The 144179-nt window shown below is 46.2% G+C and overlaps 1 long non-coding RNA gene across 1 annotated transcript; it reads left to right on the top strand.

Moving 5' to 3' along the window:
* The first annotated feature begins 49093 nt into the window (after positions 1 to 49093).
* Positions 49094 to 128998, top strand: LOC131481129 (uncharacterized). The gene is made up of 3 exons (XR_009246046.1): positions 49094 to 49181; positions 121370 to 121425; positions 128229 to 128998. It is a non-coding gene; the product is annotated as an uncharacterized LOC131481129 (long non-coding RNA).
* The last annotated feature ends 15181 nt before the right edge of the window (positions 128999 to 144179 follow it).

Below are 144179 nucleotides of genomic sequence, written 5' to 3'. Positions count from 1 at the left end.
TTCCAATTAAAGATATATTTCAAGTGGTATCTATAAATCAAACTTAGTTTCAAATAACTAGGGATCATAAGCATACGAGGGTATGAGTTCGTGAGGACTGTGTTGTGGTGCAGCTCTGTAAGCTACCTCTTGGGTTGCCCACATGGACTATTGGAGCACCGGGGCAGGTCCTGGCTACACTGCTTCCTTTCCTGCTTCTTGCTAATGTGCCTGGAAAGGCAGCAGATGACAGCCCAAATATTTGGGTTCTTGCCCGTCCATGTGGGAGTCGCAAATGGAGTTTCTGGCGGCTCTTGTCTGTTCTAGGCCAGTCCCTGCTGCTGTGACATATGTTTAGGGAATCAGCGGGTGGAAGAGCTTTCTTCTTGTCACTCTGCTTTTGAATGAATAAAATGCTTTAGAGAGTTTCAGAGAAAAATGGGACTTAAAGCAAATTTTATTTTTGTGGAAAAAATCTGAAATTCATGTAAAGTTTTTTCATTATATACATTTCTAGGAATTTTTTGAAAACTCTTATCTTCATGAATTTAAAAATTTTCCTGCATAAAACTTAACTCATCTCTCCATTTTCCATGAGCTTTTTGAAGTGTGCTTGTATTTTTTGGTTAAAAATCTTCACATTGCTGAAATAGCTGTTTTTTTACTGTATTCACCAAGGAATTGAGACAACGAGGGACAGAATTTAATAATTTACTCTGATTCTTTCAACTTTAAAACAATGTGATTTCTAGTTGGAAAACTTTAAGGCTCTTTTTTTGAACATTAAAAAAATTATTAGTTAAAAATAATTTCAATTTCTAAGTTTTGTTATTAAAAAACTTTAGTCGACTTTGTTTTCCAATTTTGACTAATAAACCAAGGAGAAACCCATCACTAAACAAGGTAAAGTGAGTCTCTAAGAACACTACAGGAAAAGCAAACGGCCCATTGAGTGGGGGCGGGGCTAGTGCTGAGGAAACCGGAAGTGAAAAGTACAACCAGACTTGGTTCCTAATCATTGAAGAATCTGATGGGGACCATGGTGCTTAGCGAAAGGAATGTGATCCTAATCAAAATCCCAACATTCTTTTCAGATGTAAAAAAGATCTTCATGAAATAATACTCAGCCATTAAAAAAGAATGAAATTCTGCCATTTGCAACAAGATGGTCTGAACTAGAGACCATTATGCTCAGTGAAATAAGCTATTCCCAAAAGGACAACTATTTTTTTCTGATATAAGGAAGCCTTCATGCAAAATACAAGATAAATATATATACAAGTAAACATATATTCACATATATTTTCACGGATAGCTGTATAATGGAGATTCTCATACATGTAAGAGAAGATATGTTGCAGTATGCATCTCTACCCCTGAATAAAAGGAGGACTCCTACTGAAACTGCTAAATATACCTTGATCATAGGATACTAGACTGTCTACCATCGTCTATACCTAAACTGGCATGATACACCAAATAGCATAATGTTGGATCTGTGACTGTTGTTGAAGAACTATACTATTATAATACCATGGAGGAAAGCAGGGGAGAATAGGGAGGGGGTCAATCTCTATGCCTATGGAACTATATCATGAAAAATAATAATACAAGAATTAAAAAAAGAACAGACAATAACAACTTAAAAATGTAGGATTTCAATCTTTTCAAATTTCATGAAGTGTTAAAAGTATGGGCTCTTATGCTGGGATTGCTCAGCTATGCAGACTGGGATTTCTGCAGCCATCTTATCTACCATGTAGTGGGAACCCACGTGCAGCAGGAAATGGAGAAAACCTAAGAGAGAGAGTCCAGTAACTCCCAGTCTAAAGTACATGGGGCCAAGTTCAGACCAACAGAGCCAGCTGATCGGAAGAGGAGATTCCTGATGCCTTCCTGATTTATCGAGTCCTACCTAAATTCTTATACCCAGGTTTCCTTATTTTCTATTATTCATGAAATTAATTCATCCTTCCTTTCTTGTTTGGGCTTTTACTATTTTATTTGTGATTCAATCACCTGCAAATAAAAGCATTCACTACGATAAACTATATCACAGAGATATAGTGCAGTTGTGTACATTAAGCATTTCTTGGCACATAGGAAATGTTCAATAAACAGACATTTTTGAAAGATCTGTTCTAGCCTAAGAATAGTTCTTATAACGTAAGCAAAGAGAAGAAAAGAAATAGCCAGGATTTCTCAGCCTCCAAGTTCAAGGCTCACAATTTCAGCAAAGAGGAATAAATCAGGATTGATCCAGGGTGACATGATGTATAAAACCTAGCTCGTAGAATCAGAGATTTCGGTTTGAAATCCAGCTCTGCTTTTAGACCAGCTCAATGACATGTGCAAACTGCACAGTCCTGGACCTTGTGCTGATTAGGGTAAATGAATAATAAAGCCCGTAGCACCTTTCTTGGCACCTAGATGCTTGGTAAGTAACAGACGTCTCCTTCCTCCCAAAGCACCTGCTACCATCAGCACTGCAGTCTGGGCCCTCCTTGCAGAACATAATTTCACTTGCCCAAGGAAAGCATACAGGGGACTGCCTGTAAGTACCCTGCCCTGGGGTGCATCTGAGAGTCTGGTAAGGCTGAGGAAGAGATACAGAGATACTGCTCTATGTGAAAAGCAGTTTATAAAACTTTCTGTGATTTTCTATTTTGATAGGATTCAGCCAGATGAGAGAAGTTGATTTGCTTAGGGAATCACAACAATTAATAGCAGAGTCCTTGTGTCCTTCATCCAAAGAGATCTGATGACCCCCGTTCCTGGATGTAACGGTAAACCCTGAGTAATCTGATTAAATACATTACCTAAAGATGGTTGCTTGCCTAAATGATGCAGTGTTATTGAAGGGGGGCTGGCGTTGCGGTGCATTGGGTTAAGTGACTGTCTACAATACCAGCATCCTGTACCAAAGAGCCTGTTTGCATCCTGGCTGTTCCACTTCTGAACCCACTCCCTGCTTAATACACTTGAGAAAGCAGTGGAAGAAGATCCAAATACGTGACTCCCTACCATCCATGTGGGAGACCTTGGCTTTAGTTTGGTCCAGCTGCAGCTGTTGCAACCGTTTGGGGAGTGAGCAAGTAGATGGAAGATTACTCTCTGTTACTCTTTTAAAAAGTGAAGGGATATCTATTGCAGAATAGCACATGCTCAGGGTGAAGAGTTCTCTTTGCAAGTGTGAGAAAGAAGCACAAAGATTTAAACCACTGCCTGCTGTCTTGTAATTTGGAGGGGAAGCAGCCTCAGATGAGGCCAGATGCTTAAGATGATAAACTCAAGAAACAAAGTGCTTTATGATAACATCTTGGAGATGACAATTATTTGGCCCAGAGATCCCTCTCTGCTTTCAGACTTAGGAGTATGTGGGATGGTGGATTTTCTTATTTTTCGAAAACCAGTTTCAACAACTGGTCAGAAACAAACAGGCTGCAACAGAGGAGAGTTTAGCAGAGCTGCTGGGGACTAGAGCCCTAAACTCTAACCACCTGGCTTTATATCCTGGTTCCACCACGTGCCAGATAGTGCCCTTGGGGAACTTCTGTTTCTGTAGCTGCCCAATAATGATCACAACAGAGTTCTAGAGAAAATAAGTTTGCTTAACTCTGCACAGCACATAGTAAGTCTTGGTAAAATCCTACTCCTGGTTATACCTAAACTTGAAAACCCTCTCAATCTGCAGGCTACTTCTGAAATGAATGTCCCATTCTTTTTCTTTTTATCCCTGAATCTAAGTTTTTTTTTTCTTCTTTTTTTAAGATTTATTTATTTTATTGGAAAGGCAGATGTACAGAGAGGAGGAGAGACAGAGAGGAAGAACTTCCATCCGATGATTCACTCCCCAAATGGCCGCAATTGTCAGATCTGCGCCAATCAGAAGCCAGGAGCCAGGAGCTTCTTTCTGGGTCTCCCATGCGGGTACAGGGTCCCAAGGCTTTCGGCCATCCTCGACTGCTTTCCCAGGCCACAAGCAGGAAACTGGATGGGAAGTGGAGCTGCTGGGATTAGAACTGCCGCCCATATGGGATCCTGGTGCGTTCAAGGTGAGGACCTTAACCATTACGTTATCGCGCCGGACCCAGTTTTTTTCTTTTTAAAAAATTATTTATTTTTATTGCAAAGTCAGATCTATAGAGAAGAGGAGAAACAGAGAGGAAGAACTTCCATCCAGTGATTCACTCCCAAGTGACTACAATGGCCAGAGATGCACTGATCCAAAGCCAGGAGCCTGCAACCTCCTCTGGGTCTCCTACACGGGTGCAGGGTCCCAAAGCTTTGGGCTGTCCTCGACTACTTTCTCAGGCCACAAGCAGGGAGCTGGATGGGAAGTGGGGCTGCTGGGATTAGAACCAGCACCTGTATGGGATTCCTGGCGTGCTCAAGGTGAGGACTTTAGCAGCTAGGCCATATGCTGGACCCGAGTCTAAGTTTCTTTATAACTTTGGATTTTCCTCTCTTCTCTGATCTTTCTGTCACTTGTTCATCGAGCTAAGCATAAGTGGGATTCATTTATGGGCTTATTTGTTATACTTTTAAATATGTAATTTCTAGTTGCTCTTCTTAATTTAGAAAGTCAATGAGTAGAACATATTTCCTTCATTATAAAGAATGTCTTGATCTGCTTTTTTTATGTCCCCATTAAATTCCGTCTGCTTGGCATTGGTCCAGCGCTCCACCCAGTCAAAATCATTTTAAATCTTGACACTGTCAGTTACTGGCTTTTCCATCGTTCCTAGTTCTGTTTCATCTGCCAGTTAAGCCCTCACCCAGCCCATGACAAAATCTGTAATTTAGGACTACTCCATCAGTGATCAGGCACACGTGCTGAGAGATTCTAGATGAGCACCTGCGAAACTCCAGTGAGCACGAAATCATGTGGAGTGCTGAGCCCTGAGGCCCCTCCTCTGAGCTTCTGAGTAGGTTTGGAGTCCTGCCAAGCAAAGATCTACATTTCTTCTTCTTCTGCTTCTTCTTCTTAAAATATTTATTTTTATTGCAAAGTCAGATATACAGAGAGGAGGAGAGAGAGAGAGAGGAAGATCTTCCATCCAATGATTCACTCCCCAAGTGACTGCAACGGCCAGTGCTGCGCTGATCTGAAGCAAGGAGCCTGGAACCTCCTCTGGGTCTTTCATATGGGTGCAGGAGCCCGAGGACTTTGGGCCATCCTCAACTGCTTTCCCAGGCCACAAGCAGGAAGCTGGATGGGAAGTGGAGCCCCAAGGATTAGAACTGGCACCCATATGGGATCCCTGGCACAAGGTGAGGACTTTTAGCAGGTAAGCTACCGTGCCAGGCCCAAACATCTACATTTCTAACAAGCTCCTATGTGGTGCTAGGTAAGCCTTCCCTGAATAGTTGTGGTTATGTTGAAGGAGGCCACAGGCAGGTAGATCTGGCAGGTAGACCTGGCAGGTACCAGGTTTCAGCACCTAGGCGCCTTCTCCTTTCCATCACAACTGGCAATTGGTTCCTTGCTCATGACCCAAAGCAGTTGCTTGAGCCCCATCCAAGATGTTCACATTTGAACTTAGTAAGAAATGGGAAGGAGAGAGGATGTCTTGTATCTTTTTAAAGACTGTGTCCTGGGCCCAGCATATGGCCTAGTGGCTAAAGTCCTCAACCTGAGTGTGCCGGGATCCCATAAGGGCGCTGGTTCTAATCCCAGCAGCCCCACTTCCCATCCAGTTTCCTGCTTGTGGCCTAGGAAAGCAGTCGAGGACAGCCCAAAGCCTTGGGACCCTGCACCCGTGTAGGAGACCCAGAGGAGGTTGCAGGCTCCTGGCTTTGGATCAGTGCATCTCTGGCCATTGTAGTCACTTGGGAGTGAATCACTGGATGGAAGTTCCTTCTCTCTGTATATCTGACTTTGCAATAAAAATAAATAAATCTTTTTTAAAAAGACTATGTCCCAGAAGCTGTGTATAGCACTCGTGTCTTCTTGACCCAAACCTCCTCACCACTCAACTTATCTAGAAAGAAATCTATGAGACTCAGTTGTGATTTGGTGGTTTTAGACAAACAAGAGAATATGCTTTTTTTTTTTTTTTAAAAGATTTTATTATTATTGGAAAGCCGGATATACAGAGAGGAGGAGAGACAGAGAGGAAGATCTTCCATCCGATGTTTCACTCCCCAAGTGAGCCGCAACGGGCCGGTGCGTGCCGATCCGAAGCCGGGAACCAGGAACCTCTTCCGGGTCTCCCACGCTGGTGCAGTGTCCCAATGCATTGGGCCGTCCTCGACTGCTTTCCCAGGCCACAAGCAGGGAGCTGGATGGGAAGTGGAGCTGCCGGGACTAGAACCGGCGCCCATATGGGATCCCGGGGCTTTCAAGGCGAGGACTTTAGCCGCTAGGCCACGCCGCTGGGCCCGAGAATATGCTTTTGATATTAGTGCTTTTCAGTGTCACAACTGATCCACCCCTATGTATGTGGTTGGAGTTTTGAATATTAATGTGTGGTGCAGTTAATATGAAATTTTGAATCTCAAATTCTGATTATCTCCCTGTGGGTAAATATTATTTCTTTTATTCCACAGCTCAAGAAATTGAGTCTGAGAATGTTAGTGATTTTTCTGAGCTCCCATGGTAGCTAAATATCCAAGCCAAGGTCAGGCTCAGCTTGGCCGGAGCCCAGGCTCAGCATTGTTGTGCATAACAGGAATTGCCTGTTGGTTTGCAGGAGTCCTGAGTCAGTCGGCCGATGTGGTAGAACATGCAATCATGAAAGTATAAGAGACTTGGATGTTTATTTCTCACCTTTGTCTTCACCTCCGTTGGAGACCAGCTGCTCTGGGTAATCGGTGTATCTGATGTGTGGTTCTGTCATTTCCCTTAGACCTGTGGACTCATCAGGGAGTGGCCTTCTCAGGCCACAGGCAGGAGAAGCACATGTCACCTTTTCCAGCAGTGGGTCCACCTTGACTGTGGGACTCACATGGTCAAGACCCAAACCAAAGCTGTACAGTTCACTCCTCCCAGGAGGCAGTACTGTTCTGGCTGAATTCTAATCCATACTAAGTCCCCAAGGAGATTCCTTGGTGTGGAAAGAACACCAGAGTGAGATCCAGATCATAATTCCACCTGGCGTTCTAGTCTCAGAGTTTCCACTAATGACTCTTGTGACCTTGGCCAGATGATAAGTTTTTTCTGACCTGAAGTCTGTTCTGAAGATCTCTAAGGCTGAGTTAGGCTCTAATTTAAAAAGTCATGGCTTAAGAACAAAATCAAAATCTCCAGACTTTCTGGTTTCTTCTCAGTGCAGCTCGTCATTTCTTATTCTCAGCAAATACACACACACAAACACACACACACCCTTTGACAACCACTGAGCTAATGTTCTTGGCTCTGTTAATGATCCAACTGGAGCACAGTGCAGCTGGTCCTGCTGGTCACAGGAAGGCTGTTGATGGAAGCTGCTGAAGCCATGGCCTTCTGCTCACGGAGCCTGAGTACACTGTGCTTCTGCTTAAACAGGTGAGCTTTAATTTTGATGATTTACGATAATGCCTCAGAGTACACGGTCAAACACAGCACAGTTTATTTTTGCAGAATTAATGAAGTCTGATTAATCTCCCAGTCCCTGGCAGATTCCATTCTGAGAAATGGAGTGAGACTGCCAAGCTTGTGTGCAAATTGTAGAGGAAGGATTAATGGCATGGGAATCATCTGGAATCCCCACTGTCTGATTTTTTTTTTAATCCTGTAGATCTTTTGGCATTGGGTTGTATGACTGGTGACCAGGAAGAAGTCCTTCTAAACCCATTGTGCAATGCAGTAACGGGCCACGTGCTCTACTTCCTCCTTTCACACACTGTTGGCATGGTCAGAGAGAGCACGTTTCCCACTTGGATGGATATCAGCTGAAAACCTAGCTGCATGACCTTGCATTTAGAGGGCAAGCAGTATCAGGGGACTCACCATCCACTCTACCCACGTATGGAATTCTGTAACATGGATGGTTTCAGGGCACTGGCAGCTTACAGGTTGGTAGGAGAGAAACACATAAGCAGCAAGTTACACTGAAAATAAAACTCAGTGGTTATTCGAAGATGTGCACTGTAAAGCTCAATTTATCTACAGTACTGGAATGAAGTCCTCTAAAAACAAGAATGGGGGATTATGAAGGCTCGCTGCAGGATTCAGGGAAACAGTGCATGTTGAAATAGACATATGAGGAAGAGGCTGTGGCATAGTGTGAAGAACATTGTGGTCACTGTCAGAGATCTGATGAAGTCCTTGACTCCAAAAGATGAGATTGATTGGGAGCCACAGTACCTTCATGTCAGCGTTTCACTTTCCTCACCTGTAAAGTGGGAGTGACGATGCTTGTTGTACCTGTTGCAGACTGTCTTGAAGGGATTGTAAGAGACAAAAGCTGTCTGTTACTGATAACATTAAAAGCTGAAGACAAAAATGTAGAGTGAAGAACAGGAACATGGATGCCTTAGTTCTCTAGTCTCCCCATTCGCTCTGATCCCATCACGCTGGCTTATGGTCCTTGCCTTGGATCGACTAAGCTCATGACCAGCTCCTGACCTTTGTCCACGCCATTGTCTTTTTTTTAAAATTAATTAATTTATTATTATTAATTATATTGCATTATATGACACAGTTTTATAGGCACTGGGATTCCCCCTACCCCTCCCCAAACCCTCCCCCCATGGTGGGTTCCTCCACCTTGTTGCATTACCACAGTTCAAATTCAGTTGAGATTCTTTCATTGCAAGCATATACCAAGCATAGAGTCCAGCATCTTATTGTGCAGATAAGTGTAACGGCTTGTTGGGGAGACCATCTCTGGTCTGAAAGTAGAGCCAGCAGGGTATCATCCCAATCAATTAAAAGCCCTGACATAACATCAGCAACAATTTATAACGTTATGGAATTAATTGACATAGTATTGAGTCACCAACATGTTGAAAAAAAATGCAAGTTCTTTAACACATCCTGCAACTCCTTCATTGACATTTCAATTTTAGTTTATGTACAACTGGGTTCTTTACACCTTAAAATGGCTATAGATTGCTATTCAGCTGTCTCGTGTCTATTTACATTATAGTATTTAGCATTTTATAGCGTTGAAACATAATTTTGCTGAAGCTCACACCATTGTCTTTCTGGTGAGTTCTTGTGCAGCTTCATGTTCTCAAGGAAGGACTGCCCTGCTTGCCACACAGGTCTCAGCTTAGACTTCAAGTCCCCAGAGAGGTCTCCAAAGACATCCACAAGGGTGCAATCCAGGGGCACTCCCTCTCCCAGACTCCCACCGGCCCATAATCCTATCCTATTTTTTGTAGCAATAATCACTCCACTTCCCGCAGTTATTTTATTTCTCTGTTGGTACTTGCTTAAATAAACTACAGTTTCTATAAGAAGAAAGCCTCTGCATATCTCCCTGGAGTCCCAAGAATGGGGATCCTCACTAAACAGCGTTTTGAATGAATGAATACATGAATGAGTGAGTGAATGAGTGTGTAAAGATTTAACTCATTATTCCTAATGGTTTTGGAATATGCTGGGTGGATGTGCCATTCATTTAGCCAAAACTTTAGAGATGGATATTTCCTGTTTTTATTGATTTAAGTATATTTAAAGTAATTAATGAACTTTGCTATAGCAAACAAGTGAGTGTAATTTGTGTGTACTTATCCATGGTTCTATGCATAGAACACATTTTCAGCAGTGGAATTGCTGGATCACAGGGCATGTGCACTTACTAATTAAGGTGTGTATTACCAATCCAACTTTCCTATAAAATGCTTCCATTGATTTGTAGTCCCACCAACTGTGTACAGCACCACTGGCATGGGGTTCCCACCAAGTCCCTGCCAATAATATGTGGCTGTTGAGATGGTTTTGCTATCTCCTAACCTGTTCTCCAAGTGCTCCATCTTCTGACTTGGACCTTGGCTCATGATTTACCTTTGGCCCGAAAGATGTTGGCAGATGTGGTATATGTAGAGGTTTGGAATACACTAATGTGGTTGGAGCTGCTGTCTTTGGTCGTGAGAATAACACACTTTATTTATCTTTTTGCTCAAAGAGGATGAGAAACAGATGAATCATAGCTCATCTGAACTAGCCAACTAAACCAAATGTGAGAGTTCAGCCTAGAACAACTGACTCCAACTGTGATAGACATAGGTAAGCTTCCTGTCACATGTCGCTGAGATTTTTGTTTTTATTTGCTACACAACAAAGGCTGTGTGATAAAAAATCCGAGATGCAAATGGAGCTTCCATTGACCCTTCCATGCCAAATATTAAACATCCACCCCTAGGGCAGTGATAGCAGAAGGGTTTTTGAACCTGCTCATACTCCATTCTGTGAGCTTCATTGGGCCGTAAAGAATGTGTAGAGCTCTGCATTCTGCCATGTGGGGAGGGACGAGTAGCACAGGTGAGAAGAGGGAGCATGAGAAGCTAGTCACAAGAACATGGATGAGGCTGCAGAGTAGACGCCACGGTGCTGCGGAGTACAGAGGGGAGGCAAGTTGTGTTAGGAAATAGCAAAGGTAGTAGACACATGAGTTTTTATTATTTAGTAAGCAATGGAGTACAAGCTACAGTGGCTTACATGCCAGTTGCATGTCAGTTACAGATGGTAAGTAAGTTTTCAACCTTGGGAGGCCAGTCCTGTAATGAAAGCAGGTAAGGGACTGAGCCCAGGCTGCCTGGCAGGAAATCTCATTCATTATTGTATTGTTTCTGTTTAGAATATAGTTATTAATTTGGTTATGTTTGGCTCCAGTCTCTATTTCTGCTCCTTAACTGTGGTAAGAATGTGTTTTTTTTTTTCTATAGCCATCCATTGTGACGCTCAGCTGTCATCTGGAATGTTGCCTCATGCATTTGCAGTTTTTAGTAGAACACAGCTTTAAACAGTGATTTTTGTGAATCATTTTCGGTATTTCATCAAAACATCTGCCTCCTCATTTTTCAATATTTGGAAACCTCAGAAGTTGTGTAACTAGGAGCTTGAATGCTAGGTCCACCTCTCACTGACTGGGTAACCTTGAATAAGTTACTTTACTTTGATGTTGTTTAATTTCTTCATCTAAAAAACAAAGTGAATAAAGCCACCATGTATGTTCATTGAAATGATTAACTAATTCAGCAAGCATGAAGAGCCATCTGCCGTCATCCAGGTGAACATCTTTATAGAAGCAAAAGGAAACTGGATACAATAAAAGGAACAAGGTCCTTATCGTCAAACCTCAATGATCAGTGGCAAACGGAACAGGGACAACTTAGAACAAGAGAAGAGCCATGAGGAATAAGGTCTCAATGTGTTGGTCTGTGGCACTGGGACAGTCATAATTGACAGTCATGCTCCAATCTCATGGCTGTCATACTTTCAGAGCGCCCCACCGTGGTGATGGATTCCAGGCTGGCACTTGATCCTAGCTGAGACTTCATCATTATTCTGGGTGGTAAGCTGTACATTATCCTTCCTTTCACCTTTATTTATTTATTTATTTATCTTGTATTTTATTTTTAATTTTATGATACAATTCCATAAGCTCTGGGATTTGCCTTACATCCTCCCTATATTCCCTCCCCACAACTGTTTTCCCCCATGTTATTACAATAGAATAGTCCTTCATAAGCAGTCATATGTCCATCATTCCGCTATTTCAATGTATCCTAACATCATGAGTACAGATAATGGCAGACAGTCCAGCATCCTATTGTCAAGATATATTCAATAGTTTCATTGGGGGTTCATCTTTGATTTGAAAGTAGAAATGCATGCTGCATTGTATCTTCACATCTATTCCTTGAAAGCAGACAGAATCTTATCACCCTCACCCTCAGGTTCTTCCTTGACAGAAGGTATGTATTTCCCTGAGTGAGTTTATTATATTTTTTTAAGATCTATTTATTTATTAGAAAGGCAGATATACAGAGAGAAGGAGACACAGAGAGAAAGATCCTTCGGCCATTGGTTCACTCCTCAAGTGGCCCCAATAGCTAGAGCCAGGTGCCTCCTTCAGGTCTCCCATATATGTGCAGAGTCCCAACATCCTGGACTATTCTCTGCTGCTTTTCCAGGCCACAAGCAGGGAGCCGGATGGGAAACGAAGCAGCCAGGATATGAACCAGCACCCACATGGGATTCCGGCGGATGCAAGGCAAGGACTCCAGCCACTAGGCTATCGTGCCAGGCCTGATTTATTGTAACTTGAAGTGTGCAGAACTGTCCTTTTCCCCTTAAGGTTTATTCTATTTATTTGAATCCAGTATTAGAGCAAGAGAGTAAGAGAGGGCAAGAGAAAGAGATGAATCTTCCACCTGCTGGCTCACTCCCCCAAATGACTGCAATGGTCAGGATTGGGCCAGGTTGAAGCCAGAAGCCTTTAATTCCATCTAGGTTTCTTACATGAGCAGCACAGACCAGTGCTTGTCCTAACTACATAGGCAACTTCTATTGTTTTCCCAGGCACGTTAGCAGGGATTTGGATCAGAAGTGGAGCCCTCAGTGCTCATGTAGGATGTTGGCATCACAGGTGGGAGCATTAGTCCACTGTGTCACAATGCTGGCCTCAGTGCAGACTTACTCTCTAAGTCCATTTTTATAGTTCCTTTTTACAACAGGAATAGGCTGGATAAACTAAGTCCTGCCCAAACTCCTGTGCTGGCCATTCTTCTCACTCTGCAGTCTCTTGTGTCTTCTGTGGCCTACATAGTACAATGGAACTTTCTGTAATGCTAGAAAAAGTATGCATCTCATTGTCCACTGTGGCAGCCATTAGCCACGTGTGTTGATTGAGTTCTTGGACTATAGCTAGTGTGATCACAAAGTTGAATGTTAACCAGGTCTAATTTTAAAGGCATTTAAAAACCTCAGGAAGTGTAGAGCTAATTTATTGGGCTGCACGGCTAGGCCAAGGTAAAAAGAACAGTAGGCCACTTCACTCATGAAATATATTGTTCATCTATTAAGTCATGTGTAGTATGGCACCAAACACTCATCTAGAAGTAGGTATAAGAGGAGTTCCCATTTCTGCTTGGTTTCTCTCGGAGGCTGGGGACACACTGAGTGTCTGGTCCGTGACGTATGTTTTCACTCACCTTCCTAGGAATGTGAGGTTTCAGAGTTCACTGCTGCCCAGTTAATGCTCGAAAGGTGTTTGTTTCTTAGATGACAACGTTTCCTGCAGGTTCATCTTTCATGACCTCCATAGCAGGGCAGGATTTGACATTCCTGCAGGCCCTGAGCTACCCCCTCCAACTCCGAGCAGAGGTTAGATGATGAGTTAGTGGATGCCACTCCTGTCCAAGTGTGGCTTTATTAAATGCAATAAAACAAGGAGACTGAAAGCAAAATCTGTCTCAGGAAGGCTGCACTGGCTGGGCAGTGTGATTGCCACTCACTGTCTTTATGTACTTGGATCTGCATTGTTGGGAATGAGTCATGCACTTGGGTTGAGTGTGGTGGGGTTTTCTGTAGCTACAGTGCACCACCCGGTAAGGTGACTTCAATATATCCAAGGGCATCCAATCCTCTGCAAAAGCTTGCAGGTGTGAGGTGTCAGTAGGCCAGTACACCTGCCTATCGATTTCTAGCTCTTTGGCGTTGTTCACTTTGTCTATCTCTGCCAATTTTGACTTTAAAGCCTCCACAGGTACTATTTCTTATGCTTTTCTTAGCACTCACTATATTCTATACTATCCACTAAAAATTATTTAGCACTTTTTAGTTAATTTTCTGTAACATCAACTCTTTCTAAAATATCGACTTACTTTTATTTTTATTTAAAAAGCAGATTTTATTTGAAAGGCAGAGAGAGAGAGAGAGAGAGAGAGAGAGAGAGATCTTCCATCTGCTGGTTCACTCCCAAAGTGACCCTAACATCCTGAGATGGGCTGGTTTGAAGCCAGGAGCTTCTTTTGGGGCTCTGACATGTGGACAGGGACCCAATAACATGGGTCGTATTCTGCTGCATTCCCATGCACATTAGCAGGGAGCCAGATCAGAAGTGGAGCACTCAGGACTCTAACTGGTACTCATATGGGATGCTGGCACCTCAGGTGGAGGCTTAACATATTATATCATGGTACTGGTCTGGTAGTATCAACTTTTTAAAGATTGAAGTGGCTAACCCTCTGCACTGGCTGAGTTCCCCTTTGGATGGGGTCTAGTTTCAAGCATTCACCTGTCATCTACGAATGAGCTTGGGACTTCGACAAACAGAGGTTGTCCAGGCTCCAGATACGTTCTGCATTCAGCTGGGACCACTTACCCCATGTTTGGGAGGAGTCGGACCCAAGAGCCAGTGCTGGCTCTGCTGGTAACCAGCTGAAACTCAGCAGATTCTTGGTGTCAGTTTTCTTACCTGTAGGATGTGGAGGAATGCCAAGCAGTTTCCCAACAGGAGCATGCTAAGGACTCAGTGTCATCTGGTATGTACCATGCCGAGCAAGGAGCATGGTACCTGGAATACAAGCAGCAAGTGGAGTTGTAATTGTAACAATGAGATAGACCACTGCTGCTTTAGATGGAAATAGGTATTAATCTTGATTCTTTCACTCTTGGCTCTTAGAGAGCAGCAGTAATTTTTTTAAAAACTTTTGGGATTGTTCTTTGTTATTTCTATTTTTTTTTTTAAAGAAAAGTAGCTGGCAGCAGTTAGATAGGAAATTAAGAGTTGCATCTGCTGGCTATCTGCATAGAAATTAAGAGTTGCTATCTGCATCAGCTGGCCCAGGGCCAGGTGGAAGTGGGAGCTGGGATCCCAACCTAGGTCTTCCATGGAGGTAGCACATCACTGCAGCATACCAGCAGGAAGATGGAATCTGAGGACTTGAACCCAGTGCTCCCACGTGGGGTGTAAGTCTTCCCCATGGCATCTTAACAGTTATGCCACACGCTCACCTTGGCATCCAGCATGGAGCCAAGGACACACAATGGTTAGCAAATATTTATTGAAGTCATAACACGCGTCACCTCCTATACTGATGAGAATGAGGTGGTAGCAGGGAAGGACAGTTCATGGAGGATGATGTAAAAAATAAAAAATGACAGAACCTAGCATTGTGGAACAGTGGTTGAGCTGCCATCTGTGATGCTGGCAACCCATGCGAGCACTGGTCTGAGTCCTGGCTGCTGCACTGTGATCCAGTTCCCTGTTAATGTATCTGGAAAAGCAATGGAACATGGCCCAGGAATTAGGTTCCCTTTGCCTGCGCTGGAGACCCAGATGAAACTCCCTGGCTCTTGGTTGCTGTCGGACCCAGTCCTCACTGTTACAGCCATTTTGGGAGTGAACCAGTGGGTGGAATCTCTTCTTCTACCCCTCATCTGTAATTCTGCCTTTCAAATAAATTAATTTACAAAACCCCAGTGGCAGTATGTTTTCTTAGAAAAACATAGGTGTGAACTTATCTATGCACCACATTCCTAAGGGGACTTTTCATAAATATACTTAAATGCCTTGCATTCCCTAAAGCAGACTGTTTGAACCAAATGGAAACACTCAACTGTATCTTCTAAAGGAACTGTTTACTTAATTTGAGAGATGAGGAGAAGGCTATGTGGCTGAGAGTTTAAAACAGGGCTGCCAAGAATTCCATTCCGCTGCCAATGAAGTGTAGCACTTCCTTAGACGGATGGTATGCACCTTTTACATAAGTGATGAAATGATTCTTAAGGCGGGTACCATGTCTTTCTAAACTTTGCACACCCACACCTAATACATTGCCTAGCAGAGTAGATTTGATTTTGTGTTAATGATGTATCCATTTCTTGCTTATTGTGAATTTCAGACTAATTGGGTTGCATTTATGTTTGCACCTTTGCTTTCTTGTTGCGAGGGAGGGGTGATCATCCTAACCATGCATTTGCATTTTTCAGAGAAATCTGGATACTCCAGGTTTATCATCTGCATTTGCATTCTCATGTACTCAGTCGTTTGGAGGGCCTGAGTGTGTGAAGGTTGGCAGTTCCCCGGGAGTCCACAGGGTGACTAGGTGCTGGACTCTAGAGGTGAAGATGAGAGTTACCAGAACTGGGTTCTGATCCGGGTTGTCTGTTTCCCACTTGCTGTGTGACCTGGGGCAAGTTGCCCTCTTTCCCTGTATCTTCTTTCCCTGTGTCGTCTTCTCTCTAAAATGAGGCCATTGGATTAGAACAAGGAGTTTCTCCTGGAAAAAAAAGAATAGTCTTTATTTGTAAGGTGGGAAGAGGAGGGAGAGAGAGAGAGAGATCACCATCTGCTATTTCGCTCTCCGAATGCTCACAACAACCAGAGTTAGACCAAGCTAAAGCCAGGAGTCAGGAACTCCATTTGAATATCCTACTTCAGTGGCAGGGACCTGAGTACCCGAGCCATCCCTGCCACCCCGCAGTACCCATTAGCAGTAGGCTGCAATCAGGAAGGGAGCTGAGACTCGAACCCAGACAGGCAGATACGAGGTGCAGGTATCCTGAGGAGAATCCGCACTGGGCCACACTCCGGTCCGATTCTATCTTCAAAGTTCTGACCACATGCCCTATTAGCATCTGGATGCCAGGAGAGTTAGTGATTTTCCTTCTTTGTTTGATTTTATGTCCCCCTATGTGCTAGATCTGTTAGCTTCATTTGTGTTAGGGGCAATCATGAGCCTAGGGAGGCTTGGATATTAAAAATAAAGCAAAGCAAAACAAAACAACCCCCCCCCCCCAAACAAAGAAACAAACAAACACAAGACAAAGGGGGCAGTGTAAGGACTGAGATTCCAATGCTGGCTCCCAGTTCTATTCATGGTGCTATTTCCATGAACATACTGGCTAGTGTCCTAGTCCATGTCAATTTCTCTGTTTTGAGAGACTGGCTCTACGGAGTTCTGTTCAACTGGAATAAACAGTTCCTCCTTGATAGTTTGGTAGAATTGTTTTTCTAATGTCAGTGGTTTTGGAACTCATCTGATGAGAAAGAATAGTTATTTTTTCTGTTTAAAACTGAAGCTTTTATTTTAAAAAAGTAACGTGCAATGATTTTTGTTTGGTTTTGGGTCTATATTTATCTAGCTCAAATTACCTCTTATTTTCTAAGAAGTGAACTTCAGCCCAGGAAAGATGTTTAAAACCCGAATGTGACAATCACAGCACTTTCCAGAAAACAGAGCCAGAGTGACGAATGGGAGGAGGGTGTGTTAGGTTTGGTTCCTTGGCATTTCTTGGGTTTCATGAAATGTTAAGACTAGGATAAATGACTTGTCTTTTTAAGAGAGTGTAATTGTAAAGGCAGTGGTTCAGCCCAGAGGAAATGGACTTGATTTTTGTCTGAATGCTTCAGTAACTTAGCTATTTAAGACCTTCGATGGTGATCTAATGGAATGAAGGAACAGAGTCACTGCTTTCAGTTGCAAAGATTTATTGCTTAACTTCCACAGATATCTGCAGGATGAGCCTGAAGAATGAACACAAGAATGATTTCTCAGTGTGTGCAGGAATATTGTTGAAGGAAAGAAATCCAGTGAGTGATCTGAGAAGAAGGCACTGGCTTTATGTGACTGTGGTCCATGGTGAAGTCCCCGCACCCGAATGTTCCTGCCAGTTCCAAGCAGGCTTTCTCAGCCTGTGCCACAGTTCCGGCACAGCCTTGCCTCTGGCTCTGTACTTCCACATGCACTTGCTCTGACAGCTCATCCGCATTCTCTCTACGTGGGTGATCCAGGTTCAAATCCCAGCTTGGGCACTTTGTAACCTCAGCCAGTTAAACCCTGTTTAGGATATTTCCTTCTGGGCTTTGTCATAGCATTTGTAATTATTGAGCTACTACTGCACACTTTCATATCCTGCCTCTCTCACCTAATGTCAGCTCTTCATTTCCCATGCTATTGCTCTTTATACATCATTAGAAATGGCTGCATGTTGTGCTGTTTGCGTATGTTACAAACCTTGTGTCCTGCCTCCACTATCAGAGAAGTGTCTCCCCCAACCCCCCAAGGAATGATGTGATCAAACTTGTGTTGCTCAGTGTCTGGAAGTTGAATGGGTGGGGTGAGGGCTCCAGGTGGTTAATGCAGTGAGTTTGCACAGTCACACAGCAGAGGACACTCACCTCTCTTGTCCAGTATGCTGATTTTATGGATTAAAAAAATGGAGGCTCAGGCTAAATGACCTCACCAAAGCCTTCCTTCCTTACGTGGGACTCCCCAACTCTCAGTCCAAAGGGCTATTTATATTTTCAAGCCCAGTCTTAGCCCCATGTTGCCTGGATGGATGTGCAAGCCCACTCCCAAGGTAATGTTTCCTTAGGAAAGGCATTTGGCTGTTCTTTCTTTTTCTTTTTGTTTTTACACATTGTGTGATTAGTGATTGCTGGCTGCTGGCTGCAGATCACTTCCTGTCTACCCAAACAAAGCAAATTAGGAGGAACAGATGATGTAACCCTATTAAAAAAAAAGCATAGAAAATTTCCCCAAAGAGGGGAAGCTATTATTATCCCAGATTATAAATGGGAAGATGGCAAGAGAGAGGTTAGGCAACTTGTCCAAAGTAATCAGCCAGAATTAGAAGTCAGAATCCTAATGACCACCCAAGGGCAAGAACTCTGCTGGCAGTGACTTTGCTGGCTAGAGGGAGAGCCAAGGGAAACAGGACATTATTGGGACAGAATTCCCGTGCTTTCTCCTCTTCTCTGACCCCTCTGACCAAGAAGCTCTTGCCAAGTTTCTTGGTTTCTGCTCCTTGTGGAGGCAGTTTCATGATGCAGATCCCATGGCGGGGTTGACACTTCTGCTCTTTGCTAGCCACACCCACTGTCCAAGTGGCTTCACTTCTCTCACCCCCAATGCCCCATTTGGAATTGGAGCTGAGAGCTAACAGCCTGTCCAACTCTGTGATTGAGGAAGCAAAGTGAGAAGTACATTTGCAAAGGCGTCTACCAGGGCGCCATGGACGGCGGGTGATAGAATGCTGACGCATGAGACGAGGCAGGTGAAGGGACATCGACAGCAGGAGTCGGCTGCCAGGAGCCCATGACCACCTCTCCATGCCAACGTGGGGCAGGGACAATGATATTTACTCGCAACCCTGCTATGCAGAGATCTCAAGGCTTGAGTGATTTATTGCATTCAGCCTTTGCAGATGACAAGGTGCCTGACTTTATCAGCCTTGCTGAGTGGGGCAAAAAATGATCCAGGGTTCTTCTAGGCCCGGGCGGAAGGTCCATTTCTCTTAGAACAGGCTCTAAGCTGTGTTCTCTTCTGCCTTCTGATCTGAAGGAGAGACAGGGGCAGTTGTAAGAACCTTGCCTCCTGTCCTGTTGACAATTCTTTTTTTTTTTTAAAGATTTATTTTATTTTTTTATTACAAAGTCAGATATACTGAGAGGAGGAGAGACAGAGAGGAAGTGAAGCTGCCAGGATTAGAACCAGCGGCCATATGGGATCAAGGCGAGGACCTTAGCCACTAGTCCACGCTGCCAAGCCCTGCTGACAATTCTTTAGGAGGCATGTGATTATCTCCAGTTGACATACAAGGAAAGTGAGGCTGCCTCTGCAAGAGAAAAAAATGAAGTATTTGTTTGGCTTTCCAGGAGCAGATGGATGATATTCTCCTTATGGTTTTGGGAGCAAACCCAGCTAGGGTGCCAGGGTGTCTGTGATAGCTGGCCTGAGCTGAAGTCCTGTAGCCAAGGATGGCAGATCTGTAGCACGTGGGTGCACCTGTTTGAGTCCATGGATAAGTGGGCACTGCCTCTGCTAATCAGGCCTCTTTGTCTCCTCTTTTAAGGTCCCCAGACACTTTGTGGATAGTGTTAATTCCCATTATGAATGAGAACATTGAGGGGGTAGGGTAAGTGATAAGCAGGGCCCACTGAGCTGCTGAAAGGCAGAATCTGGATCTGCAAGTGTCACCTTCTGGAACTGAGGCTCTTGCTACCTTTCTTTCTTTCTTTTTTAAGGACCTATTTATTTTTTATTGGAAAGTCAAATCTTACAGAGAGAAGGAGAGACAGAAAGAAAGATCTTCCATCCACTGGTTCGCCCTCCAAATAGCTGCAATGGCTGGAGCTGAGCCAATCTGAAGCTAAGAGCCAGAAGCTTCTTCTGGGTCTTCCATGTGGATACGGATCCCAAGGTGTTGGGTTGTCCTCTACTGCTTTCCCAGGCCACAGACAGGAAGCTGGATGGGAAGTGGAGCAGCCAGGATATGAACCAGCACCCATATGGGATCCTGGACATGAAAGGCTAGGACTTTAGCCACTAGACTACTGCGCCGTGCCCTCTTGCTACCTTTCTTCATTGGGGCATTTGAGATGGAAGGCAAAACCCTGAGCTCCTGACAGGTGAGAACAACACGAACCTGAGAGATAATTTATGTCCCAAAGACTTACAGACTACCATGCAGAAAGGGTAGCTAGAGACCACTGGATGGAGTGGTCCTTTTATTTTTAGGAGTCCCAATGTTACATTTTCGCAGAAACACCTACACAGCCTTTGACTGGAGGTGGTGATAGGAAAAGCTTTCCTCCTAGTTTCCTCTATCTTTGCATTAAACAGGGATGTAGCATGGTGAAAGGAAGTAGCAGCCAGTATATTTCTCACTGGACTATGAGCTCCTAGAGGTATTGGGCAAATGAATGAGAGAGCTTGGAGTCCCTTGATGCTGTACCTTGAGTCTGAAGGTGTCTGGAGGCAGAATTTCTCTGTCTTCCCTCCAAACCCCTCCCAACAACTATGTTTGTTTCTCTTAGGGATTCGGTTGATTGAACAAGGTGAACTACATCAAGAGAGACCCCTGCTCTACTCAAAGCCTACCAAGCTAACTGTTCACCTCATCTCAGGAATACTGTCACAGCCATGTCTGGACCGGTATTTACCAAACACTGGGACACCATCACTCAGGCAAGTTGACACATGAAATTAAACCTCTCAGCTCTTTAATGCAGAACCTGAGGCTGATTAACCTTGTGCTCCCCGGAGGTGACTGCAGTGCCTGCCACATAGCTTGACTGTTTCCCATAAGGTGGTGAATTAACAAGTCAAATCCTAGAGCTCCCAGAATGGCCTAAGAGGAAGCATGATGGAAGAGAAGGAGCGTTATGTTCATCCGCAGAACAGACAAGTGAATTTAAGAAACGAGGGAATCATGAAGGAGTGGTGGGTTACAGTGATGGGCAGGAATTTTGCAAGGACCTTGGGGGTGGGTTTCATCAGAGTCTGTAGGTGGGCTCTGCACTAGCAGAGACCCCACTGAGTCAAGCTGGAGCTGGTAGTGTCTAGCCTGGCTGCCTGGAGGCCTTGTCCCCACTCTGTCTGTGCCCTTAGAGCTGCTGTTCTTTGCTGGACTCTGGTCCTGCTTCTGTATGACGGCCATAAACTGGATTTCTGCTGGTAGCACCCAACTCACAATCAGGCAGTGTAAGCTGGCGTGGCTGTTTTGTGACAGTTCTGTAAAGCCCACCTGTCCTCTGGAGACCGTAGGGTTTACAGTTCTTGTTGTAGATGCTCTCCAAGGCTGCTAGTGTCTATGTGTCCTGCTTACAGGCCCACCATGTGCCAGGCTGCTGCTACACAGTGTCTGAGCATTTCCAAGGCAACAGCCCAAGACTCTTAATTAAAATGATGAGCAGGCTCAGTATGGGGCAAGCACAGGGGTGGGGTTGTTGGAGATTAAGAAGGAACAAAGAGTTCCTCTGGCTGATTGGATGGGCTCACAGCTGGAACTGCTCTCAAATCGCGTTCTCTCGTGGTGTGGCTGACCCTGGATCTCTTGTGTAACCTGGATACTAAATAGATACCTTGACACCTTGCCTGAAAGAGTAGGGAGAAATTTCATTTATTATCCCAAACTATTCAAATATCTGAGCTAAGCATTTGCACAGATATAAATTGTCGCACGTGAGTTTTTGAGTCCCAGTCTTGATCAACTGTATGTCCTAGGACTTTTTCTTTGGTGGCAGGTGACAGAAACCCAATGTGGATGGGTTAAGAACAAAGGATAATTGAGGGCCAGGATCGTCAGACGTGGCAGATCCCAAGGAGCTCATGTACTTCCCCAATGGCAATGGGAACCCCCCCCCCCAAAATCGCACGTGAGTTTTACATTGAAAGAGCATGGGATTTGGTGCCAGACACCGAGATGTTGTTGTGTGCCAGCTCAGCAAATGGTGCCACGTCTCCACTTCCTTAAAGTGGAGACCCCGATCCTTTCTCCCTTGCAGGTTTCTTTTGCTGATGAGCACATGGATGTGAGGTGCCTACCACACTGCCTTGTAAGCATGCATCAGTGGTGGCTGTGGTAGTTGTTGTTGCATAAGCCAACAATGATCCTGCAGCTGCTGGGCCTCTTTTGGTCGGCAGGGTCTGGGTGCTTTCCGAGAGGAGCTGGGCTGTAGAGGATGGGTGTGGGGAAGGGGCTGAGCTTTGTGTGTAGGGTGGAGTCAGAAGCAAGTGAGGCATGCCCAGGGGACAGGGAAGGCTGGCCTGGCCGAAGAGAGGGTTCACACAGGGGCAAAGGGTTACAACAACACCGGCCTTTGTGACAGCTGATTAGAATTGCCCCGGAGTCCTCTCAGAGATGCCTGCCACTTTGCCAAGTGGAGACTGGCCACTTCTGCTCTGCCTGGGGACTTTCTCCTCTGCTGCCTGCCTGCATGCAGGCTCGGGTAGTGCAGCCAATGAACCACTGGCATTCTCTGCCAAGTACCTAATAAAGAGATTGCCCTGGAGCTGGTGCCAGGAGTGTGTCCTTAGTGCGGGTCAGCCGGACCCAAGGAGCCCATTGTTGGCCAAGGAACTGCTTTTTCCTTGCTGCTTTACCCTCTTGGGTGGACACAGGGCCAGATCCCAGAGAATTTATTCACTCTGGTACATGGAATTCTGTGCTGGGAAAAGCCAAGCGAGGCCATCCTTCCAGTGTGTAACCCAACTAAATTTACTATCATTATTTTTAGTATTATTACAGAAAAAGCTGCAGAGCTTTCCTGATGTGTAGTTGGAATTTCTGTTTGCAGCCTCCAAGGTGTGTGTATGTGGGATGGAGGGCGGCAGCTCAGTACCTTCCACAGGCCTTTACTTTTGTGGAGGGTTCTGGAAGTTTACAAGTTGGTCCTTGTACTGAATTATGTACCAATACTTCTTGTGTTTCCTGGCACCGCTTTTTGTTTCATTTTGCTTTTGGCATAGTTAATAGGATGACCAATATTATATTAATAGTTCTTGATAGAGTCCAAAATCTAGGAAGGGAAATTTGCAAATAAACAATGCAAGGGAAGGAACCAGGAGCAAAAGGGAATGGGGAAAACTCTGAGAATGGAACTGACTCTGCCTTAGAGCCCACACTGGACTGTCCCTCTTGGATCTTGGTTTTTTATAATCTTGAGCCAAGGAGCTAGTATGCTCTCTCTCATTCATGACAATCTATGGGCTGACTACACTGTGTCTCCTGCTAGCAAGCACATTGCATCTAAGGAAGGGAGCGTGGAAGGAACAGTGCCCCAAGAACATTGAACCTTGGGGTAGGGGTGTATACAGCGAGCCAGGAGGAGGAAGAAGAGGCTGTGATTCACTCCGAGGGGCTGTGTCTCTCCCACCCTCCATCCCTACCTCCAGCCTTCACCTCTACCTTGCTGATAGGATCAGTGGTCATTTTTATCTTCCTCAAACATGAACCAGGAGCTTTCCGTGAATTATTTTTCTTCATGACACACTGAGGAAGAGATTGCTCCTAACCTCCCCTGAAGAAACTGAGAGAAGGGGGTGGGGATGAAGCAATCTGCCCTAAGAAAGAGGAAGAGCCAGGATTTAGATCCCAGCCCCCTGGCTCACAGCCTGCACACTTCCTTCCCTCCATGCTCTCCGTTTTGCACCCAGCAACCCAGTACACTTATCCTAATGGGTTAGGGTTGACTGGGGAAAGTTTATCAAATGAGTCAATATGTGCAGGGTTTGAAAGGCCTAGTTTTTCATTCCACTGGGATCCAGCCAAATTGGATTGGAGTTTAAGGCTGTGCTCCTGTGGGGCATGAGGGAATGATGAGGCAGCAGTCACAGCCCTGGGAAGCTGTCTGTGTGTTCAGGTGAGAAGTATGGGCGCAGGAGATGCTTCTAACTGTGCACCAGGCAGGGTGCTAAGCACTTGCTTGGTGATTGCAGCAGCTTGATGAGACAGGGCTTGAGGCAGGGCTTCTAACGGTGGCTTTCCTTATGATTATCTGGGAGAGCTTTTCAACAATGGTTCTCCAAGAATGGGTCTGACTCCCAGCAGCAGCATGCCTGGGGGCTTGTTTAAAATCAAGACTCTCAGCCCCTCCCAGATGTGCGGAAATCTTGAGGGTGGGACCAGTGGTGAGTGAATCCTTTAGGTGATCTCTGAGACTCACTGAGCTAGACGGGTCAGGCATCTTCTCTTAGCTGGAGGTTTGGTCTCGTTCGTTCACCCTCACTCTGAAAGTGACAGGTCTTCTGGAAAGACATTGAGAGTAGCAAGGTTCCAGCGGAGCTTTGCTGCAAGGAACACTTCAGGCAGAAATTCACCAAGTGCCACCTGTGTACTTAGTGCATTGCTGAATGTTCTCAAAGGCATGGTCTCAGAACTCACCTGCCAGGAGTTTAAAATATTTTATTTATTCATTCATTCATCCAGCAAACATTTCCCTTGGCACATTCCGCAGTCAGAATCTGCGCTGAATGTGATAAACCATGAGCAGGATAGATAAGGCTGCTGTCCTCAGTGTCTTCGTTGTAGGGGAGGAAAACAGAAATTGAACAAGTTATAAACTAGTATACTAGGAAGGAGATGAGGCAGGGTGAAGGGTTACGGTGAGGATGGATGCGGTGGTAGACATCACTCAAAGAAATTGCAATGGAGACCTGAATTACAAGTTGAGCAATTACAGGCTTAAAAAAGGGAAGTCAAGACAGAGGAGGTCTGTGCAAAGGCACTGAGGCAGGTGAGAGCTTGCTGAGCATAAGGAAGAGGGAGGTCACTGAAGCCAGATTACGGTGACCGAGGGAGACACGGTCAAAGGTCTGAGCTGGCCAGCTCTGCAGACGGGCTTGGGGGGCCCAGCTGTGAGAAAGGGAGTTACGCAGAAGCCAGTCTCTGACAGACTGGCAGGTGCTCACAGCACTAAGGAACTCTTCTTGGGCTGGCTTAACTCTTACTTGTGATCTTATTCCTGGAAGTCATGGGATCCATTGTAGGTTCATGGGAATGATGGGACTGATTAACCCCTTCAATCCAAGCTATTCCTTCGTTCCTCCTTCCTAACTTCCCTCCTTGCTTTCCACTTGGTACCATGACCCAGCAGTATTGGTGGACTCCAGAAATCACGGGGTCTGGGCTCCAGGTGTCCTGGGCTTTCAGGATCAGCCTCATCATGTCCCAATAGTGGTGCCAGCAGTAGCTGGCTGGGCCCATTTTCTGAGACCACTGCATTATGCTTCAAGGGGCATTTCCTCAGAATGGCTGAGTTTTTTTTTTTTTTTAAAGATTTATTCATTTTATTATAGCCAGATATACAGAGGAGGAGAGACAGAGAGGAAGATCTTCAGTCCGATGTTTCACTCCCCAAGTGAGCCGCAACGGGCCGGTGCGCGTCAATCCGATGCCAGGAACCAGGAACCTCTTCCGGGTCTCCCACGCGGGTGCAGTGTCCCAATGCATTGGGCCGTCCTCGACTGCTTTCCTAGGCCACAAGCAGGGAGCTGGATGGGAAGTGGAGCTGCCGGGATTAGAACCGGCGCCCATATGGGATCCCAGGGCTTTCAAGGCAAGGACTTTAGCCGCTAGGCCACGCCACCGGGCCCGCTGAGTTGTTTTTAAAAAGATTTATTTATTTGAAAGAAAGACAGCTCTTCTATCTGTTGCTTTAGTCCCCAAGTTCTGGGTCAGGAACCCCATCTGGATCTTCCATATTGGAGCAGGGACTCGAACATGTGGATCATCTGCTGCTGCTTTCCCGGTGCAGTGGCCAGGATCTGGTCAGACGCAGAGCAGCCAGGAACTGACTGGCACTTCTGTGTGATGGAGATGTCACAGGCAGTGGCTTAACGTGCTGCACTGCAAGCACCAGCCCACAAAAGGCTGAGTTCCAATAATTCCAACCTTTGTCTCTTTCTCAGCTGTCAGATTGGTGGCTGCATACATATTTCATTCTCTGTGCTCCTCAGTGCTCCCTTTAGTATTTGTAGAATCTAGTTAACGATCTCTCTCTCTCTCTCTCTCACACACACACACACTGGTCTCTCTCTCTCTCTCTCACACACACACACACACACACACACTCTCTCTCTCTCTCACACAGAGGTGGAAGCTGTGAGCCAGTAGCTGAATCCGCATCTCTCCTAGGAGAGGCAAGAGCCCAATTACTTGAGCCTTCATCACTGCCTCTCAAGGTCTGCATCAGCAAAAAGCCAGAAATCCAATCCAGGTCCTCAGGTACAGGATGTGGGTGTCTCAGTCATTAGGCCAGATGCCCACGTCTAGATAATTGTTCTTTATATTAGCTTCTGTCAAATTAACTGGTGGCATTTCATCTCCTGATGAGACCTAAACTGACACAGTGCTCCTTTCTTTCAAACACAGCTGTGAAAGCCCCTATTCGCCCTCCTTGTCATTTGGTGTAGCAGGGCTTGCCTTGCTTTCAAGGTGATTATAGGATTTCACACTGTGTTTCCAAGATTCCTCTAGTCACAAATACCCTCCAGGTTTCCTGGGGGAACACGTAGACTTTTTATAATCTTCAACCAATAACAAGGGAAAAGAGACCCTCAAAACTGGGCCTTGAGTTTTGAAGTTGAAGTTGTTATGTGCTCTGTTGCAAGCACTGGAAAACCTATGTTTTTAAGAATGCATTCCTTGGAAGTAAGAAAGCAAGGACTATAGCTTGATAACAAACCTCCATGATTAGTTGCAAATGAAAAAGATATCTCCATTCAATAGGAGTATTTGATGAGGCTTGCAGAACTAAAAAGCATCACCAATGTAGTTTCTTGTTCCTTTTTTTCTTTTCTTTATGACAGCTTATTAGTATGTCTTAGAGCAAATAGTTTGGTTGTATATTTTGTATTTTACAGAGGTTTTCCAATACATAAAGAAAATATGCTATACTATTGTAGAAAAGCAGTTCTCTGGAGTATTCTGTTGGACAGATTAGAAGGCTTACATGGATAAACTATCTGAAAACATTTAGAACGAACTGGTAAGTATGTGTGTTGTATTTGCATTGTACTAGGCACGGTTCTAAGTGTTTTATATTCATTAACTTATATAATTTCTACCACAGCCCCAAGAGTAGATACTATTATTAGCTCTTTTCATTGGTATGATTAAGTGTGTGAGGGATAAGAATCAGAGTTGAGACTGAATTTACAGTATCCAGTTCCACTGGTCCTGCTTTTATTCAATACACGGACTCTGCTCTCTCCTTTTCGGAATCTGCTGTTGTCAGCATTAGCAGGCTATTATGAGCTCTGAAAAATAAGAAAAAGAACAGCAAGTGCAAGCTGGCAGAGCATGCAAACACAGTGGTGCAAAGATGATGCTTTGACAGGGGGGATGCCATTATTGCCCCCAGATGCTTGGCGAGAGTGATGGATTGATTGCATTAATAGCCCCACGTATTCAGGTCTGTCTGTATTACACCATTTGGTAATGGTCTCCCATGCTGACTCTTGGATTGGTCCTGTGAATTATATTATATTTCTGTGCTGTGCAACAAATTGCTACAAGCTTAGCGGCCTGAAACAACTTGCATTTATTATCTCACAGCTTGTACAGGTCAAGACTCTGGGCTTCACTTCAATGAGTCCTTTTGGCTCTCACAGGCTGCAAGCGAGCATCAGCTGTGATGTCTTCCTCTTCCACACTTGCATATTCTGGCTAACTTTAGTTCCTGCAGCTTGTGGTCCTGAAGTACCTGTGTGCTTGCTAGTTGTTAGCTGGGGATCACTTTCAGCTCCTGCAGGTTGGTGGCAAATCCTGACCACAGTCCTTTCACTACGTGACAGTTTGTCCTCCAGGCCAGCAGGGAGGCCTCTCACTCCTGCCTGTCAAGAAGGAGTCTCAACTGACAGTGAAATCACGAGTCTGTCTGTTCCTACTGAGCACAAGCGAGTCCTAGCTTCCAGCTAAGGGTGTGACCTCCCTGGGGGGGGCTCACCCTCCCTGGGGGGGGGTCACCTTGGAACCCTGCCCGCCACTGTTATTTTAGCCAATGAGATTGTAGCAAACTTAGCACAGGCCGAATTGTCCTGTAAGTTTCTGTTAGGCCCCGACACCGCCGTGAGACCACACCAGGGTTCAGGCATGGAAGAGAAGTGAGAGCAACGTGGGAAAGAGCTTTGAGTCAGCCCAGCTGAAGTTTAGAGCGCCGCTCATGGCCAGTTGGCTCCGTAAGTAGTAAAAAGTCCAATCAAAATCTGTGGACTTGCCTGTCTAACCCACAGCTGACTGTATATGAGCCCAGACAAGACCAGACTCCAGCTGGCCAATGGGTGTGTGAGCAATGAGTGGTTGTTCTTTCAACCCACTGAGTTCAGGTGTTTTTTTTTTTTTTTTTTTTAATGCATCTCTGTTGTGACAGCAGCATCACCCTTTATTGCATACTAACTCTTTGCAATGTTCCAAGCTAGTTTTTTCATGTTTGTTTTTCAAAACGGCCTTCTAGGAGGGCTTGTGTTTGGTCAGTATTTTCATTGTTGATGCAGGTGTAGGCTTCAAGATGATGACTACAAATGGTCAACAAGCACATGAAAAGATGTTCAACCTCATTGTTTTCAAAGATGTATTAAATTTTTATTGCAAAGTCAGATATGCAGAGAGGAGGATAGACAAAGAGAAAGATCTTCCTTCTGTTGATTTACTCCCCAAGTGGCCGCAATGGCCAGAACTGCATCGATCTGAAGCCAGGAGCCAGGAGCCTCTTCTGGGTCTCCCATGTGAGTACAGGGTCCCAAGGCTTTGGGCAGTCCTCGACTGCTTTCCCAGGACACAAGCAGGGAGCTGGATGGGAAGTGGGGCTGCCAGGATTAGAACTAGCGCCATATAGGATTCCAGAGGATGCAAGGCGAGAACTTTAGCTGCTAGGCTACCATGTTGGGCTCTCAACCTCATTAAAAAAAAAGATTTATCTATTTTTATTTGAAAGTCAAATTTACAAAGAGAAGGAGTGACAGAAAGATCTTCCATTTACTGGTTCACTCTGGGGTTTATGGGTATGTAATTGCTGCCTAGTGACATCCATGGATAAGGGCAGTGTGAGTGTACGTGAGGAATAAATCCAGTGTGACTCCCAGTGGTGGGGTCATTGAACTTGCTGGCAAGCGTGAGGACAGACCTGGTGGTTTGGAGGGGAAAGTTGGTAAGCTCTGTTTGGGTCAGACTGATTCACTAGTCCACATGGGAGTCCTGAGATGGGCTGCTGTGCACAGCATCACTGACTGCCACACACCAGCCCACACAAAAGCTATGGCTGAGGGCATGTCTGGCAGGGCTAGATCCCAGTACCTGACTGAGTTGGAACAGTCACATTAGGAAGGGTCATGACATTAACCAGCATGTGAAAGAACCAGGTCCTGGGGTAGACTCTGTGGGGGATAAATGGGCCCAACCCTGTGGAAATACAAGTCCCGCTGGTTAGCTTGAGAGTTGGGGTGGTGATTCATGGAACCTGCCATCACTCTCGGGTAAAGAAACTGATGACAGTCTGGGCAGATCAAGGCAGCAGCACCCCAATGTGCATCCTAAGACAGGGTATGGAGTGGGCCAAGCTGCAATGTTCACCAGCTCATACAAGGCCAAGATGGAAGGGTAGACTGTGCCGGGCACTGGCCTAACACCCACTGGCATGTATGAAATCTGGATCTGGGAGTGGGTCAAGTGAGGGAACTTGGGAAACTCCCTTAGAGGGTCATAACTCTCACTGATGATCACATAGTCCAGGCCTGAGAGTCTGGCAAGCTGAGTAAAGTAGCTCCAACTGTTGGCTAATGTGTGGGTTGGTTATGGAAGGGGGCGGACTGGGCAGGGCCGAGTAAACCTTAATTCACCAGCAAGAACAGAAATCAGGCTAGAGGACAGGTCATGCCAAGCTAGGCTGTTATAGCGACTGGTTTGCATGAGCCAGGGATGCCAGGTTACAGCATCTAAGGCAAAGGCCAAGACAGGTGAGGGGCTGTGCCAAGCTGGGGCAGAGCAACCACCGGCACGTGCACGATCTATGGCTGGGAATAGGCCTGATTGGGGAGCTAAGAGAACACCCTGGCTGGGTTGGGGGTGAATTTGGGGGATCGGAATGGGAATCTGGACATGGCTGCAGTCTCCTTTGGCACAAATGTGGACTGGGGCTGGGCACACCAAGCCGGGTTAGACTCCAGCACCATCTGGTGCTCTGGAGGACCAGGGTATATGTAGGATGGACTAGGCTAGGTCTCTGATCCTACTGAGCCATGTGTGAGCTGTGTCTGCGTATAGATGAGCCTTTGCTGGGCTGAAACATCTATCAGTAAGAACCGGAACGGGGTGAAGGCCAGTCAGGAAAGGCCACTATTCCTGCCAGGACAGGAGGTGAACTAAATAGAACTGGCCCATGGACCCACCGGTATGCACGAGATCTGGCATTGGGAGAGGTTCTGATGGAGGAGTTTGGGAAACTCCTCTGTAGGAACACAGTCCCTGCAGGTGAGCGCTAGAACCACAATAGGGAGCAATCCAGACCAGGCCAGGGAAAGGTACCCACTGGCATACGTTTGAATAGGTTGGGGGCAGACCAGGCTGAACCAGTTCACATCACCCTCTGGCAAATCTGAGCACCAGAAGAGAGTGTGGGTCGTGCCAGGTTCGGTCACAAGACATACCAGTACATAGTATGGCTGGGATTGGGTGGCTGCTGGGCTGGGTTAGGCTGTAACCCCCACCAGCATCAGCTGGAATTGGGGGTGGGCTGGACTGGGCCAGGCTACAGCACCCACTGGCAAAAAACTGAGGCAAGGGGGGCCATGCCAGACTGGGCCACAGCACCCAACCAGCACACATGAGAACCAGTGGGGGGGATTGCTTCTCGGCCTTTTGGCTAAGATCAAGTGAGGAACAGTGGGGGAGGGGGCCAAGCTGGCAGGGGGAATGTGGAGGGCTCCGCTGCTGGACTGCCTCTCCCACTGGAGAGCGTGAGCTGGGATTGGGGCAGACCAGACCAGGCAGGGCTACAACAGCTGTGGCCTCATGTGAGCTAGATCAGGGGAAAGCCAGGCTGGGCTGACTGTTCCTACTGGTAAAAGCATAAATTAGAGGGGGTGAGGGTTGGCTGGGCTTTGCCGCAGCATCAGCGGGCAAAGGCTGGCACTGGGGCTAATTCTGTCAAGTTAAACTGCAGAAACACCTGGAGAGAGCATAGGCTGGTCCTTGTCAGAGGTGGGGTGGGGAGGGACAGAGAATTATTTGGGCAGCGTGGTTTCAGGTTTGCAACATGACAAGAGGTGTGGTGAGAGTGTTGCAGTTCTGTGGATTTACTCTGCACACCCAAACTTCATGAACATCTTCTGTTGATTGCCTTTAAGCACTATTTTTTTCTTTTTTTTTTTTTTAAAAAGGAGTTGATTATTGTCCCTCGGCTTCTATCTAAATCGTCCTGCACCAAACCTGCCATTCCTTCAACCACTTCCGCCAAGCATCCACCCTTGCTATGGAACCTTTGTATATTGCAGCTTATCTTTTATTAGTGATGGCTTTAATTTGAAAACTAAGGGGGCATGTTGGTTGGTGAGCTAATATGTCCTATGAGCTCATGGCAAGACTACTTGAACTCAGAGCTTGACTTGACCACTGGCCAGCTTTGTAATCTTGGGGAAGCTATTGAATCCCCCTGAGTCTCTTATCTCCTATGCAAAATCGAGGCAGTCACAAGAATCCACAGTGTGAGGATTGAGTGACGGGGGCATGTAAGATTCTTGGCATGGTGTCTGGCAAGAAGCAAGCACTCAGTAACTGTCGGCTGTTGTTGGTACCTGATAAAAGATAACACCTACCTAGGGATCCTGAAAAAAAGTCCCACAATAGATACTCATCATTATGCAGAACATAAAGGACATAATTAAGAATCTTGACAACTGAGAAACATCACATATGGTTTCATACCTATTGTGTGATCCTAAGTACAAACTGCTTGTTCTTTTCCTTTTGGTTAGTATTCAAAATTAAGGGAAAATTGCTCACCATCCAAGTCTGGGTGTGCTAAAAAGTGGGTCACAGTACAAAGCCTTTCACAGTCAAACGACTCAGTCAGTGCCACAGAAGCAGCTCTGCCCTGCACCCAAGGCCAAGGCAATCCTCTCCTTTCTGTGTCCAGGCCCTCCTGAAGGTCTGGGTGCGTGCTGTCTTCCACTGTCTGCACCGCAAAGGCCTGTCTGGCACACAGCAGAGGAATTTCTGTAAGAGTTGGGGGTCACACCTGGTTCACCCTCTGGCATATCCCTGTGCCTGACCCCCAGGGGTCTGTGGGCTCCTATGAGATGCACTGGATGGGACTTGGGAAACATATTTAGTAATTCCAAGGACTTGGACATAAATCAACACTTTAAGAATTTGGGTTTAAATCTTATATCTAATGGGTCAAAAAAGAGACACAAGATGTGGCCATTTCAGCATGAAGACACTCAGGCCGCCAGTCTCTTTCACAGGTCTGGGCTCTGGGAAGTCCAAGGTCAGACCCTGGCCGGGGCTCCCGTCCTGACTTGCAGATGTCATTGTCGTGCTATGCTCTCATGTCGCAGAGAGTGAGGAAGCAAGCACTCCTCCCTTAACCATTGACCCGATCATGAGACTTCACACTCATGGCCTCAGTACCCCGTCTCCACACACCATCGCACTGGGGCTTGGATTCCACACACCAGTTTTGGTAAGGACTCATTCAGTATTACTTACGATCTTTCTTAGCATTAGCCCTTAAAAACCACTATGCCCACCCTGAAGGCAGCACTAGTGGTGGTATAAGTAGTGGTTTCCTTGGAGGAATAAACAAAGAAGTCACCAAGACAAGAAGTGCCAAGGTCCAGCCCAGTTGTCCCTGGGGGTTTGTACGCATGCTGGTGTTTGGGTCCATTGGCCGAGTCATGCCTCTGGGAGCTGTAGACACTGACAGGTAAGCTTGATGCCATGTAGCTCCAATTCCATGCATGGCCGCCTACAGGGCCGTAGTTTTGCTTGTAGGTGCTCCAGTACTCGTTCTCATGGGTGATAGGCTGAATCATGTGTAATGGGCTGATTCGAAGGTGTCTACATTCGAATCCACTATGTGGTCAAAGTGATCAAGGGTGCAGGTGATATTAAGATTTCCAGGCAACTGACCTAATTACATTAGTGTCGTTATCCTCGAATGTCCTGATAGAACGAACATCCTGGTCTTTCACAGTGGAAGATGGAGGCGGGAGAGTGAGGTTAGAATGATGGATGTGGTGTGAGCAGGGTCTAATGCACTGTCACTGTTTCAAGGCAGAAGTAGGATCTGCGTGCCTCAGTGCACTCAGCCTGATCCTCTGCAAGGCGTGACTGCAGCCCAGGTAGACGCAGGCCGGACTCCCCAGCTGCTGAGCTGCAAGCAGCAAACCTCTCTTAGTGTGAACTACTGTATTTGCAGTCGCTCATTACAGCAGCATTAGGAAACTAATACACCATGACAGTGCTTTTCAATGCAAGTTAACAAACTGGCATCTTGATTTATGTCTTGATTTCAGGGTATTTGGATTAAACTCTCTCCATGGGCTGACAAAATCAGAGCTCGGACTCTGCAAGGGGTGTTGGACTTTGCTCCTGGCCATGAATGCCAAGTTTGTATCGCTCCCTGCCCCTACTCTGCCAAACTGATATGCTGACGTCTTAATGTTCGGGGTGATGGTCTTGGGCAGTGTGTCTTTGGACAGTGATCAGGTAGCGTTCCCCCCTCCCCTGCCTCACCTTTTTTTTTTCCTGCCCTGTGGGGATACTGGAAGAAGATGGCCCAGAAATCTCGCTCTCACCAGATACCAAATCTTCAGCACTTTGATCTGAGTCCTCCACCTTCCCTACTGTGGAAAACAGAGGATGTTTGTTGTTTGAGCCTATCAGGTTGTGGCGTTGTTAGAGCAGCCCCAATGGACTGAGACACCAGTCAGAGACTGTGAGCATAATTACCTCTCACTGAGGACGGGACAGATGGAGTGCTGTAGGTGTGAGGCCTGGAGTTCTGCATAGTCCTGTCAAGGTCACGTCCACCTTATAGATTCTACAGGAGGCATACAACCTAACAGGATGGAGGGTGGATTTACCCATGCTCTGGGTAGCTGCCAGTGTGATGCTTGCTTGAGTTTCGCCAGCTGCACCAGCAAGAAGCAGAGGTCCTGGCCCACAAGCACGGCAGGGAGGGCTCCCCCTTCCAGCTCAGTGTAGGCTTCCACTGTTCTGAGGCATTGGAGGGAGTCCACAAACACTGGCAGCGGGAGGTTGGCGGGATGCTTCTACCAACTGCGTTCTTAACTGTTGTACGGTGTATTCTGGAGTGTGTGTGCAGACACTGTCAACAGTTTCCTTATTGATTATTTCTGAAGGGAAGAGCCGCCATAGTTAACTGGTGCCAGGTATACTTAGCCTGACTCAGATAAGATTAACCTGAAGGGACGAGGACACTGCCTGTGAGAGGAAGCAGATGAGGAATGGCCTCCAGAACAGAGATTCTCCTGTGTGTGTGTGTGATGAAAGCGCATCAGACTGCTAGTGGCCCACCCCACTTGGCTCCTGCTGCAGCCTCTTGGAATTTGATCTGCATGTGTCACTTGACCATGGTCTGTCCCAGAGCAACCACAGACTGTGTGATATGTGACTGTTACTCTCCAGGTCCTCCTAGCTCACTTTGCCAGAGAGGCAATTGGATCTGAAGGTTGGGTGGACATGCACTGTCAGGAGATGGGGCTGGAATTCACACTGAGACTCCAGGCTCCAAGGGCATGGCCATTCAACCCAATCCCAGCTTTCTGCTTCCTCCCAGGGCTCACCCGGCGCACTGCAGGTGGTAGGGACTCTGTGCACACTTCCCAAGTGAAGCTGTGGCTGTGCATGCGGGAACTGAGCATCACGGCTCGTCTGCCAGCCACTTCTCCCTGTGTGCACGAAGCACCTGCCTTCATCGTCCGCCCGTCAGGGAGACTCACCTCTGCAAGTCTTGATCAGTAAAGCTCCCAACTTGTCCAAGAGGAGGCCTGCAAAGACCTTGCAGCTTTGATTTGACTTTTCCATCCAACAAAGGCTCCCGCTTCCAGCCAAATCCTGAATCACTCCTCTCTCTCCCAAAGGAAAGGAAAGGGAGAAACTGCCTTCCACCGTGGCTGGACACGCTGAGCAGAACAAGTATGCTGCAGATGGGTTGCTCTGAGGAGCAGAACTGTGTTGAGTGTTTCTTTTTCTTCTTCTTTTTTTTTTCAATTTTCTGCTGAGCTTAAGGAGACTTGGGTGTATTATTCTTATAAGTCTCATTAGCGGATATTGCAGCCTCATTCTCTTTGCATTTAATGGCAAGTTTTAGTTCAGTCTCGGGGGATGCCAATGGTGTACCTACTATGCTGCCAGCCAGTGTCAGCCTCTCCTGGCCTGGGGAGAGAAAGGGGAACTGTGCTGTGGCCACTGCCCTCCCCGTGACAGTACAGGCCCAGAGCACCCGGCTCAGAGAGGGATGCTGGGGCAGTTGGCAGCTACTGGGGCCACTGGATCAAGCCTGTGCCCCTCGTCTTGGGGCCTAGGATACGCTTCTCTGCCTCTTACGTCGTTTGCCCAGGGCTGTGAGTCCAGTGAGAAGATGGACGTGGTAGAAGCCTTAGCACAGTGTTGGCACGTTCACTTCCCACAGAGGGCAGAAAGCCCCAAGCCACAGAGGCCAGGAGGCTGTCCCAGCTGCGCTGTGTGTGTTCTGCCATGGAGGAAACGGCCGAGTGGTTGTGCAGGAGTGGGTTTGTACCTCGTTCCTCAGCCTGTGGGAGCACTGCTGTGCCCCTCTCTGGTGGATGTGGAGTTGGTGGGTGAGCAGGAAGAAAGAACAGCTCAGGGTCTCCCTCCAGGACTCCTTGGGGGCTGTGGCTCTGGGAACAACCATGGGCAATCTCTGTCTCTAAACTCCTTCTCCCACCCAGGAGGAGGTGGCTGGAAAGCTCCCTTGCCTGGGCCCCCACACAGTCCTGCCCACTGGCCCTGCCTGGGCTCCCACACAGTCCTGCCCACTGGCCCTGCCTGGGCTGCCACACAGCCCTGCCCGCTGGCCTAGCCTGGGCTGCCACACAGTCCTGCCCGCTGGCCTAGCCTGGGCTGCCACACAGTCCTGCCCGCTGGTCTAGCCTGGGCTGCCACACAGTCCTGCCCCCAGCCCATGGGAAGATGCTTATTGACTAGGAGCGGCTCTCTTCCTTCCTGCGGCCTTCCAGGAGACCCTCGGGGCGAGCCTGGCTCTGCCGTTCTCACTAATGCACGTTGGCTCAGGGCTGCGGTGACGGATAGAGGCAATCTTCCTTGGAAATCGGGTGACATTGGCAGCTCAATGGGCCATACATTATCTTTCTCTTGGAGAGTGCTTTTCCGTGGTGCTACGGGTGGAGGCAGGCTGTAACAGCGGGGGCAGGGAGGCACAGATACTCTGGAAGGAAAGGCAACAAGTTCAGAGCCTGCAGACTGGCATGCTCCCTCGTACAGGTCCAGCCCACCCTGAGCAGTGTCTCCTCTTGAACAGCTAGGGGCCTGAGAAAGGCTTATAAATGAAGGAGACAGGAAGTGGAGGCCACATTGCAACAAGGCACCTGCCAGGCAGAAGGGGGTCAGTGGCTCCTGAATCCAAACGCTCTTGGTATTTAGCTGAATCAGAGAGACGTCATGGGTTACTGGAGGACAAGCCGTGCATATGGCTTGAGCTGGGGAGGACGAGGCTGTGCGTGTCTCTGTTGCCTCAGCACACACGGGGCAGCCTCATTGCATGATGGGCAAATACCCAACACAGCAGCAACGCTTGTTGGGAGAGTACAGTGCATTAGCACTGAGTAATTTAAATTCATCCAGATGCTATGAGGTGGAGCTGAGGTTCATCATCGCCGCTTTGCTGGCGAGAACACCGTGGCTTGGAGCTGTGGGACAGGTTGACTCAGGTCACCCTGCAGGAGCGGAGGAGCGGGAATCCACATCCCGCCCTCTGTGATGCACTGGTGCCCTGGCACTGCTGCTCCTCACTGCCTCCTGCTGGCGTCTAAGCGCATGGCACCCTGAAACCCTTGCGGGCTGCAATGCTGAGTGCTCGGATCCCGGTCTGGGCAGCCTGGCACAGCCTCGCTTCTTCTCGGAACCCTTGCCTGCCTTCTGAGCAGACTGTCCCATTTGGCTGAAAAAGGTCTGAATTAGCTAGGTGTGGAAGCCAGGAAGATAGAATCACTGATGGGGAATGGGGTTCTGTGGCCCTCCTCCTCGGGCCAGGTGCTGCTGGCGATGGTGGCGGTGCCAGTGGAACAGCAGGGAAGAAACCAGCAGCGCTCATGTTAAGCTGCCTCTTGGAGTGACCATACTGCCCACCTTTGTCCCTGGGTTAACGTCCTCCAGCTTTCTGCTAAGACATGTGCTGAGAGGCACGAGGTGATGGCTCAAGTACTTAGATCCCTGCCACCCATAGCAGAGACCCAGATGGGGTTCCAGGCTTGCCAAGAGTGGGTATTTGGAGAGTGATCCCAGCAGACGGAAGAGCTTTCTCTACAGAACAGTAAGGCCAGATGATGTCATCAAGAGGGAGGGATATGTTCATTGAGAGCTGGCTGGCTAGGCCAGGTCTCTCAGAAACGTGATATTGACGCTGAAATCTCAGTATCAAAATAGGTCCAGGAGTGATAATGGGAAGAAGGGGTTTCCATGGAGAGAGCCATGCGTGAGCCAAGGATGTGGGGGTAGAGGCAAGGGAAGTTCGTCTGAAGACAGTGTATGCTGGGTGGGGGTCCTGGTGGGAGGAGCCGAGGTGAGAGCAAGCCTGGACGGTCTGTGGGACTTGGGGTCATGCTGAGGAGTTAGAACTTTACGTTATGGAAGTCCTGGAGTTTGGAAGCAGGGCAGGGGTAAGATCTGCTTTGGTGCTGCCAATTAACCAGCACCAGTCCCTTCCTGCAGTAGCCTCAGCAGGAGTGGCTACTGGACAGGGGCCAGAACAGTCAGTCCATTCACATGCTCTGGCCCTGAGGGTGCCCAGGCCAGGGGGTTCCCATTCCATTGGGGAATGAAGCAGTTGTCAGCCACCGGCACTGGCCAGTGGAGATGCGGCAGTCAGCTTCACCCATCAGCGAAGTTCATGGCCAGCGCCAAGTCCTCTGGCCTTTGTGAGAAATAAGAAGACAAGAGCAGAAAATAGGGGGCTGGCGTTGTGGTGCAGAGGGTGAGGCTGCCTCTGCAAGACCAGCGGCCCACGTGGGTGCTGGTCCTGTCCCGGCTGCTCCGTGCTAATGGCCTGGGAGAAGCAGGGAGGGTGGCCCCAGTGCCTGGGCCTCTGCGCACGGGGAGACCGGGAAGGAGCTCCCGGCTGCAGCCTGACCCAGTCCTGGCTCCTGTGGCCCTCTAGGGAGTGAACCAGTAGATGGAGGATCTCTCTTTTTATCTCTCCCTGTCTCTGGAACTTCGATCAATAAATAAAAGCCTTAGAGCGAGAAAGAGAGAGAGAGAGAGAGAGAGAGAGAGAGAGAGAACAACTTTCTATTTAGGACTCCCAGTAAGAACAACACAAGCATTGTTGCTCTGTTCTAAACATTAATGGAATAGTGTTTGTCTGCCCAGGAGCTGCTCAGAGAAGGTGGTCAGAGAAGAAAAGGGAATCTTGGCAGAGGGACGAGGAGGTGACTTGGCCCGAGACCCTTTTCCTGGAAGGACAGTAGGTGGTGAAGGGTCAAGGATCAAGTCATGGATAAAGAAAAAAAAAGTCTCTCATTCTTTCATGCAATGTCACAGCCTGCTGTCTCAGTCAAGGCCTGGTACGTACAGGGGGTTAGGACTGCTTAATGTCCCCAAGAGCTAGAAATCTAGAGATCTTGTTAAAGACTGGGCATGGTAAGGCAGAAAACAAAAACAAGACAAAACAAAAACAAAAAAGAAAAGCAACATTCTTGTAAACGCCAGCATGTGTTAGACTTCCCTCTCGTGGCTGAAAGCGAAATGACAGGCCCACGGGTTTCAAAACCATCCATTGTTCTCTATTGTTTGCCTAGTAAGAACCCCATTTGTGGGCATGGCAAGGTAGCCTAGTGGCTGAAGTCCTCACCTTGAAAGCCCCGGGATCCCATATGGGCACCGGTTCTAGTCCTGTCGGCCCTGCTTCCCATCCAGCTCCGTGCTTATGACCTGGGAAAGCAGTTGAGGACGGCCCAGAACCTAAGGACCCTGCACCCATGGGTGACGCGGAGGAGTCTCCAGGCTCCTGGCTTCGGATCAGCTCAGCTCTGGCCATTATGGTCACTTGGGGAGTGAATCATCGGATAGGAGATTTTCCTCTCTGCCTCTCCTCCTCTCTGTAAATCTGACTTTGCAATAAATAAATCTTAAAACAAACAAACGAACGAAAGAAGTCCATTTGTTGCATCGCTCTGTGTGCCTACCCGGCAGATGTCATTTCTTCCATGATATCCTGTAGTTCTATGCCGCAAGAACTCAGCCATCCATCTTGCACTTAGCTCCTGAGAAATTGATATAAGCTGTTTTATATTAGATTTTCTAGTACCTGCCTGGCATTTGTTGTACCTGCGAGGGCTTAGCTGTGTGCTCAGGCAGCCCCGGGCTTCCACTGCTGTGTTTGAGAGAGGCATGATCATGAATTGGAATCAGTGTGCAGGTGGCCAGCGTTTGTGTTGTAAATGACAGAGGGATGAGACACGGTGTAGACAAGGTTAGTGGCCCTGCTGACGCTCACTGAACGCTCACTAGATCTGGTTGCTTCGTGTTTCTGCACCTGCATGAGCAGTTTGTTGAGTCAGGTGAGCAGAGGATGTGTCGGGATGAAGAGGATCTGGCTGGGGCTGTGTGCCATGAGGGGGAACTGCCACTTCGATGCCAGCATCTCTAATGGACAGTGCTTGAAGTTCTGCTTTCTCTGTCCCCAACCCAGCTCCCTGCTGATGATCCTGGAAAAGCAGAAAGATGACCCAATTGTGTGACCTGGAAGAAGCCCCTGACACCTGGTTTGGCCTGGCCTGGCCCAGCCCTGGCTCTTGGTACCATTTGGGGAGTGAAACAGTGGGTAGATTCTCATTATCCCTCTCTACTTGTGTCTTGCAAAGAAATAAATCTTAACAAGAAGAGGACCCTGGGTTTGCATCCTTAGAATGTAACTATGGCTTATAGCAATTTGAAGCTATTACTAACCACTCTGATGGTTTTGTTGTGATGGCTAATTAGGATAATGCCTGGCATATAGAAATAGCTCTGTGAGTATTAAATCATTATAATAGTTCTTGCCATAGAAAGTAAAATCAGATGTTATTTTTAGAATAAATTGATACTGTTTAATCATCACATCGGCTCCTCCCAACAAAGCTACTACGATGAGGCCCTCAAAGGCACACAGAGGTCAAGAGTGCCCAGGTGAACACATCCTCTGATCCCATCCCTCTTTGCTGGCTGACATTGACAAGTCTGAAGGTCAGGGCTGTAATACTGGAGCGTCTTGGTGAGATCTTAGGATGCAAGAGCTAAGTGTGGGATACGGGCGGGAGGGGGCACAATCGTTCAGATCAACAAAACAGTTACTTGGGGATGTGGCTGCTGGTGGTGGACGGAAGAGAGGCGGAAGAAAGGGATAATGCATCAGTTAGCGTCAGCAGGAAGCTAGCATTTGGGACCACAGATACTAAAAATCTTGTTTTTACGTTAAAAGTCAAGATAGAATACACATAGCACAACACTCACCCTTTTAAACTGTACAAATCATCGATGTATTTTTAGTGTACTCACCAAGTGAGTTTCATCTTAAAATGGAACATAGTATTAATACTTGCTCTCCATTTCCCCTACCCTGGCAACCACTGATTTGCCTTCTTTTAATGTCTGAGTCTGCCAGTCCTGGACGTGATGCTTGGCGTCACACCGTTGGTGATCCCCTACAGCTGGCCTCTTTTGCTTAGTGTAAGTGATGTTCTCAGAAGTTGAGATGCCTGGGGCAGCATGCATCAACACTTTGCTTCTTTTATGGTGCGATGATTTTCACTGTGTGCTGATGACACACTGAATGGACCCCTTTGCCAGTGGAAGACCACATGTCTGAGCTTGTATTTCTGGTGTCTGAGTCCTGTTCCATCAGTGTGTGGGTCTGTCCTTATGCCCATGCCACATCCTTCTGCTACTGTAGCTCTGCAGTGAGCTCTGAAATTACACGTGTGAATCTTCCAATGATCTCTTAAATATCACAGCTTTGCAATTTAAAATGTGAGCCTTGCACATGTGCTGAGCTCGGAGAGGTCACTGAGCTCAGGGCACTGCACTGGTCCCACAGGAAAATAATGTTGACTGTGGCATTGTATGGGTCAAAATAGGCCTGTGTGTCCCTCAGACCTAACGGCCAACAGCTTCTGGCAAGATCAACACCACCAACAACCTAACCCTATAGGATTCCTGGTATCTTCCTAATCCTGGAACCTGCTCCAACTGGAAGTGGGAGAAAGGTTGTACAGACTGGTGGCCTCAGCATGGTATCACAGGAGGTGGAGAGTGGTGAACCAGGAGCTGGGGCTACAGAGACCGTGGTGAAAATCTAACATAAGAACCCAGACTTGGAACTTGCTGAAGGGAGTGGCACAAGTGACTGCAAACAAAGAGCCGTGTACCAACTGCAATAAGTAAAATAGAACTGTAGACCTGTGGGTGACAGAGCTTAGAAACCTGCCTCAAGGAGAAGAATCTGCTAACCAGAAGTACAATGACCAAGAGCAAAAGAGGAGACAAAGGCACAATGAATATTACTGAAGACTTCTCTGCAAAGGAGCAAAAGCCTTTGCCAACCTCAGAGTTCACTGAGGAAGACATCGAGAAAATGGGGGACACAGAATTCATAAAACACTTGATACAAAGCTTCTTATCAACAAGAAGCACGTAAAGCAGGCATTCAAGGAATTTAAGGAATATGTGATACTAGAAATGAATCAAATGAAAGCTGATATATTTAAAAAATGAAGAATACAGTGGAGCAAATTAAAAGTACAGTGGAGTGTCTCCAAAATAGAATAAATGAAGCAGAAGGGAGAATCTCAGAATTGGATATTTCCTGTCACCAGGGGGAAACAAACAAAAAGCTGGAAGCAGAGCTGGATCAGGCTAAAAAAATATTCAAAAATTAAGAGACACTATTAAAAAGCAGAATATAAGAGTTATGGGAGTTCCAGAAGATACAGAAAGATAAGCTGGGTTTAAAAATGTATTTAATGAAATTTTAAAGGAACTTTTCCCTAATCTAGAAAGAGTTGGGAAACAAGATCCAGGATGGGCACAGAACTCACAACAGTGTTGACCAAAAGTGATCTTCACCACGACACATGATAATCAAACTCTCTTCAATTGAACATAAGGAAAAGATCCTTAAATGTGCACATGAAAAAATCAATTAACATATAAAGGAATGCCAGTTAAATTTACAGGAGACCTCTCACAGGGAACTCTACAGGCCAGACGAGAATGGAGTGACATTTTCCAGGTTCTAAAAACAAAAAATTGTCGGCTCAGAATAATGTACCCAACAAAGCTTTCCTTTGTCTTTGAAATAAAATTCTTCCACAATAAAGCAAAGTTAAAAGAGTATGCCTCTTCCAAACCTGCCCTACAAATAATACTTAAAGATGTTCTCTTTTTTTCTTTTTATTGATTGCATTGCATTATGTGGCACAGATTTATAGGCACTGGGATTCCCCCCGCCTCCCCACACCCCCCCATGGTGGATTCCTCCACCTTGTTGCATTACCACAGTTCAAATCCAGTTGAAATTCTTTCATTGCAAGCATTTACCAAGCATAAAGTCCAGCATCTTATTGTGCAGATAAGTTCAGCGGTTTCTTGGGGAGACCATCTCTGGTCTGAAGGTAGAGCTGGCAGAGTATCATCCCGATCAATTAAAAGCCCCAACATACCATCAGCAACAATTCATAACATTATGGAATTAATTGACATAGTATTGAGTAACCAATATGTTAAAAAAAAAGAAAAAAAAAAGAATGCAAGTTCTCAACCACATCCTGTGACTTCTTCATTGACATTTCAATTATTAGTGTATATACAACCGGGTTCTATACACCTTAAAATGGCTATAGATTATTATTCAGCTGTCTTGTGTCTATTTTAATTTCAGTATTTAGCAGTTTATAGCATTGAAACATGATTTTGCTGAACCTGCTGTTTTTCGGGTAGTCTAACTCTATAACTCTAACAAGACATATGTCAACAGTTTAGGTGAACAGTTTTAGGAGGGGTGTGCAGAGAAATCCTCAATACCCTAGTGAGGAGTAACTAATCTCTGTGTCCCACCCAGTGAGGTGTTAAGTGCATCCACGCTGACCGTTTCCTGTCTGATTCTAAGCTTTTCTTGCTGTTCTCTGTCTATCTATTCTAGGTTTTTTGTTTGTTTGTTTTGAGGGGTTGTTGGAGCGATCCTGATGGTCATTGTGAGATATGGTGAGGAACCAGGCAAAGACCAGAGAAAGCTCCCCTCCCTAGTCCCGAAGGAAGTTTACTGTTCTTCTGTTTCTGCAGACTGCTCAGGGCTCCTGGTTGTCGTTCCGATGACCTTGGATCCTGCAAGGCAGGATTTGGACTTCTTCCATCCCATGTGGTAGATCCAAGCAGGAGTGGGTGACCTCAGAGTTCTTGGCCTCCGAAGGCACTTCAATTCCCTGTGGTTTCCTTGGCAGTTGGGATGTAGTCCTTGGTGCTCGTACTGATAGTCCTTGGTGAGGATCTGGGAGTCTTCAGGGTTGGGATACAAGCCTCCTCCTATCCACCTGCTGCACTCTAGGGTTCCCCCCCCCCCGACTCTATGCGCATGACCTCGTGTTAAGAGGTTGTCAGGATCGCTCCTAAAGATGTTCTCTTGACAGAGAAAAGGAATAGCACCCAACAAAACGAAAGGCAAGTGTGATGAGCATTCCAGTAAAATAACAACAGGAGACTAAATCAATGAACAACACATTGTTAAAATGACAGGACCAAATTACCATCCATTTGTATTAACCCTGAATGTAAACAGCTTAAACTCATCAATCAAACATCATAGATTGGTAGACTGGATTAAAAAACAAAACCCATCTATTTGTTGCCTACAGGAGACACATTTCATAAAGATCAGTGGAAACTCTGTCTCATGGAGTTTGATTTTTTTTGTTGGTTTCATTTCTTCAAAACACTTTCTTTATCATTAGATCCTTCACTGACACATAGATCACACAGTAGCATCATTTTCTTCAAGAAGGTTCTTGATTTTCTTTTTCATTTCTTCAGTGACACATTAGTCATTCAGCAGAATGTTATTTAACTTCATGGCATTGTTAATTTTTTTTCTTCCTGATGTTGATTTTGTTTTGTGGCTTTTTATTTAAGGGGATGTAAAGTAACTGTAATGGAGAGTATCATATCTAGCAGCATGTTATTTAACTTCATGACACTGTAAATTCTATTTTTCTTCCTGTTGATGATTTTGTATTATGGCTTTTCATCTATAGTAACTGTGTAATGGAGACCATCATATCCAGATGTGAGGATACAATGCAGTATGCATCTCTACTTCCAGACTAAAGATGGACTCCCATTGTCCATGCCCGCAATGATGGACATATGACTGTGTATGAAGAACTATACTATAGTAATGAGATAGGGGAACTCAGTGAGGGGGGAGGGATTTGGGGAGGGGATAAGGGAAATCCCAGGGCCTATGGAACTGTATCATAAAGTGATAGTAATAAAAAGAAGTAAAAATAAATAAATAAAAGGACATTTCTGATAACATTTAAATATGCTACTGTTACTTAAAGATCTATGACAAAACTTACAGTAATTCTTACAGTTAACAACCTGATATAGGTGATGTGTTTGCTATTAAACTCAGTTTTACTTTGGCAGCACTGTAATGGATGTTAGGAAGAGCTGAATCATTGTATCATTTTATTTTGAGGACAGAATTGAGAAAAACAAGGTTTACATGTGAATTTTGCAATTTGTTCAGTACATTGTCTTAGAAATATTCAATTATTTTTCGTAAGAAGCCATTATTACTCTTTATATAAAATGAATAATCTTATATTTAGAAATTGATGTTTAATAGCCAATTTATTTGTATAATATGGGAAAGCAAAAATAACACTGACTCAAAATGAATGATCTATTAACAATAAATTATTTCATAAATAAATGTTTTTAAAAAAAAAAGAATGATGCTAGAGGAGCTGGTGCTTGGCTTAGCTGTTCAAGCTGCTGTCGGAGAGGCTGGCACCCTCTATGGACTCCAGTTGCGTCCTGGCTGCTCCACTTCTGATCCAGCTCCCTGCTAATGGCCTTGGAAAAGCAGCAGGAGGTGTTCAAACGTTAGGGTCCCCTGTCACCCATGTGGGGAGCTTCAAAGACATTCTTGGCTTCAGCCTGGCACAGCTCTGGTCATTGTGGCCATCTTGGGAGTGAACCAGGGAAGCGAGACCTCTCTCCTCTCTGTCTCTTGCTATGTCACTTTGCCTTTCAATTAAAATAAAATAAATCTTAGAAAAGAAAGCCAACCAGGGCTCAGGGCTCAGCATAGTTGCAGCATTTCGATTGATTCCTTTATTTGTGTGTCTGTCTGGACTTGTTAGATGTAAGGCCAGGGATATGGTAGCTTAGGCAAAGAGGAGACTGTTACATAAGTGGCAGTTGTATTAGTAAGGATGCAATAAAGACAGAAAAACCACAAGTGCTTGTGCATGGGTGCACGGAGAGGACCAAGGGAAGGAATGGAGTGACAGGACATTGGCTGGGGGAAAGGAAGAGGGATTCCAGGATACGGCAAGGGTCGATGTAAGGAGCAACCACTACTCCAGCTGACAGTCCATGGCTGGGAATGACTAGCTGAGCTCACCCAATTGCAGAGCAGTTTCTGTGATGCCCAGTCAGGGGAGCTCATCAGGGAGCTGCTTTCTCTAGGTTTCAAGCAAAGCTGTACCCAGGGAGATGTTACTCCTCTGCTACAGTCACATGAATGGGCTGCAGGGGGCGCTGCTGTGCCTCCACAGGAGCCAGGTACGGGGAAGGTTTTGCAGTCTGAGTCATTGCCTACCAGCACTGTGTATAGCAGAAGCAGTTCCCGGTGCACCAGTGACAACACGTGGCAAGTCAACTCCATACTGTTGGTTCTTCCCAAACTTGCTCACCTGTGGGAACCCGCTGCAGTCATGGACACCACCACCCTTCCCGTTGCTCAGGCTCAGACCTCAGGGTCATTGTCACATCTGTTGTCTGCTGCTGACCCCCTCCTGTCTTCTCACAGCTTCATATTAGTTCTTGGTCCTGTTTACTGAGGGGGGTTGCCTCCAAGAGGAGAGAGGAGGGAACTGAACTCTGAGATCCAGGGATCCAGTGGCTTCCTTCTAAAGTGAACCACCCTGGACCTCCCTATGGGCAGAGAGATGAGGTGTGCACCTAAGAAAAGCACCTGCCCCAGGACATGCTTTCTGATCTGTTCCGCCTCACCACCATCATTCCTATTTTCCCTGTCTTCAAAGTGGATGGACTTGAACAAGGAAACACACGTGCTCAACCTACAGCCCCCAGCCCCCAAACAGCCATTTTGGAGAGTGTGGGGTCCAGGTCCAAGTGGAGACAGAACGGGCAGAGTTTCTCACTGACCATGTGAAGACTGGAGGGGCCTCTGTGGGTGCAGTCCTCTGGTTCCTCCCCCAGATCCGCTTGGGAATCGGAGGCTTGTCCCGCGTTAGGACAGCTTCTGCCCTACTTCCTGTCCTCGCCATGGCTCAATGACAGGCTGGGACCAAAGGTGATGTCAGAGCCCTCTTTACAGAAACACAACAAAAGCTCTAGCTTCTTTCTCTCCCTCTCCTTCTTTCATTACCTTCTTTTTCTAAATACGTCATATTTCCAAATCTGTAGAAGAAGAGAGGCAAAAGGGTATCAAACTGCCATGTATCCATTGGTCATCTTCAAAAATGGATTTTCGGGTTGTGGTGGTGGCCTCACAGCACAGCATGTTAAGGCATCACTTGGGGTTTGCGTCTCCTGTTGGAGTGCCTGCCTGTGTCGCAACACCTCTGCTTCCAGTCCGGCTGGCACTGCACACCCTGGGGAACAGTGGTGGTGGTTAAGTGCTTGGGCCCTTGTCATCCATGTCGAAGACCTGGCTGGAGTTCCAGGCTCTTGACTTTGACCTGGCCAAGCCCTGGCTTTGTGGGCATTTAGGGAGAGAATCAGCATTTGGAAGATCAGGAGGATCAACAATCTCTCCTTCACCCCTCTCTGTGTGTGATTTTCAATTAGAGGAATGTAATTAAACAATCATTGAAAATGATCACGTTGCTATCAGTTTCATTTCATCTGAAGGCCACACTTCTGTTGTTTGCTTATTTTGTTGTGGTGGGGCATTGTAAACAAACCCTGGGGGCTGGTCTAGCTCTGAGCGCTCTGCTTCTGGCTCAGCCGCTGCTAATGCGCCTGGGATGGTAGCAGAAGATGGTGCAAAGATTTGACTCCCGGCAACCGTGAGGGAGACTCGTATGGAATTCTAGGCTTTGGCTTGGCCCTGCCCTGGCTGTTGTGTTTGGGGAGCGAAGCAGTGGATGGAAGCATCCTTTTTTTTCCCCATCTTTTTCTGTAACTCTCTGCCTTCATAATGAAAAACTCATGCATCAAATTATCAGTAAGTATTTTAGTATCAAATAAATCTTTAAAGACGTTTAACTACAGTACTCTCATCACCTATAAGAATTAAAAATAATTCCTTAATGCTATAAAACAGAGGGATTTTTTAAATTGTTTTCCTTGATACAATTTAGTTGGCAGTGGGCTCTCACTTCCCCTTCCCCAAATTCCCTCCCCTCCACTCTGTTCTCCCCTCCAGGTTCATAATGTGTGTCCATCGTGAATTTTCCCAAGTCCATCATGCTTCCACTGGAGTGTCTCCCAGCCATGCAGGAGAATAACTTTTCGTTGTAGGTTAATTCTTGTATCCTGGGGCCCTAATATAGGTACAGTGAGGATTATGCCTTCGTTGTTTATGGGCAGCACCAATAACAGTTATATGTGGACATTGGCACTCTCAGTGGTTATAGACACAGTGATGGCTTGTTAAAACCTACAGAGTCAGATCAGCAGTCCAGGAGGAGTTGGAAGCGGTTAAAGACAGAGAAGGTGTTATTTGTGAAGTGAACAAGTGAACATGAAAAGAAGAAAGGTGTAAATACCCACTGAGAGAGATCTGGGAGGTGGGGTGTCTCCTGAAAGGAGAAAGGGAGACACAGAGAGAGAGAGAGAGAGAGAGAGAGAGAGAGAGACTGACTCTGGTGTTTTAGGAAGTGTCTTGGGTTTTTAAGGGTTCCCTGACCCTTCCTTGTCTGGGTGGGAACCTGCAGAAGACCTTCCTCACTGCTGGTCTCTAACAAATTAGGAAACGGGCAGATGATTTCTGTGTTGCCGCTTGAGGGAGTTATTGGGAGACTGACAGATGATGATTTTCCCAACAAATAGTACATGTGCAAACAGGGGGCAATGAGGTGGTGGCCAGGGAGGACAGCCTCATACGGTTGGCCCCTGGACTTGACACAAAATTTTAGTTGGCTCCAGTGATCTCAACTCCCCTCTTGCTCCTAATGGAGAAACACTGCTTGGCCCCTGTCAAGATCTCATTGTTTCCATTTTTTTTTTTTTTAACGAAGATGAGACATTTCGTAACAATTCCTACCTTCAGCCTTGCCCTCATGTCTCAGAGGAGAGCCAGCATTGAGCTTTCAAGGGTCTCTGGTGCAGCTTTCCCAGGTGCATAGTCATCTAGGGGATTTTCTGAGCGAGTGCACACACTGCACTGCCCATTTCCATGTGCCCTTGGATCTGTTCTACCAGCTGCTGCATGTGCAACCACATGTGACGGGCGGCTGCCACACTGAACAGCATGACCCTTCCCAGTCCTGGCACAGTCCGGCCAATGGATGCACAGCCGTACTTTGCACACCTCGCAGGAGGCTGTCACTTCTTCACTGATGGATCCTCTGCTAGCTGGTAGGTACGTGGTACAGACTCAACAACCCTTCTTAGATCCTGTTTTTTCAGACCACTCTTCAACATTGACAAGTGTGGGCTACCCAGCTGTCAAACTCCGAGCTGTAACACGCAGGGGCAAGGGGGACTTGTTGAAGAGCACGCTCAAGAGCTGTGCCAGGGAAAGAGTGCATGAAGAAGCATGGGACAGAGGGACAGGTTGAACTGTGATTTAGAAACAAAAGTTTTAGCCAATGCCGCAGGGAACTTTGGGGCTAGAGTTAGCCCAGACTGGGGTCTTGGTACATTGTTTGGATCAGTCACTGGATAGACACAGCTCCTAGGGTAGAGGAAAGGAGGGTGCCCTTGGGCAACTCTTTCAGAATAGGGCATCTGTTACAGGGACTCAGCTGGGCAAATGAAGGCTTCATTCCTGAGGAGGAATGAAAGTCCAAGTGACACAACACAGCATCCATGACACAGCCCCAAGCCACTTTAGCAAGCTCTTCAGCTTTCTACCAGTCCAGCTGCTGCCAGGCAATGAGCTTCTCTTATACTGGAATCAATGCCCATCATAGCAGATTTTCATATAAAAATGGGTCCCTTGGATCTACGGAAATGCCACATTTGGCAAATCAGGCGTTCAGTAAGACCTGGATGGTGGTTTGGCACAGGATGTTAGGAAGGAGGAGAGGTGAATCCACTGTCTGCAGAGGATGGCCAGAGTGGCAAGTGATGTTAAGACCCTTTGAAGGGGATTTGGACAAAAAAAGGAAAAGTGACATATTTCTGTCATCAAAGAGTCCATAAACAGAATAATGGAGGGCTCGGTGCGATGGCGTAGTGGTTAAGGTCCTCGCCTTGAACGCGCCGGGATCCCATATGGGCGCAGGTTCTAAACCCAGCAGCCCCACTTCCCATCCAGCTCACTGCCTGTGGCCTGGGAAAGCAGTCGAGGATGGCCAAAGCTTTGGGAGCCTGCACCTGCGTGGGAGACCCGGAAGAGACTCCTGGCTTCAGATTGGCTCGGCTCCAGCTGTTGCGGCCACTTGGGGAGTGAATCATCGGATGGAATATCTTCCTCTCTCTCTCCTCTCTGTATATCTGCCTTTCCAATAAAAAAATAAAAAAAATCTTAAAAAAAAAAAGCTAGAATGATGGAAATAGACAAGGAAGACGTGTGACAGAAGGTTGCCATGGTAACTGTGATGTCAGAGTGTTAGGGAGCACAAAGGGTCCAAGGGGGAAAAGACAAATTATGTCTTCTTGATACCTTCTATTTTGATTAATTTTAGGCTTCACAGAAAAGTTGCAAAAATAATTTAGAGAATTGCTGATTATCTTTTATGGAAATTCCCAAAATGTTAGCCCATTATCACCTTTGCTTCAATTGCTCCCTCTTGCTCTCTCTCTCTGTTCTGTGACTCTCTTCCATCATGATTTTTCCTAACTTGTTGGAGGGTAAGTTGTAGATTCATTTATTGCCCATTTGTCCCTAAATACTTCAATGCGTACCTCGTAGAATCAAGGACATTCTTTTCACATAACCCCCAGTGTAAATATCAAAGTCAGGAAATCAATACTGGAACAATGCCATTGTGCTTGCCCACCAAGAGTCTCAACCCTGTCCTTCACAGCAAAATACCATCTTAGATCATGCATTCCTCTCCATTGTCACTTCTTTGCAGCTTCTTTTAATCTTGGACAGTTCTGGAATCTTCCGTGACACTGGTGTTTCAGAAGACTGAGAATGAGTTATTTTGTGGATTTTCTTTGCTTTGTCTGATTTTTTTTTTTGTGGTTAGACCAAGTGTCTTTCTCCCTCTCTCCCTTTCTCCTCTACTCCCCACCCATTTCTCTCCTCCTTCCTTTCTTTGATAGAACAGCCCACAGACATGGCACCTTAGTCTCCTCTGTGCTTTATACTGGGTGGCATAGGAAGCTGGTTTTCTCCAATATTGGTCAAGGCAGTTTCTGCCAAGGTTACCATTCTGGAGAAATGGAGACTTATGTGAAAATCCTGTTATACTTCAACTTTGTCTACTCATTTCATCATTCGTTGATAACTCATGCATGCAAGTTGTAGAACTAAGTTAACTAGATTAAGTAATGACATCAATGGGCTGGCGCTGTGACATAGCAGCTGAAGGTACCGTCTGTGATGTTAGTATCCCATATGGACAACATATGGGCAATTGGTTTAAGTCCCAGCTGCTTCACTTCTGATCCAACTCTCTGCCAATATACCTGGGAAAGCAATGGAAGATGTCCCAAGTGCTTGGGCCCCTACACCCATGTGGGAGACCAGGAAGAAGCTCCAGGCCTATACCTGCATGTCGGAGTCATTTGGGGGAATCAATCAAGAGATAATAGCTCTCTCTCTCTTTCTCTCTCTCCCCCCCCCTCACTCTATCTCCTCCTCACACTACTCTGCTTTTCAAATAAACCTTAAAAATGACCAAACTAATGACATCTGTGGAGACTGCACAAGCAGGTTTGGTCACATTCTTCAGTTCCAGGTAGGCATGGCTTCTAGGGACACACTACTCACCCTGCTTTACCTGACCAGCTTTTGACTCATGCCCTGCCAACTTTACAACCCAATGAGGAGAGTTCTTTTCCTCCAGTATCCAGATACTAGTTCAGGATACTTCAGTTCCTGTGTCTGATCAACCTTCAGCTGGCTACTGTGGTCAAAGAATGAATGCTAACTATTCAATTCAGGTTATGTGGTTGGGGAGCTGAGAAGGTTTTATGATTTTAAGTTTTCTACAGGACTGGGAGGTGGAATGGGAAAACATGTGTGGGCACCCAAAATTAATCATTATATTCTTTACTCATCCAAAGAGGCTGTTGAAAAATGTACACTTGGAGCATTGGCCTCCATGGAGAGTGGCCCAATTTTCTTTTTGTCCTTGTACATGGGATTTCCAAGTTTTGTCTGGGCATTGGGGCAGATAATAGCAGGAATGGCTTCCAGATCTTCCTTGCAGTTTGGTTTGGTCATGTCTAGTCAGCTTATGCTGCTGCAGCAGACACTGGAGATGGACTGGCCACCACACAGAAGAAATCTGCTTCTGTTTTGGAGGCTGCAAATCCAAAATTAAGGTTGCAGCTGATGCAGCATCAGGTGAGGGCCTGCTCTCCGGGTCATTTCCGCATCAGTTGCCATCACTCTGGGATTAGGGTTTCAGGATAGAAATTCTGGGGAGACACAAGTTCCAGTGTATAAAGCAACTAAGTTTTGGGCAGTGAAATGTTGAGTGACGTTGTGTGTGACTGCTGTGAAGCAAGCTTCAAGCGAGCAGTTCATCCTTCAGGTCTCATTTCTTCCTTCCTGTTGGCTCAATATGGGAACAGTGGTTTTGTACAGTCACCATCTTGGCCCCATTTGCTGAGCTTTGTAAGGAAGCTGAATGGGACAGAATGGCGGTCGTGAACACAGTGGATTCTATGACATTCCTCCACTTGTCTATTTTCTCAATCCTCCAATATCCACCTACTCTCACCTTCATGATACCTTCCAGACAGTTTCTGTCTCCCTGTCTCCCATCCTGAGGCTATAACAGATTCCTCCCCACCCCAAACTCCCAGGGCATGCATGTCTATGTCCACATCAAACTTCTGGCATATTCTATTACATTGTGGTTCCTTGGTTATTTCCCTCCTTCTGAGAAGGAGCTGTACAATTCATTCAGCTACAAACCCAGACTGACTTCATATCCAATCAAGGTATGATGAAGATGGTATCAGAGATCTGGGGAGGTTTAGCCATTGGTTTCCTGTGCCTGTGTGCTTGACGAATGGTTCTTTGTGGCTTCGATGGGGACTTAGCCTACTTGCAGAACTTCCCGGAGCGTTGTTTGAGTTTTAGAGTGCCTTCTGGTTGGGCTGCCAGGTGAATGCAGAGCAAGCAAAGAGAAAAGGGGCACCGCACTCAGGAAAGGCAGAGTGCTCCAGGGGCAGCCTCCACACCAGCCTTTCCATTCTCTCCCAGCTGCTCCTCTGTTTCAACTGATTTGAAGCCTACACATGTATCTGGTGCCTGGGCACAGGTTCATTTCCTCTCCTCGCCTCCCTTCTCTGTGTCCACTCCAACAAACCTCTGCAGTGTATCCCCTCCTCTTGTTTGTCTGGCTCAGGCTTGGGGGTGCCTTTGAACTCTATCTCCTACCCTAACCTCTCTCCTCTCAAGCCACCTTTCCTGCGATTCTCGGGGCAACATTCCTAAGCCAAGACACAAGTATGACTTCTTGTCCAAACTGCAGTTACTTCCACTTGTCACCTAGTCAAGTTCAAGTTCACAGAAGAGTCCTCTGGCCCCTGCGTTCTGGCCTTGAGCTGTTTCTGTAGCCTCAGGACTTGCTGCATTCTTGAGCCTCAGCTCATTCTGTGTACTGTCTCCCTGCCTCCTCTGGTCTCCTTACCTTTCAAGGCCTGATTCAGAGTGAAGATGTTTTCTTCAGCAGGGCTGGGGCACACTGGGCCTGTGAAATCATGTGGTCTGGCTCTACCAAGGCAACCACAGGCGGGTCTTGAAACTCAATAAATCTGTAACAGGCTAATGTTTAACTTAATAATTTTGTGTGGTCTACGAATGATGTTATAATTGTCCAAATGGCCTTGGGCAGTGTAAAGGTCCCCTGCTCCCTTTTGTAGTGTCTCAACCTGTAAGTAAATTTCCGAGTGTGTGTGTGCGTGTTGGTGGAGAAGGCTGACTGTCTTTCTCAGTACCACTGAGCTGAATTTTAGAAGCAACCCAGTGTGGTTCCTATGTTTTTTTTTCTCCCTAACACAGGGACCACATGTGGCAGGGGATATTTACAGAGTAGAGGGTGGGGTTGGAGGTTTATTTATTTGAAAGGTAGAATTATACAGCAAGGGAGAGACAGAATAAGAGAAAGCAAGAAGGGAAGAGAGAAAAAGAGAGAGAGAGGTAGATGTATGTATAGCGAAGCATCTCTCATTTGCTGGCTCATTCCTTATGGCTGGGACTGTGCCAGCCTGAAACCATGAGCCAGAAACTCAGTTCCGGTCTCCCTGGGAGTGATAGGATCCCAGATGCTTGAGTCATCTTCCACTGATTTCCCAGGAGCACTAGCAGGGAGCTTGATCAGAATGGAGCACCTGGGATGCAAAGTGGTGCCTACGTGGGATGTTACTATCACGGTGGCACTTATTCCACCAAACCACAGTTCCAACCCCTGAGGGTTCGCTTCTGTGTCTGCATGCCCATCTCCATTAGACCATGGTCTAATGATGACCCAGCCCTCCAGTTTTGAACCTACCCCTGCTCACCCCCCCAAGTCCACTACGCTATCACACCGGGCCCTGCCTCCTTGTTCTTAAAGATATGTCCCCACTGTCCAGCCAGAGGTCGGCCTTTGGCCTTTCCAGACATGATGCCACCATGGACTCTCAGCCCCAAAACCTCCCCTGGGACTTGAGGTTGAACAAAGTTTCCACAGCTCCCCCGGGGCCCTTTGTTCTGTTGGCTTGCCCTAGCAGGGCATTCCTCTGTGACCACCTGGGTCTAACCGGGGAGGGGGGTTCCAATAACCCCCTCCAAAAGAAATGTGTGGGGATCTCCACTTCTTTTCTTCAAAGTGGCTTCTTTGTCTCCTATGGGTGGGCAGCTCTCCCTGTCTGGCTCACAGAGGAGCAGTATTTGAAGAAAGGACATTTGTGATGTCACCAGAGTCAAGTTCTATCCTGCCTCCAGAAACAGACATAAGGAAGGGCCACAGAAACGACCGTTTACGGAACAGAGGGCTTGTTTGCAACTGCTGCTGCCTTCATCCAGACCAGGAAGCAAGGAAACATTTTTTTCTTTCCTTTTTTTTTTTTTTTAAATTTCCTATTTGAAAGTCAGGGCGATAGAGAAGGGGGTTGGTGAGAGAGCTCCCATCATTTGGCCCACTCCCCAAATGCCTGCATTGGCTCAATCCACGTTTCCCATGTGGCTGGCAGGGAAACCACTGGCACTGTCGTCACTGCCTCTCAGGGTCGGTGTTAGCAAGAAACTGGAGTCAAAGGGGGAGGCGGCCATGACGCCCAGGAGCTCTGAGAGTGTCTTCATTGGCGCCTCTCTCAACAGGCCGACCACTCCGCTCCCACAGCCTCTTCTTCTTCAAGGTCTGCAACATTCGGCTGTTATCAGCAAGACGGAATCTAAGAAATGCTGGTGGAGAATGTGAAGGAGAAACCTTGCACACTGTGGTTGGGGATGAAAGTTGGTGTGGTCGCGATGGAAAACAGTGTGGTGGTTCCCTAGAAAACCAGAGAGAACAGCTCTGTGATCCAGCCGTGCCACTACTGACTAGGCACGCAAGGGAAACGAACCGGTTCGTTGAGGGGACACCGCATTCACAGGCTTGTTGCAGCACCATCCAAACGAGTCAAGCTACGAAGGGACAAGAAAACGCGGTGCAGATGCACGCTGGAATATGATTCGACACAAAGAGAAGGCAGTTCTTTCATGTTGGCTGAAACAAGCAAGGGTCAGAAAGCCTTGTGTGCCAACTAAAAAGTTAATCTCAAAGAAGCGAGGAATACAATAGTGGTTGCCAGAGTTTGGGAGGGATTGAGAGAAGGACAGGGAGAGAGAAGATGGTTACTGGGTACGAGTGGACAGCAAAAACAAAATGTTCGATTGCACCGTAGGAACTATGGTAAGCAACAATCCACTGACTACGGCAGGACAGCTAGTAGAGAGGATTTTGAATTTTACAACAGAGGGAAATAAGTTTCCGAAGCGTTGTTAGACACGGTTAGATTTTGGTGGCGATTTGGGTAGCAGCATTTCTAGGTTCCGTTGCTGCCTAATTCCAGGATTTCTGTCTTGTGCAGTCTGTGATGGCGGGGAGAGGATCCTGTCATCTCCTGGTTTGCCACTAGGCTGCGCTATGGGTCTGCAGTCGGGCCGGCCTAGGAGTAACAGGCGTTAACTCCTCGCTCATTGTGTACAGCGTCCTGCAAAGACGACCAATAACGAATGGGCAGGGCCTGCTCCCTCGTCTCTGTGTCTGAAAGAACCCCGGATTCGCCGTGCAGATTCACAGATTGCCATCGACCGTCCCCGCGGGCTGAGTCCTCGCCCCAGATACTTCAGCGCGAGGCGGACTCGACGCTCCCTGCACCTGTTCCCCTTCTCCATTCCAGTTCGGCAACTAGGTTGTGCGATTTACAGGAGTCTCCCTAGAGGGCGTGCAGGACGTTCTCCTTGCGTGGGCAGCAGTGGGAGAGGAACAGCGGCCGTCCCTGGCTAGGTGGAAGGAGCTAGAATTCACGCCCAGGTTCCCTCTCCCAGCTGGTGTGCCCTGACCCCGCGGTCCCACTCCAGGCCGCCTTTAGGCAGCGGCACCGCCTCAGGGAAGGCGCTTAGCAGCAGAGGTCAGGGCCCTGAGGTTCACCCTGGAACCACTGCCTGCCAGGAACGGCCTGCATTTTCTCCTCTGTGAAGTGGGGGGTTCACAGGTGATCTCTGGGGACGGCGGAGGCAGTTTATGGACTGCTACTGGCTCCTGGGCAAGGTGTAGGACCCTTAGAATGAAGGTGGGTGGAAGACACTTGCGTTCTGGGTCTTAGCTTACTTTGTGATCGTGGGAAAATCTCTTAACCTTTCAGGACCAGAAGTTGTTGATTCTGAAAGACAAGGTTGCAGCGCAAGATGCTTGTCTTAGGCTGTTGGGACTGCTAGAGCAAAATCCTTAGATGGAATCCTTTATACACGGTAGAGGGCTCTCAGGTTCTGGGCTTCAGGACGGATTCACTCTTGGCTTACAGGTGAAGCTCTCATGGGCCCAGGACAGGCAGCCCTTCCCACCTCTTTGTAAGGTCCCAGATCCCATTTAAGGTGTCTTCTGCCCCCATGGGGTGATCACTTCCCAAAGGCCCCATTTTATGCTTTGTTTTGCCACTCCAGGCCCCCCTCCTTTAGACCGTGTGGTTACAAAGCAACAGGGCCATTTCCAAGGGGGAAACAATGGAAAATCCAGGCAGTTCTCACATGAAACATCAAAGGCAATCCCATGTGCTACAACAGGAGCCCTGGCTCGCAGCTATCCCCCACGTGGGGACCGACAGGCCCCCGGGGCAGGTTTAGCACAATAACTCCGCTGGTTCCTCACTCAAAGAACTGCTTCCCTTCAGGTCCCGCCTTCTGGTGTCATCTCAGCGCAGTGAGGTTCCCACAGGTATGTTCTGGTGGGACACAAACACAAGGCTGTGGTCACCCTTAAACTCTGTTCTGAAATCAGCCTCTCCCACGTCCTATACTTCTCAGCCTTGACCCAGAAAATCCTTGGGTGAATACAGGCTGTGGAAGCAAATAGAAGAGTGAGCAATTAGAGTTACCTGGATTATCCCTGAAACAAAGTCCACCCTGCACCCCTGGGACCTCCGTTTGCTGGTCTTGGGGTGAGTTATTGCAGCAGCCCAGAGACCACAGCTCCCCCCACGCCAGGTCAAAACTGTTTGATTCCATGTTTGTTCATTGCATCCTCAAAACACAAAAATTTTATTGACATGTCTGTCTCTGGCACGGATCTATTTTTCCTTTGTTCTGTGGCCCGTCACAGATGTAGCTGTCAGCACGCCTGTGCAGCAGGTGTCTAGAGGGACTGCCATCATCTCTGTAGGACCAGGGTTGTGATGTAGCATGGCATGTGACATTGGCATCCAAAGCTCTGGCTTCAGTTCCGGCTGCTCGACTTCTGACTCAGTTCCCTGCTGAAGCACCTGGGAACAGTTCCTGGCCCCTGTCGCCTATGTGCGACACCAGGATGGACGTCCTGGTTGTGGCCTGGCCTTACCTTGACAGTTGTCATCACCTGGGAAGTGAATCAGCAGATGAAAGATCTCTTTCTCTCTTTGGCTTTCCATCTCTCTCTCTGTCATTCTGACTTGTGAACAAATAACAATAAATATTATAAAACAAGAACAACCACCACCCCATAGATCATAACTCAGGGCCCGGCACATGGCATTCACTCTAGATTTTTGGGTGTGAATAGGGGAAGGGGGGAATATGGGCGTGAGAATGATGAGTGCAGCAGGTGTGCTGGAGGGGCGATCAGCTCTCCTACCGCCGCGGGCTGAGGGCAGAGTCGGAGGGCTCCTGGGATGACCCCCTGCGCTCCCTCCCCCAGTGCAGGTGGAAAAGGTCTTTTGTATGCTGACTGAGGAACGGGCTCAAGGTCAAACGTCTGCAGTGTCAGGATCAGTCTTTTTTTTTTTTTTAATGTTTTGGTATTATGTGTGTTCAAGTATAGACTTCATGTTCTCTTTTATTTTCCTTGAAGGTTAAACTTTTGCTTTTTTCTCCCTTCTATAAAGATGTTTTAAAAATCCCATCTTGAAGCTTTAAAGATTTTTTTTCTCCCAGCAGCTAGATAGAGAAATATAAAACCCACCTACCTGACAAATGAAAATGATGGATACACATCTGCATTGGAAAATAAAAGCCAGCCGAGTCTTTTTCTAAAGCTCATTCCAGGAACGTAACTGGAAAGGCAGGTTTCACACAGACTCCGTGGTCGAGGCTTGAAGAGAGGGCAGAGCAGGTGGTGGGAAGAGAAAAGCTACATGTGTTATGTTGCAGACGCTTTCTGTAGAAGGGACACTTTCTCTTCCCGCTGCAGGATGGCTGTGTCAGCCCTAGTTTTGCAGTAGAGGGAGTTCAAGGCTGTGATGTGTTAACCAGCACGTCTAAGGTTTGCGTGCCGAGTAGCAGCAGTGGCTTCCACTTTGAGATTTTAAAATGTTTTAGTGTCTTTCTTTATTTGAAAGGCGGTTACAGGAAGGGTGGTGGGGAAGCAGTTTAAGCACTTGGGCTGTTTTCTGCTGCTTCTCCAGGGAGCCAGAATGGAAGTGGAGCAGGTGCGACTTCAACTGGTGTTCTGGTGTCACAAGATGCCTAACCTGCTATATCACAGCAGAGGCCACAGATGATTTTTGTTGTGTTTATTTGTTTGTTTTGAAAAGCAGAGTTGCAGAGAGAGAGAAGGAGAAATAGAGAGAAGAGGCCTTCTATCTGTTGACTCAGTCCCCAAATGACTACAATAGCTAGGGCTGGGAAAGGTCGAACTTGGAGCTCATCTGGGTGGCACGCCATCCATCACTTGGCTCATACTCCACTGTTTTTTGTCCAGATTTTCCAGTATTAGTTATGAGCTGGTTTGGAAGTGGAACATCTAGGACTGGAGTCAGCATTTCCATATGGAATGCTGGCGTTGCAATCAGTGGCTTAATGCACTGTGCTTCCAGCACTGACCTCTTGTTAGGGTTTTATGTACTGAACTCCTCCATGAATCCTCAGACACACTCGCAGGACTGCAGCTTCCTGCCCAGCTGTGCATGCCCTGTGATTCACACCCTCTTTTGATCTCTTCTTGCCTGTGATTGTGACCTGGGGTGACTTCCTCATTCATGGATCTTAAGCCAGAGGGCCGGCAAGTGCATTAGACATTGGGTTCACGTCGTAGCTCCTGCGCTTACTAGCTCGAGGGGGGAGTAATCCTTGGCTTTTTTCATGTATGAAACAGGCGTCTGTGTTACCCATTTAATAGAATAGGTATGAAGATAAAGTGACATAGTGGAAATAAACACCCCCAGGGCCTAGGTGCCCAGCACCTGTTGGTGTTGCCAGTAGTTGCATCATTGAGAGATCGCTGGTGTCTTGCCTTTTCCTCCCTGCTCTGAGATAGATGCCTTGCAGCGCTCCCTCTAGTCCTGAATGGACTATTGTGAATTTTGAAAGCCCTCTACTTCCTTAAGGTGCTTTGTTTCAGTCTTGGAGGACTGTGAGAGTGAATGGCACATCCTGGCATGTGAAACCTCTCCGGAACCACCCGGAATCTGTGCAGAGAAACACAAGCAGATGCTTTGCCCTCCCCGAGAGGAAGGAGAGGAGTTTGCATCCTTGAGGGGCTGGTCTTCTGTCCCTCAGAGGGTGGAGGTGACCAAGGCGTGATGGCTCAGTGCTTTCCTGGTGGGATGGAGGTGGGTGCTGATTCTCAAGCAGGCAGAAGGAGTGGGCCCTGGAGGGTGAGGGCTGCAAGTCCTAAGCTACGAGGAGTAAAGGGTGTGGGGAGACTCCCAGGCAGCAAGATCTGAGGTGGGGAGTGGCAGGAGGCACCACGTAGGCCAGCTGTCCATCGAGTGTCTGTGTGGTTTCCCTAGTGTCATGGACTCCAGCGTGCAGACAGCGCCTTTGCCTTCGAGTGGACCTGGCGTGTTTGCCTAGGAGTGCTGTGCACTTACCCACAGAAGCTGCAAGATTAGAAACACTCTCCTGCGTTTCTGACTGTAATAGCCTCTTGTCACGTACATCTCAGGGTATCAGGCGGGGAAGGGGTGTGACAGCTGAGATGCAATCTTTCTCCATCAGTGCTTGATCTCAGGTGAGCTAGCAAGCATTGCTGCAACCACACAGAGTGGCTAACACACTGTTCTGAAACGTCATGAAGATTACTGTGAAGAGATGTAAAGCATTTAAAACAGCATCCGAAATTTCAAAAGGTGCTTGCAAAAGGCATGTTTTTTATTTAGTTAGTTTTTAATTACTTAAAAGGGGGAGTTAGTGAGAGAATGAGAGAGAGAGAGAGAGAGAGAGAGAGAGAGAGAGAGAGAGAGAGAGAGAGTCAAACAGATCTTCCTTCCATAGATTCACTCCCCAAATTGCCAAGAGCTTGAAATTCCATCCAAGTCCCCTCTGTGGGTACAGGGCCCATCTTACACTGCTGTCCCAGGCCCTTTAACAGGGAGCTGGATGGGAAGTGGAGCATCTAAATCTTGAAGTGGTACTCACATGGGATGCCTCTGTTGTAGCCAGTGGCTTGACATGCTGTGCCGCAACTCCAGCTCCAGAAAATGCATCGTATGAAAACAATAATGCATGGAGTTCACTTTTTTTTTTGCACCAAAATGAGCTTTTCTTTCAATTACACTTTCCTATAAATTTCTTGGGGTCCCCTCATACAGCAAGTATGCAATCGCATGTGAGCTATTTGTGTCATTTTCTCTCTCCCTTCCTGGCCCCCTTGGAATGTGGGTCCGTGAGTTCTTCTCATCTTGCAGATTTTACTGTCAGTTTTTGTGGGTAAACTTTGGGAAGAAGAAAAATCATGGAAGTAGGTAAATGAAAAAGTCCCCAAATCTCACATCACCATTCCTTCCCTTTTTTTGGTTGGTGGCTTTTGACTTGTCTGAGCCATTCAGAAACACAGCCGGTTTCTGCTCTGGCACGTGAGATTCAACAAGCTTTCTCACGGTGTCCTGCTATTTCATCCCTCTCAGCTTCCCGACTTCCGGCAGATTGGAGGAAGCCCCTCTAGAGCTCAGAGACCAAGGTCAGGATTGCATGCAAGGACAGCCCAGGGTGACCAGAGTGAGGGTGGAGGGTGTGAAAACAAAGGCAAGTGGGCTGCAATGCCAGGCTGGCCACATCACCAGGAAACTTGCTTGGCTGCTGGGTCACTTGAAGCATCTTTAGTGCAGCACATTCTGGACAGTTACTGGCTCCTTCCTGTCTGCTGCTTCTCACTGGTCACAATTTGCTTTGAATGGGCTTATGCCTCTGCACTTGCTGGATGTGATGTGTGGCCACTCTAGGGTCTGATGGGGAAAAAACTCTACCTGAGTTGAAAGTAGTTGGGGAGCAGCGGCTGGGCTTGCTCTGGTGGGGTCTGAGTGCTAGAACTCCTTTGGCTCCTGCTGTAGAGGGATATGGAGGAGGCTGCTGAAGAAAAACACTAGGGTTAGGGACATCAGCCAGGGTGCTCTCTTGAGGGAGCTCTTAGGGGAGATGATACTGCCATGGGTCTGAGTGGGAGTTTGCCTTCTTTCTCATGACTCTGGAGTCCAAGATTACTCCAACATATGGCAGCCCCTTTCACCATGTGGCTTGAAAAGTTACTACGCAGGAGAAGAGAGTGGTAACTGAAGTGTGTGGATTCTTTCCTATTGCACTCGAGATGGGCATACCTCATTTCCATTCATTGCCATTGTCATTCTGTATTGATCGATATCCTTGACTTGTTATTATTTTATTTTATTTTGACACAGTTCCACAGACTCTGGGATTTCCCCTCCCACCTTTGCAAGTCCCCTCCCCCTCCACTGATTTTCCCTATATTATTACAATAGTATAGTATGGACAATGCATAGAGTCCAGCATCCTGTTGTTGAAATATATTTAGCAGTTTCATTGGGAGTCCATCTTTTATTTGGAAGTAGAGATGCATACTGCATTGTACCTTCATGTCTTATGTGAGGCTGAGCAATGTAGGGGATGCTTCGAGGCGTCTTGGGTAGCTACCCTCATCTGCAATGCTCATGTTCCTACCTCCTGAATCCCAAGCCTTCAGTGTTGGGTGCTCATATCCGTTGTTAGCATTTACATGGTGCTGTCCTTGAAAATACACCATTCTGATCTCATGCTACCAGCTGGAATGTATACTTGGGAGCCATTATTCTGACTGCCTCATGCAATGATTTGGCCCAGGAACGCTACTAACCAAAGCAACTTTTGGCGAGCTGTGGGCCCTCCTCATTGGGGAGTACTGACTAGAAGACTGCCCTAAATCTGGCGCATATTTTCTCACCCTGAAATCTCTTTTTTATATATATATATATATATATTTTTTTTTTTTAATCAGACAACCTGAACTTACACAAACATCACAGTTATTTGTAGCTCCTTTTCAATGCAGAGTTAAGTAGTACACTATATTTTCCCGAATTAAAAATTACTGCCTGCATTTTGGGGTATGAACCAGTGGATGGAAGATTGCATTCTCACTCTCTGTAACTCTGCCTTTCAAATAAATAAAAGAAATATGTAAAAATTTATTGCATATATTTATTTAGTTTTCTAAAGACTTATAATGTCACAAATGTCAGTCAGTTTTCTTTCCCAACAGACTTCCTTCTGGGAGTTACATTTCCCAACAGGGAATGAATATTTTGGGCCAGATGTTGGCGCAGCTGGCCCTTCCCTTTACCTGTGATTTTTTCCCTACTTTCTCCTGACTCACTTTCTTGTGTTTCTATAGCACAACCTCCAGGAGCTAAGCAGGAAAGGGAGCAGTGGAGAGAGCTTTTTGACTGTAAATATCCATACAGATTCTTGGTTTAATCTCTGGTTGGAAATAGCCCGATGGCCCTCTGATTCCAGTTTCTTGGTATGTGACTTTTTTTCCTATCCAGAAGTTCATAAGATATTTTAACAGCTTGTCGTATGAAGATCTTGTTGCCATAAACATGTTGGACATTGATGGCCTTTTTCCATCTGAATGATTCGCAAAGGACCCAAAGGATGAACGATGAGTCCTTCTCCCTCCTGGCTTCTCTGGTGCCCCACACGTGCTCCCTCACCAGCTGGCCCCCCGAGTTCTGAAGAGTGGCTATATGCTTGGGCAGCTTTGGCTCTTGACATTGTAGCAAACATTTTTAACATTTCCTCAATTCATTGTAAAGTCTTTGAAAAAATCCATTTCGTGGCACCACAATGTCCTAATCCATGCATGGACCATGACGTTGCCTTAATAAATTCACCCTTATGAAATTTCAGGCCATGTCGACTGCTTATACTGGGCACAGTGATGTGAAAAGCATGGCTGCAAATCTTTGTATCTTAAATTATTTCCTGCTGTGCTGTGTTTCAGAGTGTTCACATGCCAGACCTCTGTTTTGGAGTCTGAGTAGACATGGTCTCATGTGGTTTGGTATTTCTTTCTTTCCATGGACAGCTGAGGACAGAATCCCATTTGACAAGGAGTCAGGCACGAATGCTAGGGAACATTTGCCCGACTCTTGCCCACACGCAGAGCACAGAAATTCCTTTCCTGCAAACCGCTTCTTGCTAAAGGGAGGCTTTCTCACTCATGCCAGATGACATCATCACCAGGCTCAGCTGTCCACACAAAAATTCCAAGCTGTGAGCTTGGAAGTCACGACTTCCCGGTTCTCCTTTGAGCTTCTAAAAACTTACACACCTTGTTCTTCCTCTCCACCAGGTCTGAACATTTACAGGGTTCAGATAGCTTTAGAATTCTCTCTCAGTGAGCTCTGGTGCACACAGAGTAAGCAGCACATTATATTGGTTGGATGGTTTTGCTTTTTAAAGCATTTTTATATATGGAATCACACCTGATCCTCACTGCACCCTGGCAAGTTCTCAGACCAGCCTAGTTGATCCTCTTGATGATGAAATGGCCTCAGAGATGAGGTCAGGGTCACACAGTGATCTCAGAGATCAGGGGACCAATCCCTGACCTTTGAAGTCAGCCTCGACCTAAGATTGCTTACTTAGGCAATCTAACTGGGGTGTTTTTAGGAAACAGAAAAGAGCCATCGGAGAATCATCAAGTAGAATGACTGGCTGGGAGTGGGAGAGAATGGGGTGTGTCCTGGCAGATCCCATCATATCTCAGTGTGATGTTCCTCTCCTGCAGGAAGGGAACAAGGTCACCTGCTCTTCAGACCTACACCTGAGAGCATCTGTCGCAGCACCTGCAGTGTCTGAGGACAGGATCACTGTTGTCATGAAAGGGCTTACACCAAATCACTGGATATCACAGATGGCACAGCCACGATGCTTCCATTATGGCAGTCCAGACTCAGGACGTGGGAAGGACCCCGCGAACGTAGAGTCAGGGTTAGAATTAAGTGTCAATCTCCTCATCCAGCCACGTCTTTCCTGTTCTGACATCATCGCTCTAGATCAGCTGGAACCAGGAGCCCCATGACGTGGCTGTGGCCACACCCACTGGGTACAGCAGCCCGGCCCTTCCTGCCTCTGTGCTTATATTGTTTGCTGCCTGTGACCTTTTCATCTTCTCATGGTGCTCTCTTGCTCTGGCTCTTATGATTTCATATGTTTCTTTTTAATTATTATTATTATTAATTTTTATTTTATTTTTATTTTTTCTATTTTTAACATTTTATTATCATTGCTATCATTTTATGATACAGTTCCATATTCCCTTATCCCCTCCCCCAATTTCCTTCCCCCCCACCTAGTTCCTCTATATCATTACTAAGATATAGTTCTTCATACTCAGTCATATGTCCATCATTGCGGGCACGGACAATGGCAGAGAGTCCAGAATCCTATTGTCAAGATATACTAGACAGTTTCATTGTAAGTCCATCTTTGTCTGGAAGTAGAAATGCATACTGCACTACATCCTCACATCTGGATGCTAGTCTCCATTTCACAGCTACTGTACATCCATTTAAATGAAAAGTCATGATACAGAATCAACAATAGAGAGAAAAATAGAAATTTACAATGCCATGAAGTTAAATGACATGTTACTAGGTATGACAGTCTCCATTACACAGCTACTATACATCCCCTTAAATGAAGAGCCACAAAACAAAATCAACAACAGGAAGAAAAAAGAAATTAACACCATGAAGTTAAATAACATGCTATTAAATGACTAATGTGTAGCTGAAGAAATGAAAATCAAGAACCTTCTTGAAGAAAATGATGCCACTGTGTGATCCACGAGTCATTGAATGATTTAATCAGAAGTGTTTTGAAGAGATGAAACCAACAGAAAACAACAAACCCCATGTGATATAGTTTCCGCTGATCTTTGTTGAAGTGTGTCTCCTCCAGACAATAAGTAGATGGGTTTTGTTTTTCAATCTAGTATACTAATCTAGGACGTTTGATTGAGCTTAAGCCATTTACATTCAGAGTTTAATATACATGGGTGTTACTTTGGTCTTCTCATTTTAGGAATGGGCTGTTCATTGGTTTAGTCTTCTGTTGTCATTTTACTGGGATGTTCTTTCCGTATGCCTTTGGCTTTGGTAGGTGCTGTTCCTCTTCTCTGCCAAGAGAACATCCTGAAGTATCATTTGTAGGGCAGGTTTGGAAGAAGCAAATTCTTTTAGCTTTTCTTTACTGTGGAAGAATTTTATTTCATTTTCAAAGACAAAAGAAAGCTTTGCTGGATATGTTATCCTAGGCTGACAATTTTTTTCTTTTAGAATCTGAAATATGTCACTTCATTCTCTTCTTGCCTGTAGAGTTTCCTGTGAGAGATCTCCTCTGAGCTTAATTGGCATTCCTTTATATGTCAATTGACTTTTTTCACGTGCACATTTAAGGATCTTTTCCTTATGTTCAATTGAAGAGAGCTTGATGATCATGTGTCTTGGTGAAGATCGCTTTTGATCAAGCCTGTTGGGAGTTCTGTGCCCCTCCTGGATGTTGTTTCCCAATTCTTTCTCCATATTAGGGAAATTTTCCTTTATTATTTCATTAAACACATTTGCAAACTCAGCTTCTCTTTCTGCACCTTCTGGGACTCCCATAACTCTTATATTTTGCTTTTTAATAGTGTCTCTTAATTTTTGAATATTTTTTTAGCCTGATCCAGCTCTGCTTCCAGCTTTTTGTTTGTTTCCCCCTGGTGACAGGAAATATCTTCCAATTCTGAGATTCTTTCTTCTGCTTGCTTCATTCTATTTTGGAGACTCTCCACTGTACTTTTAATTTGCTCTACTGTGTTCTTGATTTCTGATATACCAGCCTTGATTTGCTTTATTGCTTCCTTAAATTCTTTGAACTCTTGCATGAGTTTCTCATTTTTTTATCAGAATCTTTAAAATGAGTCTTATGGATTCTGTGTCCCCCATTTTCTCGATGTCTTCCTCAGTGAACTCTGAGGTTGGCATAGGGTTTTGCTCCTTTGCAGGGGAGTTTTCAGTAATATTCATTGTGCCTTTTTCTCTTCTTTTGCTCTTGATCATTGTACTTCTGGTTAGCAGATTCTTCTCCTTGGGGTAGGTTTCTAAGCTGTGTCACCCACAGGTCTACAGTTCGATTTTACTTATTGCAGTTGGTACACGGCTCTTTGCTTGAAGCCACTTGTGCCACAACCTACAGCGAGTTCCAGGTCTGGGTTCTTATGTCAGATTTCCACCGTGGTCTCCATAGCCCAGCTCTTGGCTCACCACTCTCCACCTCCTGTGATACCGTGCTGAGGCTGCACCGTTATCTCTGCAACCTTTCTCCCACTTTTGGTTGGAGCAGGTCCCAGGATTAGAGAGACACCAGGTGTCCTATATAGTTAGGTTGTTGGTGGTGCTGATCTTGTCGGAACCTGTTGGACGTTAGGTCTGGGTGCCACACGGACCTATTTTGACCTGTATGATGCCACAGTCGGTATTATTTTCCTGCGGGACCAGTGCAATCCGCTGATATCAGCGAGTTCTCACGAACTCAGCACATGTGCTGTTCACTGTTGTCCCCTGCAGTCCCAAAGCTATTGCCACAGTGCCCAAAATGGCGCCTGACGTACTCCTACTAGAGTTGTTGATCTGCTGGCCGTCAGATCTGAGGACTTCCCTGACCTGTCCCGTGTGGAACCTGTAGAATGCCATGTTGATGCAGTTCACTGAGACAGAAATGAGTTCACTCCCAGCTCAGCGCATGCTCAGTCCTTTTCCTTACCCTTTCCCCCTTACACAAAATGGCGCCCAATTCAGTTTAAGGGGGCTGACTGGGCTATGAAATCCACCCTGTTCTCGCACTGCCCATCTGAGATCTGCTGCTCTGTCTCTGCTCCTGGTCAAATCAAACGGACTAGCAGGACGGGCAGTTCTTTGTCTGGGTTCACCTCCCAAGCTCTCAGTAAAGTCCCTTCCCACCTGGTTGCTGGTGGAGTTTCAGCTGTTGGTGGAGTTCAGATCGCCGTGCTGGAGTATTCAGTCACTGCAACACCACACTGCTGTGCCCGCTGCTTTCCTGTGTCTGTCAGTCTCCAGGTACCCCTCTGCTGTTGTTCTGTCTCCTCCTATTTCTTGAAATATGTCCTCTCTGCTTCATCCTGATTAAATGTTTTTCCGTCCGTTTAAACGTGTCCTGACCCTGTTCTGCCATCTTGATTCTCTATTATTATTATTTCTAATTTGAAAAGCAGATTTACGGAGACAAGAGGAGACAGAGATATCCCATCTGTTAGTTTACTCCCCAGATGGCTGCAATAGCAAGAGCTAAGCTGATCCAAAACCAGGAGTCAGGAGGCAGGAGCTTCTTCTAGGTCTTCACGTGAGTGCAGGGGCCCAAGCACTTGAATATTCTCCACTGCTTTCCCAGGTCGTAAGCATGGAGATAGATTGAAAGGCTAGCAGCTGGGACATGAACTGGCGCCCACGTGGGATGTCAGAGCTGCAGGGAGAGGAGTAGTTTGCTCTGCCACTATGCCAGCTCTGTACTTCTGGTTTTCATCCAGCCATGCCGGCTGCTTGATTCAACCTTTTTTTGGATTCTTCTTTCTCTGTCCTCTTGAAATACTGCTGTCTTCATGGCCATGAGAAACTCCCTTCCCTTCTCATCCTAGATGGGTTCCCTAGTGAGCTTGTCCACACCCAGAGCACTGTGGCTTTGCATTTGCTGGTGTCTTACTCTGGAATGTTCTTGCTCTAGCCCTTTCCAAGGCTGGGCTTACCCTTCAAGTCTCAGTTTAATCAATGTTTTCTCTTTTTTTTTTCTCTTCTCCTCTTCATGTCTCTATTCTTCTCTTCTTACTCCTCTCCTCTCATTTTCTTTTCAAGATTTATTCATTTATTTGAAAGGGAGATTTAACAGAGCTGAAAGGAGAGACAGAGAAAGGGCGTTCATCTGCTTATTTGCTCCCTAAATGTCTGCAATGGTCAGGGTTGGGCCTGGTTGAACCCAGAGACCAGGAGCTAGGAGTTTTAGCTGAGTCTCCCAGATAGGTGACAGGGGTCCAACTACTTGGCCTAGCCTCTGTTGCCCTCCCAGGCACAGGAACAGGGAGCCAGGAGCCAGGAGCTTTGCATTTCCCATATGGGTGGAGGGGCCATCTTTGGTAGCTTTCCCAGCTTTCACCAGTGGGGTGCTGATTCAGAAGTGGGCCAGCTGGGACTCGCACCAGTGCCCACATGGGATGCCAGTGCCGCAAATGGAGGGATATCTTGCTATGCCACAATTCTGGTTCCCTTAATAACTCTTTTTTTATTTTTATTGCATTTTTTGAATTAATTTATACATTAATTACATTGTATTACATGACAGTTTCATAACTCTTAAGAGCTTTCAGTTAGACCCTGGCTGAAGCTAGGATTCTCTCAAAGGCTTCTTCCTTCCCATGATTGATGTCTGGGTGTGGAGGGCTCTACTAGTTTGGGTTTCTTAGACTTATCTGTTCATGTGCTCTCCCCTATTTTCCTTTCTCTAACATGGTGGCCCCAAGCTATAGAAGACTTGCTTCCCAAAGAGGTTGCATGAGCCAGCTGCAAAACTTTATGTCTCAGTCTTAGAAATCATGCAGCACCACATGAAGTCTTCAGGCCAGAGCTTCCCTTGCATTACTTCATGCAAGCAGGAGAAAGAGGGGACCATCTCCTATGGTCACTGCTGTTTTCCCAGTGTGGCAGGTGGCAAGGCTGGTAGCTTGAGGGTAAGAGCGCAGATGGACACTGGCCGGGCTGTTCTGATGGTGGCTTTAGGTTTCCTCATTCTCTTGGGTGTCTGGACATGTGTGTATCAGCTGATGTTTGGGGTACAAGCAGCCAAGTTCTCATGTGAGAGTCAGGATCCATGACTTGCTGGGGTTCTATGGTCTACAGTGTCTCCTCTGCCAGTAGGTCCACCATGGCTTACTCTCAGCATGGAGTGAGAAGAATCAGGTATGAAACTTTCAGGGGGAGAGCTGCTTCCTTGCATAGGAGCTGGCCAAGTCTCAGCATGCGGTGTATTTGCTGATGTCTTACAGGCTAAAACAGGTCACAGGGCCAGACCCAGATTCAAAGGATGAAGGAATAAAGCCCAGTGTTTGATACAGTGGACAAGACCCATTACAAGGGAACAGGTGCACAGGGGTGCAGGGAATTTGTGCCTCTTTGCCACATAGCTCAGCATGGCTGGATAGGTCAGAATGCTTGGATGCATGTGGTGGGCTGTGCAAGGCAACGGCCACTGGTCTGGGCAGTTCTGGAGATGCATGAGCCTGTTTGCTCACCAAGCAGAGAGCCACATCTTGCTTCCTTGCTTAAGGGAGAAGTGGGAGGTCTTGTTTTTGGGAACCTCACAATTTCCCTTGGGAACATTCAAACCATGGTAGCTGCAAGATTCAGCCCCGGGCTATGCCATCTCCCATGAGAGACAGCACAGCCAGAAATCTAGAAGGTGTTTCTCTCACCCACCTCTCCTCCACAAGAGCTTCCTGGGTCCTTGAGCTATGCCTCTGCCTGTAACACGCCTTCACCTAAATGACATGCCCGGCAATGAGAAAATCCTGCCCCTCGCCAGAACCATGCTTGTTGGATCAGAGGACACTGAGCTGGCAGCAGCTAATTGGCATGATCCATAAAGCCCCCAGGAACCCGAGGCCCCTGCAGCTGCAGAGAGGGTGGAACATGTAAGGTCCCATCTCCAGACCACACAAGTGGTCCCTCACCCTTGGACCCAGAAAGGGCAACTCCAAGGAGGAGAAAAGAGAAACAAAAAGCTCCCAGCAGGCCACCTTGCTGCTGTTCCCAGCTGTGGAGGCAGAATGCCAGTTCAAAGTGCTGCCCCAGATTTCAGCAAGGTGTCCCCTTTGGCGGGGGGGCAGGGAATGTGCAGTCTTGACAGGGTGCGAGGGAGCCATCAAAAGAGACGTTGTAGAGACAGCAAGGAGGCAGATCTTGATAAAGAAGCCTGCTTCTGCTCTGAGAAAAGAGATTTGGAAGAGAAAAAAAAGATCAAGACAAACCTGGAATAAATAATAGCTGCTCTGTGTGTGTCTGTGTGTGTGCACATACTCTATGCCCAGGACTTTATATTTTGTAGAGCCTCATTTATTTTTATTTGAAAGGGAGAGTTACACAGAGAGAAACAGGCAGAAAGAGAGGTTTTGCATCACTGGTTTACTCCCCAAATTTCCAGAATGGTTGGAGCTGGGCCACTCTGAAGTCAGGAGCTTCTTCTGGGTCTCCTATGTGGGTGCAGGGGCCTAAGGACTTGAGCTATAAGAATTCTTATTGCTTTCGCAGGCTATGAGCAGTGAACTGACTTGGAAATGGAACAATTGAGACTCAAATTGGCACCCATGGGGATGCTGACATTTGCAGATGGGGACTTAGCTTGCTACACCACGGCACTGGTCCTAGTACTTTACATTTTATGCCATGGACATAGCCTATAGAGCCTGTGATGTGACCGTATTGATGATCATTGGTAGATGAAGGGGTGGAAGCTCAGAGAATCTGAGTAACTCCATCAGGTCCTACAGCTCCAAGGGGCTGAGCTAGTTACAACTAGGATTCTCTTGATTTTAAAGTTGCTTTCTCCCTTACTTTCTAATGTTCAGATTTTTCCTCCATTGATAAAGAGTTGTGGCTATCCCGTCACAGTCTTTGGCATTCGATATATCTGTACCCAAGGTGACTCGATGCTGTGTCTCACTAAAGCAATCCCACCAAGAAGGAGTTCTTCTAGTCTCAGCTTTTTCAACGAGAAAACATATCTGGAAACCTTCAACAATTTGTCCAGGATCTTCGGACCTGGAAGAGGTAGAGGCAGGAATGGCATGTGCTCACCAGACCTGCAACGAAGCATTTGTCCCTTGTTACTACAGGTTCGCAAATCATGACCCATATAAACACTATATATATATATAATGTATATGAATTATATATAATATATAATATGCATATATTATATATATGTAATTTCTTCTCCTTTTCTCCTCTTCCTTCACCTTCTTTTTCATCATCTTCTTTATTTTTTATATTTTAAGAACTGTTTCTACATTTTGAATGGTTGAAAAACCATAAAAAGATAGTAACTTGTGAAATGTGTCAATTACACAAAATTAAAATCACAGAGTCCGTAAGTGCAGTGTTACTGGGAATACGGCCACGTTTAGTTGTTTGCTTATTGCTTAACGGCTGCTTCTGTACCACAGTGACAGTGTCGAGTCCGAGACCACATGGCCTGCAAAGCCTGAGATGTTTTCTGTGGCCTTTTACAGGAAGCCTTGTGAACAGCATCGTGCTGCAGAGGCAAGGGCAATCACACCACCTGCTGAGAGCAGGGCAGCCAGGGCGCAGGGGTGGGGAGCTGCGTCAGGCCTGGAGGGGTGCTGGCCTTTCTCTTGGTGCTGCAGGTGGAGTGTCAGGTAGAGAAGCTGTGTAGGAGTGGCCAGGTGGGCCAGCTCCAAGGTTGGCAGAGTCAAGGACTTCTCTCCTGCTTTCCGCCGATGCTTGCTCCCTGCACATGTGCCACCCAAAATCCTACCCTCACACCTAACATGGTTATGTCTTCCAAGACTCACCCAACCTTTACTCTGACCAACACATACACATAAAAGCTCTGTTTCCTTTGATGTCTTGGGCCTTCTCACAGTCTCCCAGCCTTAGTCTTCCTACGGTTGTGATTCTTCATAACTCAATATTCTTGAGAATTGCCTAATGTTCGATACGTTGGAAGAATGTCACAGACCGGAGTGTGTCATAGCCTGTAAAGTGGGGCTCACAGGAGGGACGGAGCGTCAGGGCCAGGGGACAAGCTGCTGACCCACCTCCACGTCAGTGAGTGCCAAAGCAGGGAGAAACAGCGATAGTGACAGCAGCCTTGACCGAGCGTGTCCAGTGTCCCAAGCCCTCTTATAGGAGTTTGCAACATCAGTATTCAAGTTCCCTACATGACAGTGTCCTCATTTCACAGGTAGGAAACTTGGGAACAGAGAAGTGAAGTGACACCTTGTTAGGTGACACAGCCAGACAGTGGTGGTCTCAGGAGTTAGAGCAAGACACTGGCTCCTGATACTGCCCTGCTCCCCGTGTCCCCCGGGCTTGATGTGGCTTGGATGGGAACCTCTCCCGAGAAACTTTGACTAAGTCTCATATGTAAAGTGAATTTTCTTAACCATGAAAATCATGAGTCATTGGAGCTACAAGCTCCCCTGTATTCCCAAGGGTTGCTGGGTGTCAGCTGTGCAACTGTTCCAGTGGGGACCTCAGGCAGGTGAGTAATACCCAGCATCCAATCTGACAGAACAATAGTCTCACCAGTCTGTCAACTCCAGTCCCTATCTGCCCCCTTTTGTTTATGGTTACTGAAGGTATTTGCATAAAAGCAGGTTTTCTTAGTCTACCAGGACTCCATTTGCTGCTGTGTTTCTCAGCTGAAGCAGTAATTCTCCATAGGTGGCACAATCACCTGCTCCCAGGTGGCTAATTAGGGGCCATATGCTCCTGAGGTGGGTTGGGGAAGCCAGGCAGGCAGGCTCCCATGCAGCTCTGCTCTCATGCCTCCTTGGCACTTGCCAGCTCCACACCTGTCCTGCTCAGAGCTGTCCAGGCTCTCCACAGAGCTACTTTCCTCCTCAAACAGCCCTTCCCCTTTGCAGATGACCCCAGCTGGGCTTAAGTGGGCATTTACAAGTCAGCCGGTTGGCAGCCCCTGCCAGCATTCAGTGCCAGCCAGCTGGCAAAAATCAACAGAAGGGTGGATGACGTCTGCTGTTTAAATCCCATGCAGGTGGGCGATGAACTGGAAAAGGTTTTGGCCTGGGATTCTAGAAGCTGAATTCTGGTCCCAGTTTTTCTTAGAAATTGCTGTTAGGCTTTGGAAAACATTTCTTTGGTTCTCATGTTTTTGTTACAGGAAACTAAATTTTGGTGAGGTGAGTGACTTCTAGTTTGATTCCTAGGTGTGTGGCAGTGGTGATGGGCAGGAGCGCTTTGATATAACTTTGAACTTTTCCCAGCTGCCAACTTCTTGTGAGAAATGACTATCACTTATTTGTTTTTGCCTTTGCATGAGCTAGAACAGTCGGGTGCAGAAAGTGCAAGCAAAGATATTTGTTGAAACAAGAAGGTCTTCTAGAGATTCCAACAAAACTGTTTTTCTGGTCTGGAGAAAGCCAGATAGGCCAAGAACCTTAACTTCTGTAATGGTTAGCATTGTATTAACACTGTAGTACTCATGAGGTTTTGACTCTGAGTGATTGAAGTGGGAAAATAATTTTTGGAAAGTGTGCTGGCAGATTGAGGACTATTGAAAAGGCTGGAAACAAGGCTCAGTCAATTGACAGAAACCACTGGAGGCAAGGAAGCTGAGAACACGGGTGGATTTCAGTGTCCAAGTTGGGGGCCTTGGATAAGGCCGTGTGACTACATGGCTGTTGGATGATGGGGCAAGGGGCAATCTAGTCTCTGTAAGTTTCCATGGACTCTGCTCATTGCTAAGATTATATAACACAGCTTGGAGGTTACTGCCAAGTAGGTGAGGAATTTTGATTCTAGGTAGCCAAGCAGCAGCAACACTAACTCTGGTTACCTGAGTGTTGATCTGGTTACCTGATGGTTAATGGATGGCTTTGGTGAAAAGGAATGAGCAAACAAATTTACACATGCATTTTGATGTTTAAACACACCTGTGTTTCTGAAGTCCACTGGAAAGGAATTATAATAGGGTGCTTGTGGATGAAGATGGGATCATTTCCAGTCTACAGCATTGAGGTTTTCCTTTGCTGGGCCCCAGAAAGAATCTGCTGCGGAACTGAATCTTGAGCTGGTTTATTTCACTGAGATCTTGTGAAATCCAATGAGAAAATGGAAGAGAACAGTATCTACAATACTAGGCATGTAGTTATGTTCCATTTACAACAGCTATGCTAATGGCTTTGATATCCATCATGACATCTTTGTGCACAGTGAGCGCATGGCCCTTGGTGTGGCAAAAACTCCCCTCTCCTTCCCATTAATTTATATTCATTGTAATGGTTTGGGTAGTTGACATATGTCACTCACAGCTGTCTGGTATCTTTTGAAGAGGCTCACTGCTTCCTAATTAATTTCTGCCTTGTGACTCCTGCCTTCTCAAAGTAGAATCCAGAAGATTTACCTTTTGGGACATGATTTCAGCTAGGACAGAGGAAGGGGAGTCAGGGTCCTGTAGTCTGATGAATGTGTTTGAGGTTTGTAGTCAGAATCGAACAATATGAGGCTTTCTTCTGAAAAGGGGAAGTGCTTGCACTGAAAGCGTAGGGAGCACTTGGTTCTTGGAGGGCCATGGGAGTGGGATTTCTGCCCTTCAGTTCTTATCATCCCTCTGCTACACAGCAATGACGTCATGCTTTTGTCCAAGAATCCCCATAAGTCTGTTTGGGTTTGGTAGGTTTGCAGTCAGTCAGATATTCTGAACTATTTGATAGCCTTTAACATGCTCCTTTTGTGCACGTGTTAACAGAACGAATTATGCCATTTGCAGCTAAGGGACCTTCCTGGCATAGGGGCTTTTTCTTCCTGGTGTGGGAACTGCAGCTGGAGTAGGATCAAGTTACAAAGCATTACACGCAGATGGAAGGGCTCAGGGGGTGCCAGCTTCAGGAGGTGCCAGCTTCAGGAGGCACACTGCCTGTTGCAAGGACCTCCTCTCCTTTGTGCTGGCCAATCTATGGAGCTGTCCTCTGTTAGCAAATCTTTTGTGTACTCACCATTAAGATACAGACTTTAAGGGAATGGTAGAAATACACACGTATACACACACACACACACATTCCAAAATGAAATCCAGTTCCTTTCTTTGTCTCAGCCAGTGGCTCAGGTGTCTCTTTTTTTTAAGAGTTATTTATTTTTATTGGAAAGTCAGACATATATATAGTGGAGGAGAGACAGAGAGAAAGATACTCTGTCTGCTGCTTCACTCCCCAAGTGGTTGGAGCTGAATTGATCCGAAGTTAGGAACTGGGAACCAGGAGCTTCTTTCAGTTCTCCCATGCAGGTGCAGGATCCCAAGGCTTTGGGTCATCCTTGACTGCTTTCTCAGGCCACAGGCAGAGAGCTGGATGGGAAGCAGGGCCACCGGGATATGAACTAACATCCTATGGGATCCTCGTGTGTGCAAGGCAATACTTCTACTGTTGGGCTACCACACCAGGCCCCAGGTATCTCTCTTGCTGCCTAAGCTTCTGCTGATATCCATGCTCTCAAGTTTTGCTTGAGTGATGATGGTTGTTTTAAATAATGTTACATTGAATTCTCCCACTTTCCCTGCTTTTGCGTGTTTTCTTAGAAAGAGAGGTATTCCATGTGCTGTGTCACTTTCCAAATGCTTACAAGGGCTTGGGGGCATCACCAGGAGACAGAAGGCTCTTCAAGTCTCACATGTCATCACTGCTGGCACAAGGCTGGAGTCAGAGCCGGAAGTGGCAATCCAAGCCAGACACTCGGATGTGGGAGGCGGGCATCTTAACTGGCCTCCGCACCCCACACCTCATGCCTGTGCTCTTTCCTTGGAGGAAGCAGCTGTGGGCTTCCAGGAAGGGGAATACAGGATCTCCTGTCTTCTTCCTGCTGGTATTATCTTTCCGCTTCATAGCCCAACTATTGTTCACTTAGCAGAACTTCCTCTTGGGCTCCAGTAGATAACTGAACATTATTTCAGGTTTTCAGTATTACAGCACCTTTAATTCTCCTGGGTCTATTTTCATAAGTATTTCAATGGGAAGTCAGATAAGGATGAATCAAGTGCAGTTATCTTGCTTTCCTTAACCAAGAAATCTAACGTCTGTAGCCCTGTCTAGCTTTCTTATTATGTATTCAGTAAATATATGTTTTTGAGCGCATAGTGCCAAAATACTTTCTTTTTATTCCTTCATGTATTGGTTATTTACAAGTGCCACTGAATTATTTTTATCATTTAATATAAATGGACGTAACATGCAAATTTAAGACATGCAGGAGAAAAGCAATGGAAATAGAAGTTCTAGTATTTTCTTTTTTTGTTCAAATGGTTTCTGTGGGCAATGCTGCAAAGTGTGTTTGACCTTCTGGAGACAGCAGGTTTATGGTTATCTTCTTGTATTTTTGTATTATCTGCATCTGCTCTAAGGGCAGACATTGTGACCCATTCGTTTCTTGCAAGATTATAGGTGGATACTCCATTCATGTTTCTTAGAATGGTTGGATACATGAATGCACAAATGAATGAAAGACAGATATCTGTGTCTCAGCATGGCACAAATGTGAAACAACAGAATGAAGTAGGGCATGTGAAAGCTTAAATTGGGTCTTCCCAGACATTCTCAGTGGATTAGATGTAAACCGATATGTGCCCGATTCACATTCACCATTTTGTCTCCTCCAAATTACAGAAACTGCTTGGACAGGGGTTTGAATTCATACAGACATTTTTAAAAAAAGTATACTTGTTTTCACTGGAAAGGCATGTTTATAGAGAGGAGAGACAGAAAGATCTTCCATCCACTGGTTCATTCCCCAAATTGTTGCAAGGGCTGAAGCTGACCAGATCTGAAGCCAGAAGCCAGGAACTTCTTTCGGGTCTCCCACGCGGATGTAGAGTCCCAAGGCTTTGGAAAATTCTCCACTGCTCTCCCAGGACATAAGCAAGGAGCTGGATGGAAGCGGAGCAGCTGGGATATGAACTAGCATCCACATGGGATTCTGGTGCTTAGAAGGGGAGGGTTAGCCAGTCGTGCCATCGTGCAGGGGGGTGGTGGGGGGTGGTGGTGGTGGTGGTGGTGGCAGTGGAGGGCGGGATGGGAGACTGTGCAGACTTTTAAACTTTGAATTCTTATGTTAAAGAATTAATTATTGGCTGATGGGTGGAGGGTGGGCACTTGATCTAACTGAAGTGATTGGATCAGGTTGCTAGGGTGAAGCCTCACAATTATGCTGTGTTGACATCAGAGACCCCACATAGGATGGGGCAAGGTGAGGGCTTCCTGTGTCTCTCTGCTTGCTGACTTGTTATGTGGCATCCTGCCTTCATCAGATGACAGCCCATCAGGCCACCCATTCCTGGACTGCACATCCCGAAAATTGCAGGCCCAAATAAGCCTTATTTCTTCCCAAGAAGCTTCTTCCTGGTATTCTACTTAAGGTAGCAAGAAGCTAACTCTGCACCTCTGCACCTCACTCACTGAGAACTGCCCTGGGCTAAGTACACCTGTTGGAGAAACAGCACTGGATTTATTTCTAGGACAAATTCTATTCTAGTTTTCCTACCCATTCTGGTCCCCACATGGACAAACACATGCCCGCACCTCACACCACTGCACCCAACAGTTTTCTCCTTTTCCTTCAAGCTACCTTCCAGGCCTTGCTCCCCGGCAAAGAGCTGTCCCTAGTCAAAACTTTTCTAACACGTACATGTCGGGGAGGATGGTTCTGGCCCTAAACTAGTTTGCTCACTAGGGCTTGGATGTCTGGGTATCTGTCTTCTTACATTTCCTGGAGCTGCCAAGCTGTGGAAGACACAAGCAGACACAATTATAACCAGCTTGTCAAGGCTGTCTGCTCAGCCAGGCAGTTCTCTTTCTTGTCAGCCGACATAGCCCCTCATCCCCATTTAGGCTTCTGAGCTACTCAGGGAGTTAGCATCAGTGCTTCCATTTCCTTTCTGTGGTCCAGTGGTTTTTCTGGCCTAAGGTTGTGCAGGGAACTGGGGGCCTAGAAGAAGGCAGTGGCAGGGCAGCTTCTGTGTGATATAATGTGTGTGTGACTCTGTGTATGTGTGTGCTCGTGTGTGCACATATGTGTGTGATTATCAGGCACATGTACATCCTGGAGTTTTGAACTTGGAAGGCTTTAGCTTGATCATGGATTTCTGGATTCTCTAATGGGGTTTATGGTTCTTAGTCAAGGTATCTCCTTCAGGATTGGTGACCAGGTGTTTTTGGAGACAAACTTGGAAGCACAGAAGAACAAAATGGCGCTGGTGTAGACAAGCTTTTGGCTGCCTTGAATCTTTTGATTCCTGGCATGAGCTAATTTAGGATCCTAAATCTTACTGACTTAGAATGAAAAATTTCATTTCTCATTGACGCAACTTGGCAATATGGGTGGGTCATCTTGGGGTTCTGCCTCGCTCAGGTTCTCAGGCTGGCAGAAATGTCACTCCTTGCTTGTGACTGAGGTAGGGAAAAGAGAAAGAACATAGAATATTGCACAGGAGGTCTGTTATCCTGAAGTTACACAGTCACATCTACTCTTATTTCAGTGCCCAAACCAATCCACATTATCATGACTGTTTTCAGCAGGGATGGGGAAGTAGATCACTACTTTGAGACCAAAAGGATACAGAATTACAAAATATTTGTGCACAGGATTAATAAAAATCACTAATCCTTTTCCTGTTTTGGAGCCAGAAACATATCACAGTGGTCAGAATAATGGCCACCCAGAGTCCTAGGCCACGGAGACATCGACTTTCCATGGCATAAGGGATGCTGCATATGGGGTTAGGTCAATGATGCTGACATAGGGTATCTTGGATTATGCGGATATAGCCCGTGTAAGCACAGGGTTCTTGGGAGAAGGATACGTGATGTTAAAAGCAGTGTTGTGGAGAGAGCCATGAGTCAAGGAATCCAGGCAGCTTTTCAAAGCTGGAGGAGACTGGGTTTCCAGAAAGAAAGCAGAGGTGTCAATACCTTAATGTTAGTCTTGTGGGGGCAGGGTTTCTGACAATAAATTTGTATTATTTAAGCTACCAAGTATGTGATTCTTTGGTATAACATTAATAAGGAAACTAACACACTTTTTAAGCTTCCCTTATGGGGGAGGTATAGAATGTAGTCCAGTTTCTAATGATTCTAAAATCATTGAAAAGTGAAAAGTGAGGGTGTTAAGGAGGAGCGTGGGATCCATTCTGAGGGTGATGACTTGCAGGAAGTGGGGAGGGGGCTGTGTCTTAGTAGAGGAGCTGCCACAGGAGCTGAGGTACCCACCATGCACAGCAGCTGCAGCAGCAATGGGGTTGCCATCAGAGGAGTCTGGCATTATGGCACATGACCTCCAAGCCTGATTTTCTGGTCCCCTCTGACCTTTTTTAATCTCTCAAATGTCCTTGTATGAAAGATCTAACGGATTCTGTTGTTTGTCACTGAGAAACTTGACAGAGAGTGCCTTTCGTGTGTAACAGACCACCCTGAAATGTAGTGACTTCCACCTAGTTATCTCTCCATGTGGTTTTGTGGGTCTCCTGGGCATGGTTCCTTTCCCACGCTGCCTTGCCAGGGTGCTGGGAGAGCTGCATCACTTCACCTGTGATCTCAGGGAGACTGTGTAAGGCTGGAGTAATTTAGAGATGTGTCCCAAACTAAGCTGGTTTGCGTGGTAGAGTGTCTGTTCTCCGCAAGAACCTTCATGTGGCTACATGTGATGCCTTGTGAGATGGAGTCTGAGTTCAAGAAGGAACATCCAAGCAGGAGAAGAGAGAAGTTTCTGGGCAAAATTGGGAGTTAGTCCTATAACTAGCAAAGTTACAATTTTGTTAAAATCTATTACTGACAAATAACTTGCAGGGTCGTCCCAAAGCTTTTAGGAGAAATGGCTTGTTGAAAGGTTGTAAACTCTGCTGTAAAGGTGGGCTTGTGCTCACAGGGCTAAAAATTAAGTAAGAATTGTGAGAACTGAAGGAGGGTGGGGATGACTCTAAAGAAGAGAGGAACAGCTTCATAGATAAGGTGTATGTGGGAGATATGTGTGGCTGACCCAAATACACAGAAGCTGAGAGGTTTGGGGGTGCTTAGGGAACCATTTTAAGCTCAATTTGTTCCATGAGATATACAATGAACCAGAAGTGGGGTGAGTGAGTCAGAGGCAGAGGCCAGGGGGGGATGGTTAAGGCAAGGTGAAGCCACCAGTGTCTCCCTTAAATTCTGACACCTTGTGAGTTTTAAGTAACAACAGAGTTTGAAGTCGACAAGTGACATGATTAGATCTTACATGATTGTGACATGGTTGAAGTGAGGAGAACCTGCCGTTGACTTTGCTTGTGTGTGCACTTTTTTTTTAAAAGATTTTATTATTATTGGAAAGCCGGATATACAGAGAGGAGGAGAGACAGAGAGGAAGATCTTCCATCCGATGTTTCACTCCCCAAGTGAGCTGCAACGGGCTGGTATGCGCCAATCCGATGCCAGGACCAGGAACTGCTTCCGGGTCTCCCACGCGGGTGCAGGGTCCCAAAGGTTTGGGCCGTCCTCTCCTGCTTTCCCAGGCCACAAGCAGGGAGCTGGATGGGAAGTGGAGCTGCCGGGATTAGAACCGGCGCCCATATGGGATCCCGGGGCTTTCAAGGCAAGGACTTTAGCCGCTAGGCCACGCCGCCGGGCCCATGTGTGTGCACTTTTAATTGCTTTCCTCTTTTCACTTCTCTGGGGACACATTTGGGTTATTTACCCAATAACAATATAAACAACCCACATTCAGCATATGTTGTAGCACACCAAGATTTCTACTAGTATCGTGACTTTTGATTCAAAGCACGATGCAAGGAATTTATCAGAATTGAGGCTGCCCTCATTGTAGCAGTATTTCTGTCTCTTCTAGGGGCCAGCACAGAGGAGTACAGGTGGAGGGAGCAGGTGACCTCAAGAGGGACATTAGGGTGACTCACCTTTGCAACTGGAGGAATCCTGATACAGGCTTTGGGTTCTTGATCAGCTGTGAGAACAACTCACTGGGTGTCTCCATGATAGTGGTCTTTAGGCTGAACTCAACACGCTGATGTTCTTTGTCAAACCCAAATAATTTCTTAAGTTTTGAATTAGCCACAGGTGCTAAGTGGAAAATGATAATTAAAAACCTGGGTTTCCATTTTCCCCCCTTAAAAACACAAGAGAATCAGGAAGCTCTGTGCTCATTTTGCTGATTAAAAACCGTCATCTGGTTGGGCTCTGTTCATGGTAAGTTTCTCAGACTTGCCCAGCTTCCAACTCAGGTGGTCTGCCTGGATCCAGTGGGCATTTGAGGCTGCAGCTCTCTGACATACCCGGGATAGTAGGTTTAAACTCCAATGCTTTTTAATTCTCTTCCTCCAGATATGTTGAAGTTCAATGGAAAACCTAAAATGGCATGTGTTGTAGATACACAGCACAGTAGTTTGAAATACATTGTGCACTGATGCTCACAATCACTGACATTTCTTTCACTCTCTGTAGTGACTTTTATGTGGTGAGGGCCTTGCGGAACTACTGCCTTGGCAAGTTGCCGGTGTCCAGGACAGCGTGAGCAGCTGTGGTATCCCAGCCTCGCATCCCCTAGAACTCAGACCTGAAGATTTGTATCTTTCACTAGCCTTCAGCTCCCAGCTTCTTTCGGGATTTGAACATAGTGGTGAGTATTGTGATGTCAGCACTGACAGACTGCTGATTCAAGTCCTGGCTGCTCCACTTTTGAGCCAGTTTCCTGCTTTTGCAGGCGCGTAAGCAGCAGGTTATGACCAAACGCTTGGGCACCTTCTGCTCAGATGCTGTTCTTGGCTCCAGAGTTTGGCGTGACCCACTCCTGGCTGTTGTAGCAATGGGAAGTGAAACTCTGGATGAAAGATCTCCCTTTCTCTTTCTGATGGTCTGCTTTCAAAACAAAGTTTAAAGATTTGAATGCAAGTTAAAGTCCTTCTCTCTAGGGAGATCCTCATTCATAGCAAATTTACATAAAATTGCAAGTGGTTCTAGGACCCCCTGATGTTCTCCAGGTCCTGGACCCCACTTTAAAGTACCTTCTTTGAGGAAAGCTCCCTGAGTGTCTTTGCAATGCTGCTTGCGTAAGGTACTTGACAATTTACAAAGCATAGCTCTTTTTCTTGCCAAGTGAGGATCTGCCCTTTCCATAGCTGGCTCCTCATCCTTCACCTTCCCATCTTATACCTCCTTCCATCCTTTGCAGATGAGGATTGGGGTCTAAGGGCTTGGCAGGGCTGCGCTGGAGGGGCCAGCTCACCCATCCTTCTCAGCCTCCTCTGAGCTCCCTTCCCACTGTCTTCTGTTTGCCAGTTGGTTATAAATAGCTCAAAGACTTTATTTCCAGCTTCGAAGTGACATCTGCTGTCAGCAACACCACAAAAACACTTCATTGATGTTTTGAAGTGGGTGGGGAAGAGGAAATAAAATTACTATTTGCCCAAAGCAATGTTCAGTGAACTCGAATCCATGGGCTCTCCATGGGGCTCGGCTTTTCCCCAGTGAATGGTGTTCCAAATCTGGAGCACAGGTGGCCTCTGGGCTGAGCGACTGCTGTCTGAAGCTCTGATTAATTCAATCAACCCAGGGTTCAAGGCAGGTTAGGAGTTGGAGCCTGGAGAAGCTGTATGAGCAGGAAGAGTGGGTGGAAAAGTGAGGCAGTCCGTAACAGCTTTGGTGGCCTTGGCTAAAGAGGCTGAGCCAGTGCTTCTCTGACTTGTGGCCTTGTCAGGGCTGTGGCAGCAGGGGGACACTTTGCTCGGAGGAAGCGCAAACCTCAATCTGCCTGTACCAGTCATGGAGGGCTGGGGTCATGTTAGACATCTGCATGGTCCTGGGAACTGGGGTGTTGTCTGATGTTGCCCCAGGAATGACCAAGCCCTGGACAGTAGCAAAGAGTGTGTGTGTGTGTGTGTGAGAGAGAGAGAGAGAGAGAGAGATATGGGAGAGGGAAGGCCAAAGAACCTGGCGTTGTTAGCCCAACAGACACAAACCCTAGTGCATAATGCAGGTTTAGTGGTGGTTGTGTGTGTGTGGGGTTGTCTTGGCTATGCTTTAGCCTGAGAAGCATTCTAAACCTCTTCTAGCCAGCACTTACTGAGCTCCTTCTGTGTGCTCACCTGCAGCCCTTGTACAGCCTTTCCATTATCCTTTGGCACAAAAGCCCTTTTTATTTCTCCTATTTGGTGGGTGAGGAAATTGGGCTAAGAAGAGGCTAAGTTACCTGCTTGAGGTCACACAGCAGTTAGTGCTTGAGCCTGGTAGTTTGGTCCAGCATTCATTTCCATGACCTCTTGGCCTTATTGTCTGAGTGAGCAAGCCCTGGAGGAGAGAGAGCCCTTGCAACAGCCAGTGGAAAAGCAGCTGGAGAGAGAGAGGGAGCCAGGAAGTGTGCTAAAGGGATCTTCAGCTGCCTCCAACTTTTTATCAGAGAAAGTGGAAAACACAGGGAGGAGGGAGAGTGAGAGAGAAGAGACAATTCCAACGTGGACTCTGATAAGAAAGAGAAATAAAAAGTTAATTTATATCTTGAACTTTCAACTCTTTGCTGAAAGCTTTATCCCTGTGGGATTCTCCGCTATTCTACAAGTTGCCAAGCGAATTGGCCCCTTCTTCCCGCCTTGGAGAGAGGTGGACAGGGTCGGAGCTGACTGGGAACCTGGAGTAGATGATGATGTTTCCAGTGCCTGCTCCACCGTCACTCGTCCCTCAGAAGCCTGTCATCTCAAACCTGGGGTAGGGAAGGGAGAGGCTGGGACAGGCCAAGGCCCTGCTGAACACAGAAATGCCCCTCTGCAGTGCCAAGAGGAAGGGTCCACCTTCTCTTGGGACACAAAAGGAGATTGAAATGGTCGTTTTTATTTTCTGTTTTGTTTTAAATGTTTCATTTATTGATTTTTATTCGCTCTGAAAAGTGGAGAGAATAAGAGCAAGAGTAAAGGAATAGGCAGAGGGGGAGATGGAGATGGACCTTCCATCTGCTGGTCCACTTCCCGAGTGTTTGCAACAGCTTGTCTGGGCTGGCTGAAGCCTGAAAGGCAGAGACCCATGTACTTGGGCCACTATCTTGATGAACTTGAGCCAGCAGGAAGCTGGATCAGAGGCAGCACACAAAGACACACACGGAGACAGGTGCTTGTGCGAGGTTCTTGTTGTCACTGTTGATTTCTTCTGCAACTACTTGCCTTCCTTAACATTGTAGTTCCCTTTTGTGTCACCCACTCCCCAGTGTAAGTTAATCAGATTTACAGGACACGAACAGCCTTACCTGCATTCAGGAGGGGCCCAGGTCCCTTCAATTGTCAAACGCCAATGGTCAAATTGCACTTCTCAGGATTTGGAGAAGGATATGGGGATGGACATGGGTCCCCATTCTGTCTGATGACACAAAATCCCAGGGGCTTTCTGCCGTTATTACAATTTGCAGATCTCTTGCTTAAGGTTCCTGTCTGCTGTGTGGGCCCTGCCAGTCCAGCTCTGTCACTGACTAGTTGGATGGCTTTGCACAAGTGACTTCACTTTTTGATGCTTCAGCCATGACAAAAGGATAGGAAGGCACCAACTCTGTGGAGTTGCCCTGAGGTTTACATGACTGGGTGTTTAGGAAACACTAAAAATGGTATCAGGGCCAATCATGAATGTCAGCTGTTAGATTCGCCTGGAGTTGCCAGCAGGATCTGAAAGAAGGCTAGAGGTTGTTGACATCAAAGCCCATATGCACTTGAGACTGGGGAGACTGGGTCCTGCCATCATCCCTTAAACACCTGGACTCATCTATGCCTAAAGCCAACAAAATCTCAGGAATGTCACACGCAAGCCAGTTGGAGTTAAGTTCCCGGAACTGATAGTTACAAGGGTTGTAAGCATTGCAATTATGATTTTCACATGAAAATCTGAGCGTAACTATGATATTACAATTTCTCTACGATTGCCCTTTCTTTCAGACCTTAAGCCTTTGGGTGTCTGTAACTTAACCTCCTCTCTCTATCACCCTGTGTCCACCGGGTGCTCTCACCTGGGGAAGCTCTTGAAGGCTACTGACCCTGGGTCACGTGGACCTCCTCATCTTGACTCCACAGTCACCAGCTTCGCACTCCATGTCCAAGTTCTACTTCCTTCTTCAGCACTTCTTCACCCCCAAGACTGCTGCTTTTCTTGGCCAGGAGCCATTGAGATAGCGATAAAACAGCCTGCTTTTGGCTCCCCAGGCTCTGGCTCAGACCCTGCTACACTGAAGGTGTTCAACGGAACAACTCACGAACACCCGTGTAAGTGAGGGACAGGAACTAATGCAGGATGCCAGCACTTGGAAAGCTGAAGGTTTTCTAATGTGATTTGTTAGAAAACGGAGTCATTGGGAAGTGAAAAGAGGCAGCCCATTCAGAAGCTCTGTGCAGCCCAGGCTCCTGTTGGACATCTCGTGATGGCTAGGTTGGCCATGTCATTGACAATGAAACAAAATTCCACCTGACAGGTGCTTGATTTAATAAAAAAAACAAAAAGCAAAACAAAACAAAACAAAAAACCCTAAACACATATCAGCTCTGACAGGCCCAGGGAATAAGACTGCAAATTAAAGAGATGGAAACCCCACTCTGGTGTAAGCTAAGATTTAAAATGCCTTAGTGGCCCTTTGTTTATAGGATTTGGGTCTCCCTTTAACCCTTGGGTGAGTGTAGCACTGCTTGCTAACTGCTAATGAATTTTGTGCTGTGTTTTGGCTCCCAGTGTGGAATGCCTAATACATGTTCCCACCTTTCTGTGGGGGAAATTCTCTCAGCTAATTGCTGCCAGCATCCATCAGGATCACTTAAGACAGCAACATCCCAGGAGAGGAACTGGGGCTGAGCTGTCATCAGGAGACAGTCTCTGTGAGAGGCTGGGGACCCACCAGGAGTAGCACCTGCAGGCTGTTTCCTCTGCAGCAGTCCAAGGGGTCAGGACTGGCAGCTTTCAGACTATGCACTTGGGAGCTACTGGGCATTGGGAGAGGCTTGAGCAACAAGCCTGGAGGTCCCGAGGGGGCTGGGCTAGGGGCCTCAGATCCCATTGGCCTCTTAGTCAGACCAGACCTTGTGCCTTAGAGCCATTGTGAATGTTTTGTCAAAGGGGCCTGCTGATGGAAAAAGAAAGGCATTCCAACAGCAGGTCTGGCCCAGTCCTTTGCTTTGGCAGGACCTGGACAGCCTGGGAGGAGGGAGGTTTCACAAGGTCAGATGGAGAAGCTTGTCCAGACCTGGGCCCTGATGGTTCAGGCAATGCTTGCTCTTTGTATCTTGTTCTTTCACATTCCACATCCCATATCTGCCTGTTGCATACTTTGACTTTGATGTGGAAGCAGCTTTCCCCTGTGTCTACTCAAAGAGACTGCAGTGACTGAACCTCCCAGGAGAGGGGACACAAGACTTAAAGGCTATCAGTATGACTAGCCTTGCCAGATCCCTTTGTGTGTGTGCTCCTCATTGGCGTCACTGGGCCAGTAAAGTTCTCAACCCAGCCAGAAGCTGTTAGGAGACACACGTAGCATTGCAGACGGAACAGTGGTGGCTGCTCTGCTGTGCTTCCCCTCCACACCCCACAGCCCTTTGCCACCTCCACTTCCTGTCGTCGACTTGCCCCCATCTTTGACGAAAAGCCATCAGATTGGGAACTTTGCCTCTCCACTACCACACCCACCTGTGTCTGCTTCTACACTCTCCACCCTGGCACCCACATCAGTGGATGAGCTGCCCCAGCTCCCATCTGATCAGAGGACTTGGCTCTGGGAAACATCCTTTCAGGGTAACTGCTGGGGATGAGGTCACTCACTGCTCTCCTTCACAATGTGGCTGCTTTAGTGTCATTTTCTTCCCTGTCTCCCATCTCCTCTTCCACCTGCTCCAACTGAGCTGAGTCTGCCGGCACCACCCACTGTCAACTCTATGTGGGCTGCCATCACCTGTATATGCCAGTTATGTTTGCATGGGTGATGCTCCTGGCCTGTGGAGACTCCCTGGCCTCACTCACACGGCTCTCTAGCCCTTGTTCTTCCCTCCAGGCTGCTTCCACTGCTGTCTTTGTTGGATCCCACTCCATGGCCAAGGGCCTTGGTGTTGGATGGCTCCAGGTCCTCCATTCAGGGTCCCTTTTCCTTCTTTACCTTCGGAGTCTCCTGAAATGACTCTTTCCGTCTGTGTGACTTTACATCTAATCTTCGTGATGATGACTTCCAAATTTGTATCTCCAGCACTAACATCACTGCCGCAGACTCATACATCCTGCCACTTGACATCTCCACTTGGATGACTAATGGGCACCTCAACTTAATACATCAAGAAGTCTTAATTCCCCACCTCATCTCTGAAGTTGCTCTTTACTTGGTGTGTACAACCTTGGTAAATGTCACCACCATCTTCCAAGTCATTCAAGTCCCAGAGCTAGAAATCTGTTAAATTCATGTCAGCATTTCACCTCCACAGCCCACAGGTAAAGCATGTGGGTGTCACACCGAGGATAACTCCCAGTGTATCCTCTTCTCCGCGCCGCCCGCTGTTGCAATGCCCCAGCCACCGCCGTTACACTCTCCAGCTTTTATAAAAGCCTCACAGCTTGCCTATGTGCTCCATGCATTGCTCTTTACAATTTACTCTCTATACAGAAGACTGTATTTAAAATTGTGTTGTAGGAGTGGGCTTTGGCCCTGTGTTTGAGACACCGGCTTCCTACACAGAGGAGCTGGGTGTGGTTTCCAGCTGCAGCCCCTGATTCCAGCTTCTGCTTAGTATCCACCCTGTGAGGCAGTGGATGGTGGTTCAAGTACTTGAATCTCTGCCACACATGTTGCGAGTCCTTTATGGAGCTCTCAGATTTTGGCTTTGACCTCAATCCTGTTCTGGCTAGTGCAGCTTCTTAGGGATGAACCGATAAATGGCAAATCTCTCTTTCTGTCTCTCAAATAAAAATTAAAGTTAACAATGTAAATTAGATCTCATCACTTGTTAAATTAGAAATCTTTGGAGCCTCCTAAGACTCCATGTACATCTTCACCGCTGGCTTAGTCAGTCTTGGGAGGAAGCACAGGAGTAGCTGATGGGTTGTAGGTTTCTTTTCCACAAGAGCCAAACTTACACTTTACATTTCCACTTACTGTTTGGATCCAGAATGCATTTGGATATAAATGAGACAGCATGCATTTGTGGAGCCAAGCACATTAAAGCTAAAATCCCATCTCTTTTACCTATAGTCTCTGTGACTTAGCCGAACCATTTTTTCACAATAGGCTTCAGTTTCCTTCTCTGTAGGGTGGGAATGGTGATGGGTACCTGATGAGGTGCTGAATGTATGTTCGCTTCTTTCCATGGTTCCCAGTTTGTCATTCTGGATCAGTCATCCTGGGAATCTGGGATGGGGTGGGGCTGGAGCAGCTGGACAAAGGGCTAGAAGGGGCAGTAGAATAAAGCCACCCAGGAGCCTTTCTTTGCCCCAGCCTCTTCTGAAGAAACACTGACTCATCATGAGCCTGGAATCACAGGCCATTGATGACAAAGGGGAGGTGATTGTGATGTGAGGATTGCAATGCTTGCCTGAGATTTCCATGCCAAGGAGTCTTCTTTCTCTGTCATTGTCATAAGCTGTGTTTGTGCTCCCAGCAGGAAGCCTTGTCACAGGTCCTGCTGGAAAGCCATGTCATATCCCTCGACGATGCTTGTGCCTGGATCAGTCCAAAATCAGTCACAGACCAGCTTCTGCCACAAGCACAGCTCTGTCCTAGCTGCTGGTGTGCAGTCAACAGAGAGGGGAGGAGCAGAAGAGTGGCAAGTCAACTCTCATGGTCAACTCTTGGCTCCAGTCATGTCAAGCAGGCAGGAGTCTCTCATCTGTTTGGCTCTTGCTGATTGTGTGGCTGAAAGACATTCTTTGCTTCTTGGATGAACCCTGTATATTCTCTCAGCCTTGCTCAAATTGCACATATTTCAAAAAGCCCTTTCTGATCTCTCCTCCAGACTGGGGAAAGCAACTCCGTGTTCCTCAGCGTTCTTCCCTCCCACTTAAGCTTAATTTTAAGCTGATACTTTCTGGGCTGCTAGAGGTTGGAGATTATGTCTTCTTCAAAATTCTCTCTTACATCAACACCAAGCACATTGCTACGATTAGCAAGTGCTCAGTGTATGCTAATGCAACACATTTCTAATGTGATTCTCATGGTGAGCCTGCTACTGTGTATTTTCCAGGCTGGGAAATAAGCATAGGAGCTCTCACATTTCAAAAGAAGAAACGGCATGACAGTAGTGACATTGTTACCTGTGGATACAGTCATTGCTAATGAATCATGGAGTTAAAATTGGAATTATTATTATCAATGATAGTTGCAATTAACTGAACATGGGTTGTGACTTAGGCATGGCATGTGGTTCCTGAATGCATTATATCTTATTTCCCACCAATCCTGGATACTGTATGTTATATCATTGTGCATAGTGAAAATTTCATGGAGGTTTCCCATAGTTACAGAGATAGTGTGGTGATGAGGTGCTATTCAAGTGTCCAGTACCTAACCCATGCTTCCTTTGCTGCAGGTGCTCAATTATAATGGGAACCAAGGTAGAAGCGGGAAGAAGACAATGGATAACATGGTTTGTGAGTCCAGGATAGCATGGTGGTGTGTCATCGGAGTCAGTGTGTAACGTGACCAGAAAGAGCATTGTATAATCTTCACCAACAGTGAAGCTACCATCAGGTAACTCCAAAGCTTATCAAAGGAAAGGTTGGACTTCTGAATCCTTTGTGGGGAGATGGATGGTCAGCATGAGCAAGGATGAAATACAGTGTGTAGGCCCTGGAGTCCTGGTGCTTTGGGCTGTTCTGTTGTGGCTGCTCTTTGCCGACCTTCTCTGCTGAAGTGCAGGCTATTTTCATGTGTCACATCCCCAGGGTCATATGTTATTAGCACAAAACAGATACTTGAGAAATATGCCTGGGAAACAAATGAATGCCATCCTGTGGTCACCCAAAATGATCTTCTTACGTGTGTTCAAACATTTCTCCAGGGTTTCCCAAGTGGAGGTGAACTCATTTTGGTTTGGCTCGATTATTCTACCTTTTTTTCTATTCTTCCTCCTGCTCAAGTAATTTTTAAAGAGGATTGTTGAAGCAAAATTGGCATATGGTAAGCAGCACATGTTCAAAGCCTACAATGAGATGTATTTTGACATCTCATGGGAATGCTCTGAATGGGTTTGCCTGAACTCAAGTGTTGGAGACCTAATCCCAGTACAACAGCACTGGGTGCATTGGTGACATTGGGGAGGTGCTTCCCTCAAGGCTCTGCCTTTATGGCTGTGACGGGGTTCCTCTCCACCCCGTCCCTTCCACCATGTGAGGGCACAGTGCTCCGTTCCTTGGAGGCAGAGAGCAGCCCTCACCAGCCATCCATTCTGCTGGTGTGGAAGAACTTACCTGTTCTTCCTATGTTACCAAGTCTGATACTCTGTTAAAGTTGCAGAGACAGACTAAGTCACATATACACTGTGAAACTGCACCATCAAGATAGCAAGCAGGTGAACCGTTCCCCAAAGACTTCCCCATGTCCCTTTGTTCTGCCCCTTTCTGTCATCATCACCCTGGCAACCATGGCTTAACTTCTGGTTGCTGTGTACTACTTCATGTTTCCTGAAATTTTATGTGGAAGAATCATATTCTTCTTCTTGCCCAATTTCTTTTGTGTCATTTTAACTGCGGGGTTGAATGTAGCACAGGTCATCCCTATTTCTTTGTAGAGGTGCACCTATTGATGACTGCTTGGATTGTTTCCAGTTCGGGTTGTATGCACACGTCTTTCCATGAACATAAGTCTACATTTCTCAAGTATGAGTGCTTAGGTGTGGAATGCTTGGATGGCATGGTGGGTATATGTTTCACTGTTCACAGAAATGCAGACTGTTTCCCAAAATGCTTGTACTAATTACATTCCCACCTGCATAGGACGCGAGTTCCAGTTGGTCCACATCCTCATCATCTCCGGGTACAGTCACCTGAAACTGTCTTTCCCATTTCAGCAGGTGTGTGAGGGAGTCTCCTTGCAGTATACATTTGTATTATGCTGATGACTAGTAACATTGACCACGAGGTAATCGGGAGGAGGGCCAAGCCATCAGACAAAACCGGGTACACTGGAGGCCTGGCAGATACCAGGTCCTTGATGAAATCATTGAACAGTGTCTTAGCCAGCCCTGAAAGGCCTATGTGAGACTTGGGTCATGTGCTGTTTAGTCTTCCTCTTTGTGTACATCATTTCAAGTCAGTACTCCATTCCTTGCAGGAGAAAATGTAACTGGATTGCATGGTTCGTCCAGTCTCAAGCTGGTCAGGCTGGAAGGAGTGGAAACAGCAATGACCTTCAGCCTAGGGAATTCTCCTGACTGAAGAGACCTGGTGACAAGGATAATTTTTTCCATTTCAAAAGTTTTCTACGGACTTCATATCTTCACGCCAACCCCCAAGATTGTGGGGTTTCTTTGTTCTATAGATGAATAAACTGATATTCCATGCAAGCTAAGGTTTGTAAGCTGTGTGATAACAGGGTCAAATGTAACTCCAGGTAGGATGTGAAGTTGGAGCAGCAATCAAAACCCTGAGAATGGAATTCCAGGCATGAGTTCAACAGGGGAGATGATATTTAAGGGAAATTAGGTCTATTTGTGTATCCCTGAGAGAAGTCAGATAAGACTTCCTGTTGCTTACATAAGCAGACCTGCTACCACAAATTGTGGAGGTTTTTCTTGCATTCTTAAGGGTGCTGATAGAGAATTTTATATTTATACACACACATTTGCAATTTTAGAATAGTGTGCAATTGCACAGAAGGTCTGAGGATTTGGAACAGAAAAGAGGCCACTCCTGGTTTGGGAGAGGCTGGTCCAGTCTGACGGTCATGCCACCAGGAGGACCTAGCCAGTGCTGAGGAAGGACTTGGGGGTCTCGGCACATCTTGGGGCAGGTTCTCCAGGTGCATGTTTTGAGGCAGGACTTGTGTGTAGGTGATTTGGGAGGAAAGTGCTCTCCTGACAAGCCAAACAAGAGTGTGATTTCAGGGAAGCCCTGAGGAGGGGCCTTTATGCCCGGTATCATAAGAAGTTCTGGGCTACCTCATCTTCAGAGGGGTCAACTGTCCAGAATGTGCTGGGTGGCCATTCTCCAGATCCCAGGTCATGACTATAAGCTGAAAATCACAATTGGAGATAGGAACTCCAAGGCATGGTGCTCTTTCCTGGTGCAAGGACAGAGTGGTCCAGCACCCCAAGAGTGTTCTGGTATGTTTTAGGCTGGGGACTGCAAGCGTTAAGCCCATGGGAGCCTGAGGACAAGTGTCCATGGCAGAATTCTGCAGGGACTTGGGTGGTGTGCATTGCTGTCTGCCATAGACAATGATCCCATCCTCTGATGGGTGGCTTCTGAGAGAGACAAAGCCTTCCATGTCAGGTGTGAATGTGGAATAAAAGCTGGTACACAGGCCTGGAAGATGAAGGTTGGTGTGGGCATCTTAGCTCTCTTATTCATGCCACATGTGTTTTAGACAAAGGCATTAACCAGAGCCTCAGTTCCTGCTGTGGGAAATGTGGACACAAACACATTCACCTCACAGGGCTCCCACAAGTGTTAATTGAGACCAGGCACCATGTAAGCCAAGCTTTCCGTTTTAGGTGTCAATGCTTTCTGAACAGACAGTACCTGAGTGCTAGCAGGAGGCATGAGGGAGGGATCCACTCTTAGCATAAAGCACACCATTTCTGGGGAGCTCATGGTGAAGGAGCGTGTCCGGAGTGCCCCGAGTGTTTGGGTTTAGGGCAGAGTCACATTGACGCAGGGCCCTGGGGCGGGGAGGAGGATCTTGGGAAGTTGACCTTTGCACATATTCTCATGTTGAATCTTGTCCATCATCCTGTAGAAATGATCACTTGGTTTTACTGATATGGGGAGTACATCTCTGACAGACCCTGCTGGACATCTTTCCCCTCCCTAGGTTCTTAGCTGACCCCCAGGGACAGCTTCCACCAACCCCTTGCCCTCTGGCTGTGGTTAGGCTTGTCATGGTGGGAAAGAAAGCGTGTGTGTCTATGCAGGGTTAGCTGAATCCTGGTGCAGATGGCCACTGTTCCTGTCAGGGCAGCCGTCTGCCTGCTGAAGCCACTTCCCTGTGCCCTTGAAGTGTCCCTGCCTATCATTGGTTCCTGAGGCTTCCCAACCTTCTAAACAGTCCTATGTTAACTCTTTTTATATCCTTTGGCTTCTTGCTGGGACACAGAGGCAATATAATTGACCCACAACACACAGCTGGAAATGATGGAATTGGGCTGGGGGTCCAAGGCTCAGTTCAAGCCTAGCCTTTTCTGTGATGTTACAGGACATACCTGGGACCCTGCCTGGACAACCACTGGTAGCCTGATGAGACACTTCCCCCTTTGTTGTCCACAAAACTCACAGTGCAAGGGGAAAAAGAGAGTAGACCTGAATGGGAGTCGGTGCTTATGACACATGGCCTGCCACTCACGGCTTGCAAGCATCATGTCTGGAAGCTTCAGCTGCACGGTTCTGAAACAGGAGTTCCCAGGGTCCACGCATGTATCCACCAGCTGTGGGCATTACCAGCTGTAACAGATGAGGGTCCTGCACAGTTGAGCTGACCTTTGTAGTGACAGCCCATCTATCACTGCAAGACAATCTGCCTTCCCCGGCTGGCCTCCCCACTCCTCTGAGCCCCCGGCAGCCGAGGAGTCCCACTGGCAAAGGCCATGCTGCCTGTCCTGAGTTGGCCTGGGCCCCAGAGAGGGACTAGGAAAGGCTGTGGGGAGCATCTCTCAAGGGCTCTACAGAGGTTGTGGGTCCCCAGGAGCAGAGTAGGCAGGTCAGCAGTTATAGGAAACAGTATTGTAGTCTCCATGCAGCAACCTCTGTGACTAAGACTCAGACAGATGCCTTTACTCTTCACAGAAGAGTCCTTTGACACAAAGGGGGAAATGTGTTAAATACTTTGGGCATAGAAGTCAATGAATTCTCTTTCTGTTGAACTTGTTTTATTGTAAAATGTATGGCTGAATTGTTCTAACCTAGACATGGTAGGGGAGAAGAGAGGAGTGTGTGTGACAATTCTACAGTAGGGCACAGGGAGAAGAAGAAAAAGCGTGTGGGAATCACCTCCCCCGAAAAACAGTAAGAATGGTCATAGGGGGGTGTAAAGAGCATGGAATTCTGGGAACACAGCATCGATACCCAGTCCCTCTGAGTTCCAACATGAGACCTCTGGGAAAGCCATTGCAATATTGGAGCCTTGGTTTTCTTGTTTGTCTGAGAGAGGAATAAAGGGCACATTAATATTGTGTGCCAGTCAGAGGCAGGTGCTTAGGGTTACTGGGGAGATACTAAAGCCCCTCTCACGGCTGACTCTCAGGCCCTGCTGCAAGCTTCCATGTGGCTTTCTTGAGTAGAGATTGCACTTTCGCACAATGCAAGTTTCACCCACTTCAAAGTTCTACCTGGTGTAGAATCTCATTTTCTTTGAAGGAAGCATTCTCCTTTGGGTTCAAGCAGCTGCTGTCCCAAGGGCAAGGGTCTGGGGAGAACCGGAGCTGACATTTAAGGATTGTTTATTACATTTCAGGCTTTGTGGTTTCTTGACCTCATTTGTTTGAGTGACCCTATGGGGTTGGGAATACTATTTTCATTTTTGGTCAGGAAATGGGCTTCTGTCTGTTTGGTTGACTCACCTTGGGTCACATAGCTGGCAAGTCATGGGGTTCAAGTTCAGCTGGAATGGTTGCTGAGTCCCACCTGCAAATGGAGTGAGACTTGGAAGGTGCTGACTCTTTGAAGAGCGGTGAAGCAGAGGAAGTAAGGTGAGCATTCTTGTCTGTCGTCAGCCCCTAGATCCCTTTGGGCTCATGGGACAAATGCCTCTGCTCTGGGTTTACTGAGTCTTCCTCCCCTTGCTTGCACCTGCACCTCCCATTCCTCCCCGAGCTGATGGGAATGGTCCCAGTTTCATCCTAATTAAGGCTGCTTTTTCTAGATCTAAACACTAGCACAGCCACCCCCTCTTTTCTCCCACCTCTCAGGAGGATGCTCAAGACTTGCAACTGAGCTGCCAACCCAGAAAGCAATGCAGGGAGCTGCCTGAGGTGGCCTGAACCAGGAGAGCTGACTGCTCCTGTAAGAAAGCCAGATGCGCCTACCCCAGTCTAGTTAAGGAAAAGGCTACAGCAAGCTCTGGCCTACCTGGAAGAGGATTGCAGGAATATTTGTTCCTTCGCTCACAGAGGAGCTGTGTGGGTTGGGAATTCTGCCTCCATAATGGACACACAAAAACTTCAAAATGTTCCTAAAAAGAAAAAGAAATTTAACAAAGTACTGTGGTGTAAGAAAAACTTTGAAATCCATGTCAAGTTTTTTACAGAATATGCATTTTTATAAACTTTAAAAAAGACTTATTGAGTGCATGAGTATCAGTTTTTTGATCATCAAAATACACGCAATTTTATTTCCATGAACTTTTTGGAGTACCCTTGTGGGTACGTTTCATGTCATTCAAATCTCTCTCTCTCTCTCTCTCTCTCTCTCTCTCTCTCTCGATACATGGTATATATAATTCTATTGACCAGCTACTGGGGACACAAAGATTGGTAAGATATCATTCCTGTCCTTAAGGGGGTGATGGCTCGTGGGGAGGTGGAATGCAAGACAGTGAGATCCTAGAAGACTGAAATAAATAATGACACAAGTTTAGTACAGGGGCCACGGGAACACAGGAGGCTGAGAGGTCACCTTGTCTTGTAAGGGATGCTGGGAGGCATGGAGAGGTAGGTGCGAGCCAGGAGTAGGAGAAAGGGAGCAGTCAGAAGGAAAGAGCGCTTTGGAAAATCCTGTCCATCCTGTCCGGCCAAGATGACTGCTAACCACACTGATGTTCTCATAAGCCATTGTATGTGTCATCCAGATAACGGTACTGTACCCCAGCATTCTAAAATATGGACAAGCATTATATGTTAATTAAAACTTTCAAAAGTGAGAGAACTTGCTTTGGAGGCATAAATGTAATTTGATTCCTTCTCAGTGTTCTGGTTTTGGAAGCCAGTATGAGGCTTTCTCTGGAAACTTTGTGGTTCAATGTGAATCTAAGGAAATGGGAAGTTGTTTATTAACCAACTTGACAGAATGTGACCATCTGCAAACCTTTTCATGGCTCTTAGCTCAGTGTGTCTCTATTGGTGCCATGGAATACATTGATCTCCTTATCCCAGTTCCCTCCACACACTTGGGAAAACCGAGGCTGAGGAGGTGGCTGTGCCCCTTCTGAGCTTAGTGGTGCGCCCTGCAACCCCTCACTCTGCATTTTCTGTTGCTACATGACAGATGGGCAGAAGCATTTCACAGTCAGCCACACACACTTGTCTCCCATTTCCAGGAGTCAGGAGCAGCAGTCCAAGGCTTAAGTAGAGAAGGCACTCCTTGCAGGCTGCCTCGGGCTGGCAGACCTCAGCTCCCTGAATCATGATGGCTTGTTTCTTCAAAGCCAGCTAAGGTGAACAAGTCCCTAGAACACAGGAACTTGTAAGAAAGAGTCATGCATCATGTAATCCAATCTCAGGTGTGACATCTAATCCGCTTTGCAGTAACCTCCTGGTTGGAAGAGGTCCTGTCTATGCACAAGAGGAAGAAAAACACCTCATTATCCATGCGGGCTTCCAATTAGGGTAGGTTGTGGCATGGAGGAAGGTAGGTGGGACAAATGTTTCAGTCTGTTTCTCTTGCGTCTCCTGGTGGGAGAGGGGAGCAGGCCATTTCTTGCTGTCAAACCATATTGGCACCCTGGGGATAGGGTACAGTTCTTTGATGATGCCTTAGAGACTCCGATGGGAAGAAGAATGTTCCAAGGCTGTTTCCTGAGCGGTTTTGATAGTTCTGAGACATCGTCGGCTTCATTGTACCAGGGTTGAGAAAGTCTTTCCAAGGACTATTGGCTGGCCAAGTTCACCTCAGTGCATCCACAAAACCAGAAACATGCTGGTCGGGAGAGTTGTACAACATGTTCTGCATTCTGTCCTCTGACACGGAACTCCACATTCTCTGCTGGCCTAGATGATCTGGCTATCATGTCCCCTGTGCACATCTGAACATGCTGTCCCCTACAAAGGCATCATCAGCCACTGATGCCGACACATGCACTCCAAGGTCGGACCATATATAGTTTGACCTTCCATGTAGCCAGGATCTGAGCCCAGCAGTCCAGTTGTGGAGTTTCTCAAGAAACCTCACCTGGGGTAATCTCAGATTTGACTTGTGTGCACCAGCCAGTGTAGGGTCAGGTTCGGTCTGTCACCTGTGCCCAGCCATTGTAAACACTGATTGATGCAGTTGTCTTATCAGTTCTGCTCCCAGGCCCCACTCTCATGTAAACTGTGCCACCACAGGCCCAGTCTTCATACACACCAGCAGGTGCTGAAGCCTAGTGGGGGTGACCTCAGTGACCCCTACAAGGCCCATATCCAACCCCGGTTTTTGCTCGTGCTGGCATGCACTGCGGACCTAGTCTAGTCTGTTCCACATACCCTCTGGCTCTCATGCATCCCCATGATTGGTGTAGTTTTGCTCAGCCTGACCCGCCCCAGACCCAACTCACATGTATGCCAACATGTACTGCTACCTTGACCAGCCTGGTGTGCCCTCAGCCCTGGATTTCATGCTCACCAGGGAGGACTGTAACTCATCAGAGGAGTGCCCACAGTTTCCTTACCAGGCCAGTTCCCAGGCCTGTACCCCATGCATGCCAGTGAGTGCTGCAGCTCTGCCGGGCATGGTCTGCCTTTAGTCCTGGACTTAGTATGTGCTGGTGGGTGCTGCAGACTGGCCCAGCCTTATCTCCTAGCAGCTCCAGCTCCAGCAAGTGTCAGGCAGGACTCTCTCAGCTGAGTTCTGCTGTCTTGCTAACTTGCCTGACTTACCCCAGCACAAGAGGGTGCTGCATCCCACAGATGCGAGCTCAAAATTCCTCTACAGAATCTGCCCCCAGATCTTGCATTCTGGTGGGTGCATCAGCTCAGCCTGATGTGGCACACCCCATGCTTTGACACTTGTGGGTGGGTATTATGGCCTAGCCCAGCCAGGCATGCCTCCCCAGCCCCAGGTGGTAGGGGATGCTGCTTAGTCCAACCCAGGTCTCTCATGTGGGCAAGTGTCTTGGCCTAACTTATACATGTCTTTTTGGTTCCTCCCTCCTCGTAAGTCACCCCATCTCTGCTCTCTCGCCTATGTAAGAGTGCAATGGCCTGATTCAGGGAAGCCCCCAGAAGTCATTCCTCCCCTGTCAAACATGTCCTCAGCTTCTCCTACTACAACATGTCCCCAAATACTCTTCCCTAGGGTGTCTGCAGCCCTCCTGCCTGGGGGTCAGGGCAGCATATCCAGGCCTGGTGTTCTCCACCTTCCCCACATATATTTTTTTAAAACAAATGAAATAGGCAGCTATGCTGGGATACTAGTATAGTTAACACAAATTTAGCATTAGTCAGGGCTAGATGCTCACCAACTCTCAGCTGCTTTTCTCCTAGCAGTGTAACAGTTGCCTAGATATAAGGCAACCTAAGCAGTTGCCTATAGCTGGGGCCATTGAGCTCCTAACACCCATGTGTAAGCCTTTCTCCTTCTTTCCCCTTCCCAGCCTTCAGGCTCCCACTGCCTGAAGCATGCTTGGCAGGTGCTCAGCATGTATTTATGGCTGATGAATTAAGTGATATGCTTCAATTTCTAAGACTAATTAGGAAACTGATCTCAATTCTAGAGCTCATTCCACCTTACTACCTCTCCAATTTCTCATCTGCTGAAGACTTACTAGTATTGTAGATAATCTTTTTAAAACAAATCAGATTTAATTGACCAGCTCCCCATAAGACAAAATGGCATAACATGTAACGTTTACTTGTGTTTTCCATTTTCCAAAGCCTTATTGCATTTAGTATCCCATCTAAGTCCTTGAATTGGATGTGGTCTCCCTAGGTAAAGTTTAAGCAGCTGAGCCTTAGAACAATGAAATTACATTCTTAAGACTACCTAGAGGAAAAGCAGTCTTGAAGGTATGACTCAACCCGGTGCTGCTGACTCGGGCCATTCATAAAGTGTCTGCAGAGTGCCAATTCTGTGGTGGGTATCACTGTGGATGCAGACACACGCGGATTGCCTCTCATTCAACTAACATTCATGACCTCATGATGCAAAGGGACAGCCAAGGCTGAGACTAAAAACCAACCAGCAAGTGCAGTGACAAAGTTGTGCAGGCGAGGCTTTGGTCTCTAAGAGGGGAAATGCAATGTTCAGGTGGTGGAGGGCTGTCTTCCAATTGTGCTCGAAGTCACCAGTGGGCACAGAAAAGCAGGGTAGAATGGACATTCTTGATAGCGAAGACCTGGGCAAAGGGCTGCAGAAGAGAGTGCCAGTGATCTGTTTGAGTAGCTAGCATCAAGCAGAAGGTAAATGACAGATAAGGAAGGCATCTAAAAGCACTTTATCTTCTTTTGTTCACTCATTTCTGGAGAATCTTCAAGGCCACCTTACTGTTCTCCATCCTGCCTGCCTTCTCACAACCCTCCTTTTGGTTTTCCCTTTGTCTCCTGTGTCCTCAGCCTGTATCTCATACCTTGTTTTCCTTGTTTCTCTTTGAGTGGTGTTGGGCTGGGTTTGATCTTCCCACTCCTCATTCTGGCAGAACCAGCTTTTTAAAAATTTATTTATCTGAAAGTCAGAGTAGCAGAATGAAGGAGGGGAAGAGAGAGAGAGAGAGAGAGAGGGAGAGAGAGAGAGGAGAGGGAGAGAGAGAGAGAGAGAGAAAGAGAGAGAGAGAGAAAATCTTCTGTTTGTTGGCTTACTTCCCAGAAGACTGCGGGAAAGTGAATGAATGGCAGGATTCAAGTACTCGGGCCATCTTCCACTGCTTTTCCAGCAGTATTAACAGGAAGCTGAATCAGAAAGACAGTATCTGGGACGTGGATCAGCTTGTGTCCCAAGTAGGAGCTTAAGCTGCTATGCCACATCTCTGGCTCCCAGATGAAGGGGCCATTTTCATATGGTTTTGGTGACACCATCTATAAACTCACAATCTGAGTTGGTTGCTTGGGAGACCTCATGTTCTCTGAGCTCTGACCACACTGCTGAGCCTTATTCTCTCCTTGGACAATCTTTTCCATGGATTCCTAATACCATCATCTCTTGGTCATTACTCCACATGTCTGGTGGTGTATCCTTCATTTCTTATGTTGTATTTTCTCTCCTATCCTTTGTAGCTTTTCCATCTTGTTTTCCCCTCGTCGCAGAAAAAAGGAGTCAGCAGGTGCAAACAGGTGCCATGTTGAATGGTACCAGGCGAGAAGGCCTGTGAGACCAGTGTTCCTTTGATGCTGTGCAGGCAGAAGCAAGTCTGGAAGCCTGCTGGGCCTCTGTTCAGATGATGGCTTATTTGATGTCAATGAAATCTTTACAGAATGCTGAAGTTGCAAGGCAGTGTTTTCGAAATGTTGTGTACTTCCTCTATGGGAGCTGGGTAGGAGGAGAGCAAGAAGCAGACAGAGACGCATGCATTTTTTAAATAAATAGGTCTTTTTTAGATTTATTTTAATTGGAGAGCCAGATTGATTTACAGAGAGGAGGAGGCAGAGAGGAAGATCTTCCATCCACTGATTTACTCCCCAAGCAGCTGAACTAGCTGGAGCTGAGGTGACCTGGAGCAGGGAGCCTCATGGGTCTCCCACATGAATGCAGGGTCCCAAGGCTTTGGGCCGTCCTCGACTGCTTTCCCAGGCCTCAAGCCGGGAGCTGGATGGGAAGTGGGGCCGCCGGGACATGAAGTGGTGCCCATATGGGATTCCAACATGTGCAAGGCAAGGACTTTATCCTCTAGGCTATGACTCCTGGCCCAAGATGTGCATGTTTTAAAGGAAGAAATGACAGTGTTTGCTGATGGATTAAATGGTGAGGGTACTCAACTAATTGCCTCTCTAGAACTTTTTATTCTATTAATTACCTAAAACATTTTGTTAAGCACAGGGCCTGGCAGATTTATTTGGTAAAGATCAGCAAGCCAAAGGTGTCAGCTCTTTGGTCCTTGTCCTACACACTAGTATGGAGAACCCCCAGTTGTAGGTTCCAGATGATAACACAACACAAGCCGTGTGACAGGCTCGGTGAAGGCAGCTGTGTGATTTCCAGTCTGTGCCGAAGCCTCAACAGGAGGGTGCTGGGTGGGAAGCCGCATTCCTCTTTTGCAGTGGAGTGGTCATTTTCATGGAAGCTGTCTCAGCATGCTCCTGGGGCAGACATGCAGGGCAGCAGAGACAGATGGGAGTGGTTTCTCGTAAGCCCCCCATTCCTGTATGTTGTGGGATAATCATAAAGCGTTCCACTAAGACTCACAGAGAATTGTACAGTGTCTGTCATGCTGTGGCTTGAGGTTTTAGCTGCTGGTTTAAGTGGCTATATGTAAGGTCAGCAGGGCACCCTGGGCAGTCAGCCTTCTTTAGGGTCTTTTGTTGCAATTGAAAAGAATATGGCAGGAGACACACAGCATTCACATGAACACTTGTTGTGTCCTAAGTACTTTATACATCTTAATTCATGTATTTTATCTTCATAGCAATCCTATGAGATCAATACTGTATCCTCACTTTTCAGAGGACAACCCTGAGCCACACAGAGAATAAGTAATTTGCCTATGCTAGTACGGGATAAAGTTGGATTTGAACCCATGATCAAGTACTATGTCTACCATGATTTCCCTGAAACTGGGAGGATGCATGTTACTACCAAGTAACTCAAGAGGTGTCAAGGAATTAACTGGCTACTGAGACAGTGCTAATAAGCTTTAGGGCTGATGGACACAGGGCATGAAGGAGTTGGAGGGTCAGGGGGCCTCTCCTCGTTCCTTGTTGGTGGTTAGGGTTTTTGTGTATTGTGATGGGGGTGTTGGGGGAAACACACATTTGAAAGGCAGGGAAAGAGTCCATATTTAGAAAGTTTGCTTTTAAGACATTTGTGGACTACTTGTATAGATAGAGGTATTCAGCAAATGACTTGGTAGATGAAGAAAAACAAGACACATTTCCCCACTTCAGGATGCTCAGGGAAGTCTCAGAGAAGCAGGAATTCAGTGGTGCAATAAAATCCCCCAGAGCAGAGCAACGGCCAAGGTCAGAGCAAGGAGCTCCTCGTTGTATCCTAGGTTGAAGTGCCTTCTCAGGGCAGAGAGGAAGCAGGTGCTTTGCTCAGAATTTAGGGCAGTGACCCAGGTTTTGACACTGAAATGGTGGTGGTATTCGGCATGGCATGGGATCTATACTGCTGAGTGTTTCTTCCCAAGTGTTCTCCTGGACAGATATTTCATCTCTCCATCATGCTGGATTTCCTTCTTCCATTGAACAGAGCCTCCCTGTCATCACCTGCTTTTCTTACCTAGCTTACGATGCTGCTCCCACACCTGCCAGGGGATGTCTCTGTGGGTAGGATGGTCAGCTGTTCAGTTGACGTGGATGTGAGGGAGAAGTCAGGGTGCCTACTGAGGTACAGACCAACATGGACTCCTTGGGGGACCCATGAGTAACAGCAATCATCCCAAGAGAAAGAAAATCAGGAGGATAAATGCTTCAGCCAAGAGGGGACAGACTGCTCTGGGAGACTAGTCTTCCCATTATTTCTGGTCACATTCTCCTCCCCCTTTATCAAGGAGGGAGATTTTGATATTGGGGCAGGACTTATTAAGAGTTAAGATGGAGACTTTTGATGAGCCCAAGCTGTTTCTGAGGATCATGCTTGAGAATACATATTTCTGCTGTCGTGTGTCCCCTGACCTCTGCAAGGATTGAAGTCTCCCAAATGACTACACGTGAGGTTCGTGTTTGTGCATCTCCCTGGCAACCCTAGGGCCAGAAGAAGCAGGCAACGACACTTCTACGAGTAGAGGTTGTTCCAGCCTCTTCACACAGTGGCATTGCAAGGCAAACTGGGATTTGCCCGGTTTTATTGATTGAGCAGTTGCACGCTCAGAGTCATGCAAGAGTTCTTTAAGGTTACACAGCAGATACTGGCAGCACCAGAACTTGTTGTGAAGTTTCCTGATTATTGTCCAAGGCTCGCTGCCACCACACCACAGCACACAGAAGTTTGCCTGTAATGGAGCACCCGGTGCTATGCAGATCCTCTATCTTTCCTTTACCCTGATGCCTCACTTCATCCAGAGGGGTTGTCTCTGACACTCTGGACATGGAGGTAAAGAACCCAGAATTCTCTTTCCCATGTTCACACAACGATCTACTTAAAGCTAAGGCATACCCACTGTGCTGTGTAGGCAGGTCATGTTCACACTGTATGGTGACTGAGGGTCCAGTGCACACTTACAGCCATGGCATGGGAAAAAAGAACACCGTGAGAGTAGTCAGAAGGCCTGGGGCCAAGCCCTGCCTTTTGCCCATTCTAGGGTTTGTCTAGACCAGACAGTCTCTCTGGGGCTCAGTATCCTTGTCTGTCAATTAGAAGAGACTTACCTTGATAGGATACTGAAAGGTCTGGGTACTGTTTCAGGCTCTGTATGACTCGAAAGCAGCTGTAATTATCCAAGAGGCACTTGAACCTGGAGACTGATATCTAATTGCTTCTCTCCCCATGGGAAATATGATGAGGCACTTGCTCGTTTCCTTCACCCACTAGGGAATAGCAGTTATCGAGGGGGCATTCGGTTTGTCTTTTAATCATGCACAGGTGCTGTAAGGTTCTGGCGGCTCCGAGCCCCTTTGCCATCTCTGCATGTAGAGGCAGAGATAAGATTATTTACAGCCCATTCCATTATTCACAGCCTCTTGGAATGTAGCATTAAATAATTCAGAGACCATACAAGCTTGGGGATTGATGGCAAAGCTGATAGTTTTGCAAATACAGCAGGCATCAGCTGCTGCAGAACAGTCTCATGTTAGTACAAATGCATGTGGGGATGACTGTGGGTGTGACACACCCTCGTCTGGAATATAAAATAGACCCTGGGCCACATGTAAGGGGGGCCTGATCCTTGGCGCCAAAAATGCCCACCCTGTATCTAAAGGTCCTTGGAACCCACGCGTGCCAGAACTCTCCACTGTATCTGCTTTAGTTCCTGTTCAACACAGTTTTGGTGACTCAAAAGCAAAACACTGAATGGTCTTTCTTCCATCGATTGCTTGCAATGGCACAAGCAGAGTCACTGGGAATTAAAAGACCCGAGTCCCAGTTGCCTCATCTCTTGTGTACTGACCTTAACGGCCATTGGCAACTGTGGAGGGAAAAGAGGAGAGAATGCAGAGAGAAGAAGCAGAGAACTGGGAGGGGTGAGGGGGGCATGTAGGGTAGGAAGGGTTGTTAGAAGATCCAGTGGGTGGTCCCTGAGGAGGAGAAGCTTCGAGAGTGCCCACTGGCTTCCTCAGGAGGAGGGAGACCATCTTCATGTATGTCTTCTAAAGATCCCTCCCTGGCACCACGCCAGACCAGACACATGGGCAGCAAGGCTGCCTGGGCCCGTCTCACAGCTACCTGGCTCCTCACTGTCGGCTGGCTTCAGGCTTCCCATGGACATCACCAATGTCTACCTGAGGGGACATCTGGGTGATGCCCCATTGTGCCTGATTAGGAGTCAGCAGCACCGTGCCCAGCACTCCCCGAGACCCATTGATGGAGCAGAGCCCCAGAGGGTGGGGTGCTCAGTGAGAACCATGCGGCCAGGGATGTCAGGGGCACAGCTGTGCCGGTTGTGCACTGGCCAGTGCCCAGGGGGGACCATTACCTCCTGGAACAAGAATCCAAAGAATTATAACCTGGAGGTGTGTATCCAAAGGAGTGAGGTGGAGAGGCACAGGGAGGGTTCTGTCTTCAGCAGCAAGTGAGCTGTGATAAGCAGTAGGGATGGGGGTGCTGAGGCTGGTTAGTCGGGGAGGGCCCTTAGAGGGTGCCTGCAGCCTCACTGGGAAGTGAGGAGGTGAGCACTGAGGGGCTGGTCTCAGAGACAAGTTGGACACTTCTGTCTGAGATGTAAGAGGAAGGCTGAAGCTCCTGGGACATGTTGATGGGGAGAGGAGAGGACCTGCCAGGGCTGCTGGGTGTGGTGGGGCTGCACAGAACTTTAGGGATGCAGATAAGGTTTGGAGAGGAGGATGACTCCCGGTGGGCCAGCAAAGGCATGGCTGTGGGTGCCAAGAAGCCTGGCTTCGGGCATCCGGCCTCAGGCAGGGAAGCTGACAACACGCTGCTCACTCAGGCTTTTGCCTTCTTGGAACTCCTGCATGTTGCAGGCCTGGGGGCTTCCTTCTGCCCCACGATGCTATGCCATGGCACATGTGCTGCTCTATTCCATTTTGCAGTTGAGGAAGCAGCTCGGAGAGATTGCTCAGCTTCCCCCAGGAACCCAGCTGAGAGTGATGGAGATGGCAGAGTCCTACCGTTTCTGATGGTGATGGCCATGTCTGTTGCATGCGCATGAAAGGAAGTGTGAGTGGCTTTTCCATTGGTGCTTTGCTGTGATTTGTCACAAGCCCCATGTGGCAAGACAGCCCAGCTTCAGAGCAACCACAGCAGTGGCTCCTGCAAGGCATGGATCTGCACTGTGGGTCTTCGCTTGCTGTCAAGTGCCCTGTTGCAGTGGCTGCCCTTGCCTCCTTTTCCCGCTACACTGCAGGTTCTATGAGGCCGAGACACGGTTTATGTTGTAGCCATGAATTTCCTGTGCCTGAAACGTCATGGGTACTCCGGAAATATGTGCTGCCCAAATAAATCCTATTTCAGAGCTGAGGGATTGCTAATCCTGAGACATTAATGAAATGTGGAGCTGGGGTTGACATTTACTCTTGGCCTCACTATGGCCCAGCTTCCACTTTTTACAAGGTGTGGAGGTTTGGGGTGGTGGTAGTGCTTGTGAAGATGGAGGGAGAGGCAAAAGATGGGGATGAGGCATTACGTACAAGTGTCCCCAGGAACCCCTTTTGCCGGCATCTCCCCTATGGGCGACTCTGAGCTGACAGGGAGAGTCGGTGGTAGCTCTAGGTGTCGGTGCACATGTGGTCCCAGATCTGTGTGTTGGGGAGAGAGGGCTTTGGTTTGAGCTGTCGTAGGCTCTGCTGCTGCCTGAGGCTTCAACTCCTGCTTTCTGCAGAGGCTTCCTGCTGCCTGGGCCCTCCAGAAGCTGCCCCTAAAACAATGGGGTGGCAGGCAGCTCCTAGGACGTTGTGTCCCTGCCCCATTCCCTGGGCAGGCACTCTTTGAATCCATGTCCTCAGCTGCAGCCCCTGGTGGCCCTGGCCTTTCTTCGGCTGGCACACATGGAACATGTATATTAGCCAGCATTGGCTGAGAGACAGCAACTGGGACCTCCTTGCTCTGTCACCTCCTAGCACTCCTCACAGCAGGAATTCTCCATCTGCCTTCCTTTGTAACAGGTTGGCCCTAGCAGCCTGTCTGCCCAGGCTGTTAGTGGCCCTGCTGCCATGGGCTACTGGTCTTCTGGTCTGTAGGGTCGGGGACAGGAAGGAAATCTCCTGTAAGGCCTGATGGGAAGAGTAACTACAATGAGAAAGCAGAGTGCCTGACAAATGGCTAGCGCTCAGTTTACATCCGGAGTGCTCACATGAAATAATGGGGTTGGAGACAGTTGGCAGAGTTGCAGGAATTGCATGCACCTTGGGCCTACTTCTCAATTACACAGGGTCCCCGAGACAACTCGGACTTTCCTCCTTGTCTTCTCTGCTTGTCACAACTGTCTACCGTGTGGCTGGCCCAGCAAACTCCTACTCAGTCTTTAGTGCCCCTAGTGTCACCTCCTCCTCCATGCAGCCTTCCCTGACTTTCCCTGGTTCTGTTCTTTGGTGTATACACACATGCATTGCGTTGTTCTGGTCTGTTCTGGGAGGGGTTGGCTTCTCTACGCAGTGGCTGCAAACTCGTAAGACTGAGCTCTTGGGGCCACGTGTGAATTCCTCCTGACTCTATACCTAACACAGAACTTGACTAGTGGGGGTCTACATTCCACACCATCTTTTTTTTTTTTTAGATTTATTTATTTATAATATATTTTAAATTGCAAAGTCAGAATTACAGAGAGAAAGATCTTTCATTCCACTGGTTCAATCCCCAAGTGACCATAATGGCCAGAGCTGAACCATCCAAAACCAGGAGCCAGGAGTTTCTTCCAGGTCTGGCATACAGTCCCAAGGCCTTGGGCCATCCTCCACTGCTTTCCCAGGCCACAGACAGGAAACTGGGTGGGATGTGGAATAGCTGGGACATGAACCAGTGTACATAGGGGATCCTGGAGCATGCAAGCCAAAGATTTTAGCCACTAGGCTATTGTGCCAGGACCCCACACTGTCTTGAACTAGAAATTTGATGACTCATGGGAGACTAGAAGCACCTCATAAAATTGGGAAAGAATTACCTATCTATTGCCAGTTGCAGTCCAGAAATATAACAAAGCTATGAATAGAGATTTAAATTACTGGCTTCAATTTTTTTTTAAAAAAGATACTTCTTAATAATGGAAAAACCCACCAGCAGGATTGTGTGGATGTATAGATTTTTTTCCTCCCAGAATTTGTTTTCTGCCTCATTAATATGAACTCTCCCACACTTTCCAAGAAAACCTTTCTCCTTCCCTTTGCTGGGAAGGATAGTTAAGAAACGCCTTAGGATAGCTAACTGCCACAGGCAGAGTTTGGGGGATGCTGACATTAGGGTCTCGGGTGTATTTGCCCCCGCATAACCCGGTGCCTGTTCATGTCCATGTTCTGGCCCCTGATGCCACATGACAAGGAGGCCAGTGGTATTTTCTGTGCCTTGCCCCAGGCCAAACTGCATGGCCAGGCCGAGCTTTGCTGCTCACTGTGTTGAGTTTATGATCTTCCTATTTCCAGGGCTGTCCATGTGGCAAGGTGCCAGAGAAAAGCCTAGGGGATAGGACTGTGGCCGTGAGAGGACATCCCAGGCCCTCCACTCAATCACAAATGAGTTGGTTTATGGGTGCAGAGAGAGACATTCAGCAAAATATTGGGTTGGGGCAGAAGTCACGAGGGTTACTAGATGCAGAGCCAGTTATAGGGCGGAGGGCTCCTGGCTCCCCGGAAGACATCCCCATGAGAGCCTTGCTTTCTGTCTACTCTACAGACCTTATTGGCCCTGCGTATGCCCTCTTCAAGGTAATCAGATCTGAATGTGCAGATCTAAGTCAAATGACCTTTAAAACCATCTTGGAACAAGCCCAAGTTATCACTTAGCAAAGCATTGTAGAGCTAAAATGGATGATTCCAGATAAGTGTAGAGTCTGAGGAAAAAAGCCAACTGCATTGGATATTCTAGAAAAACAATAAATCTTCATATGTTGAATACTTGATAATTTCTGTGATGATTTAGCTATTCATTTAAAAAACACAGAGAAGTCAGACTTACTGAGCTGCTTAGTGTCTAACAGCACCAATTCTGGAATCTCTGAACTGTGTGTGAATGTGGGTTCTGCCACCATCTATGTAACGCTGTCTCCTCCTGGGCTAGATGTGATGCTCCCGCACCATGTGTGCCACACACTAGGGTTGGTGTGAGCACTCAACATGCTGTGGTGTCCCGTGTGTGTCACTTGCCTGGTGAGCATCTGTGTAATGCAGAGTTCTGGCGTGTGCACAGTCCTTGCTCAGTGTCTTCTGGGGATGTGGTCAGTGTGGAATACTTTTTCTGTTTACTTTTGTACACTCAAGTCACCACGCTCAAAGGAGGGTATTGGGTCAGACAAGCTTGCAGGCTTGTGCCAAACCTGCAGAGTCGTTTATGAGTTAATGAATAAAGTAGAAAAGAATAACACTAAAAAAAGAAAGAAAAGTAAGCTTCAACTTTGTCTTACTTCATTTCTTAAAAAGAATCAGGTAGTTAAAGAGCATGAGTGTAGGGAGCATGTTGCTTTTTTTCTTGGGGCCTGGAAATGATTTCATTTTATTGGGGCCAATCATTTTCACTTCCCTTGTGTATTCCCCTTTGAGAGCTCACTTGTTCAGGACAAATGCTGGGCTCTGATCAAAAATCCGCTTTCTGTTCCATGACCCTCGTTTTGATTCAGAAAATAGACGCGACAAACCATTATTGATGAAGATCAGCCCAGGGTTAAGGGAACAAAAGCCCAGCTCCTTGTCTGAGCACTCAGCCACAGGAGACAAAGGGCAGTGACTATAAAGGGAATGTGAACACACCCTCTGAGTTTTCACGTTCGTCACAAGATCCGTTCTTTTTCTTTGTCCTGGGGAGATTATTACAGCCGTGCAAAATCCTCAGTGCCTTCCTTCCCTTACCTTTGTTTTGGCGGTAAAAAAATGTATTATTTTTAGCATTAACCGACTGGACTCAGTTTAGATGATCCCAATTTTGGCAATAGTATCCAAAGCATCTTAGGAGCCGATCACATCCATTCTACTTTGCTCCATCAATCCTGATCAAGGCGTTGACCTTGGCCAGTCAAGGTCACAGAACTTCAGAGCACGTTTTCATCTGGTTCTTATTGCTGGTGACATCCACAGTCAACAAAAGCACATGTCTTTGATCTTCAACACAGTGCCATCTTTCTGAAAATACTCTTTCTCTTAAAAAAATACCTTTTTACCCTATAAGAATAAATAAAAATTAGTATTATTTGTAATGGAAGTTTTAGAAAGTACTGGAAGCTTTTAAAAAAATTTGTAATCATATCACCAGACATTCTCAGTAATACAAATATTCCTATGTGTGAGTGCGTAGTTCCATCCAATTTATTTTTTTTGTATCATGAATACATATATTCTGCCTGGTACACAGATTTACATTCAGATTTTGTACCTAAATTCATGTGTGAGCATGTCTTCCATGTCATTGTATATCTTAGAAAACGGCTTTGAAGGCGCCTCCTTCAAGCACAGAGCTGTGGCCATGAGCTCCATCTTTGGTTTTGCTTGTTTGTAGATTTTCACTATCATAGAGGATGCTACCAGGAATATTCTTGCACATCTGTCTGGATGCACATCTCTGTTTGGGTTGGCAGGCATTTCTCAAGTCATTGAAATATGGGACTAAGTGTTTCCTTTGCTCAGATCCGCAAATTCCGATCACTTCCCTGACTCTGTTCTGTTCCCTCATGTTATTACCTTGGGGAAAACCACAAGCTATTTGGCAAGTGGTTAAAGCCTTGTATGCATTGGTCTCTGAACTGACCAGGCCTTTCACCTGCAGTGTCCCTATCCCCTGTTTGTGGTTGCACCAGTTTAAATCACCTATAGCATCAGTTTGTTCAATTCCTTTTCACATTTCCCTGCTTTAGTTTCGTGTTTGCAAAGCTGCAGGTATTCGGATTTTACCTTCACTTCTGCCATTTTCACATACTGCCTGCATAATCTGTATGATTATTCAGTTACTGTTGATTTTTAAGATTAGTTGTTACTTAAAAAGTAGATCTAACTTCACAGCAGTGGATATGACAGTATGGGTTTTGTAGACTGGACATATGTGTATGTGAAGATGAATATTTGCATAGTATTTTGAAATTAACATAAAATAAGCTTAGACCATGAGAAATAAAACAGAGGTTTTCCTTTCATTGCCTGAAATGGTCTTCTGTGGTGACATCTACAGAAACACTGCCCTTGTCCCTTCTTCCTGCGCATTATCCCTCCTCTCTGACAATCTCAGTCGTGGTTTAAGTTCCAGGAAGGCTGTGCTCACCCCAAGCCTGTGTGTGACCCCTCCTTCCTTGGGATCTTTGGACTGTCTTATGCTGTTTTCATTTCAAACTCGGCAAACAAAGTTGTTACTATCCACTTGCTCATGATCTGAGCTTCTAAGCAAGTGTTTTCTGAGTGGATTCGTGAGTCAGGGTCTGCCTGGGATCGTAGTATTGACAAAGATTGATTGCTGATCTGGTGGAGTGTTTTCCTAGCATTGTTTCTGCTTTAACCACAGAATTCCAAAGAAAGGGTACCTGTGTAGTGATAAATGTGGGCTTGATGGAAGGTGTCAGGGGAAGCTTCCAGGGGAGGTAACCTTGAGCTGAGTTTTAAAAAAAGAGTGAGTTAGAAATGATCTGAGGCCGGAAAGGGGAAATAAAGGAATGAAGATGACGCAAGACACAAAATAGGGACCAAAGCAAGAGACATCAATCTAGATACAGCAACTATGCTAAACACTTTAATTAGAAGATCAAGGTTATAATATTGGATTTATTTTAAAATCAGGAACTATTTGGTCTCTATAAAAGAATCACTTTAGATTAGAAACAGGGACAGATTAAAACAGCAACCATGAGAGAGCTAGAATAGGCCTGCTGATATCAGATAAGGTAGATGGACATGAAAATGTTGCCAGGAACAAAGACAGATGTTCGGCAATATAAAGGGTCAACTCATCGTACACCTATAAAAATTATAGACATTGTAACGACAAAATGTCCAGACTGAAAGGAAATACAGGCAAATCACCAATAATCATCGAAGACGTCAGTAATGCTTCTCTTGAACAGACACTGTAACAGTACCTAGGATATTATCCATTTCACACATGCTGCAGAACAAGTCTTGATAAATTTAAACAATTCAAAATTACACAAAATATGTTATCTGATCATAACAGAATGGAGTTAGAACCAGACAAATGAAATAACCTTGGGCAATCAGTATTTATATGAATTTAGAGTTCAAATTCACACTCTCTGGGAAGATTCACAAAATCAATTTAAAATGGTTCATGGTTGGAGGAACTTCAGGAGACAGATATGAGAAGACATGAATTATCTCTGGGTAAAATCACTTTTAACACAAGTCTCCAAGAATTCCCACTAATGAAGTTCCAAGAAATATGCACTAACATTCAAAAGTCAAAAAGCCCACAAGGGAAATTAAGTACCTTGAATGAGAACTGACAGACTGTGGGATGAGGCATCCGAGGTGGCAGATTCACGATAAAAACAAAGGTCTTTTAGATATTTAAATAAATAAGGTGAAGAATAGAAACATGAATAAATAGTAAGAATAATAAATGTGACCAAGCAGATTTGAAAAAAACCCAGGATGTTTTTTATGAGTGAAAATATGGAATTTAAAATTCAACAGACACATTTAATAGCAGATTACACACAGTTGAAGAAATAATTAACTGAAAGGCACATTTTAAGAAATTGCCCAGGATATGTCAAAGCAGACAAAAAGATGAAAAAATGGAATGAAGAAAACTTAATTCCTGTGGTATTTAAATAGGATGTTCTAACCCATGTCAGCTTGCCATTTAAGTTGGAGAGGACACAGAATGAAATAGAGTCACACCTGGAAAGATAAAGATTGAGAACTTTTCTACATTGGTGAAAGACATACACCTAAACATGCGGAAAGTGCTAAATCTCAGGCAGGACAAAATAAAATGAACACATCTAGGCAAAGGTCAGTAAAACTGAAGAATGCCAAAGATCAAGAATTACCATTAAGTCACAGATATAAAAATGCAGATAATTCACAAAGGAACAACATACATACCAACAACTGACTTAATTGTAACAATGGCATATGGAAAATAGTGGGGAAATGACTGGTAATTTAGATATGACAATTCGAGAGAAGACGTCTTGTAAGAATGCAGGCAAAAGAAAGAATTTCTTTCCATGTGAAAAGTAGAGGCAACTGACTACCAACTAACTTTAAGTTACTTTCAGTGAAGTAATTCTAAAGGCTTTATTTTGGCAGAAGGAAAATTGTCCCAGATGGAAGGCTTGAAATGGAAGAAGAAATTGGTAAGAGAAGTAATAACCACGTGGGAAATCAAAGCAAATCTTAGTTATGTAGGACAGCAGAAAAGAAAAAAAATCCGGTGGAGATTCAAAAAAGTAGTATGCAAGCACACAAGCAAAACAGCATAAGCTAGACAAGAAACCAAGACATCAAAACAGTTCCGAGTTCTTACATTTTGGAATGCTAAGTGTATTAAGCAAACATGTTAGAATTCCTATGATGAACTCCAAAAGAATAGAAATAGAGGGTGTAACATTCAAATCATAGATGGAACTAAATGGAAAGAGAAAAAGTCCATTCAAAAAATTGCAATGTTAAGTAAGGAAAAGAAACGTAAAAACATGAGGGTGGTCTTCATGTTAGAGCTAAACCCAACTGTCAGCAGAGTAGTTAATGTATCCGGAGAAGCTGCTCCTGCGAAAGCATAAAGCTTATCAAACCCATTCTTCAAAAACTTCTAAGATGTTTATATGGACCTAGAATCTAAGGACAGGGAGGGAGTGAAAGGAGAACCACATTGAGCTGGGCGTTTGACAAACACTTAACAAAGTTGGCGCGACTGTGTTCGTGGTAAGCATAAATTAATATATGGCAAAGATCTTTGCTAGAAGTGAAGAGGTTTGTTGTACAATGCAATCACTTTGTTTTCCCAGGGAGATGTGAACAACTAAACTCAACGCATCCAGTCATGTAAGCTCAGTGCAGATAAAACAAAGACGAGCAGAACGGGAAGGGCAAACAGAATTCTAGCACCACTGGAGGTTTTTTTCAATACTTTTCTCTCAGTGGTTGTTAGTGTAAGTAACCAAATAATTAGCAAAGCTAAGGAAAATTTTCACAACACAGCCATTCACCTGGGCTAAAAGAAATGTCTAGAGAATTGTATTCAACCATTACAGAAAACAGCAATTTTTAGCCAGTCAAGAAACACAGAATGAATGCATATTGGGTCACAAGCATTCAGGGACTGGGTGTCTAGGAGGCCATCTTCTCTGGCTTTCACGGGACTAACTAGAATAATGAACAAAAAATAGCAAAACCTTTACAGGCTTGGACATAATAAAGTCTCTGATTCTTTACAGCTGATGGGACAAAGAAAAAAGCTCTAAGATGAAATGAAGTAAAGATGGTTTCTTTGAAAATAAGTGAGATACACCAAAATGGTCATGTAGGTGTCAGTAACAGCTTGAAATGCATTAAAACGCATTAAAAAAGATAAATGGCACACGCTAGCAAATATTCTAATCAAAAACCCGCAGAAAGAGCAATAGAATAAATTAGGGAAGTAAAAGTATAAAATAATAATAAGAGAAGTAAATTGATGGCATTGAAAACAAACAAAAATGGCAAGCATTAGCAAATCCCTGAGCTAGTTCTTTGCAAATATTAACAAGCCTATATTCTGCGTAATCCAAGAAGGAAAAAGAAGTTTAAATATACATATTAGTTAAGAGATAATCGCTGACATTAATAAATAAAAAGACAGTTATGAACAATTTAGGCTTATTTGTCTGAAAGCTGTGTTAAACAGAAATACTTCTTTTAAAAACATTAGCAGTGTGGAAAGGAAGGTTTGTGGGTGCAGCCACCTCACTGGGGGGGCATTTTTCCTGACATTGCTTAGAATTGCCAGAATATTATGATAAAAAGAGTCTGACAAATCTTCTGTCCCCTTAATCATCCCTGCCTGGGAGGACTGGTCCCATTCCTTCCATGTTGCTCCTCCTTGGTATTTTATGGCAAGCAAAATAAATAAACACCAGGTATGTACAGCATGTTATTCACTAGCTGTGCTGTTCTGAGTCATTTAGTTTTGGGAACTTCATTTTTCTCATCTGCAAAATGAACGTGTATGTCAACTACCTGACTATTAGCATTTTAGACATCTCAGTCTGTGTCCCTTGTAGCACGGGCTTGAAGGTCCTGACTTCCTCCACTGGAGTCCGGGTAGATATTTAAAAGCTGGGTAAGAACAAAGTTAAGCAAATCCGATTGTCAGCATTTGCCAATTTCTGTGGCTCAGTTCAAGCCACCCACAGGAAGTCACTGGAGGGTAGGTCTGGGATGTGCTTGCACAATAAACTTTCATGAGCTTGATGAGGGCTCCAGCGAGTCACTGTTGCCTCCTGCCTGGAGTAGTCAGGGGGCTGACATGGACGCCAGCAGCTCTCCCCCCTTGTGACATAAGAAGGATAGCAATATTGTCAGACCTAAATCAGACAACACTAAGTACGAATTTCGATCTTACCTCTGTCATCTTTACAGTTAAGCCATTTTCCACCTCTGTATGTTCAAGTTGCTTACCAAAAAGAATGGAAGCAATAGCATTTTCAATACCTATTACTGATTCAACAAATGTTATTCAAAGATGATGTGTGACATACATTGCTTGGTGTGTTGGGTGCATTATGTTCAAGAGTTCAGCTACTTCTCAGGTGCTCTAGCCTCTCTGCATTTGCTCTCGGCTGTTTTTTCAACCTGTGCTTTATCCTATGGTGTCTTCTAGTCCATGGCATGGTCTGGAACTGGATGGGCGGCTTCCTCACCGTGATTTCTCATGACACATCTCTGAGCATCTCTGTCTATATCCATCATCCATTGGCTGCCATGTGACGTGTACCACAGGCCCCCAGCTCAGTGTGCCTCTACATGAACCAATGATCACTTCCTGTCCATTTCCTCAGAGAATGGGACCACCAATCCTCCAGGCATGAGCAACTGTTCCTGGAAACCTTTCATGGTTAAGTGTTTCCTCCATTGGGAGCATAGCCCCTTCCCATGTGGTGCGCAGACTAGACTGGGCTCGACCACAATTTTAAGTTTATCTTGTGCAGTTCTTGTCACAATCAATGCTTGTTAAATTAAATGAGTAAACCACTGGTGAGAATTTCATGCACTATAATGAGATTTGAGGAAGCTATTTTGGGGTATAGAGAGAGCTATCGATCTCCCTGAAATCATATCACTCAGACATTTTGTCATGCCTAAGCTGAAAGCAGAGGCTTAATAGACAATGAGATTGACTTAAAACTGATTGATTTATTGATGACTGATTTGTTCATTCTTTCATCCAACATAGGCATTTTGAGAACCCAATAATATGTCAGACATTTTTCTGGGAATATGGAGATAAGCAGAATGCGAGTCCAAGGGTCTTGTTTATTACTGGAGAGGGAGACTGGAAAAACATAATTAGATGTGTTCTTTGATTGAGAATTGTAAGAAATGCTCCATTGTACACATGAAATGACTCTACCTTAGAGAATCCAGGTGAGCCTTATGGAAGGTACAGCATTCATGGGGTTTCATAGTGAGGAAGAGCTTGTTAGTTGGAGGATGGAAAAGGAACGTGGAGTTCTAGGCAGAGGTATACAATTTTGGGGGGAGGGTTGGAGGTATTGGGCTGTTTGGAATCCATGATGTTTTCTCTTAGGCTGTCTGGGCAGTCAGTGTGGGCAGGAAGGAGGTCAGTGTGGCCTGCTGAGATTTAGGGCTGTGCATGGTTATTCAGAACTTCCTACTGTCAGACACATCAGGATCAGCTGTTTATGGCTAAGCATGCAGATTTCTGGGCCCATATGAGACCTGGGGAGCTACAGTCCCCTGCAAGGCCACCGCATGTCACTAGAAGCAATACCTCTGGAAGTGATTCAGTGCCCACTGAGGCCTGGAGGCGTAAGTGGCAGCTTGTCTGTGGTTACACAGCAGGCAGCAGAAGCAGGTGTCTTCATGCATTCCCTTGTGAGGAGTGGGTATTATTAGGAACACTGAAGTCTGGATCTATTGCCCCAATCACCTTCATAGACAGTGAGGCTGCTTGCTGAACGTTGACCACTACAAATCCTGATTTTCTTGTAATGGCAGTGGTCATTCTTTCTGCCTCAAGGAGAGCCAATCATAGATACTGGCAGCCTCCCCAGCCTTGTCGAATCCTTAGATAGTGACAAATCCCTTTTGTTTGTTCCTTGTTATTTCATTGTAAATGGGAAAGTAATAAAGCCGGGCTGCAACTGGACTAATTAAATGAGCTATCGCTAATGCCATCGATCCTGGGAGACACAGCGTGGAGGGCTGGAAGGGACAGAGAATGCCAAGTACATTGCTGTCACAATGTGGCAAGGAAGGAGTGAGGAAGCGCAGCTTGGAATAGAGGTGGGACCTGCTCAGGAGTAGGGGCTGGCATGCCTGGGTATGGGGGACCCCGTCCTCCTGGGCAGCTGTGATGCCCAGGAGACAGAAGACAGAAGACTATTGCTTTTTACTTAGGATGGAAGTCACAACACATTGAAGGAAAAGAAGTTTGCGTGCTGTTGAACAATGGAGGGTGAGTCATCAGGATGGGAGGTGGTACAAAGAAGTACATGAATACGTATGTTTTTAAATAGGGACCTGTAGGAAACCAACAGACATGATTTTCATGGGCTGTATAACCAGCGGTGGTCAGTGTCAAATTCAGAAGTGCCCGGCCCTTTCGTGTTGAGATCATTTGCAGTAGTTATGTGGCTTGGCCCAAGTTCTGATGGCTGGATTCATGTCTCATCTCCTGGTTCTAACTGCTGACAATTCTTTGCTGATACCTGAGCATTCCACCACCAGCCTTGAGTGCTGACTCCATACCTGCTCTGCCATTCCTCAGCGTGTGAAATGTATGCCACTTGGTTGGGAAAAACTTGGGGATTTGCTAAAAATGCAGAGTCCAGGCCTCAACCAACTCTTGCTAAATCCTGCTGTGGGGCACAGAGCTTGAGAACGTGGCTGTGGTGGGTCAGGGCCCTGTGTCCCTGGGCCTCTTTGTGCATGAGGACCTATTTGCCTTCACAGTTCCTGTGTGCTGAGATATAAACTGGACTCCTTGTGGTTTTGCATTCAAAATTAGCCAAAAAGCATTTAAATTTGCTTTGAACTTGCTGCTAACTTCTGCAGAAAGAAGACAATGAATTGGATGGTCCATCTCAGAAACTAACAGATTTTATAGTAGTTGGAGAGCAAATACTTACAAAGAACAAGAATTTATTTTAAAACAGGAAATTTGAGTTCAGCTGTGTTCACAATGAATAAAAATAAGTAGGATTTATGAGCTACCATTATTTCTTACCGTAGCCATATTTTATGACTTTCCAAAGTAAGCTAAAGCATATCTTACAAAGTTTGACAACCATCCAAATATGAAGATATATAAATTAGGTCTGTTGAGACTGACTTTCTAATAGAATAATTTTTCTGCCAAAGAGTCTTTGCCTTCCCAAGGGCTGGTCCAAGATGCCTGACCCCAGAGTCCACGTACCTTCTATGAATTTTCACTTGCCCCATAGACCTGACAGTCCCACAGATGCCCCTGATGGCCCTTGATGTGGCAGTGGCAGACTGTGCCAGCTTAGCTATAGGGTGCTGGGTCATCTCAAAGAAAGGCCAGGTGCATGCTACCATGGCTGCGTGTGACTGCTATGGAGGGGGACACAGCACAGGCAAAGTTCTAAGTGGCTGCTCAGGTTGAAGGTCTGTGCTCTAGTTCAGGGCAGGTTTTGCAAAAATAGGCAATGAGAAGTAGAGTGGTCACTGCAAATTCTGCTGTTTCTATGGGCTGGAAAACATCTGGCAGGACGGTTGCATCCTAAGAGTAGTTCAGGCTTAACCAAAAGAAAGGAGAGAGAGGTTCGATAAAGGTGCTTTGTTTTGTTTGCATGTAGGGAGCTCCCGTGTGGAGTGGCGCAGACCTCTCCTGCATGCCATTGCTGAGTCTTCACTTCAGCTGCCCTGCAGACTTCAGCCAGTGGCAAGGAATGAGTTCAGTCTGTGTGAAGCCACTTTCAAAATGTCATTGAAAATAGAACTAGAGAATAAGTTTATTTTGGTGCAAAATTTTGCAATTCATGCCCTTGAGGGGTTTCCAAAAAGTTCATGAAAAATGCATTTTATGAAAAAGTCAGACCCAGATTTTACAATATTTTTGCATCAAAATAAATGTGTCCTTTAATTTCACTTTCCATGCAGGTTTTGAAGAGATGTCATGTTAATTTGAGGAGAGGCTCCCTGTCAGGGCTATGTCTTGTGTGGGCTTCACTTGGTTTAAAGCTACTGTGGCCAATATTCTTCACATCGTAAGTGTTTCTCATCACTTCATGCTGCACTACATCTTGTTCCAATGCTAATTAATATTTCAGGAATCCTTGATGTTGGAGGCTTAACCTTGTGATTTTCACTATTTGTGGGAGTCTCGGAAGATCCATGTCATATGATAACGTCTAATTTGAATTTCAAGGGCTGTGAGAGCAGCTTGCCTTGCTAGAGTGAGCGCTGAGCTGCCCAGGTGGCCCCAGGTGATCCTGTTGCCTCTCATTCCAGCTATGTGGCATCTGCATGTTCGTATCGAATAATGACAGACAATCATGGCCATCTTCCAGTATGCATACTAGGCTAGAGTTTTGTTCTCCATGCCTTATGCCATGTTTGACTTAGTCCCCACAGACCTCTGGGGAAGTGATAAGGATCTTTTTTCACAGAGAATTGAAAGTCGGAGGTAGTAACGGTCTTCCCATAAAGTTACATCCAGTAGTGGGCAGAGCCATATTTGAACCCAGTTCTGCTTCTCTCCATAGTTTGCGCTGCTTCATTCCTCAAATGGCCACGACAGCTAGGGTGAAACCGGACTGGAGCAAGAAGCCTGGAACTCCTTATTCCATTTGGGTTTCTCACATGGCCAGCAGAGTCATAAGGACATGGCTCAGTTCCCCCAGCCTTGCAGAGTGCTCAGCACAGAGCATGTGCCCCCAAGACGCATGCCTTGGACTGGCGAACTGCCTGGCATGGGAATCCTGGCCCCCTTTTCCTCCTTCACCCGCAGTGATCCTTTCGCAATATTTCTTTTCTTCCCCCAGGGGCTCAGGATTGAGAAATATTTCTGTCTACTGAACAGACAGAATTTGACCACTTCTTGTTGCTCAAACACACATGGTGACTACTGATAAGAGGCTCTGATCAGCGGGAGATAATCACCATGACCACATCAATGGATGTAATCCCAGTCCCAAGCAAAGCAAGCAGATGTTGGTGTTTGTGTAGCTTTACGGAATTCTTAACCAATAGTTTCTTCAGCCAAAAGGACATTTACTGTTTATTTACAGTGAGACCCCAGGGGGGCTGTTTTCAGAATTGTGTGGAAGTTCGGTTGAGTACATCATCAAGGGCCGGCTGCTTCTCTCTCCCCTGCCACCCTGAGCTTCCTCTTTAGCCAGCTGCCTTTTGGAGTTCTGAAACTGCCCACAGGGCCAGGAGTATAGACAAGGTGGGGTAAAGAGAAAGAACCAGGAAGACTTTTTTTTTCTCCTGTCACCATCACTAAGGAGGCAAAAACCTCCTCAGATGCTCCTGTTTCCTTGGCCAGAACTGGATTCCACAAACCACTCCTTAGCTGCAAGGGATTCTTGCAAAGCAGACAGCTGGCAAAGGCTGGGAGTCATCCTGAATTGTTGCTGGGCTGGCACGCGGTCTTCCTGGATCAAAGGCAAGAAGAGGAGTGAGGAGTGCTGCTTCCCTGCCTGCTTTGTCCTGTGCAGTGATGGGCACTCATGCCCTTTGCCTCGTTTATCATTCATTTAGTCATACACGCTCACCTAATGGTAAAAAAAAAGCAAATGCCCCAAAGAGAAGGCAACATTCGAGGCCTCCCCTTGACGTGGTAGCAGACCCAGGCTAGATGGTAGGTTTTCAAGGTCTCTGGTTGGGAACCAGTGTGAAGAGAACTGTCACCCAGGGTAGTTGCCTGGTTCATGCGGAGGGTGTTGGGAGAACAGTGCATTGTAGATGACTGCAGTACTTCTGCTCAGTGGCACTTGGGGCAATTTATGTCACCCAGGGGAGATTGGATTGTGCTTCATTATCCTTCTTTTAAAATGTTATTTTGGGCTGATGTGTGACAGTCCTACAACTATATATTCATTGCCTTACAGAAGCTGCATGTGCAATGTTTCAATGCCTGTGCACACTGCAAAATAACCAAACTAGGGTAAGTAACACACTCATCCCTTAAATATTTATTACTTTTTGTGGTAAGAACATTCAAAATCCTCTCCTTTTGCTTTTTTGAAATATATACTATTTTAGTAAATAGAATAACCTTAGCAAGTAAGAGAACAGAAAAGTCCATTCCTCCTAACTGTCGTTACTGGCCAACCTGTCCCCATCGCTCTCTTTCCATCTCCCCTCTGCCCCACACCCCATTCCTGCAGCCTCTGGATATGAGGAAACTGAGCCCCAGAGAATGCAGTGACCTGCCCAAAGTCACATAGTGAGTGGCAGGGAAGGACTCTTGATGTTCTGTTTGCTGTTCTTATCTGATGGACACATTTAGAGAGCTTCCAGCACTGCGCAAGGGAGGGATTAGCACCGTGCACCCTGTCCCTTATGTAGAACATCATGATCCATCATGTTAGGAGGAACTATTGCCCAGTTTCGTTTATTCAGACACTGACTTACAAAACTTGGCTCTCAATTATGTTTATAAAGTGGCTGTTATTGGTGAATAAGCCTGGATACCTTTAACTGTTGTAAAAATGCTTATGTTAATCTACATGCCAGTGAGTTCCCCACTGCTGCAGACATCAGATGGCAAGAACACAGATAGTTTGTGTTTTAATAACAAAAGGGGCCCGTATCTGGCCTAGTGGTTAAGCTGCTGGTTGGGCTGAGTTCAAGTTGCAGTTCTAGCCTTCAGTCCTAGCCTCTTAATCATACATACTCCGAGAGGCAGCAGGTGAATGGCTCAAGTCCTTGGGTCCCTGCCACCCACATGGGAGCCCTGGAATGAATTCCTGGTTTCTGGTTCTGGCCAGGCTTGGCTTTGGTGGGTATTTGGAGGGTGAATCAGTGAATGGGAGATCTCTCTCAGTCTTTCAAATAAGGAATAAATAAAGCAAACAACCAAAAGCATTGCCACTCCCACATGACAGTGAGTCCCTGGCTATCTGAGCATCCCAAATTATTTTTGCTAAACACAGGTTGTAGGGCCTCACCCTTTAGAAAAACCAGGCATGGCTCATCCAAATGGATGTTTATGAAGCATTTACAGGAAATTATAGTAAGGGATCACATCACTGAATGGACAGGATGGAATTTCACAGAGTTACCCCTGGCCATTTATGAGTTGCTGTTCAGTTGCTTTGCTTTCAAACAAAATATCTCTTTCTACCAAGTGGATAGATACAGCACTGTAATGACCCAAGGGCCCCAAATGGCACAGCTTCTCAGAGAAATTAACTATGGAAGTGATTTGTTTTTGCCTTAAAATTTACATTGAGGCAAAACAAAACAAAACAAAACAAACAAAAAAGGGATACAGGTGGGCATTGTGATACCGTGGGCTAAGCTACTTCTGGAGATGCCCATAGCCAATCTCCGAGTGCCTGGGATCCGGTCCCCTCTCCCGTTCTGATCCAGCTTCCAGCTAATGCACCTGGGAGGTGCAGGTGATGCCCCAATGCTTGGGTTCCTACCACCTTCATGGGAGACCCAAGCCGACTTCCTGGTCCCTGGCTTAGGTTTGGTCCACTGTCATCTTCCTCCCTATCACTTTGTCTTTCACATAAGAAGATAAGAAACTTTAACAGAAATGTAGTTCCTTAGAGAACTAAAGGGCAACATGCAGCATCATTTTTATTTATTCAGATAGAAGATGCCTTGGAAGCCAGTAAATGAATTCTGAGGCTGACCCTGTGACATATCATCCGTTGTTGCTGCAGAGTACTCTTGCTAAGCAGAGCTGGGGGCTTTTGGAAATGCTGGTCATCATGAGAGGGCAGCAGCATGAGGTGTGGCTCAGATCAGGGATGCCGTTCAACACCCTCCAAGCTTAGCAGAGCTCCCTACCCACCCCCCCTCCAACATCCAGCAAGTATTAACCACAAATGTTTGTAGTTCTATACACGGGTCAGGAGTCCTGGGTGGAAGTTGTTGTTGGACACCTGCTTGCCATGTGGCCTCAAGTAACTTACTTGTTGTGACTCCAGTTTTGCTTTCTGCTTTAAGGACTTTAATTCATGCTTGACTATAACTCCCTCATCTGTGTATATAGTGTGTGTGTGTGAAAGCCACTCTATCCACAACTCTAGAATCTTGTGTGGACTGAAGTGTGACTCCTGTGGGCTTTATGCCTTGCTGGGAGAAGCCTTGTGGCCACTGCTTTATTCCTAGGGGGCCATTACAATACCTGGATAAGCAGGTGTCTGCTACTCGGGTTCCTGGAGCCCCCTAAGGTGTTAACACTGATGAAGAACACTTCTGCCTCCTCCTCCTCTCTCACTCAAGCCTCCTCTTCAGAACAGTGACTTCAGTCTCTTATCAGTGAGGGTTTTCTGTAAAACATTTGTTTTTTTGAGGTTCAAGGGAACCTGCCCACCTCCACACCTGCCACTCTGACTCCCCAATCCCAGTTCCCAATCTGGAAGTACCCGATGCAACAGGAGTCAGGAACGTTGGGTGGGAGCCACTACTCTCTGACACCCATGTGTTGTGATGCCTTGGTTAACTTATGTCCCTGCTCTAATTTCACCTCTCACATTTTGGGTGAAATTTCTGACTTCTGATTGCAAACGCTGAAGTTGGCAGAAGCTTCTACTCTACTGGGCCATCAGATGGGCCAGAAAGGGCACGTTCTGGGAGTGCCAGAAGTGCTGTGAGTGCTTTCTGAACACTTAAGGATGCCCAGCTCAAAATTCCACCAGGATCCTACACCCACACCAACGGATGTCAGTGTGGCATTTATTAGAGTGCCAATAAATCTGGAAAACAATAAATATCTCATTACTTTGCTGATGATGTGTCTTGAAGTGCTACTTCAGAATGCCTGTCTTGGCTGTGCTTGATTTACAACAAGCTCTCATTTTCATCTCACAATCCTTCACCTTCTGCAGGCACTTCCTTGGACCCTCATCTGATTTCCAAATTCGTTATAATACCTGACAGGGGGTGCCCAGGAGGTAGCAGTGATGGTGTCAGGATGGTCCTACCTCCTGACAGTGCTGGAGTCTCATCCCTTGAGCTGCCAGCTCTTGTGGATGTAGCGATACTTTCATGTCTCTGTTAATATTCGTCTTTGGCACAGGCTGATTGGGTCATTTTGGACAAATGGACAGAATGTAAAAAACTTTACTCTGTTCATCTGTAAAATGGAGAATACCAGGTACATTACAGAGCTCAGTTTGCATAGAAATTAGGTGCAGTGAATAGCACCTGGGCTGAGGCCTGGACTTGGAGTAGACACTCAGAAAATGGTTGCACACTCTCAAAGGTGATGACTGTGAGGAAGGAACTCAGAGCTCTTGCTCAGAAAGCCCCTGTGGCTGGTGTCAGCGGCTAGAGCACAAGGCCCTTTCTGTGTTAATACTGAATTAACAACCAGGCAAGGGGGAAAATGAAGCATTTAAATATTTAAATCAAACATTTAATTTTTAATCATGAACATTCTTTTTATAACTGGCACTAGTCTTCAAGGCCTGTGGAAAATTCCTGGGGCCTCTGCTGTCTACTCTCCTTGTGCTTGCTGGGGAGTGTGCCTGACCTTGGGGCCTCTGTACATGTAATTTTTCCCAGGAGAAAGCACATTTATGTCCTAATAGAGATGCCACTGACAAATTTTTATAAAGAAAGTAGATAACAAGAAGGAAATGAAATAAAAAAGGGAGGAAATGATTCCACATGACTGTGTTCATTCCTGCCTCTGGCTCACTCACACAAACCTTGCGAAGTTTTCATTGTAATCCTTTTTAAATAAGATTTATCTATTTGAGGGAAAGAGTTACAGAGATAAGTAGAGGGAGGCAGGGAGGAGAAGAGGGTGAGAGAGAGAGAGAGAGAGAGAGAGAGCGAGAGAGAGAGAGCTTTTCCATCTGCTGGTTTTACTCCACAAATTGCTGCAGTGGCTTGGGCCGGGCCAGTCCAAAGCCTGAAGCCAGGACATGGTGGTCCCTTGACAGCTAACTCACTGAATTAGCTCAAGTTTCCTCACTGGGCTGAGGCTAAGCCAACAGCACAGAGCCCAGTGGCTCTCTCAGGCCAATCAGCGAAGATCTGGAATTTTGACGGCTCATCTGTGCTGCTTCATTCCCTCTAAGAGAAGAACAAGCGTTTCCATTGCTGCTAGAGATTCCAGGGCTCAGAAGCCCAAACCTGGACTCTTGGTCCTTTATGCAGCCATTCCCTCCCTATGTAGCTCTGGTCTGCCTTGTCAGGCGAGCTGGTGCAGAGCTCTCTTAAACCTCCAACCAACCTCTGCTCACACCCGCACCCACCCACCCAGGCTCAGGCCACCTGACCTCTGAAGTCCTGACCAGGTTAAGGGTCATTTCCCCAAGAGCGGTGTAAACTTGCACATAGATGAAGATTCAGATGCTTTCAGACTAGCGGGGGGCAATTGTTTCACAGATAAGCATCTTTCCAACTCAGAGGGCATCAGCTGCTTTTGATGTAGCAAGAGTGACCACGGTAGCGGCAGACCTCTCTGGTCAGGTTCCTCTGGGGACCTTTGGGTTGATAGCTACAGGATGTCAAGGATGCCATTTAGTTCCTTCCCATGATTCTTCCCATGATCGTCTTAGATATTGAAGCACAATGATGCTTCCACAAAGACTGGGTATTTCTCCCATTCCTGCTATAAGTCTGAGTTTGTAACAGGAAATCTTTTGCCCTGTTTCCCTGATCCCCAAGTAGACTTTGGTGCCTCCCTGGAGGACATTGAAACTTTGCTTGCCTTTTCTCCTGTACTCACTCACGCCTGGGGTCTCAGGGCAGGGCCTCTCAGGGGGGCCTTACGCATGCTGCTAAAGCATGGCATGCTCTGCCATCCCATGTTCCCTGGATTAGAGAGGAAAGCCCTGGATCCCTGCTCATCCCAGCCAGGCTGAGTCTGTGCTGTGGCTTTGGATAATCGCTGACCGCTGGGAGCTCCAAGATCCTCAGCTGGAAAGGTAGAATGGCAGTGGTGCGGTAGATTGTGATAGTGCTGCCACACTCATGCTCCTTGAAATGTGTCTGTGCAACATCTTCACTCTACTTTGGAGGTTGCTTCCCCACAGTTTGGATCAGGACTATCCTTCTGACTTTCTTGTGTTACAGCTGGGGGAGATGCAGTGGAAATGATGGTTGGCAGAGTAGATGGATCCTTGTGTTCCGGGAGCTGCACATGCTTCTGGTAGGCATCATGGATCCTGCCTCCTGTGAGACAACAAGTGCGTGCATGCCATGCTGTGGTGGGATGGGAGCCCTGGGAAGAGAGGTGGGTACCCCAGGAAAAGCCATCCAACACCAGCTGGCTCCCAGGTGCCTGTGAGTGAAGAAGTCCAGTAAGACTGGAGGAAGCCACTAAGCTAAGTCTAGTCTTCCAACCTGCAGAAGTGTGAACTCAGTATACGATGCTCTTCTAAGCCCTTGGATTTTGGGATGCTTTGCTATACAGTAAGAGCTACTTAGCAGACTCTTCTGAGATGACTGTTTTAACTGAGCTGAGTGCTTAGTGAACTTCCTCCTTACTCACATCAGTGGACTGTGTAGCTTCTCTGGACCAAGGGTTTCCTGGGTACCTACACAGGGTGAACTCTTCACAGCCTCCCTCTGAAGCCAAAGTCAAGCTTCCTCATCAAATAGAATTTCAGACTCTGTCAACCACAGACAGTGGTAATTGCCAAGTACTTTCTTCTTTAAGCAAAAATACTACTGTTCCTCAAGAGGGCTATATATAATAACCGTATTTCAAGTGTCTATTTTGTTCATATACATTACATGCTTTGTGCTAATACACAATTAGTAATACATTGGAGAAAACATGTCATGTTTGTCTTTTTTGGTGACTGGCTTATTTCACTAAGCATAATAGTCTCCAGTTGTATCCATTTTGTTACAAAAGACACAATTTCATTTTTTGTAGTTTCACTAGTATTCCATCATGTATATGTAGCACAATTTCTTTACTCAGTTGTCCGTTGATGGCTATCTGGCTTGGTTCCATATCTTAGCTATTTGAATTGTTCAGTCTTTGATATCCACTTTGTTGGATGATTTCTTTCAACTCTTGCCTGTTCTTAGGGCCTTTTAACTAATACAATGGAAAATTTTCCAAAGGGTATGCAAAAAGTTATCATTCAAGTTTGCAAGTCTTATTATGAAGTGGTGAGTCCTTGGACAAACTCTCCAAGCGCAATATTCTCACACTAAAAAAATGGTGCCATACCTCCTCTCCATTCCTTACATGAGATCCATGGGACTGCATAATATCCTTGTAAATAAAAACATTTTTTTGATAATGAAGCCCTGTAAAAACATGCAGAATTACTTGGGACTGTTTCACCAGCACTTGGTGAGTGCAAGTGTTCCTAGGCACTGTTGTGGAAATGGGTCAGATCAGACAATAAGGTAGACAGCAATTCTGTCCTCATGTGTTCACAGCATCATTACTGGGACTTCTTGGCCCTGCTGTGACCAAGGTCTTGATCTGTTTTTCACATACAGAACTTACCATTGTCTTAGCATGGGTTTCTCAGGAAGTAGAGCCCAAGGTAGAACACATGTACAAAGGCTTTCTTGGCGTGTAAGATGTCAGAGAAGCAAGACTGGGGCAAAAGGGAGGACTGAGACAGGGAAGCAGGTAAAACAAATGCAAGGTGTGACCCTGTGCTGCCCACGGCTTCAATAGAAGCCAATTTGTGGGATTGTGTGAGCCATCTTGGAAGGGGCCCCAGGGATGCACTGTCTTGGGTGAGTCCATCCAATGGAGGATGGAAAAGACATTTGATATCTGGTCCTCTGTCTTTGTTTTCTCAGTGGACACAGTTGCTATGGAATAGGAATCAAGTCTCATGTCCTTCTAGGCTGTGTTACCTGATGCTTCAGAAAGCAAGGCCAGGGGACAGTGGGAGTGGACTGGGCAGGAGCCTCTGGGACTTCCTGCCAGCTTTCAATCTGCAGCTTTCAGAGTCCAGCAGAGTGAACCAGTGATTATACAATGGTGAAGTTGAGTCTCTTGTGTCTCAGCGTTGCTGGGGAAACCCTGCACATGAGGCAACAGGCTGATGGTGTAAAGCATGAGCCAGGGCACTGTCGGGTGGAGCCATGTGGATGTGGGGACCATGGCTAAAGAAGGTATAGTTGGTCAAATGCAGGGAGTTCATTGACAGGTGAATGCTGTGGCAATGCTGGGGAGGAACACACATGGACCTCTGGAGTGATTATGGAAGTATTCAAGAACGTAACTGGTGCCAAATGATCTTCCTAGAGGTGGACAGATCATGGCTGAGCCAAGCGGGCAAGGGATCCAAGAAGATTTGGGACCACTTTAAGGATGTGCTTGTACTGAGCTTCACAAAGCATGGTGTGGCAGGAAGAATAACACAGAGGCCCAGGGTCTGACTCCCCTTGGTTTTAATTTCAGCCTTCAGAACATTCCCAAGCTTTTCTGTACCCTAGATTCCCCATGTGTGAAATGAGAGCCTTTTGCAGATCTGCCATTCTGGAGCCCATGGGCTTTATGCAGATAGGAAGTCATCCTTCCCTAGTTCCTGCTTGTGTGGCACAGCAGAGGCTGGCTCACCAGGACAGCCATGGCAGATAATGAACAGCCAGCATTGTTACAGCTCAAGCTGAACACGATCATGCAGGTGTCTCATCCAATGTTGACTCCTATGATGTGACAATGGTTCAGACTTCAAGTGGTGAACCTATTCCCTACAATGTTCCTTTCCTAGAAACATTCAGGGTATAAATGTGCATGACAGTTGTTAATTATGGGCAAGAGGATTCCAGGACAAGCTGGGTTGTTGTTGCAGTGTTCTTCAAATAATCCACATGTGGGAGGCAGCTCTGGTTTCTGAAAGAAGCTGTAAGGGAAGCTCTTCTCTCACATTAGACACTAATGGGCTTCTTGGTCATGCAGCTCACATTCCCTCCCTTGGCCTCAGGAATGGGCAGGCCTGCCTTTATCCAGCATCTGAGCAATAGTTGGAGACGGGTTCATAGCTTTTGACTCCAGAATTCCTCTTCATAGCCTTTACTCCCAGAACAAAATCTAGGGTGGTTCTTGCAAAGAGAGGAGGAAGAGGCCAAGAGAGTCAAGGAGAGTAGGGAATGCAGCTGTGCCAGCGACAGGGCCCTGGAGTGGTAGGCACAAGCAGGCTCTGAGGTCAGACTGACCACGCCTTTCACTTTCAGTCTACCTACTGTAATAGCCATGAGACCTTGGGCAGGTCAGTTGCCCTGGGAGTGGAGGATCTAGCAGGGCTCAGGTCCCCTGGCCAGGTCCTGGGGCCCAACTGTCAGGTGGATAGCGGGTTTGTGAGCCCTGGGGGTGGGAGATTCAGTGGGGCTTGGGTCGCCTGGCCATGGTCTCTTGTCAGTCAATGGATACTGGGAGCGTTGCCTCACCCTTGGATTGGCCAAATTGACAGCATTTCAGAACTATCCAAACCACCTGTCCGAACCCTCAGAATATGCACTACAGCGAAACACTGGGTTGATATTGGGTGGTGATTTCCTATCCCTGGGTACTGGGACATTTGGGAGGCTGGGTGTGGCTTCCCTCTTTATCTCTCCTCTTCCCAATAAGAAGAAATAGAGAATTCGGAAACAATGATTTCACCCACTTTCCCTAACCCTCAATCCTTCCCACCCTGGTCAAACACGTAATCATCATCAAAACAAACAAACAAACAACAAAAAATTATTTCTATAATAAGACAGAAGAACATAAGAATAAGACCGAAAGGATAAGTCTAAAGTGGGACCTTGTGCTGCGTTGTTTAGCTGTTGTGGACCAAAGCATCTGAGGAAGCAGCATCAATGGTTTGGCTACTTCTAGCCTTAATTCCAGAGATGGCAATTGGATATTAGCACAGTCCTGGCCCAGAGCTGGTGCCTGTTAGATATGCTTACCTGGCATATGACCATCTTGTGAGAGCTAGTGTGGGCATGCAATGAGGCAGGGGCATTGGGAACACCACTGCAGTCCCTGTGTATTTGGTTTTATTGGATGAGTCTACCACCAAGGATGCCTACTGGATAAGCTGGCCTCACCTCCCTAAGGTTGGCACGACTCTATGTTTGTGTAGTGCGGTCTCATGCATAAAATCCCTGCAACATCAGGCGCTAAGTTGAACCAGCAACTCTGCCTTGCTTTGTTCAAGCAGACTTTTAAAGGAGATGGCTTGCATCACTCCTGATACATGAATGGGAATACAGACTCCAAGAGGGTGAAGTGGACATTTGTGACTACACGAGCCTTGGGTGACAGAGCTGAGGCTGCAACGCAGGATTCTGTGCTGCGAATCTCTTCTACGTAGTCTCTGAACTGCACTGCTTGGCTCCTGCATGTGTTTGTGTGACTGGGAGGAAGGCAAGCTTCACTGATGATGCATCTTTTGAAGTCTAGCCTTCTCACCAGACAGAAATGAACCACATATTGCTTAATCCATTACTCTGGTAATCAAGAGTGACCCATCTGTGCAACAGAAGGTTGTTGTCCTACACATCCAGGCTTTTAGAATGCAGCAGTGGACAAAAGGAACCGTGTCTCTGCTCTCTGTGAAATTTGTATTCTCTTGTATAGCCTCACGTATTTAAGGAAAACTCATTTTTGCCCATTGTTACTTAGAAAATATATAAAGATTCTACTTCCATCCAATTGCTGCTAACATTCCCGCCTGGCTGTTGAGTGGCTTAGTGGGTGGCTATTGCTAAGCACCTCCCCTGCAGCAGGAAGTCTGATAAGCATTGTGTATACGCCACTCACTGAAACACAACGTCCCTGCTGAAAGCTAAACCATGCAGTCACAGGCAGGTTGGGAGAGCTGTGGCTGGAGTTTTGATCTGGCTGAATATGAACGGTGCCTCCTCTCTTATTCATGGCATCTCTGTGCAGATGGTAGCCTTAGCTCTCCTGCTCTGCGGCTGCATAACTTTGCCTAAGTTGGATTTCTTCATGACGCCTCAGCCATCTCTGTAAGATGGGTGATTCATTAGGTCTTTCTGTGTCAGAAGCTGTTGGCTGGTGAGCCTTTGAGAGGGGTGAAGGTGGGAGTTTCCTTGGAGGCCTGTCTGACTGCAGAAGTGGTGAAACTTGCTTCTGTTAAAGCCAACCAGGAACAGAGTGTACATCACATCGCCTGCGTAAGAGGCTGAGGTCCGAGAAGGCATGGGTTTCCATCTTTCTTTTATGAACAGCCCCTGTTTGGGATAAGTCAGCTGCCTGACCAAGCAGCCATCACTCAGGTAACTGGGAAGCTGCCTTGATGGCAATCAACTCTTGGATCCTTTTTTAAATCATTCAGCTTTCGGGCTTGTGATGACCTAATGTGAACCATGAATCTCATTAGAGTTAATCAAGGAGGTGAATCCATGTCTGAAGAACTAAATCTGGTAGCAAAATAGAGCTGCTTCCATCTCCACAGCAGCCTGAGGATGCCCCAGAGAAAGAGGAGAAAGGCAGTGGAGTTTTCCGTTCCTGTGCTGGCATCAGGACAGAGCCTGAAATGCTTTCACTGGTTTAATCCACTCTGGTTTTGTTTTCTTGAAGACAGTCACATAATATTCACAACAAAGTTTCCAGTTCTGACTTTAGTAGTCCTCTCTGATATGAATCCTGGCTGGGTGGCAGAACTAGCTAAAGTGAAAGTAGCTGCGATGTGGTGGGTTGATTGCAAAAATGGTCCCAATTCTTGACCCACAGTAATGTAATCTTACTGTTCCTCCAGTCAAAAAATAGACTGTATTTACCCACACAGTGAATATGGCTGGCTTTGTGATTTGCATAGGTCAATAGCCATGGCCAGAAGTGACACTGAATTTTGTTTACCCAATTATGGATAAGCAAGTCCAGGAGTGTTACCCCCACAGAAATAGATAACAGATATGGTAAGAAATAAACCACTAGCTCCCAGTGGTCTGGTTCTGTCAAACACTGGTTTCTTGCTCATGAAAAGTTCAAATAGTAATACTTGATACTACAGTATCAGAAGCCCATGCAGAAGGGTTCCAACAGCCAAGGCAGAAGAAGGCAAAGTATAGAGATCGGAGGAGCTCATGGGTGTTTCTGATGGGCAGCGTAAGCATCGCTTTGGGGTCTTCTGTAGGTATCACAGAGAAAGAAGGGGAAAGTGTTGATTTGTTACTATTGCCCTCCAACAGGAAGGTAAGGAGTTGCCTGAACTTTGTTTATACAGTCAAGAAACAGTGATCCCATAGTGCTTTCTTCCAGTAGTATGGTGGGGGAGAAGTCCTTTCTGATCACTGCCCATGTCCAGGGAAGCGTCTGAAATGGACTTGGTGATTATTTGAGCATCTGGTCATGTTTGGAACCAAGCATGAGAAGTCCCAGTACCACAGGTTCCAGTCTCAGCACAGGAGCAATGTGGTCTTTCCCCTGGAGCAGGAAACATTCTATTGCAGCACACAGCAAGTGATGGCCTGAGATTTGACCCATGCCTGCCTGTCCTCAAGTTTTGTTCTTTCCACTCCATTGCACTGGACTTGCACCAGCCTACACCCTGTACAAAAGAGAATCTGCCACTTGAGGTGGCTGCTCTGGGGCTTCAAAGCCATTATGATTTTCTTTCTTTGGTCTTCATGGTTCTGTTACCTGAGAAAGGGATAGGTGGAGAGAAGGTATTTCATAATAGGTACTGTTGACTTCCAGAAGGGTGTTGGCAATAATTTGTAAAATGCCCCAAAAGTTGAAGGAATGTTGGTCACCTTACTAGTAGAGTGGGGGCCGGGTGATTTGTGGCAAGGATTCTAACTCCCAAACATTTAATGAATCCAGGGATATGCTTAGGGAGGGCAGACAGACATAATTTCACTGTCCTATTCCTTTCTTATTTTCCTTTTTTTCAGAACCTTTCACCCAGAGAGCAATCATTTCTGTCAGTTAGTCGGGGCCGGAGGTGAGAGTGGGTGGAATAAGCTAGAAAATTTCTCTGTGTGGCTTGTTCTAATTTTAGTCTCCATTGTAGCTCATACCCCTCAGTAAGAGCTTGCCAACATTGCTCTGGGAGAAAGGAGGACTGCAGAAACTCCTCATTCTACTTTGCAGGTAGAGACACTCAGACGCTCAGAGTCAAGGTGCTGTAGTGTTTCACTGAGACAGGATCAAAGAAAAGGGCACATTATTACTACTTATACTAAGATAGCTAAATAAAGTGAACTTGGCTGGGCAGTGTAGAACTTACAGTTACTCTGTTCTCTGGGCTTCTGTAGAGCCTGAGCTATTTTGTTGGGAACTAAGCATTTATGCTCACATTCAAAATGAAGTCTGCAGGAATAGATTAGCAAAGGCTTGGGATTGGGAGTCCATTCTAATGCTTAGGTAGGCACCTGGCAATTCATCTGCTCTGAGTCTTGTTCATCTGTAAAAAGGGGTTATAATACTCCGCTTATGAAGAGCTATTGTCAAGATCGTGTCACAAAAGCCAAGAAAATATTGTGTGAATATAGTTTATTTCCAAATATTATGCCCCTCCCTGAAATCCTCTCCAATAATTTTTATTATTCATTACTTTTCTAAGTTTCTTTGGAATTTTCCATCTGGACTGCACAGTTGAGAACTTGAATATACTTACCTTATACCCATGCTGGCTAAGTTCTTAGATATTTGGCTTTTACAGTAATCTTACAAATATATTTCCTATCATTTGTGCAGCACTTCAGGCCTCAGTTAATACCCTTGCCTTCCTAATAGCTGAGTTTTTTTTTTTTTTTTTTTTTTGGAAGTTACCACTGTTTCTGGAGTGCCTTTCTCATTGGGTTACAGTGAGTATTAATGATTTAATGCATGCAATTCACTCCACTTATCACAGTGTCTGCCATGCAGCTTGAAGTCTTGGAACCCTGGGTGTGATTGTTGTTTCCAAGATGGATTTCTGGTCTAGAAGAGGCTTTCCTCATGGTTTCCAGGACCTCCAAGCAAGGCATTAAGCATTTCCAGGAGAGCCCAATTTGATGAGATGATTGTTGAATGTGTGAGTACTATGTGAGATAATCCTCTAGCCATTATTTCTCGTTCATCTTAGGAAGAAGGTCATTTCTCCCCCAGGAAACATGAAGGGACTTTGAAAAGCTCATGGAGAAAGGAATTAAAGGACATTTTTGCACCAAAATGTTTTTCTGATTCAATGTGTAACTTTTTCTTAAAAAAAAAAAACCCAAAGAAAATGCATTCTATGAAAAACACAACTTTTTAACATAAAAATAAACTTACCTTCTTGCTACATTTTCCGTGAACTTTTTGAAGTCTCCTTTTCCAGCACCAGAACTAACTTGCAGGGCATGTAGCCTCAGCAGCAGCTGTGATGTGCCCAATCTTCAAATAAGGAAAGCCAAGCCAAGCAAGGCTGAGACAATGGAGGACCAGAAGGGACTTTCCCTGGGCAGCTTGGTCACCAGCAGCTTTAAGGAGGGCTTGACTGGTTAGGTGCCAAGTCTCAGCAGTGAAAACCCATTTGGCTAATTATCCTTGAAAGAGCAAAGAGGTCAGAGGAGGGCATGACTGACAAAGTTCATTGAGCTTCCTGGATGGAGGCCAAATCCAATCTGCATTGACCTTGTTTTTCTCTTTTGGAGGTGGCAGTGGCTAGGAAGGGAACAGACATCAAACCAGCATTTCCTTGCCTCAAGGGGGTCCAATGGGCCAGTAAGACAGCATTCTAATTTTTCCTTTCCTACTCTCTCAATATGTGACCTTAGCCAAACCCGGTCCTGTCTCTGGATGCTGTATTTCTCCCCAAACCAGAGGGACTCATCTACAATGATGCTTGCAAGATCTTTCTATTTCAACATTTCTTGGTTGTTACTTTTTGAAACATAGAAGCTGCTCATGATCAATCATAATTTTGTGATTAGTCTCTCAGAAATCTCACCAAGTACAAGGTTAACCATATGTTGAAAATTACTGAAATACGTGATAGGTTCATGGGGTTACCATGGTATTTGCTCTAATTTATATAGGTTTGCAATTTCTTATAATAAAGTGTTAAATACCTACTAATCCTTTTCAAGTTAGCAAGAATGGTCAGATTTTATTTGTTTCTAAATTACCAGAGTTTCTCCTAAATCGGCTCTGGTAGAAAGTAGACTCATTTATGAAAAATCTCAGTAAAATACTATCCTGCTGCCCACTTTAATACTGCCTGGGAACCTTCCAGCTTCTACTTCTTCAAGAGGGAGTGAGGAATAGTAAGAAAAATATTGATTTTGTTCTTTTAGTCTTGACGTTGAATTCTTTTTTTGAAAATACTTATTTATTTGACAATCTTGACATAATTAGGGTAAAAAGGTTCAAGCACTACAGGAAGATGGGCAAGACAATTAGTTCCGTATTGTTTCCTTAATATATCTGATGTAAAAGGGGATTTTAAGGGAGAAGCCCCATCCAGACTCCCACCCAGGTCCCAGATGCAGGGCATGCTCTGAGGGTCTTGCTCAAGTGGTTTTGATAGTTCAACAGTTCTGAATTGCTGCCACTCTCACCACTCCAAGCACGATGAGGCCGTTGGAGAATCCACTGATTGACATAGTCCATCAGAGAGTCTCTGTTTGCCCAGTTTTTCACTGCCAACATATAGCTGAGGTGGTTGACTGACTTGTTCTGTCCTCTGTCTTTTGATGGTTAGGGTTCTGAGTCCAGAAGCTTGATGGGGGGGATCCCCAAAGAAACTTTGTCTGAAGTGCTCCCAGACCAGATTCTTTTTTGTTTGTTTGTTTTAAACATATTTTTATTGCATTTCATTTTTTTAAATTAAATACATTATGTGATACATTTTTTATGCACTGGGATTCCCCCCGCCCCTCCCCACACCCTCCCCCCACGGCGGATTGCTCCACCTTGTTGCATTTCCGTAGTTCAAATTCAGTTGACATTCTTTCATTGGAGGTATTTACCAAGCATAAATTCCAGCATCTTATTATCCTGGTAAGTTCAATGGTTTCTTGGTGGGACCATCTCTGGTCTGAAGGTAGAGCCGGCAGAGTATCATCCCAATCAATTGAAAGCCCCAACATAATATTTCCAACCATTTACAACATTGTGGCATTAATTGACACGGTACTGATTAACCAACATGTTAATAGGAAAATGCAGGTTCTCAACCACAACCTGTGACTTCTTCATAGACATTTCAATTTTGGTTTATATTCAACCGTGTTCACACCTTAAAATGGCTTAGATTGCTATTCAGCTGTCTCATGCCTATTTTAATTTTAGTCTTTAGCAGTTTATAGCATTGAAGCACGTTTTCGCTGAACCTGGCTGTTTTTCAGGTGGTCTAACTCTATAATTCTAACATGATATATGTCAACAGTTTAGGTGAGCATGTTTAGGAGGGGTCTGCAGAGAAATCTTCCATACCCCAGTGAGGAGTAACTAATCTTTGTGTCCCACCCAGTGAGGTATAAGTGCATCCCTGCTGACCGTTTCCTGTCTGTTTCTAAGCTTTCCTTGTTGTTCTCTGTCTATTCTCGTTTTGTTTGTTTGTTTGTTTTGAGGGGTTTCTGGAGCGCTCCTGATGGTTATTAAGAGAGGGGGTGGGGACCCAAAGTTGGAAGCAGACAAGGACCAGAGAAAGCTCCTCTCCCTAGTCCTGAAGGAAGTTTACTGTTCTTCTGTTTCTGTGGACCGCTCAGGGATCCTGGTTGCTGTTCCAATGACCTTGGATCCTGCAAGGCAGGATTTGGGCTTCTTCCATCCCATGTGGTAGATCCAAGCAGGAGTGGGTGACCTCTGAGTTCTTGGCTTCTGAAGGCACTCCATTTCCCCGTGGTCTCCTTGGCAGTAGGGATGTAGTCCTCGGTGCTCATAGTGATAGTCCTTGGTGAGGATCTAGGAGTCTTCAGGTTTGGGATAAAAGCCTCCTCCTGTCCGCCTGCTCCACTCCAGACCAGATTCTTGTATGTACTAGCAAGCACAGAGCCCAGCACAGTCCATTGCCCCGATCAGCTGGTGGTTGCAGTTGCTGGGTTGGTTCTGTTTCCATCCTTGTTTTCCACTGGGTGTTTGCAATCTAGCCTGGTTCTGCCCAGCACATACTCGGCCCTCACATAAACCAGTGGGAGCTGCAGCCTAGTTGGTGCGACCCACAACAACCCCCAACAGGCCTGCCCCCTACCCTGGTTTGCCAGTATGTGTGGCAGACTAGTCCAGTCTGTCCCACATCCCCTTCTGCTCTCATACATGTCAATGGGTATTAAAACCTTGTTCCATCTAACCAGCTCAACTATCCAGCCTTCAAGGATGTTGTTGGGTGTCTGTCTAGCCACCCCAGCCCCTGTCCTAGTTTTCGTGCCCTTCCATGCGGGGTGGTAACCCAAGAGGGAGAAGCCCACTATTTCTCTCCCAGGCCACTCCCACTCCCAGATTACGCACTCTCCAGGTGGTTCTGTGGTTTAACTTGCCAGAACTAGCCCCCAGTGCCAGCTTCTGCCAGCTAATGCTGTGGCTAAGCCCAAACAACCCTCACCCACTCTAATTGTAGATTGCACCAGTAGGAATAATCCACCCAGCCTGGTTTTTCCCTGATCTGGTCCACATGAGGCACACAGATGTTGTAGCCCTGCCTAGTCTGGTCTAGCCCCATCCTAGCTCACACTCTCCAGTGGGAGTAGCTGTCCAGCAAGCGAACCACCCCTTATTCCCCTGCCGGTTTTGCCCACTCCCTTCCTGGTTCTCACATGTGCTGGTTGGGTGCTGCGGTCACATCTGGCACAGGCAACCTCACCTTGGCATTCCGTGTTGTGCACTGCTTTTATCGTGACCGAACCTGGCTCGACCCACACTCTGTTCTGGTGTTTGGATTTGCCAGTGCATGACATGAACTAATTCAGCTTGGTCTGCCCCCGACCCATGCCAAATGTATGCCAGTGGGAAACTTTCCATGACCTCTTGGCTGTTTCCCTCCATGCTTTCTGTGATTACCTGCAGGGTCTGTGTCTTGCCAGAGGAGTTGCCCAGGGTGCTCCATCAGAACCCCTCTGAGTGCCAGATTTCGCACATGCCAGTGGGTCCATGAGCCAGCACTATTCAGTTCACCCCCTATCCTAGCAGGAACAGTGGCTTTTCCTGGCTGGCTTTCAACCTATTCTGGTTCTTGCTGTTGGATATTTCAGCCTACCCATGGCTCGTCCATACCCACATATAGCTCATATATGGCTCAGTTTGACTTGTGCCCATTGACCATGGTACTCATGTACTGCTGTCGGAACCCTTCTAACTAAATGTCAATGTTAGTGAGGTACCTCTTAAAATATTTAACAACAAAGATTATGCTTTAATCTCTCATTTCTTCTAATAGTGTCCTCCTCCAGTCTTCCCCTTTCAGGTTGAAATCGCAGCAAACTACACTAATTCTCATGTGTCCAAGTATGGTAGATAGCAGAAGTGGACACAAATTCTTCCACTTCCTCTATCTTCATATTGATTGGACTTTTGCAAACTCCTCCCATTAAAGAGTGGGGACTTTCTTTACCATTTCAGTCTGAGTGATCTTATCATTGGGGTGACCTTGGGGCAGTAGCCACCATGGGATTGGGCAGCATCGGGTCACTGCTGCTTGCTCTCCTGGAATCCCTGGCACCACATGTGAACAAGCTGGACTGAGCCCATGGCAGCCCGACAAAGCAACGAGGAGCTGTTGTAGCCAAACTCTGGTAGATGAGAAGATACAGTCAAATCAAAACAAAAACAACCACCCCCAAAACACCCCAAAACTATTAGGTTCTCTGACCCAATTGCTGACTCTCAGAACCTTGAACTAAATAAATGGCTATTGACTTAAGCCCTGTATTTTGGCATGATTTGTTTTGTAGAACATCCATTCTTTTCTGCCTGTGTAGATAGGTCCAGGATGCCCACATTGTCTTTTTTTTTTTTTTTTTGGCATTTTTGAACCATCCATTTTCTTGGAACTTTCTAAATTACCAGATACTTGGCATAAATGGCTCATTCTGTCTGTTCTTGACTTCTTCCTACTAAATTCAAGCCATATGGTATACAAGTACAGATGAATGTCCAAACAGTTTTTAGAGCTTCTTTGGAAATGTAAAAAAATCACACTAAAGACTTCTGCAAGAAAATCGTGCTTGGCCAAGGTGAAGGGAATTTGAACAGCTTGAGTTCTGATCAGTTCTTCCTGCGAATGGTAAGTGATTCTATACTTAGGGGAGCTTCTTCTTTTTGTATGGAGTAATAAGGTCTTTGTGACATCCACTAGGACATTGAATTTTGGAGCTAGAGGAAACCTCACAAGTTCTTTGGCCCAATTTTTTATTTTAATATGTGGAGAAAATGAGACTCTGGCTAGAGTTAGCAGGCAGTGGCACTGCAGTAAAATAGCCCTAGCTTCCCTGGATCAAAGACAAAGTGATTACACTGGTCTGGTCAGGTCTGAGGTGTTTTTTTCTTCCTTTTCTTTCTTTTTTAAGAGACATTTTCGTTTTCTGAAGCATTAGGTTTGGATGTTTGTGTAACATCCAAGAATGAAGTTGGGTGAAGGAATGAAGAGATATTGCTAGCTTGGTCATTCAGGTAGCCACCGTGTACAATCACACCTCTTTAAGAGTGGCAGCATGGTTTATTTTTCACTGCAAGTTCAAGGCAAACATGGTTTTGCAACAGTACAGTCACTTCACTCTAGAGTATTCAATGAAGCCATAGGCTACTGGGCTGGCTTCCGGGGTCAGAACCTTGCACAAGTCTTCAGAAATTGTTTAGTCAGTAGTTCCTCTACATCCTACATCCTTTTTGCCTTAGTGTGTACACACACACACACACACACACACACACACACACACACAAGGGCAGGTTACAGGAAGGCGTTTGGAACAGTGGTGAAGGTATTACCAAGGACGCTCATATCTCAAGTGACAGTACGTATGTCTGAGTCACAGCCTTTTCCCCAATTCAGCTTCCTACTAATGTGCATGCTAGTTGGCATTAGATCGTGGTTTGTGCAGTTGGCTCTTTGCTACCCACACGTGCAATCCAGACTGGATCTCTTTGGCCTGTCTTAACCCCTGTGTTGCATGCATTTGGAGATTGAACCAGCAAATTGGAGTTTCTCTCTCTCTCTTTTTTTTGGTCTGTTTTGATGGCTTCCAAATAAATAAGACATGCAATTATCAAATACATTAAGGACTGGTTCTTGCCGTGGAGGAGCTCATGGCCAACTAAGAAAGGCAGACACACAAATACATACTTGGGGACCAGCACTGTAAAGTACTAGGTAAAGTTACTACCTGCAGCACTGATATCTCATGGGAGTATCAGCTAGTGTAGTGGCTGCTAATGGCTTGGAAAAATAAGCAGAAGATGGCCTAAGTGCTTGGGTTCCTGCCATTCGCTTTGGAGACTCACATGAAACTCCTGGCTCCTAGCTTTGGTCTGACACAGTACTGGCTGTTGCAGCCATTTGGGGAGTGAATCAGCAGATGGAAGATGTCATTTGCTTCCTCCCTCTCCTTGTGCAACTCTAGATTTCAAAAACAAATAGATAAACATTTTCAAAAGGGACAAGGCAAACATGTTAGGTCTCCAAGTTTGAGACTAATCATTGTTCTCTCAATAGAACTCATAGTTCAACTCTTTACTGTAGGCAGCTGTTCCCTTCAAACCCTTGAAACACTAGTGAGGCCTGTGATTTTGGGACTGAAAAAAACATCCCCAGTCTGGGAGGTCATTGAAAGAGGGAGTGGATACACTCAGGCAATCACAAAGACCATGATTGTTCTTAAAGTCCCATGCCCACACTGTTTTATAGCATCATTCTTGAATCCAAAGACGGACTAGATTTTGAGACAAAAAAGTCTAGGTTTGAAGCAAGACTCTAGCATCCATTTGTCACTTGAGTTTTGTGAGCATTGATCATTTTTTTAAGTCAGTTTATTTAGTTTTACTTATGTGTGTAAGGGAGAGAGAGAGAGAGAGAGAGAGAGAGAGAGAGAGAGAGAGAGAGAGAGAGAGAGAGAGAGAAATAGATGGACATAGCTCCTATCTGCTAATTTACTCTCAAATGGCCGCAATATGATGCTGAAGTTGGAAAGTTGGAAACCAGGAACTAAACTGAGGACTCTCACATGGTTAGCAGGAATCCAATTACTTAATCCATTCCATATCTGCATTGGCAGGTAGCTGGCACCAGGACACAGAGAGAACAGCAGTCAGATATTCTGATGTGGGACCCAGCAGTCTTAACTGGAGATTTGATCGCTAAATTAAATGCCTTTCCTAATTCATTTTTTAAAGGACATGTTTATGGTTGGGTTGTATCAGTTCTTTTAAAATGTGGTCAGTGAACCACCATCTATCTTTTAAAAAATCCACATTGAGGCGCAATGCCTTAGCATTAGTTTTGAAAAACATCAGTGATGTTCCATGGAACACATTAAAGTTTAAGAGCTATTTATTATTGTGGTCATGGTATTATTGACTAAAAGAGAAAGGAAAGCCAAGATGGGTTAGGCAAGAATATTTACAAAGCAAAAGGCATTTGGAAGTGGAGGGAGTTTTAAGAAAGAACTTCTGGTTGTAGGATGACAAACTGTTGGGGCAAGGGTGTGACACCAAGTTATGTACATGAGAGGACAGCGGTTATGTTTAAGTTCTAGAAAGGGCACTAGTTTCAGGGATACTTGGAAGAGAATCTTGGTGCAGATTGAATAATCATGCACTACTCTTTGCTTCCCAGCCTTTTGCAAAAATAGGTTGGAGCCAGGTGGTGGGACTCTGTTCAAGCAGATGTGATGGAGAATTGTAAGCCGTTTCTGAGGTTTTCTCACTAAAATCTTCCACGAGGAGCTTGGTGGTTTTCGAGGGTGCCAACAGAAGGTGGAAGAAGCCAGCCTGACAGCCTTCAAGTGATGGGGAGGGTGAGAACGTCCATTTATTGAACCAGCCCTTGAGATTCCAGGGTTTATCTGTGAGTGTAAATTATAGAGACTCCCCGGTGCCCAAGATCTCAGGACAAGACTTGAGATGGGGACAAGTTAAGAAATCAGTGTGATAGCACAGACCAGTGATAATAAGCTTGGTCTGTGATAGAAATACTAGAAATGATAAAGGAGAAATAAATAGGACATCATTGTAGAAATAGTACAGCTAGCATTCTAATCACTCAGGTAACTTGTCAGGACTAACATAATAGCTTGTGACCTGTGACCTTGTTTCTCCCTGTTGTCTCTTACAGTCAGCTTCTAAGCCAACTGTACGAAGCATCTGGTTACAGTGCAAGTCATGTCATGGCATGCTAAGCTACAAAATGTACAACTGCTTCCTGTTTATCTCTAGGGGAAACCAAGAAAGCCCTATTTGAGGCCAACCCCATCTTGTCCCACTAACTGCTCTGTGTCCACACTGATTGCCTTGTTCCTTGAACTTACAGGCCCTGTGGAAATCGTGTCCCGAGGGCCTGATGCGCTGTGCCTTCTGCACAGCAAGCTCCTCCGCTCCCTGCAAGTCCTTGCAGGGAGGACTTCCCTCAGTGAGGTCTTCCCTCAGTGTTCTCTTTAAACTTACTCCCCAGATTCCTCCAGCACTCCCATCTTCTCTGTTATTTCATTGTTGTTTTCTGTAGCACTTCACTCTCCTTAAAGCATTATGTATTTTATTTATTATTTTATTTAATGTCTGTCTCCCTTCACTAAAAGCTCAAATAAGGCAAGTGTTTTTGTCACTGCTTCCTTTTCACTAAAGATTTATTTATTTTGAAGGTGGAGTGACAGAGAAGGAGAAGACACACACACACACACACACACACACACACACACAGAGTGAGGAGAGAACAAGAGTAAGAGAGAGGTTATCTGTTGGTTCACTCAAAATGCCTGCAGTAGCTGAGTCTGTTATTGTGGAGCCTGGAGCCCAGAATCCCATTGGTGTTGTCATGTGGATAGCAGACTCCAACACTTCAGCTATCTGCTGCCTCCCAGTGCATTAGCAGGGAGCAGGAGTGGAAGATGGAAGTGAGACCTGAGCCCAGGCGCTCAGATGTGGGGTACGGACATTCCAAGAGGTGGTTTAGCTCACTGTCCATTGTTATTCCATGGAGTGCAATATTTCTAATGCCTGGTGAAGTATCTGGTACACAGTAGGCACTCAGTAAATACTCACCTAACAAATGCTGACAAAATAGACCAGATTTGGTGTGCTCACTTGATTGGCTAATCCTCTGCTTTGCAAACGCTGGGATCCCATATAGGTGCTGGTTTGTGTCCCAACTGCTTCGCTTCTGATCTAGTTCCCTGTATATACCCTGGGAAGGTAGTGGAGGGTGGTCAAAGGTTTAAGACTCTTTCCCTGTGTGGGAAACCTGGAAGAAGCTCCTGGCTCCTGGTTTCGCATGGGTTTAGCTCTGAATGTTGCAGTCTTTTAGGAAGTGAACCAGCAGATGGGGAACTTTTGCTGTCTCTCTTTCTCTCTGTAAATCTGCCTCTTCAATAAAAATAAGTGTATCTTAAAATGAATATGAATGGACATTTAAGCATGAAGAGAATGAATATGCTTTGCATTCATACAGAATATGTGATAGGTAGGAAGATTATGGGATGAAACTGAGGAATCTATATTTATCTTCAAAGAGATTTTGTTTGACAAATTGTATTATTCAGCACAGCTTCTCTCGTTAGGTATTTTGGTCCCAGTGGACAAGACATAAAATCTGTTACTCCTTTAAATATCATTTATTTAGAAAAACCCCAAATTGCTTGTTTTATTTATTTGAGATAGAGATATAGAGAGGGAGGGAG

Source organism: Ochotona princeps, chromosome 9 (assembly GCF_030435755.1).
Source record: "Ochotona princeps isolate mOchPri1 chromosome 9, mOchPri1.hap1, whole genome shotgun sequence".
NCBI lineage: Eukaryota > Metazoa > Chordata > Mammalia > Lagomorpha > Ochotonidae > Ochotona > Ochotona princeps.
The sequence above is the reverse complement of the archived record's forward strand: the minus strand, read 5'-3'. Positions and strand labels throughout refer to the sequence as shown.